Here is a 144,179-nt window from a genome sequence, read left to right as displayed (position 1 = left end):
CTGGAAAATCTGCAAATAACTTTTGACTCTCCAAAAACTTAACTACTGATAGCTTACTATTGACCAGAAGCCTTACTGATAACCTAAACAATTAATATATGCTTTGTATGTTATATGTATTATATACTGTATTCTTACAGTAAGGTAAGCTAGAGAAAAGGTTATTCAAAAATAATAAGGATGAGAAAATATGTTTACTAGTCATTAAGTGGAAGTGGATCATCATAACTATCTTTATCCTCATGGTCCTTATGTTGAGTAGACTGAGGAAGAAGAGGAAGAGGAGGGGTTGGTCTTGCTGTCTCGGAGTGGCAGAGGCAGAAGATGTGAAGCAGGCAGACGGAGAGGCAGGAGAGACAGGCACATTCAATGTAACTGTTATTGAAAAACATCTGCATATAAAAAAGTGGACCCATGCAGTTCAAATCTGTGTTGAGCAAAGCTTAACTTAGTTTATTTGAAAGGTGATCCCAGGATACTGTTAAGGGAAGGGGTAAGGAAGTGAGACAGGGAAGGAAAGGAAATCAATAAAGTGGGTGTCACTGAGCAAGTTACCACCATAAGCAGCTGAAGCTCATCCTACCAGAAAACCCTGGGGACGGGTGTACATGGTGCACTTCAGATTTTTTGCAGTTGAAGAGCTAAGAAGCCGAGGTATGAATACTTCCTGCCTATCTTTGCTCAAGAACTGCCTCTAGAGCATCAAGATACCACTCTTTCAGCTTCCTCTGCCTGCTGGCTGGGCGTACCCCAGTGCCCAGATGAAAGCCCACAGCTGAAGGTTGGCAGGTGCTGGTAGCCAGCCAGCTTCAGCACATGGCATGAGTGCTAAGGAATAAGAGGGGCACGAACACCAGCACTAAAAGTGGACCGGTCACCCATGTAGATTTTTGGCACATATATATAGATATTTTTTGCCCCCGGGTGACCTTATTTGACATTACAAAATTCTACCAGACAACTATGGAAGCACATGTAATACACATTATACGCATGCACACATACATACATACACATTATGGCAAATGGTCATGATGATGAAATGTGTATTACTCAGTAACCCATACACCAAATTTAAAAAGATGAAGGTGTCTGAAATAATAACAAACTAATAAAATGAGCAAATTGTCAACTACAAGGCAGCAGGTGGGAGTCAAGAAGATTGTAGTACAATTTTTGCATTTGTATGTTATTTTTTAGGAAAACAAAAGTAATTTTTCATGCAGTTATATATATCGTCTATATTCTGACAGCATCCCAGTTTTACTTGAAAACAAGTATATTGCCACCAGGTAACAATGAGAATGCTACCTGGAGCTAGCGAATTTAAACTAATATTATTAAGTATATACAAAGATGCATGTATTGAAATAGCTATTTTATAAATAGAAATAAATGTAATAGGAAAAGAAAGAATTTAAGAAGGGAAAAACGGCCCATATATGATTTGGGCACTCACTTTCTTAATAGAACAAATATGACTTGCCAGAAATTTAAGCACTGAGTATATCACTTGCCATATGCCTCTGTAAAATGGGAAGATACCACTAATTATAGTGCAACTGTCCCGGTAACGAAGAGCGTTCACTCAGGATTGGTAAGTAGAAAGAGATCTGAGAACTATTTGGAAATATATTGTTGAAATCATTCATTATTAATGTGAAATTAGTAATGAGACCTAGTCAGACCCTTTAAAAAAAGATGCACAATGAGGCCGGGCATGGTGACTCACACCTGTAACCCCAGCACTTTGGGAAGCCAAGGCGGGCAGATCACTTGAGGTCAGGAGTTCAAGACCAGCCAGGCCAACATGTTGAAACCCCATCTCTAATAAAAATACAAATTAGCCAGGTGTGGTGGCAGGTGCCTGTAATCCCAGTTACTCAGGAGGCTGAGGCAGGAAAAATGCTTAAACTGGGGAAGCAGAGGTTACAGTGAGCCAAGATCACACTGCTGCACTCCAGCCTAGGAGACAGAGCGAGACTCCATCTCCAAAAAAAAAAAGATGCTCAATGAAAAATGTATTTCCCTCCTATCTAGGGCTCACAATCACCCTCCTCAAAGATAACTGCTGCAAATGGTATTTAGGCCTTTGTTGTAAGCTAAATTGAGTTCCCTCCAAAATTTATATGCTAATACCCTAGCCTCCAGTTCCCCAGAATATGACTGTATTTGAAGACAGGGCCTTTAAAGGGATGATTAAGTAAAAATGGAGACATTGGGATGAGCCCTAATCTAATATGAATGGCATCCTTATAAAAGAGTGGATTAAGACATACAGAGACATCTGATACATGCTCCCACAGGAAAAACCATGTGGGGACACAGAAAGTAGCCACATCTGCAAGCCACAGAGAGGGGCCTCAGAATGAAATCAACCTGGCTGATGTCTTGACCTTGGACTTCCAGCCTCCAGAACTGTAAGACATTTCTGTTTTCTAAACTACCCAGTCAGTGGTATTTTGTTAATGGCACCCCTAGCAAATTAATACAGCTTTCCTTCAAGAACTCTTCTACACGTATTCAATATACAGAGATGGTGGATAGATGGAGAGAGAGAGAGGTTCAGAAAGAGATTTATGTTTACTTTGTTCTAACACAAAAAGTTAACCAACGATATACAGTGTTCTACAGCTTGCTATTTTTACTTTACAGTATATCGTGAAAATTGTTTCAAATCAGCATATGCAGATGTATGTCATTCTGTTTGACCACTGTACAGTTTTATTTTTTGTTTTTTGTTTTTTTTTTTTAAGACAGAGTCTTGCTCTGTTGCCCAGGCTGGAGTGCAGTGGCATCATCTCGGCTCACTGCAACCTCCGCCTTCTGGGTTCAAGCAATTCTCCTGCCTCAGCCTCCCAAGTAGCTGGGATTACATATGTGCACCACCATGCCTGTCTAATTTTTGTATTTTTTTAATAGAGATGGAGTTTCGCCATGTTGGCCAGGCTGGTCTTGAACTCCTAACCTCAAGTGATCCACCTGCCTTGGCCTCCCAAAGTGCTGGGATTACAGGCATGAGCCACTATGCCCAGCCACATTGCGCAGCTTTCTACTGTATGAATAAACCATAAATTATTTAACCAGTTAAGTCTTATTGGTTATTTAGTTTCTTCTCAGTCTTTAGGACAAGCAATATTATACCTCAGTCTTTACCCATATGCACAAGTAAACCTGGAGAATAAACTAGGTGAACAACTACATTCTATAAAGACATCCCCCTGGAAGGGCAGGAATGGATCTATGTCCCTCACCTGCACTTCTCCTGTGTACTATCAATCTTTGTGTTTGTACCTTCCGTTCAATTTGACCTTCCTAGCAAGCCAGTTTAGGGTGTAGGACAGTATACATTAACCCAGCTAGGCAGGTATGATTCTGAGCCAAGTTCCAACAAGACTAAAGAAAGGAGGCTGGGCATGGTGGCTCATGCCTGTAATCCCAGCACTTTGGGAGGCTGAGGCAGGTGGATCACTTGAGGTCAGGAGTTCGAGACCAGCCTGGCCAACATGGTGAAACCCTATCTCTACTAAAAATACAAAAATTAGCCAGATATGGTGGCTCATGCCTGTAATCCCAGCTACTCCAGAGGCTGAGGCATGAGAATCGCTTGAACCTGGGAGGCAGAGGTTGCATGAGCCAAAATGATGCCACTGCACTCCAGCTTGGGCGACAATGCAAGACTCTGTCTCGAAAAAAAGAAAGGAACAGATTGTAAAAAGAATCTGTGCAGCTGGGCGCGGTGGCTCACACCTGTAATCCCAGCACTTTGGGAGGCCGAGGCAGGAGGATCACCTGAGGTCAGGAGTTTGAGACCAGCCTGATCAACACCGTCTCTCCTAAAAATACAAAATTAGCAAGACATGGTGGCACATGCCTGTAATCCCAGCTACTTGGGAGGCTGAAGCAGGAGAATCGCTTGAACCCGGGAGATGGAGGTTGCAGTGAGCCGATATTGCGCCACTGCACTCCAGCCTGGGCAAAGAGCGAAACTCTCATAAAAAAAAGAAAAGAATCTGTGAAGGAAGGTCAAGAAGGAAAGAGGAAACACACACACATGCACACACACACATAAAACCTTCATGAACATTAGGTAATTACATGACCAACAGCCTTCTCTCACATATTTTAGAAACTATGAAATTAATTGGTCCTGGCATTGAGAGTTGCAAATAGCATTATCTGTTTTCATCCCCTGAGTACTAGCTACAAGCAGCCTAATAGAAAAAGCCTCCCTAGCAATGGCCTGTTAGTAAATCGTGTTGATTCTCCAGAACAAATGCCTTCTTATGCCCTTTAATAGAACATTTCCTTTCCTGGATGCTTTATCTATTATAAACCCACAGAAAATTATGTAATTTAAAAAAAAATCAAAGGACTTTTCTGTCTTATAGCACAGGTAAACTATCTAATCTATTTCACCAAGACTTTTTAGAAATAAATGCCAGCTGTGATTTTGAAAGTACTAAGAACAGGTGTAATAGTGTGTCCACTGGTCATCTGTCCTGCTCAAGCCTGGCTGACAAGGATGAACTTTCTATTCTCATGAATCACCTTAATGCAATCCTGCAGGAGATTTGCAGCAGTGTTAGTACATTTGTAAGGCCATGGTGCTGTAAAACTTGTATCCCAGCTTTGAAATATTTATCATTACTCTTCCTTCCTGTTTGCTCTGAAAACATTCCCTGGCAAACCTGTGGGAAAAGGTGAGTTCAGGTGTCCTTTTCTCTCCTCAATTTCAGGAAACTCTTCCCCTACACTGCAGATAACACCAACAGATAGGTGACAGTATGAAGAAACATGCTCCCTCTTTGCAGCTGCTGCAGAGTTCCTTACAGAAGGAATAGGTCTATGTGTGAAAAGAGATTGTTCTTGGAAGACCTCACTGATCAGGGATCTGGGTAGAACTGTCCACGGAGACGGGGTGGGGGTGGGGGGGGGGGGGGGGGGGGGCTAGTTGTGTCTCTGGAGGGTGGAACATGTGAAGATGTGATCAGAGACGTGGGAAATATCTGGGACCCTCATCCATGCCTACTCTCCCAAACCCTTCATTAGAAGTCAAAAATTACAAGTTTGTTGTATTCATGTGACAAATATCAATTGAGTGCCTACTGTGTGTTTCAGGCACTGACATAATGGGTGGATCCAGGAGTCTGGGTCATGCTAATGACCTTCTTGAGGATTGGGATGACACAGAGTTTCAAATCTTGGACCCAACATGGTTGTTGAAGGATTATCTGTGATTGTCTAAGTTGTGCACCTGCCACTTAGTCAGCCTAAGTCCTCTCTACCCCTCATCTCGTGAGCAGAGAAGAGGAGCCGTTAGAAAGTTCTGATAAGGGTAACACAGGCTGTAGTCAGATAACCAGGGAACATTGTCAAGAATGGATCAGCCACAAATACATCACATCAAGCGTAGAATAGTTTCACCTCAGGCCTAGAGAAAGACGTAAAAATGGCCTTTGTATTAATAAGTAAAACACAGAGGTAGACAAACCTGCAGTCAAATATTGTCTCTAGTATTGTGTGTATTTGGACAGTTACTTAACTTCCCTGAGCCTCAGTATCATCAGGTCCTCACCTACAAAATGGAAATAATTATAGTACCCATTGCACAGGTTCATGCTGAAGATAGAATTAAATGACGAATTACACACACACACACGCGCGCACATATATCCCACTACCTGTCACATAATAACTCCATAAATATTAGTTATCATTATTATCAAGTCATACGGAAGGGCCCTTCTTCCCAGCTTTTATGCATTTTTTGCAGAACACTCACTTCCTTCTTCCAGGCACTCATAAATTGCATGGGGAGGCATACCCTGAATATCACATTAAATATCATCTTCAGCAAAAAATCCTGACCCTTCTGCAATCAGGACACCTCACTTGTCTAAGGACATCAGACTCAAACGGGAGGATTCTCTGTTAGGACCGTCACACATTTGACTCGAGGAAATGTAATTATTGCACACACACACAGGTGCAGATACTTTCACTTTCCTTAATGGGAAGCTGAGTACAAAGGAAGGAGCATTGGGCTTAGCCAGAAGAGGTGGGTTGGAGTTCGGATTCTGGTGCCAACCAGCTCTGTACCTTGACCACCACAGTTTTGTTCTGAAAGACTTTTCTTACTGACCACTGCTGTAATGTCTGTAAGATGAAGGGGTCTGTACAGAACTGAGTACAAATGAAATTTAGGGTGGTATTATTGTTTGGATGACACAGAAAGACAGTGGTCTTGAAATCAGACAGACTCAAGTTTGCTTTCCTGCTTTGACACTCACTGGCTGTGTGGCTTTGGGCGAGTCACATAACTTCTCTGGTGACCTCTGTCATCGTAGACAAATAATAGCTTCTCTGCTGAGGTTACAGGGCTGCTAAGCCTCAAACCTGAAAAAAGTGAGTATCAGCCGGGCATGGTGGCTCACGCCTGTAATCCCAGCACTTCGGGAGGCTGAGGCGGGTGGATCATGAGGTCAGGAGATCGAGACCATCCTGGCTAACACGGTAAAACCCTGTCTCTACTAAAAATACAAAAAATTAGCCAGGCATGATGGCTCGTGACTAATCACAGCTACTCGGGAGGCTGAGCCAGGAGAATCACTTGAACCTGGGAGACAGAGATTGCAGTGAGCGGAGATCACGCCACTGCGCCCCCGCCTGGGCTACAGAGCAAGACTCCGTCTCAAAAAAAAATAATAATAATAATAATAATACCAAAGAGCTTTGAACTTTAAAACAAAAGCTGTGTGGCTGTTATTTGGGGCTGTGATTCATCACAATTAGAGCGTTTCTTTGGGCAGCTGTGTAGCCCATAACCTAACAAGGTAAAACAGAAAAGTAAAGCCAATGAAGCCAGAAAAAGTAGGGGAAATGCCAAGACAGCAGAAGTCATTTTTCAACCCAAGGTCTGACGGGAACCCAGGACCTACAGAATTTGGAACCAGAGAGGTGGCTAAAGAGCCTACCCGTTTGTGATGGGAAGCTCACCTGTAACCTGAGCCTGCTGACAGGAATTCAACAGAGCAGAGATTCCGAGTACTTCCCCTGACCCAGCAGCCCTGTTTTCTCAAGCTCCACAGGTGAGTTCTCTGTGGCCTCCTTCAAATGCCCAAACGTCAGCATCCAGCCTGCTTGGCAAGGAGGGGACCTTGCGGCCAGAGGCACAGCTGGAGAGTGTTGATCTGCACTCGCTCCCAAATAAACATCCATGGCTATTTCATTAGCCTCACGCACCTTTCCATCCTTGGTTGATTCGTTCTGTGTCCGGAATTGGTGGGTTCTCGGTCTCACCGACTTCAAGAATGAAGCCGCGACCCTCGCGGTGTTACAGTTCTAAAAGGCGGCGTGTCCGGAGTTTGTTCTTTCTGATGTTCAGATGTGTTCGGAGTTTTCCTTCTAGGGGGTTCGTGGTCTCGCTGGCTCAGGAGTGAAGCTGCAGACCTTCGCGGTGAATGTTACAGCTCTTAAGGTGGCACGTCGGGAGTTGTTTGTTCCTCCCAGTGGGTTTGTGGTCTCACTGGCTTCAAGAGTGAAGCTGCAGACCTTCGTGGTGGGTGTTACAACTCATTAAGGCAATGTGGACCCAAAGAATGAGCAGCAGCAGCATTTATTGCAAAAAGCAAAAGAACAAAGCTTTCACAGCTGGAAGAGGACCCCAGGAGATTGCACACTGCTGGCTCAGGTAGCCTGCTTTTATTCTCTTATCTGGCCCCACCCACATCCTGCTGATTGGTCCATTTTTACAGAGAGCCGATTGGTCTGTTTTACAGAGAGCTGATTGGTCCATTTTGACAGGGTGCTGATTGATGGGTTTACAATCCCTGAGCTAGACACAAAAGTTCTGCACGTCCCCACTAGATTAGCTAGATAAAGAGTGTCGATTGGTGTATCCACAAACCCTGAGCTAGCCACAGGGTGCTGATTGGTGTGTTCACAAACCTTGAGCTAGACACAGAGTGCTGATTGGTGCACTTACAATCCCTTAGCTAAACACAAAAGTTCTCCAAGTCCCCACTAGACTCAGGAGCCCAGCTGGCCTCACCCAGTGGATCTCGCACCCGGGCTTCAGATGGAGCTGCCTGCCAGTCCTGCACCGTGTGCCCTGCACTTCTCAGCCCTTGGGTGGTCGATGGGACTGGGCGCCATAGAGCAGGGGGCGGTGCTCATCGGGGAAGCTCAGGCGGCTGCGCAGGAGCCCACAGCGGTGCGGGGGAGCCAGGGGAGACTCAGGCATGGCGGGCTGCAGGTCCAGAGCCCTGCCCCATGGGGAGGCAGCTAAGGCCCAGTGAGAAATAGAGGGCAGCGCCGGTGGGCCAGCACTGCTGGGGGACCCGGCGCAGCCTCCGCAGCTGCTGGCCTGGGTGCTAAGCCTCACTGCCCGGCTGGCCGGCTGGCTGCTCCAAGTGCGGGGCCCACCAAGTCCACGCCCACCCGGAACTCTAGCTGGCCCGCAAGCGCCACGTGCAGCCCCGGTTCCCTCCTGTGCGTCTCCCTCCACACCTCCCCGCAAGCCAAGGGAGCGGGCTCCGGCCTCGGCCAGCCCAGAGAAGGGCTCCCACGGTGCATCGGCAGGCTGAAGGGCTCCTCAAGCGAGGCCAGAGTGGGCGCCGAGGCAGAGGAGGCCCGGAGAGCGAGCGAGGGCTGCCAGCAGGCTGTCACCTCTCAGTTCTACTTCTTGAATAATGCTGTCCTTAACGTTCTGCTCCAAATGCCAGGTCTAGCTAGTGCACAAACATTAATTACACTGTATTCCCCAGTATTTCTGTAAAGACAATCAGCAGCATCCCCTTTGAGAATGGTAGAGGAGGAAAAAAGACAGAAAATCTCTGAAATCATCTGACTCCCCAAGGTTTTGCTCCCAAATAAACATTTAATTTGTATTCGTTGTTGTGCTTTCCTCATGCTTCTGACATTAAAAAGTTTTTAGTATGATTCCACTGAAAAGAAATTTTGGGCAAAATAAAGAAATGCCAGAAAGGAAAGTGTCTCTTCAAGTGCTTCTCATCCTTTTTCTTTCTTTATTTTTTTAATGCTTACAAAACAAGGTGATGGTCAGGCTAAAGGTCCATCCCTCCAGGCAGACTGCCCCGCTATTTGTAGCTGCAGGATGCTCGAAAACATCTGACAAGCCCCACAGAAAGGACTATTTTCAGTGCCAAGGAGAAAGCAAAGGGCCTGAAGGCCAAATCTTGCTATTTCAAAATGATGGTTATTATTTGCCTATGTTAGCTACAGCTGTTTTTTTTTTTTATCCCAAGAAAACCCTGTCATCGTGGTATTTATTGTCTTCCCACTGTGGTCCTCCTTCCTAATGTCTGTTGCCCTGCCAGCTGGAGGAGGGACATCTGCCGCTTCCCTGAATGTCACTAGAAGTCTGTTAAAGGAGGAAATAAAGTGTGACCTCATCTGCAATCCCCAAATCCCAAAGGTGTTGCAGCTTCAGTGCACACCCAGCAAAGGTGAGTGCCCCGGCACAAGGCCTTGACTCCTGCAGAGTCTCCGTTTGCACTTATCCAGGTTCTTTTAGGACTTCACACACACACAGATGCACGCGCGCATGCGCGCGCGCTCACACACACACACACACACACACACACACACACACATACAGGTCCAGCCTTGCTTCCAATCGCCCTTTGGGGCAGGGAGTAAAGCCTTCACCAAAACAAAGCTAGTCACACAGACTCTACCCTGATGCAGAATTTTCATTGCAGATGTCAGGAAAAGGAGTTTATCTGTAAGATTCAAAGAGCTCTTGTTAGATAATGAAACCCTTTCAAATCTAATACTCATTTTTTATTTTCATTTTTATTTTTAAGTTCTGGGGTACATGTGCAAGACGTGCAGGTTTGTTACATAGGTAAACGTGTGCCGTGGTGGTTTGCTGCACCTATCAACCCATCACTTAGAACTTAGGCCAAGCATGCATTAGCTATTTTTCCAATGTTCTCCCTCCCCCCGCCACACCCCCTGATAGGCCCCCGTGTGTTCTTCCCCTCCCTGTGTCCGTGGGTTCTCATTCTTCAGCTCCCACTTATAAGTGAGAACATGTGGTGTTTGGCTTTCTGTTCCTGTGTTAGTTTGCTGAGAATAATGGCTTCCAGCTCCATTCATGTTCCTCCAAAAGACATAATTTCATTCCTTTTTATGGCTGCATAGTATTCCATGGTTTCATTCACATTTTCTCAATTGCAAGGCACACAGGGCATCTAGACTAGGGGGACTGTTTTTATTTTAGTGGACCCAGTCCTGACATGAGGTCTGCAGCCTCCACCTCTGCTTCTGAGCCACCAGGTTTGTGGGAGATGGAACAGCTTCTCTGACCAGATCTCCACGAGATTGCTGGGGAAGGGGGAGGTGGTAATCAGTCTTCACAGTGCTGAGCCTTTTTTTCTAAAAGAAAAAGGGAAATTGCAATTGAGAAAATGTGAACGAAGTCAGCCTTTCCCCTCAGATTCCATCATCCTGAACACCTGGAAAGATGTCTAAATAAGAGGAAAGATTTTCCCTGCTATCTAGACACAATATCTGATAATGAGCCACTGAAAACACATCTGTACTGCTTTGATCAGACCCTGAAACAACAGCTAACAACTGTTGCTCCTTCCAAAAGAGCCAAAATGTTTGTCATATGAATATCTGAGCCTTTAAACAGAATGTCAGTGGCAGTTTACAACTTTTAATTAAATCGCACTTCCTTTCAACATTGAAACATCTTTTTTTAATGTACTAATTATAAAAAATGATATATGCTTATAAAAAATTTAATCAGTACACTATGAATAAAGTAGAAAGATATATTCTTCAAGCTCTCCCATCTCCGAAGACAACCACTGTAAATATTTAGGTGTATATCCCTTGAGAATGTTTTTATGCGTATATATTAGTTTTAAGTAAAACAGCAAGAATGTGTTTGCTGCATTTCTTTATTTTAATGAAAACTTCAAAAACACCTCAATGTCCATCAGTAAGAAAATAGTAAATTAAATTCTAGGACATCCATACAGTGGAATACCTTGCAGCTACTAAAAGAAATCAAGAGATCTATATGCACTGACAATGAAAGATGTCCACAGTATATTTCTAAATGAGAAAAGCAAGTTGTAGAACAATAAATTGCGTTCCAAATCTTAAGCATTTGCCTGTGCCTTCAGCCCACTGCACATGCTTCTTATCTCATTAATCACGATACCTCGTTTTTCATTATTTATTTTGTGTGAATGCAACAGTTACCACGTATTGTCTTTTAGCTACCAATCCAGCTGTCTTTGCCCTGCTTTGTGATACTGGAATTGGACCCTGTAAACATTTCTCCTATGCCTGCTGCCTGTCCATGGCAAGGGAAGGAGCTTCTATTTCCAATTCTGTTGTGCTTTTGTTCCTAACAGAACAGCTTCCAGAGGACCAGTATGCCAGAGGCCAAAAGCACTCACTCTCTGAGTTTTTCTGCCACTCACTCCATAGGCTGCTTCACGGAAACCAGCTCTGACCCACTGGCACTCTACTGTGAAGTTCTTGGCTACCATTAGACTGGCCCTGTGGACTAGCTCCAGACAGCCCCACCCTTTAGTAAGCTGTTCCTACAAACAAGCCTTAGCCTGAGCCCTCTGGAAGATTTCTTCACTGCCACCAGGTTGCATGGTCCTGTGGTAACAAATACCTCTTCATCAAGTTCTGAAGCATAACTTCATGAATATATGTGGGGGTAGAGACTGGATCTCCTAAGTTTTTTGTGTGTGTTCTCTCCCTCAGCTCTAGAAATAGTGGCTCCTCTTGCTGAGTTTGGTATTCCTAATTCCACAGTGCCTTCTTTTACCTCTTGTAGTAGTTAACCACGTGTTAGTAGTTAATAATTTTTACATTAACTTTTCCCTGTTCAAATTACTGGTGTGGTTTCTGCCTTCTCACTATACCCTGACGGATATGCTAAATATAAGTAAACAGAAGAAGAAATTCCAAAACACCAAGCATTCACTTCATGTAGTACGAAGATGAGTCTTTGGGAAAATTAGGACTAGAAAATTGTTTGGCAGTTTGGAGACAAGAGTTAAAAGGCAAGTCTTGGCCTTTACAACTCAAGCATCCATTAAACTGCCCCTCACCTTCTGTTTAAATCAATGGGCCACAGGTAAAATGGATCCCTCTCAGACTCATGAATAGAGATAGTGTGATTTTACGTGTCAACTTGACTGGATTATGCAAAACCTAGAGAGCTGGCAAAGCATTATTTCTGAGTGTGCCTGTGAGGATGTTTCTAGAGGAGATTGGCGTGTGAGCTCGTAGACTGAGTGGGAAAGATCTGCTCTCAGTGTGGACAGGCATCCAATCATCTAGGGGCCCAGTTAGAACAAACAGGCAGAGGAATGGTGAGTTCCTTCTTTCTCTCTCCTGGAGCTGGAACATCCTTCTTCTCTTGCCCTTGGACCTCAGAACTCCAGGCTCTCTGGCCTTTTGCCTGTAGAACTTGCACCAAGGGCCACCCCATGTTCTCAGGCCTTCAGCCTCAGACTGAGGACTACATCATCAGCTTCCCTGGTTCTGAGGCTTTCAGACTTAGACTGAGCCATGCTGCAGGCATTCCAGACTCTCCAGCTTGCAGATGGCCTATCATAGGTGATATGATTTGGCTGTGTCCCCACCCAAATCTCATCTTGAATTGTAACTCCCACAATTCTCACCTGTAGTGGGAAGAACCTGGTGGGAGGTGATTGAATTATGGGGGTGGGTGGTTCCTGAGCTGTTCTCATAATGGTGAGTGAGTCTCACGAGATCTGATGATTTTAAAAACAGAAGTTTCTCTGCACAAGCTCTCTCTTTGCCTGCCGCCATACACATAAGATGGGACTTGCCCCTCCTTACCTTCCACCATGATTGTGAGGCCTTTCCAGCCACATGGAACTCGGAGTCCAATTAAGCCTCTTTCTTTTGTAAATTGTCAAGTCTCGGGTATGTCTTTATCAGCAGCGTAAAAACAGACGAATACAGTAGGGCTTCTCAGCCTCCATAATTGCATGAGCCAATTCCCCTAATAAGCCTCTTATCTATCTATTATCTATCTATCTATCTATCTATCTATCTATCTATCTATCTATCTACCTACCTATCTATATCGATCCATATCCCATTGGCTCTGTCTCTCTGGAGAGCCCCGACTAATAGAGATAGTAAAAATAGGAAAGGCTTGGTGGAGGGCCAGCCCCATGGGATTTGTATCTGTTGCGAAGTCAGGAAGGAGCTCGAGTTGATTCAGATAAGCTCATGGGCATGATGGACATTTTCTTTCCCACAACCTCCTGAAAATATGGAGAGTCCTGTCCTAGTTTTGGGGAATGACTTTGTGAGGAAAAACAATAAAAGGGGCTGGGATAGCCACACAGAATAGTCAGATTTAATGGTTAATGGCTCATGAGTGAATGCTGATGACAGGAAGAGGAGGTGGACTAGAAAATCAACTGAGGCAGTTCTCAACTTGGTGGGGCAAGAAATGAAATACAGTGAAAATCAGGTGATCCACAAGCAGTGACTTTTCTCGCCTGGGTTCCCCAGCACTAGAAACAGGCTAGGAAGGAAGACTAGGGGGTCCCTGGCCAGGGACTTTACTCCTGTCCACACAGTCCCTCCACATGGGATTCATTCCCTCATCGCAGGAGCCACCAGCCCCCCATCTTTATCACATTCTCTGTATCATCTCTTTACCCTTCTCCCTCTCCAAGCCCAAAACTTTAACCCAGGGGATGAGAACCAATCATTCTTCATGATGTACTTTTCCAAACCCTTCAGTTTTCCTCATATTTGAAAAGCTAAAAATCTGACCCTTTTGTTCTGTGGGTTCACTGTAATCGTCCCCTCGTCCCCTGCACCCCAGGTGATGGCACCTGTCATCAGACAGCCTGTTGGAGACTCATGGGACAACAGGAGACAATAGATAGAAATTATCCAACAGTTTGGGTAAATAAGTATGCTTCGTAATTAAGCAGCAAACCAATATACTGAGATGTGAATATAAGATAAATAGGAAAAACTAACAAAATAAAGATGTAGGCCAGGTGCGGTGGCTCCCACCTACTGTAATCCCAGCACTTTGGGAGGCCAAGGTGGGCGGATCACAAAGTCAGGAGATCGAGACCATCCTGACCAACATGGTGAAACCCTGTTTCTACTTAAAAAAAATACAAAAAAAATAGCCAGTTGTGATGGCACGTGCCTGTAGTCCCAGCTACTTGGGAGGCTGAGGCAGAGGAAACACTTGAACCTGGGAGGCAGAGGTTGCAGTGAGTCGAGATCGCGCCACTGCACTCCAGCCTGGCGACAGAGCAAGACTCCGTCTCAAAAAAAAAAAAAAAAGTAGAACAGAGGTTGGCAAGCTTTTTCATAAATTACCAGATAATAAATAGTTTGGGCTTTTCAGGTGGTGAAGCAAAATCCAAAATACATACATACATAACAAGAGAGAACACATTTTAATTAGATTTTTGTTAACAAAATTCAAAGTATAATAACAACTGATAAGTATAAATTTTTGTAATACAGGTCTACTAATGAGAAAAATGGGATTCTTTGTTTTGGGGATAACCTTTCACTTAACTTGGAACTCAAAGTTTGTGTTCCTTATGATCAGATCAATTGCAAACGTTCATCAATAAAGACTATTTTTAGCTTATTTGCTGTGCAAAACGAGCAGCAGGCCGGACTTGGCCCAGAGGTCGATAGGTGTAGTTAACCAATCCCTGGTTTAAAATGATAATGGTATAGAAAAAATTGTGTTTCAATGGAAAATCATTTATTGTCTAGATAACCCATGCAATTGTCTGATTCTCAACTTTCATTATTTTTGAGATATTTGATAACTCTGTACCTTACAGGCAAGAGATAGACATGCAAATTCTGTCCAGTCTGGTAGAGGTTTGACTTCTCTCACATTCTCTGTGAAGAAAAAAAAAAACAGTTTTGTTTCAACATTTCTTACTCCATGTAAATTTGTGCTGCTTGGCCTTCTTTATTTGAACCAGTAATTATCTCTGCCTGATCCTTCATGAATAAAATCTCTAGCATGTGTTCCTTTCTACATCTGTATGACAGTCAAGATTATTTTTCCAAAAGTATCTTTTAGCATTGGTAAGAAGGTATGACCATTTATTCAAAGATAGAACCATTTAAGCCAAGTGTGCTAGTGTTCTATGCAGCCATAACAAATCGCCACAAACTTAGTGGCTTAACACAGCAGAAGACCAACACGAGTCTCATGGGGCTGGAATCAAGGTGTCTGCACAGCTGAGGCCTTCTGGAAGCTCCAGGAAAGCCAACATTCCTTGGCTTGGGGCCTCATCACTCCAGTCTCTGCTTTTATCATCACAGTGTTTTCACCTCTCACTCTGACTCCTCCTGCCTGCCTTTTACAATGACTGTTGTGATTACATAGAGCTCACCAAATAACCTAGGATAATCTCCCCATTTCAAGAATCTTAACTAAATCACATCTACAGAGTACTTTCTGCCGTGTAAGGTAACATTCACAGGTTCTAGAGACATGGACATATTTGGGAGCCCATTTTTTAGGCTAGCATATCAAGGAAAAGCAGGAACTAGAATATTAAAAGCCTGAGAAAATTCAAAAAAGTTTTGTAGGGCTCTTCATCTAAGGCTTTTTTTAAGTTGTAAATAAAGGAATTATCCAACAAATTATAATATATACATCTATAACTGAAATATTAAGACAGTTATAAGAAATGGTTTGTGTTGTATATTGACAATACATTTCATAGCAGAGAAAAATTTTTAAGATACTGTAAATAACAAAAGCAATATAAACAGTGTTACTCCATTTGTGTACATTGAAAAAAGAATATTATACATTAGAATTTGTTGCTAAATGGATTCAAGGTGTACCACAAACTGCTATGATGTGTGGTTATCTCTGGAGGGGAATGTGGGATCAAGTAGGGCCATGAAGGGGAACTTTCACTTTGTATTTATGTACTTGGGAATTATTTTGAATGTTTATAATATTGTATTTTACATTGCACATAATTGTTTTTTAATCACAGTAATGAAAATGTTAAGGACAAACCAGAAGGGGCAAAAATCCCTTCCCTTCCTCTTATAACAGTCCTTTCCTGGCCCCTCTAAGAAGCTAGGTGCATTAGTGAGCAAAGAAATGATCGTATCATGCCAGGACAAAATGGAAGAGGAAGGACAGGCACAGGTGAGGGGTCTCTCGCCAGAGGTGAGCACATGTTTGTTCAGCTATTGGGCTACAAAAAAAAACTGCTGTAATCCACAGGTAGGAGGCCCCTTGTTAAGTCCCATTCCTCTGAACTTTTTTCTTCTGCAGGCAAACTCTGAACTGAGCAGGCACCCTGGATGCTGTCAGAACATTCTACGGTGCCCATGTGGATCATTTCTTTCTTTGATATCCTGCCACTGTAAGCTGGGTCCTAATTAGCAGCCAGGATGTAACATAACATAAGCTCTAGAAAGATGAAGTTTCTGCAAGCAGCCGGCTTCCCTCTTATTATGTTAATAATGAAGATATTCCCCGTGGTACCTTGGGACGGCGTATCTGATAAAAACCAACAAAACAACTGCATGTTCCAGACATTCATGCTGAATAAACAGAACAAGCAGAGATGGTAACAGCTCTGACACAAACCTTCACAGGAATACAAATTTGTAAAACTGCCATTTAAAATCCCCTTGTGTTTGTTCCATTAACTGAGCATACTTTGCTCCACCAAACATCCAAGACTAAAACCATACCTAAATGGGGCACAGATTAGATTATCCCTCAGCACCTGAGGCTAGTAGAAGCCCAGGTAGCTTGCTTTTACATTGCTTTACCTAGTTCGAGGATCATAGTACTGTTTAGTAAGGGCAGAATCGCTGGTCCCACTAAAAATCTGGAAGCGAGGCTCTGGTCTCAATTGGCTTGTGCATTTATTGAGCCCTGTGGTGTCTGTGCCAGGTGCTAATGGAATCATGGCTCTTGTGCCTCATGATGGTGTTCCAAGCTCCTTTTTTAAGTTTGAAGACTCACTTATACATGGAACTATTATGGATCCCTGTGGGATTAAAAAAGATCTATTTTTAGCATTTATTGATTTAATAAATATACATTGAAAGAATCAATTATGAGTTTAACAACACTTTAAATTTGCATCTTATAATCCAAACAACATTTACATATATTTGAAAATATATATATGCCTTAATAAAATTATTTATCTATTCCACAGACCACAGATCCAGGGTTCTCTTGCAATATTTCCTTAGCCATTGCTCCAGGAGTCCTCAGTCTGTAATTTAGGAATCACTACTATAGAGTATACAAAAAGGAATACTCCCTTTTTTTTGGTTTGTGCCTTTACAGATCTTATTTCTAAAATGACTGCAGTCGGGGAAGACTAAAGAGAGGGAGCTGATGGAAGACTAGTGGAAGCCATGGCAGAGGGGTGGAGAGAAAGCCAATGGAATGGGAGAGATGATAAAGAAAGAACAATTGTAGGAGTTGGTGACTGCCCCAGCTGTGGGTGTGAGGTAGAGCGAGGGCCTCAGTGAGATGTCCCAGGCTCTATTGTTATCTAAATGGTGGGGTCCTTCACCAAAACAAGGCCACAGGCAGACTCGATCTACATGCCTCCCTGGACATTTCTCTTTCTGAGCTCTCCAGAATGATCCCTGCTCACAACTGGGGATGATACCTTAAGTGCATTTGTAGCCACAATGAAGGTCCCATTTCGCCATTACCCAGAAATGAGTCAATTTCAACTGTATTAATATCCAGGGAATTTCAGCATATCACAGGATCTGGGAGGAAATATCTTCATCTGAAGCCTCCTGTCAAGGATAATTTAGTGTTTACATTGAATACATGGGCTGTCCAGTTCTCTGCTTTCTAGCAACACCAATGCCTTATTTGTAGGTGAAGGATGACAAAAGCAATTTCTCTGGGCACTTTGCTTTACTGTTTGCTTGGAGGCCACAGAAAAGTGGCCAGGGGGCTAATTATGATCACCTTCAGGTTGTGAACTCTACTGACCGTAGAAGAAATGATGATTATCTTTATAATTCTAAGTATAACTGGATTATGGGATCTCTTACAACTACCAGGCACTGGGCTACACAATTTATATTTTTTAGCTCAACTATCACCTCCTTGGAGAATCCTTCCATATCATTCCCTCTCTCCACTTCCTCCCCATTATTCTCTATATATCCATGAGTTTTATTTTCTGCATAGCACTTCTTATACTCTTATAATTATCTTATTGTCTGATTCCTTCATATGTCATCTCCATCCAACTCTAGTCAGTCATCTCCATAATTGGTGGCAGAACTTCTTCATCAACCTCTCTGTTCCCAGTACCTAGAGCTTGGCATCCAATCAGCAACGTTCTTTTTTCATTTAATTGATAAATGATTGAATTTAAACCTTTCACGAGTTATGAGTTAGGTACTAGTCCTAACTCAACATCATCTCAGTCAAAAACCATCAGTTTTTTAACTCAACATCATCTCAGTCAAAAACCATCAGCGTGTTAGAGTTCATTTCCCTTAACAGTGAATGAAAGGTGCAGGGGAGATGAGATAGAAGAATAAGAAAACATATGCATTTACATGTTGATTTGTGTGTGTCAGTGTGTGTATACGTGTATTTATATATTACTTTGATAGTGGCTTTGGTGAAGTTGATACAGGTACATAAACTGAGTTTGGGAATAAATCACATCTGAATTTCTCACCCATTTACTTCATTTTGCTTTGAGATTGCTACCTTGGACATAGGATGAGAACAGGAAATAAGATTCCCGTTTATACAAGAAAAATGACCAGTTGTCCTTCAATGTCAATGAGCAGAATAGCTTGTACATGATTCTCTTTATGTTATCTGTTTACTAAGAGCAGAACAGCACCTTAACAAAGCAAGGCTTTCCTTAGTCTGCTACACCTATCCCATTCCCAAAAAAGGGGGGAGGGGGAAGAAAAAAGCCTTTCCAATCAGACTTGCCGCCAGATTGCTTAACTTTGAGGATGACAGCTGATAAACCTGGCCACAAGTGCCCTGCTCCCTCCATCCAGCAGATGGAGCTCTGATTGCTCAACCCCAACTCCTAATTTCTCATCCAACTGTGTCTGCCCCATAACATAGCTATTAAGTACTATTATGAAGGCACATGACTAATTAGCTTTGAAAGAGATAAGAACAGAAATATCTACACAGCCTCTGAATGTTTCTAGCCCAGAGTTAAACTAATGATGATTCCCTCTCTGTCTTCAGAAGTTTGCATATTGCATAATTAAACACCCCCTTTTTAATTAAAAAAAAGAAGAAGAAGAAAGAAAAAGGCAAATCCAATCAAACGAGAATTGGATCAGAATCCTCAACTTTTTAACCTGCAAGCATGGGCTTACAAATGGAAAGAGAAGGAGGAGGATGACAAAATCCAAATTAAAAGGCACCGTGTAAGTGATAATGATAGCTTTGGTTGGGCAGTCAGATGGATTAATCAGGGGAATTTGAGCAAATTCAGCTGGATGATTTGCCATTACTCTGCTGAAAGCTCTGATATTTACCAACTGAATGTAGTCAGAATTGGATTCTCGGAGTAAATAGACAGGTTTTAAATGCGTGTTAATGAACCGCCCTGTGGATATAAGTCTTGGCCTGCGTCAGGTCTTACAACAAAGGTGGAACTGTCCCAGAAATGTTCTGCTGTCCCCTTCACCCTGCCACTAGCATGGCTTTCCTAACTCGGTGAAAACTGAATAGCTCTTTTCCTGCAGCTTCACTTTATGTATCAGACAGACAGACTGTAGGTAGGGCAAACAATAGGCAGTTAATCAAATGACGAATAAAACCCAGATCTCAAAACTTAACACCCAAACTAAAAGATGCTGCAACTCAAGGAACCTAGAGATCTACGTGTCATGTTCTCCAGCTGGGCTGGCAACTTTTACAATGCACAGGGGTCAACATGGAATGTAATGAATGGAAGATTACAGAAGCTTCAGAAGGCAGTGAGCTGAAGTTGAGTTTCATGATCTATGAGGAAGTTGCTGGCCATCGTGAAGCTAAGTCAGGTGTCTGGAAACTTAAATAAATGTTTATGAAAAACAGGAAAAGGACTAGGGGTCTGGAGAAGTAATGACTGTTTGCACCTTGCAGGAACTCAGGTGGCTAACCACGCAGGCTTCACTTTAAATTGGGAAGGCAGGTTCATTCCCTCAAATTAAATTGAATTTGATATTAGGAAGGCCTGCTCCTTTCCAAAGGCTGGTTTTCCCTGCAAAGCACCAAGTGTCATTAAGGAGAGGGAAACACTCTTTAGTCCCTATGATCTGGTGTCCAATGGGCCACCAGCCTTCCAGAGCTGGGAAGTGTGCATAACAGTAATGGAGGAGAGGAGAATATGGGTTTTGTAGTCTGATTCTGAAATGCCATGTGGTAGTTAAGAAAAATGCCTATTTAGTAGAATGTGAAATACCTGAGGATTATTATCAGCTATATTTGAAAGAATAGCTAAAAAGCTATTAAGACCATAATCATATTTACCTATGATGCCTTTTAAAGGGGAGGCTTTAAATGCCATGGTGAATATTTTCATGTATAAGTTTTCTGAATGTCAAGGTTTTTGCATTATGTGATTTATCAGTTTTTAAATACATACATAAGAATGCAAACCTAATATTCAAGTCTATATTGTTTATATATTGCTATAGCAGCTTAAAATAAGAATAAAAACCTCTTCTCTCACACAGTTTCTAAGGGTCAGAAATTCAGGAGCAGCTTCGCTGGCTTGGGTCTCTCATGAGGCTGTAGACAAGCTACCAGACAGGGTTTCAGTCACCGAAGCCATGACTGAGATGGTAGACTTTACTTCCAAAATGGCAAGTCAATGCTAGCTGTTAGTAAGGAATCGCATTTCTTCACCACGTAGACCTCATTCAGGGCTACTTGAATGTCCTCAGAACATGGTGACCAGCTTCCCCCAGATGCCAGTAATAGCACATGACTACACTTGCTTAAATAAATTAGAAGAGTGTACTTTTATTTAATAAAAGTCCTAAGGTAGGTGGTACTAAGGAATAGTAGCTCCACTAACTCATCAGGCACTCAGATTTCTTCTGTATTTCTGTTCTACTACCCTTATTAAAATATCTAAAGGTTGCCTCCTTGTTCAACATGGCTATTAGAGACCCAGCCATCTGTCCACAATCTGGCAGAAAGTAGAAGTGAGAAGGGAAACGCAAATATGGCCCTCACCAATGGTCTGCCTCACAGTTCTGTTTTTCAGAGGCTCCTACCCAATAATTTCTATTTCCACCTGTCAGGCTCTAACTGAGGTCCGGGGGGAGTCAGTGGGGCAGTGGCAGGTGGCTGGAAAAACACTCGAGGAATCGTTGATGGTTTCAACATGCTTTACTCTCTCTCTGGGCATGAGCAAGCTGTATGTACAGGGTTAGCAGAGTAATTCTACTTTTACAGACAATAGTAGCTCCGAGCCAAGCACGAGCTTATGTGGGTGATCACCTAATGCACCTCACATGACATGGTTAAATAATGTGCAGGGTTTTGCGCCTGCCCTCCAAACACACTGAATCATGCTGTGCCGGAAGGCCGGCCTGGCCTGCTCCTGACTAAAGCACAGGCATTTCCCTTACACCATCTCATTAGCCAGAACGGCCAAATTAAGTTGTAATGGAGTCTGGGAAATACATATCTCAGGCAAGCATATTGCCACTCCAAGTAAAATCAACTTTTGTAACTAAAGAAGAAGAAAAATAAAATTAGCATTGGATCAGCAACCAATAGTCTCTTTCATATCTGTGTCATAGAGTTCTCCAGAAAGTATATGTCTAAACCTCCACATTATATTTTCAAACACTGACTATACTTTTTAAAATTGATGATGAAAGGTCAGAGTAGAGAAGAAAGGAGAAAATAGGTGGGTGGGAAGTAGCAATGGCAGAAGATGCCTGGTGTTTGATGAAAGTATACATCATCCTGGGAATTATCCCATTGTAAGGATCAGAAGGTTGCCAGGTTTCTCCAAAGAGTTTAGCTCAAGAAATGAGCTAGAAAGAACAGCTGCATTGTAGCACTATCTGACCATAGCTGGATTATCTCTTTCTAGTGTGACTGGGGACCCATTTGAACATTAGGCTGAAATTCAAAGCTCTTTTTCCATTCTTTCTCCCTGACATTTTCAGTAAAAGGTTGAATTCTCTGCCTAGTAAACTGTGAGGCACTGTCAATATTGGGTGTTAGAAAATGATGCAGAAACAAACAGAATATTATTTATGCCAATAGAAACAGTAAATCACCCTTCTTTTGCACCCAAATGACACAACAAGTGCAAATCAAAAGTTCTCACACCTCAGAAGGAAAATATTCCACAGATCTCTTAGAGGAAGGAATTACATACCTGCCTACACAGTGCAATAAATGTCCGTTTTAAAATGAAATAATTTCTCAGCTCCTCAGCACAAGACTTATGGTGAAAAAGACTGCACCAATATTAACATTTAATATACCCAATATTGTCATGTAACGATAAATCAGCCAGTAAAAAGCAGCAGGGTTTTTTTTTCCCCTACTCCTAAAAAGAGTTACAGTGCTTTAATCTGAATGGATGTTAGGTTACAATTATGGGTTAGAATGGCAAAAAAGTATGAATTTGTATCTCTATAGCAAGCAGATGGAGTTGCACATAGCAGTTTATATAATATGCAGTGTACCGCTCTGTCAGTGTCAACGACTATTCACTTATTAATTCAATAGACTATAAAGATGACAAGTTTAGAAGCTGAAATAATGACAAAGTGAAAGCTTTGAATAGTTCAATCTTTTCAGCTTCATGGGGCTGCCAAAGCTTGTCTGATTTTACTCTCAGACTTGGGTGTGTGGAGATTAGTTTGCTTCTTTGTTAATAGGAGAAGAAAACTTTAAGGCTCAGAGGAGAAAATTGTCTTGTAAGTGGACTTCTTACCCTATCATCTACATGCAAGGTTGACCCTGTTCAGACCATTTCTATCCATAACTGAAGTGCAGGGTCAGACAAACCTGATTTAAATCCCAGTTCTACCACTTAGCAACAGTGTAAAACCTTGGGCCTGCTTCTAAATCTTGAGATTCCGTTTTTACCTGTGAACATTTAGATAAGAGGTGTCCTAAGTTGCAGGGTTGGTGGGCAGAATATCTTCTAGAAAAAAATGCTGAATCTTGTGTAGGTACTAGATAAATGCTGCTGCCTGCCCTTTCTGAATTTTAAAATCAGAATTCTATTCTATAGTCTCATACTTGCCCACCAAATGGGTCTTTGACCTATTCCCTTCCCTCATAATTCCTAGAAGATTAAATACATCAATAAGTAAAGTGATTAATGGTGCAGGGCACCTATAAGGTTTCATAACTGTTAGGGCTCATCACCATCATCATTATTATGAGAGGTTGCTGGTTCTATCTATGGTGCTACCAGAGATCATACAAATGACCCTGACCCCACAGATTCGTTATTGTGGCATGAACGGTGGGGAGGAAGGAGGAAGTCCATAACAAAGTGTCACTATTTTAACCACCAAAAATATGTTCAAAGACCCTTTTCAAGCCTTTTATTATTATAATTAGTCATAGTAAGGCCAAACTGAGACCCCAGGAAGCCCTCCCTTCCTGACCTATGTGCTGTGCTGGGTTCTGATTTATAACAGTTCAAGGAGGCAGAGGAGCCAGACATTAAAGCACAAATCCATTCTGGCCCTAATACTAGGGCAAAGGAAAATGCTGCCACCTCCCCTGGAGAAGACAGCAGTAGTGGAGCCACTGCAACCTCTTCCACAGAGCACAGCTTTGTGGAAACAGAAGTCTCCTGAAGCTGTGCCCAAGCAGCGCTGAGCCTGCATCATCTCCCTGTGTTGATTTACAGAGGAGACACACCTTGGATCAAAGGCAGAGTAGGACAGCAGCAGCGCTGCCATCCAAGCTGATTTGTTAGCCAAAGATCAATCATCATGGCAGACAGAAATACAGCAGAGATTATAACACACATGGTAAACTCGAGCACCTTCCCAGGGAGGGAGATGCAAGAAGGGGTGAAGAGAGAAGTGATGGATAGGTCTACACAGATAAAGTTTCTTTTCTGGTGATGTTACATCACCCTTAAATAGAAAATGTGATTTATTTTCCCCAAGACTGAGGACAGGTAAGGTAATGCTTTGGGGACCCCATTTGCTGCTAAGATTGCATTTGGTGAAAAAGTTTTTCAAGATCTTGGGTAGTGGGAAGAAAAGCAGCCAGTGACCAGCAAAGCAGCTACTGTTTATCGAGTACGGAGCTTTGAGCTAGATGCCTGGATTCCCACAATTCCTAACAATGATGTTGGAAGTTAGTAATATCATCTCGATGTTATAACTGTAAATAAATTGAGGGCCAGGAAGTCAGACAGTTTATAAATGTTTACTGAGCAACTGTTATGGACCAGGCATGATTCTCTATGCCAAGTAACAAGTAAACAGTGGTGAATATGTGACATAGTCCATCACCACAAGAAATTGACATTCTAGTAGGAGAAATCAAAAATAAGCATTTAAACAAATAAAGAAGGTGATTTTAAGTATTGATAAGCACTATGAAGGGGATGAAGTAGTGTGATTTATTACTGCTTCAGCCAGGATGCTGTGGGACAGAGGTGGTGACATTTAAGCAGAGTGCTCAATAATGAGAGTCCAGCCATGAAAGGAAGGTGAAGAAGGGCGTTTCACGCAGAAGGAAGAGAAAGTGCAAAGGGCCTGAGATGAAAGCAGAAGAAGATGCAGAAAGAAAGCCAGCACACTTAGGAGGCAGTGGGAAGGGAGCCAGGTGAGGTTACACAACTCATTCAAAGTGATTCAGTTAGAAAGTGGCAAAGACAGATGTGTCACCCAAAACTGTCACAGAAGCTCCTGGGTGGTCCGCCCTTGCACAAAACTCAAAACAACATCCCCAGAGGTCCAGCCCATGAGTTTGGAGTCAACCTGCCTGGGTTTAACTCCTAATCTTACTGGGTGCTAACTCTAGGACCTAGTTTGGGGAAGTTACCTAACTTCCCTATGGCCTCAGTTTCCTCATCGAAAAAGAAAATGATTGCAACATTAATCCCTTCTCCAGAGCTATTGTGAGAATTAAAGATAAATCATGTGAGTGTCTGGGTAAGCATTGAACAAGCAGGATTATTTTTCCTACTCTCATGGATTTTTCTAAGCATAGTGAAAGAAAGCATTTTCCCTTCTTGGCCTAAGGGTCTTGCTTCTTGAAAACTAGGCTCTTTGTAGAAAAAGGCAATTTCTTTTCTTATTTGAGAAAAAAAGCAAACCACGCAACAAACAAACGAACAAATTTGTTTCCCATTTTCTTGGAGGCAATACCAATAAGCCTTTGATCTTCAAGTTCTGGTCTCACAGAGGGTCATATAAAACAGGTTCATTCTAAAGAATTGGCTCACATGTTTATAAAGACTGACAAGTCCCAAGACCTGCAATCAGTAGGCTAGACAACCAGGAGAACCAATGGTGCATGATGTAGTTCCAGTTGGAGTCTGACAGCGTGAGAACAGGGAGAGCTGATGGTGTAGTTCTACTGATAATCTTCATAAGCCTTTAAACCGGACCGTGTGTCCTCTCAGGCTGTCTGGAGCCAGGCAGACTGTGACTTCCAGGTTTCTTCCTCATTTTGTGGGGCAGTCCAAAAGCAAATCTATATCCTGGGCTACCTTCTCTGAGCCTTCCTCATGTCTCAAGTTTTCAGGTAAACCCATTGAGTACCACTTTCTACTTCATGTGGGGAAGAGTATAGGAAAGCCCAAAGAAGAGGGGAAAGAAAGAATGAATATGAGTGTCTGTGTATAGATATTTCCATTAGAGTCTTTCTTTTATACATCTCTATGTTAAGTATTTTGTTTTTCCTGTATAGGCATCATAGTTGCATGGAAAAAATATCCCAATAATGCAAGATGATTATACAGTGAAATGTGCTCTCCTTCCCATCTGTACAGTTTCCCAATTTATTTCCCCAGCAACAACTACCATTTGTTACCAATGCCTCAGGTATTCTTCCAGACACATTCTGTCTGCATAAACATAAACCAATTATCAGAGTCTTTCTAAACATCAATCCATAATGCATGACACATACTGACATTTAAGAAAACTTGAAGTCGGGTGTGGTGGCTCATGCCTGTAATCCCAGAACTTTGGGAGGCCGAGGCAGGCAGATCATCTGAGGTCAGGAGTTCATGACCAGCCTGGCCAGCGTGGGGAAACCCCGTCTCTACTAAAAAATACAAAAAATTAGCCGGGCGTAGTGGTGGGTGTGTGTAATCCCAGCAACTTGGAAGGCTGAGGCAGGAGAATCCCTTGAACCTGGGAGGCAGAGGTTGCAGTGAGTCAAGATAGTGCCACTGCACTCCAGCCTTGGGGAACAGAGTGACAGAAGAAAAGAAGGAGGAGGAGGAGGAAGAGGAGGAGACTTGAGATATCAAGGAAGCTAGACTAACTTGCCATGTTCAAATGATGATTCTACTGACACTTTGCCAAAAGAACTTCCCCCACACACATCACAATGAACACACAAGGAATTCTCCTCCAGACAAAGACGAATGGATCCATCTGTTTGTTCGCTGTTTATTAAACACCTATTATGTACCAGCCATGAGCTGGACACTTTCCAGCTCACATCTAGAAAGAAGAGTCCCTTTGAGCCAGCCTCTGGACACAGCACCATAGGAGAGTGGTCTCTGTTAACATATTGGACAAATAGTGAAAACAACAACAATCTGTCTACACCAAACAGGGAATCATTTTTGGTTCGAAATAGGAAACCCGAACAAAATGACTTCTTCCCCTCCTAAATGAAATGCATTATCTTACTGCAATCCAACTTTTTTTCCTATTCAGATACATCATCAAGAGGAGCCCTGAGGGGAAAAGCAGCCCCCAAAGGCAAACAGGGTCTCTGGGTAGCAGGTGTAGTCTGGGCGGGGAGAGGAGAAGGCAGAGAGCCCTGTGGTTAGCCTGCTGGTACCATCTTGTATTTTCCCTGGGTCTTTTTCAATGTGTCAGCTCTCCACAGGTAACCAGGTTTTATTGTTATTAATTATAGGAGGAATGTTTTGGAATGGATATGACACATTTATTAAAAGAAGAAAGAGCCCTTGATCAACACTTCGACAAATGCACAGTCAGATGTGTACTTAGAAGGGGGCAAAAAAATTCTTTCCAAAGAAGAGCTGATCAGAAGGAGGCATCATTAGGTAGAAGATGAAGATTTTACAACAGCAGCCTCAGATCCAAGTCAGCACAATCACATTCCTACTGGCTTTCAAAACGATTGATTCTCCCAGGCATCACCCCAACCTTCACTAAAAAAAAAAAAAAAAAAAAAAAAATCACACAGCCTGGATAGAAGACAACTGATCTCTAAGTTCTTCTGTATTTACAACTTTCCAATCTGTTAAGTTGCTTTTACTTATACACTATATGCCAAAGTAATTTTTCAAAAGAAATCAGCTTTGGGCAGTAAATAAAGATTTATTGAGTGAACATGTTATAAATCTTTGAAGAACACACTTCCCTGGTATTTTTTTTCTTTATTTATAATCAAAACCCATCCCCTTGTTCTCCTTTCATCCCCACCAGCATCATCTCCTCTCTCACTCAGACACAGCTGCTGTTCCAATCCTTGGCTGAGCCAGAAGCAGGGAAAATAATCAACCCCACTTAGACCCTCAACCCCCCAATAAAAAGAAAGAACCAAAGCCATTGAGCAATCATGAAACTATAAACCTGACAGTGAAGCATAGCATCTCCTCCTCTTTACCCATAGGTCCTGCAGGCAGCTGTATCATCCTGGCTGGTTTTAGAGAGACAGAGAAAGAGCCTGTTTGCTTGATCTTTTTTACTTCAATCCAATGCAGTGCAGAGGATGGGTTTGAAGTTACTCTCATCCCCACCGTCCATCCATACAGCAGCCATCCAGTAAACAATGATTTCTCACTCTGTGCCAGGCACATGCACAGTGATAATGGGTAAAAGGTGACCAAGACAAAGTCCAAGCCCTAAAAGAGTTCTGGGTCCAGTGGCAAAACAAGCTTAGAAACAGGCATGCTGCCATACACTGGGCCCAAAACAATTACTGGGTAGGGATAAAATTCTGGAGGGGCTCTAGAGGAGATATCTGTGGACATGAGTAGGCTCTGGGAACCTAAAGGGGTCTAAAACAGAGTCCCCAGTCATGGAGGGTCACAGTAGTTTGTACTCATCAAATCAGGGTAATTGGTTAACTTTTTATATACAGGTTTAATTCTATGTTCTCCTTTCACCAATGCATTTATGTCTCCTCTTCCAAACTCTCTTCTACTTGTCAAATTTTGCTCTGCCCGTATTGTTTTTACAAATGTTCTATACATGTATCAGAATATCACATGTACCCCCCAAATATGTACAACTATGATATAACAATTTTAAAAACACAGAAAAAAAGGCTGAGTCATATCAAAATGGCCATTGATTGAGTAAGCATCAGGGGATATGATGTGAGAATAAAGAACCCACCCGTTGTAGAAAGAAATTCAAGTCACAAGGTCTGGAGGCCCAGGGTTTTTGAATCTCACAGTTTTGAAGTTGAGCCTGAGGGGCCTCCTGGGGAGGTGGATCCAGAGGAGACCCCATGGATCCTGCGGAAAAGACATGAAGACCACTCGCTGTCCTGGAGGAGGCTCCAGCACTGATAAAGACACAAAGCAAACTGGCACTGTGTAATAAGAAACAACTAGCAGTCACATCCCAGGGCTGACAGGGCTTGAGGTCATCATCATATAAGACATGTTTTATGACTTTCTGTGGGTCTCTCCTTCTTACCAAACAGGGGTCTCCTTAAGGGCAGAGACCACATCTTTTTTAATCTCTGACTTTCCTGGACCTAGACTCTAGATTCATGGTAATATTAAATACTAAATATATGAATAAGTCACTTTGTAGTTTTCATAAGGTTTTCATGTCTATGAGTACATTTAATCCACCCATATAAACCCCGTAAGTTAGGTTTTAGAAATTCCACTTTAAAAATGGAGAACTGGAGGTTTGGAGAGATTAAATGGCTTTTCTAAGATTACACAGCTAAGAAATAACAAGGCCCCATGTGACCTGTCTTCTTCTGTAACCTCACTGTTCACCGTCTGCCACCACCACCACATCCACCCTGTGGAATTCCAACCACAAACTATGATGTGCTCTCAATGCTCTCCTTTCTGTCATGCCTCCTCGTCTGTGCATGAGAGTATGCGGTTTCTGGGTGCTAGGGACTGTGCTTGGACATGGCATGCCGTGATGAATCAAAGGCCTCCCTTGTATAGAGCTTACACTCTAGGAAAGAAACGAAATAAACAAGAAAGGAAATTCATAAACAACTCAGAGTCATGAGAGGATGGGATGGAGAAGAGCAGTGGTACTGAGCATGGTGGTCTGGAAAAGGTTCTCTGAGGACAGACACCTGAGCTGAGACCTGGTAACAGAAGGAACTGCCCTGCCAAAAACTGAGCAGAGGGATCCAGGCAGAAGGGACACCATATGAAAAGCCTCTCAAATGGGGATGGGCTGGACACACAGGAGATAAAGGATAAGGGCCGATACGGTCAGGTATGAGCTAGTAGATGAGGAGGAAGAGGAGGCAGAGTTCAGATCACAAAGAGTCTTGCATGGAATGTGGATTTGAGTCTAAGTCACGGGAACTGTTAGAGAGTTTTGAGCGAGGGAGTAAAATTGTCTTGACTGACATTTTCAAAATATGACACTGGTTACTGTATGGAGAATAGAGGGTAGCAGCATGAATCAGCAAGACTGGAACCACACTGTGTACCTCAAGCAGAAATGGAAGTGAAATGAGAAATGAAAGGACTGTTAGAAGGTCTAGGGGTTTGAGGTCAGAGAAGGTTCATCAGTTTTCAGGAAACCAGTAAGTGCAGGAAACCCTGAAGACCATCCCCAGGGGTCCCAGTAGCCTGGGATGCCACCCAGAAGTTTGATTCACAGAAGGACAATGGGCAGCCCCTGGTAGAACCTCCCTGATGCCATCTGCCAGGGACACAGGCGCAGGTTCGACACCACCTCTCTGCAGCCTCCCACAAAGCCAACCAGAGCGCCCCAGCAGGAATTCCGAACAATCAGGTTCCCGCACTCTCAGCCCCTTCAGAGAAGCAGTCCTGTGTTGCCATTAGACTGTCCAGCACAGGGGACAGGAGTGGAAATAGCTAGGAGGCTACCACAGTGGTCAAGATGAGAAATGGTGGCTTGGAAGAGGAGAGTGGTGGTGGAAATGGTGAGGGTTAGAGAGAGGTGAGATGCATTTTGGTTTTGTTTGTTTCTTTGTTTAGAGACAGGGTATCACTCTGTCGCCCAAGCTGGGGTGTGATGATGCAATCATAGCTCACTGCAGCCTTGAACTCATGAGCTCAAACCATCCTCCTGCCTCAGCCTCCCAAGTAGGTGGGACCATGGGCACAAGCTACCACACTTGGCCCCAAGATGCATTTTGGAAATAAAACTAAGAGGACTTGCTAATGGGGTAAATTCACTCATTACTGTCACTTCCAGTAATGTCCTCTCTCCTACTCATTCTAAGAAGTAATTGTTTTTTTTAAAAAAAATTTCATTGAGATTTAATTCACATACTGTGCAATTCACCCAGTTAACTGTATAATTCAAAAGCTTTTAGTATATTCAGAGTTGTGCATTCATCAGCACAATCCATTTTAGAACACAATCTAAAAAAGAAGCCCTGCACACTTAGCTGCATTTCCTCAATCCTCCCATTTCCTCAGCACGAGGCAAACAATAATTTACTTTCTGTCTTTATGGATTTGCCTATTCTAGACATTTTATAATAATGGAATCATATAATAGGTGACCTATTGTGTCTGGCTTCTCTCACTTAGCATAATGTTTTCAAAATTCATCTACGTTGTAGCATGGATCAGTACTTCATTTCTTTTCAGGTTCAAATAATATTTCATTATATGGATACCACATTTTATTTATTCATGCATCACTTGATGGACATTGGAGTTGTTTCTACTTTGGGGCAACTATGAATCATATTCTTATAAATATTTGTGTACAAGTTTTTGTGTGGACCTATGTTTTCATGTCTCTCAGATATATACCAAGGAGTGGAATTGCTGGGTCATATGGTAACTCTATGTTTAATCATTTAGGGAACTGACAGTATTTTCCAAAGTGGCTGCATCATTTTATTCCAACCAGAGGCATAGAAGGGTGCTCAGGTGTCACCTTTGAAGCTTTTCTTTTCTTTCCTTTTCTTTTTTTTTTTTTTTTTTTGAGACAGTGTTTCACTCTGTCGCCCAGGCTGAAATGCAGTGGCACAATCTCAGCTCACTGCAACCTCCACCTCCCAGGTTCAAGAGATTCTCGTGCCTCAGCCTCCAAAGTAGCTGGGATTACAGGTGCCTGCCACCACGCCGGGCTGATTTTTATATTTTTAATAGAGACAGGGTTTTGCCATGTTGGCCAGGCTGGTCTCAAACTCCTGACCTCAAGTGATCCACCCGCCTTGGCCTCCCAAAAGTGCTGGGGTTACAGACGTGAGCCACCGTGCCCAGCCTAAATCATTTCCTGACCTCTCCTTCCTTACATATTACCCAAGCTGAGTTCAATACTTCCTCCATTCTCACCAACACCCTTTGCATAGCCTTAGTTCTTGTATTGCCATACTGTCTTCACTGATGTTTCTAGCTCTCTGCAGGCACCCTTGTCAAGGATTGTCTCTTTCACTTCTCCATTCCCAAAGCCTAGCACAGTTCTTGGTACATGGTTGGTTTCCAATGTCTCCCACAATTGGGTCAAACAGGCAGTCTGGATTAATTGCAACAGAGTCCCAGATACTTTCAAGCCAGTCAATAATATGTCTTAGGTCTTCAAGGGTGCTCAGAAAAATCAAAACAAAATCTGAAAGCTAGCTGCTACAGAGCTGAGGCAAAAGGGAAAAAAATTATCTGCTTCTGTAGCTGCCACTGACAGATGTTATAAATGGGTAATTTACAAGTGTGTAATTTACAGGATATCTACGGCAGTGCCCAGAATGCTGATTCAGAGAAAACATGGGTAAGTAATGAGATTTTTATGGAACAGCTTTGTTCAGGATTTGTAGTATCGGTTTCTGAGTAATCACTAACGGCTTCCCTGGTCACTCCTCACCCCTCAGGCTGCAAAATATGGATTCAGACAGGGTCTCAATAATACACATTTAAATAATTATTTCATATCTGACAAGGTCTGCTCTTTGGACATGACCACATGATTTGTTTTTCCCTGGCAATCCCAATAAACACAGATAGGCAAACAATCCCTTAAGCTGTTGGAGTTCAGGAAAATCTATTCTTCTTCCACAGTTTGGCACTTTATCCATTTTCACCCCTCATTGATTTTTGCATTCTTTATTTCATTTGCATGAAAACACGATCCTCCTGTTATCCAAAAGGCATTCTTGGGCTTCAGGTTTCCTAAGTTTTTTAATTATGGAGAAAATCTTGGGAATGGAGAGAAGGTCGAATGAGGATTATAGCTCTTCAGATACAAGTAAATAGGCTCAAGCTCTAGGGCCAGCTCCATCACCAACTCATTGAGGAGCTCATATTTGTAAATAACAAAGGATGGAACAAAAGTTGCAGTTTCCAGCATAAGAATTCTAGAATGGTAGAACTCCTCAAAATATTCTTTTGGTTTTTAAAACTCTATAGAAAACACAGTTTGCCTGCAAAAGCTACCTAAATACATAAACCATAACATTTTCAATTGACATAAAATATTCTAAGCATATTTCAAATAAAATTCCTAATTTTCCCCCCAAATCTACTTTATCCTGTTCCACCCACCCTTATTCAATGGAATGATCAATCGCTCAAGTAGTTGTTCAAGACAAAAATTTAGCACACATCTTGGGTTTCTGTCTGACCCTTATACTTCACTTCCAATCCATCAGGAAGTCCTATTGGCTTTACTTCCAAATACATCCCAGATTCAACTATTTTTCTCCATTCCCATTGTTTCTAACCGCATCTAAACCACTATGCTCTCTCACCTGGCCTAATTCATTAACCTCCACACAGACTCCCTATTTCCACAGCAATGGTTTAACCCATCGCAATCCATCCTCCATACTCTTCAACCTGTGACTCCATTACCTCAAACCTTGCAATAGTTTCCTTTCCCCTTAGCATAAAGTCTTGTTTTCTAAAACTTGTTTACTGCCCACAATTCTGTCCCAACTCCACCTTCTTTCATTTCCTGTGTATTAGCTCATTCTGTAATTGCTATAAAGAAATACCTGAGACTGGATAATTTATAAAGAAAAGCAGTTTAATTGGCTCACAGTGCTGCAGGCTGTACAAGAAGCATGATGCTGGCATCTGCTCAGCTTCTGTGGAGGCCTCAAGAAACTTATGATCATGGCCAGGGCAGGAGCAAGAGAGAGGGGAGAGGTGCCACATGCTTTTAAATGATCAGATCTCATGAGAGCTCACTATCATGAGAACGGTACCAAGGGAGATGGTGCTAGACCATTTGTGAGAAATCTGCCCCCATGATTCAATCACCTCCCACCAGGCCCCACCTCCAACATTGGGAATTACATTCCAATATGAGATTTGGATGAGACACACATCAAAACTACATCATTCTAACCCTGATACCTCCCAAATCTCATGTTGTTCTCACATTTCAAAATATAATCATGTCTTCCCAATAATCCCCCAAATTCTTAACTCATTCCAGAATTAACTCAAAAACCCAAAGTCCAATGTCTCATTTGAGACAAGGCAAATCCCTTCACCTATGAGCCTGTAAAATCCAAAACAAGTTAGTTACTTCCATGTTACAGTGGAGATACAAGCACTTAGTAAATAATCCCATTCTAAAAGAGAGAAAATTGCCAAATGAAAGGGGCTACAAGCCCGATGCAAGTCCAAAACCCAGCAGGGCCATTACTAAGTCTTAAAGCTCCAATATAATCTCCTTTTACTCCATGCCCCACATCCAGACCACACTGGTGCAAGGAGTAAGTTACCAAAGCCTTAGGCAGCTCCACCCCTGTGGCTTTGCAGGATGCAGTCCTTGTGCAGCCTCGGGACTTGGTGCCCTGCATCCCAGCCATGGCTAAAAGGGGTCAAAGTATAGCTTGGGCCATTACTTCAAAGGGTGCAAGCCTCAAGCCTTGGTGACTTCCATGTGGTGTTGGGCCTGTGCATGCACAGAAATCAAGAAGTGAAGTTTGAGAACCTTCACCTAGATCTCAAAGGATGTTTGTTAATGCCTGGATGTCTAGGCAGAAGTCTGCTGCAAGGTGGGCCCTCATGGAGAACCTGTGCTGGGGCAATGCAGAAGGGAAATGTGGAGTTGGAGCCCCCAAACAGAGTCCCCACTGGCGCACTGGCTAGTGGACCTGTGAGAAGAAGGTCACTGTCCTCTAGACCCCAGAATGGCAGATCCACCAACAGCTTGCATCATGCACCTGGAAAATCCACAGGCACTCAAGGACAGCTCATGAAGAAGCTGCCCAAGACCATCAGAGCCCACCCCTTGCATCAGCATGACCCAGATGTGAGACATGGAGTCAAAGGAGATAATGTCCAAGCTTTAAGATTTAATGAGTGCTCCACTGGGTTATAGACTTTCACAGGTCCTGCAGCTCCTTTGTTTCAGCCAATTTCTCCCATTTGGAGTGGAAACATTTACCCATGCCTATGTCTCCATTGTATCTAGGAAGTAACTAACTTGCTTTTGATTTTACAGGCTCATAGGCAGAAGGGTCTTGCCTTGTCTCAGATAAGACTTTGAACTGTGGACTTTTGAGTCAATGCTGAAATGAATTAAGGTTTTGGGGGACCGTTGGGAAGGCATGGTTTTGAAATGTAAAATTGTATCAGTTTTGAAATGTGAAGAGATTTGAGAAAAGACAGATTTGGGAGAAGCCAGAGGCAGTGTGATACGGTTTGGCTCTGTGTCCCCACCCAAATCTCATTTCGAATTGTAATTCCCATGTGTCCACATGTCAAGGGAGGGACCTGTAATCCCCATGTGTCAAGGGAGGGAGGTGATTGGATCATGGGGGCAGTTTCCCCCATGCTGTCCTTGTGGTAGTGAGTGAGTTCTCACAAGATCTGATGGTTTTATAAGTGTTTGACCATTCCTCCTTCATACTCACACACTCTCTCTCTTGCCTGCTGCCATGTAAGACATTCCTGCTTTCCCTTCTGGCATTGTAGGTTTCCTGAGGCCTCCCCAGCCATGTGGAACTGTAAGTCAATTAAATACCTTTTCTTTATAAATTACCCAGTTTTGGGCAGTTCTTTATAGCAGTGTAAGCATGGATTAATAAACCCACAAAACCAATATTCTCTCCTAGACCTCCAACCTGTGATGTGAAGGGCTGCTGCAAAGGTCTCTGAAATGCCTTCAAGGCCTTTTTCCCATTGTCTTGGCTATCAGCAGTTGGCTTCCTTTTAGTTATGCAAATCTTTCTAGTAAGTAGTTGTTCTGCAGCCTCCTGCTTAGATTCCTCTCCCAAAAAAAGCTTTTCCTTTCTCTGTCACATGGCCAGACAGCAAATTTTCCAAATTCTTTGCTCTGCTTCCCTTTTACATATAAGTTTAAACTTTAAGTCATCCCTTCATTCTCACATCTGAAAATGGGCTGTTAGAAGCAGCTAGGCCACACCTTGAACACTTTGCTGCTTAGAAATTTCTTCCACTAGATACCCTAAGTCATCATTTTCAAGTTCAAACTTTCACAGACCCCTAGCTCATGGACATAATGCAGCCAAGTGTTTTGCTAAGGTGTAACAAAAGTTATCTTTACTCCAGTTCCTAATAAGTTCATCATTTCCATCTGAGACCTCAGCATCCTGGACTTCATTGTCCATATTACTATCAGCAATTTTGGTCACAACCATTCAACCAGTCTCTAAAACATTCCAAATGTCCCTTCATCTTCCTGCTTTCTTCTGAGCCCCCCACACTCTCCTGACCTTTGCCATTACCCAATTCCAAAGTTGCTTCCACATTTTCAGGTATCTTTATACCAATACCCCACTCCTCAGCACCAATTTTCTATACTAGGCCATTCTTGCACTGTTATAAAAAAATCTGAGACTGGATAATTTGAAAAGAAATTTAATTGGCTTACAGTCTTACAGGCTGCACAGGAAGCATAATACTGGCATCTGCTTGGCTTCTGTGGAGGCCTCAGGAAGCTTACAATTATGCCAGAAGTTGAAGAAGGAGCAAGCAAATCACATGACCAGAGCAGGAGCAAGAGGTGGGGGAGGTGCCACACTCTTTTAAACAACCAGATCCCATGAGAACTCACTATCACAAGAACAGCACCAAGGGGATGGTGCTAAACCATTCATGAGAAAACCACCCACATGATCCAATCACATTTTACCAGGCCCCACCTTCAATACTGGGGATTGCAATTCAACTTGAGATTTGGGTGGGGACACATATCCAATATATATCACCTTCCAACTCAATTATAGTTTTCCATTCTCACTGTCCTTCTTTCTAGTCCAAGAAAAAAGTCAAACTTCTTCTCTCCTGTCTTAGTCCATTTTCTGTTGCTATAACAGAATACCACAGACTGGGTAATTTCTAAACAATAGTAGTTTAATTACCTCATGATTCTGGAGGCTGAGAAGTCCAAGAACAAGAAGTCACATCTTGTGAGGCCCTTCTTACTGTACCATAACATAGCAGAAAGCATCACATGGTGAGAATGCCTGAGAGAGGGACAGAGAGAGAGAGAGAGGGACAGAGAGAGAGAGAGATGGAAGAAGGGAACCAAACTAATCTTTGTATCAGGAACCCACGCCCAAGATAACTAATTCATCCCTTAATATCAGCATCCATTCATAAGGGCACAAATCATCTTACCTCTCAACACTGTGGCATTGGGGATTAGGTTTCTAACACATGACATTTGGGGGAAATATTTAAACTATAGCACCTCCTCTAGGCTGTACTTACGGGAATCCTTCATCCAGATCTTTAATGGCTGACTCTTTACCCTTTGGGTTTCAGCCCAGAAGTCACTTTCTTTAAAAACGTTTCACTCTCATCTATCTGATACTGCTCTATCTAAACTGATAGAGGTACTCTATTACTTAACATTGACCACCGTAGTCTTTATCTCACAATTATTATCCTCTTTGCATTTCACTTGTTACTATTCAAAGTTAAATTTTATATTTTAATTAGATTATTTTCTTTTTACTGTTTTGTTTACTTTTAATTCATACTAGAACAATGCCTGGCATATAGTAGGTACTCAATACAAATTCATAGAATTTTATTGGTTTTGGTCAGAGGTGTTTTCAACTCAGTTATTAACACTGATTCTCTCAGACTGATCTAAACTCTGATTACAGTAACCCATGCCTATGATGTTTAAAAATGAGAAAAACTGATTGATAATGATAATTATTATGAAGACAGCTAAAATTTTTTGAGCCCTTACCAAGTGCCAGCCATTGTGATAAGTATTTTATGAGCACATCTCACTTAATCCTCACAACAACCCTATTACATAAGTACTTGCATTATCCTCACTTTATAGATGAAACAACTTGAACACAAAGAGAACTGTGGCTTCTGTGGAGTCCTCAAGAAGCTTACAATCACTGCAGAAGGCGAAAGTGAAGGAGAAAGCACCTCACACGGCCAGAGCAGGAGCAAGAGGAAGGGAAGGTATCTCTGGGCATTATGAAGAAATGTGAGAGAACCAGGGCTTCAATCCATGTTGTCTAAACACAAAGTTTAAGCTCTTAATTATTATAGTATTCTTCTTCTCCTAATGGTTCTAGTTTAATCAACTTCTTGCCCTAAAATTAAGTTTCTAGGCAATAAAAGTAATGAACATATGTCATAGTCTGAAAAGGGCTCATAAATGTGCAAGGATTATGTAAAAGTGTCATAAGAGTCCAGCTGGTCCCCACGGGGATTCCTTCATCTAACAAGGCAGACAACTGACTTGTTAGCACCTCCAGTTTCAGATACAATTCAACCAAGTTCACAGATACCACTTTGCTAATTTGTTTATTTCCAGTGATTAAATAGCCATCAAGCAGACATGATAGGGATGTTTGAGAATCAAGTCACTCTCTGTAGGCAAATCCACACAGGAAACAAAGTTATGAGCAGACATTTACTCGGTAAGGATGGAATAAAAGCACAAGATGAATGCAAAGATGCTAAAGATTGATACTTGGAGCCCCATTTTGGTGGGGAGAGGGACGGAGGGAGGGCTTCACAGGTGGAGGTCCCTCCCACAGAATAATGGAACCTAGCCAGGCATTACATCCCTTCAACTTCTTTCTGGTAAGTATTTTCTTTCTTTGTTTCAAAATCTACAGTCAATTCATCTTTGTGTCTTAGACTAGAAAACATTTTATTTCTAAGGTGACTTTGTACTTTTTCACACTGATCTAAGTCAGTTTTATAGCTTCACTCTCAGAGAACAATCTTACCTTTTTCAAATTATTGTGGGGCATTTTTTGGTCCCTCCATTCCATCTACAAAAGAGGATTTGTTGCTCTAGACTGGGAGGGGGAGCAGTAGAAAGCACTCAACTGGTGATCCAGGTCCCTTCCAACTCTCAACTCCACAACTTAACTAAGCAAGGGAAAAATGTTTCCCCTAAACCCTTTTTCTCTTCAGAGGTTTAAATCGACATCAGCAATAAGGCACCTTCGGCTTATCATTCTGTCTTAATTCATCACTTAAAACACTTGATCTTACAACCTTCCCTGCTTGTACCATAATGAAGAGAAAAATTGATGGGCAGTTAAGGCAAAGACTTTGCCAACTGCTATTGCTTTTACATCAGGCTTGCCTGTGAGCATGTTTCTTTCTTTCGTGTCTCTCCCTAACTCATCACATGAATTAAAAGCCATAGGGAGCCTGGCTAAAACATCTCAAGCAAGGTTCTAAATTTCAGGAGATCTCAGAGCCATGTCTTTGGGATAGCCTTGGGCTAAGCATTCTCTGTCACTTTTTTTTTTAAATCAGAGAGAATGTTCTTGGTATTGGCAATATATGGAGAGACAAAAATCCTGGAAAAGAGGTTACCCTCTGAGAATTAAACTAGTAAAATATACAGTATGATTGTGATTAGCAATCTGTGAGCATAAAGCAAAAGACAGCCTGTAAACGTGTCACCGAAGAATTTGCAGACACCCAAACCTCCAATAATGATGATGGGAATAATCTCAGGGAGATGAGTCTGGAACTTGACAGCAATTTAGGAAGCAGAAAACTAATCAATTGCATTGTACTCTGCCTAAGGAAAGCTTAGGGAGGGGGTGAGACGGCCATTCCAGGGAGCATTCAACACAGGATCCCCAGGGCTATTACCATTCTGAGCTGAGGAGAAGAGAGAGCCCCAGGAAAAATACCCCACATCTTTCTTGATTTTACCTGAAGGTCTTGGGGAAATTAAAATAAATGTGAATATATTATAGAGCGGATAACTAGAGAAAAAATTCTGCGAGCCTTTTGGTTTATAATTCACAAGAAAAAGAATTTTTTTTTACTGCTGTCACAATTTCCTTCTACAGAAAAGAAAGTCTTGCTTAAAATGTTAGTTTGATTATTTAGGGCTGTCATTAATTTGTTCATTCTCATTCTCTCTCCTCTCTCTCTCTCTCTCTCGCTCTCTCTCTCTCTCCCTCTCTCTCTCTCTGTCCCTCTTCCTCTCTCTCTCATAATTGCTGGCCAGAACTGTCAGATCCAGATCCTCTCCAATGGCCCAAGGCATCCAAGCCAAGCCCTTGCCTAGAATGTCAGTATGATGTATCATTTATCAGTGAGAGTCCAATCAGGAGACAGAAATCACACTGGTAATTTGGACAGGGAAAACTGAATATAAAGAACTATTAACTAGCAACAGGGAATTGCCAACTAAGAGGTAAAGAGCAGGTTAAAGCAGGGGTCAGCGTGCAGGCCAAATCTGGCCTTGCCCATTCGTTTGTATGTTGCCCATGGCTGATTTTATGCTGCAGTATGCAGTTGAATGATTGTGACAGAGGCGGAATGAGCTGCAAAGCCTAAAATAGCTACTCTGTGACACTTTATAGAAAAATGCTGTTGACCCTTGCTCTAAAGAATACAGGATAACAGATAGGAATAATAGCAATAATAGCAAATAGGAAACAATGACTTCCTCTAGGGCAGAGACAGAGCACCCAAAGGAGAGCAACCTAAGGAAGAACCCTCCCCACTCACCTACCTACGTGCACACACACACACACACACACGAGACTCAGTGGTGTATCCTCAGAAGAAGTCAAATGAAGAAGGCTCAAGACGTTTATCAACAGAGAGGTCAGAAGTTGAAAACAGGAGTTTATGTGAAATTTCTATCTCTAGAAATAGCCCTTCTAGCCAGGAGATTAGATAAGTTCTTTTTTGAGAAACCTAAGACGCCCAAATTAAAGGCCTCCAGACACTGATATTAGATATGGAAATAGCTGTGAATCCCAGTAGCTTGAATATTACCTATCACTGTGTTCCATCCACACCTTCAGTGCTTCTCCTCAGCTTTGTAACCCTCGCTGCTACCTGTTAATGGACAGCCAGATATGAGAAATGGGGCTTCCCACTGAGTCTCATCACCCTCCACCACGAGAAGAACCCAAAACACAGCAAAAGCTCTCAACATTTGGGAAGACCCCACAATAAAGCAACTGAAAAAAGTAAAAAGAAGAAAAGAAAGCTATGAGCTTTTGTGAATGAGAGAATAATAAAACTGGGGAGATTTAAAAAACCATTGTGGATATATATTTTTAAAAGACAGGATGCTTCATAGCTAAGATTGGAGAAGAAACAATTAGAAGAAAACTGGAATATTATTAGTCAAACTTTATTTATTTTTTTAATTTATTTATTTTTGAGATGTAGTCTTGTTCTGTTGCCCAGGCTGGAGTGCAGTGGCATAATCTCAGCTCACTGCACACTCCGCCTCCCAGGTTCAAGCAATTATCCTGCCTCAGCCTCCTGAGTAGCTGGGATTACAGGTGCCCGCCACCATACCCAGCTAATTTTTGTATTTTTAGTAGAGATAGGGTTTCACCACGTTGGCCAGGCCGATCTCAAACTCCTGACCTCAGGTAATCTGCCCACCTCAGCCTCCCAAAGTGCTGAGATTATAGGCATGAGCCATAGTGCACGACCTATTAGTCAAAAACTTAAATTGTAAAACAAGTTGGATGACAAAAATGAAAAAGACATCTCAGAAAGTAGAAGAAATAAAACAAAAAGATAAAATTTTGAGGAAAATATATGTTAAAAACTTAGGGTGTTAAACTAGAAAGCCTCTAAATAGATTAATGGAATAGAAAAAAAATGGAAAAGAAGTAATTTTAAAATTTATAATAGAATATTTCTACAAACCAAAAGGATATTAGAATCCTCAAAGTAAAAGAATAGTCCACTGTGTCCAGTACAGAGAATGATAAAAGGCAAATGTAAGGGGTCTTCATTATAAAACTTCGGAGCAGTAGGAAGTAAAATTTAAAAATCCTCTCATTTTCTTAGGGGTGGGAGGAAACATCCCTCACAAAGGATATGAAATGAAATAAAATCAGACTTCTCAACAACCCTGAATGTTAGAAAGCAATGGAAAAATAACTTCAGTATTCAGAGGCAAAGTGATTTGCAGCCCAGCATTATATACTGAGCCATATTATCCAACAAGTATAAAGATAGATTAAAGCCGCTTTTCAAAAAGTAAGATTTCAAACAAACAATTACCACCATGAACAACTTTTTAGGACTCTAAGAACATGTGCTCCAGCAAAGTGAGGGACTAAAGAAAGAATTTCCCAGGTATATTATTCCATTCTTACACTGCTATGAAGAAATACCCAATACCGGGTAATTTATAAAGAAAATAGTTTCAACTGACCCACAGGTCGGCATGCTGGGGAGGCCTCAGGAAACTTACAGTCATGGTGGAAGGCACCTCTTCACAAGGTGGCAGGAGAGAGAAAGAGTGCCCAGGGAAGGAGGAAGCTGCTTATAAAACCATCAGATTGGCCCAGCACGGTGGCTCAAGCCTGTAATTCCAGCACTTTGGGAGGCCGAGGTGGGCAGATCACGAGGTCAGGAGATTGAGACCATCCTGGCTAACACGGTGAAACCCCTCTCTACCAAAAATACAAAAAATTAGCCAGGCGTGGTGGCGGGCACCTGTAGCCCCAGCTACTTGGGAGGCTGAGGCAGGAGAATGGCGTGAACTGGAGAGGTGGAGCTTGCAGTGAGCCAAGATTGTGCCACTGCACTCCAGCTTGGGCGACAGAGCAAGACTCCGTAAAAGAAAAAAAAAAAAAATCAGATCTTGTGAGACTCCACTCATTATTACAAGAACAGCATGGGGGAAACAGCCCTAATAATCCAGTTACCTCCACTTAGTCCTGCCCTTCACACGTGGGGATTATTACAATTCAAAGTGAGATCTGGGCGGGGACACAGAGCCAAATCACATCACCAGGTTTCCAGTGGATCCAACACAAGAACATAAAAGAAAATTTACAGATAAGAGGACAGATGAGAACAACTGTGCAGAAGGAAGCATAAGAAGGGAGAGAAGAATCCATGAAAAAATAATCCATGTATAGATTATGTATTTGACCATTTGGAAAATAGTATTGATGAATTTAGCACAGAAAAAAAATATATATAAGCACATAAGAAAAGTAAGCAAATGAAAAAAATGAGGAAAATATTAACTCTAGAAAAAAAAGCAAAATGATATACAAGAGACAAAACAATAATGATATAGTTCTTGGCTAGAAATTCTACGTCATAGCCATAGTAATGTCAATCCTAACTATTGATTGAACCAACATTTTTTATGTAATTTTAACAAGAGTTTAGAAAGAGAAGGTAAGTGGGATGAAGGTGGGAGAAGAATGAAAGAGCTAAATCCTCATCTATCATAACAGAATGTCAATACATAATGTCTAAAATTGATGCATTAACAAATAGCAATGTGGCCATTTATTTAGAAATATAGAGGAAGGTACAAGAAAGCAAGGGCTAGAAGAGCTGAAAGGCATTGCCTATGGGGAGTTGGACTGTAGAGCAGGGGATGCTTAGTGGACATTTGTTTTTTATTATAAGTTATTTAATATTTGAGTTTTAAACTAGTGCATACATTACTTTATTAAAAATTGAATTTAAAAAGCATAGAATTGGGCTAGAAGGAGATTGAAGTGAGAGGTGACAGGCAGCTACCTGGGAACCGAAGCACCTTTGGAATCTTATAAATATTGGAGCAAGTAGTGAACTTCCTGAAGCTCTGTGGAAATGGGGCTCATGTTATTTAACTGTAAATTACAGGGAGAAAAATGAGGAGAGAAGACTGAAAGCTCAAGAATATTGAGGTGGAAGCCTAAGCCAAAAGTCGTGAACTTTAATATATCCTAGAGTCTTTTATGGCTTAATCTTTGCAGACTAATAATCAGAAGTAATTCAAAAATAACTCCATTCAAAAAGCGTGAAAGGAAACTCAGTTCATAAGCCATCACAACCATTTTTCAAACACTTCCTCTTGTCTTCACTTCTCTTGCTTCTCACAATGGATCTCAAAAGTCAAACCCTCCACTCTCTGCACCACCCATCTGGCTCTTGCTCTCCAGTGCCCTCCCTTTTTTTCCACTTCTGAAGCCTGTCCCTCTCCACGTATTCCTTCAATCTTATATTCACTAAGTGCTGCAGTTATATTCACTAAGTTAGCATAATTAAGGAAGAGCAGAAACCATAATAAGATCCTAAGTCCTGTCTTTATTCCAATGCATGAGATTTTTGAGCTTAAAATCTGGGTTGAATCACCATGTTCCTCTTTCTTGATATTATTCCTCCAAGAATTACAGCAGTATGCTTTCACTTCTGGGGTAACTTTCCAGAGCTCTGAGCACAGAAAATGGAAAACCAAACATTGGCTGTACCCAGGGGTGAAAGACCCAACCTCTGGGCTCAAAAAGTTAATGGAGTATAAGCTTCTTGAGGGCCGGGATTTTTGTCTGCTTTGTTTACTGCTGTGTCCCCATTGCCTAGAACAGGGCCTGCCCTGAAGTAGGTGCTCAATAAATTGTCAAAAACTTGAACTTCTGACAGCTAGCCTCCTAGTGAGTGTCATACACCAGCCAAGCAAGCAATGAGCTACCTCACAACCCAAGTTTCTTTTTTGCCCCACAGCCCCCCCTTTTTTTCCAAGGATAGAGTGCAGTGGCACAATCATAGCTCACTGCAGCCTCGAACTCCTAGGCTCAAGTAATCATCCCATCTCAGACTCCCTTGCAGCTAGGACCAAAGGCATATGGCACCATGCCTGGCTAATATTTTATTTTTTTGTAGAAACAGTGGTGTCACTTTGTTGCCCAGACCAGTCTCGAACTCCTGGCCTCAAGTGATCCTCCCGCCTCGGCCACCAAAGGTGCTGGTATTACAGGCATGAGCCACCGCATCTGATCACCCTAAGTGTTTTGAGGGTGGTGTTTCTCTTGTGAATTGAAAAAAATCACACCAATAGAGTCTGCCTCAGGCTCAGGAGCTGGTTGACATTGACATTGACTAGCCCGTTCTCAGCATGCTAACAGAATCAGGTTTCTGAACCTATACTGCTCTGGATGTCTGACCTCAAACCAGGGTGAATTTACCTAGGAAATGTCATTCCAGAGGCCCCTTGCAGCCTGCCAGCCTCCTCTGGTGATACCCCCAGCTTAATATGCCCTTCATGCAAACCTCAATCATAACACAGTAGCCCCCCCCTTATCTGCAGTTTCACCTTCCTCAGTTTCAGTTACCTGTGGTTAACTGTAGTCCTAGAATATTAGATGGAAATTTCTAGAAACAAACAATTCATCAATTTTGAATTGCATGCCTTTCTGAGTAGCATGATGAAACCTGGCACTGTCCTGTCCAGGATGTGAGTCCTTCCTTTGTTCAGTGTGTCCACACTGTCTATGCTTCCTGCCCCTTAGTCATTCAGTAGCCATCTCTGTTATCAGATCAATTGTTGAGGTATGGCAGTGCTGGTGTTCAAGTCACCCTTATTTTACTTTATAATGGCCCCAAAACACAAAAGTAGTGATGTTGGCCATTCGAATACACCAAAGACAGACCATGAAATGAGTCCTTTAAGTAAAAAGTGAACGTTCTCAACTTAGTAAGTTAAGAAAAAAAATCAGTGTTGGAGTTGCTAAGATCTACGGAAAGAACGAATCTTCTATTGGTGAAATGTAAAGAAGGAAAAAGAAATCTGTACTAGTTTTGCAGTTTCACCTCAAATTGCAAAAGTTACAGCCACAATGCACAATAAGTGCTTAGGTCAGATGGAAAAGGCACAACGTTTGTCGGGGCAAGACATGAACAGAAATGTGTTCCTATTGACGGCAATTGCCTTCGGTACTATCCGAGGTTTCAGGCATCCACTAGGGTCTTGAAACATATCCCTTGAGGATAAGGGATGACTATATGACCTAGTGTGTGTAGAACTAGAGCCCTGGGATAGGAACCACGAGACCCAGAACCGAAAAACAAATCAGAGTGTGGGATTTAACAGGCAGGACCTGGTGGAGTTGGAGGGGATTTACCAGGAGAACACACAGCCCAAGAGCAGAATCACAGTCCTGCTGAGCAGTGGGCGTGCAGGAGGAGCCAGGGCTCCTGTGTCCTTGGGAGGAAGATCCTAGTAGGGGTGAGCGGGCTGGGGATGAGAACTCCCGTTTCCTCTCCCTGGTAAGATTCAACGAGACATGATCTTTAAGGACACATCAAAATGACAAAGGGAATTTTAAAATGCGTCTTTGTCAGGGGTGCAGATGGCCCACAGACATATTTTTAAACAAGCTATTTGATGTGAGCTCCCCGGATCCTGACCTGGGATGACTCTACTTTGTTTCCCAAGGGTAAGTGAGCAAACCATCTCTCCTTGGGAAGAAAAATAAAGGGGGAAAAATGTCCCATTATAACCTGGCCCTCTTTGTTATTTTAGTGCGTACTGTCATCCAAGTCATTTCAAAAATCTGAAAGGAAGTTTTATTTTTAAATTCATAGTGTTGACCAAAGAGACTTGCTTTTATTATGCTCATAAATCATTCATACCTCCTTTATAATAAAGAATTATTTTTTAATTTTTATGTTTTTTTCCTGCTTTCTTCCCAACATAAGAGGAAATGAGAATAATATTTTATGTTAATAGGAATAAAATGTTTAAAATGTATGCACTGTATAGAAATCTTATAAAATGTTTCAGTGGAAACTTTTTTTTAACCAACAAAGGAAATGAAACACAAAAAGCCACATTAAAAGAATGCTGATGATTTTTACTTTAACGAGGAAAGTGAGAGGAGTGAATTATGAATGGGTGGAGGGGAGTTCCTGAGAGAAAACTATATTCCATGGGACTCATGTGGCAAGGGGCTGTTTGAGGGCTGCACACACCTCCCCACCTTCTCTCCCTCTGGCCCAGATCCAAATAGTAAGCCCAGCCCCAGATCTCAGGCACATTCTCTGCTGGCCAACCACTTAGAGAGGCCAGGAAAGTCTCAGAGGGGTGGAAATCCCTGACCTCAGCCTCCAGACATGAAGGCAGGTGCTGCACTAGAGGAAAGCTTCTCCCTCTGCTAGAGAAACATCATGACTCCTTGGTTCAGGCAATTGCTCCAAATAATCCCTGGGACTTTGTTTTTATCCACTGAAGGGTTAACAAGCAATGGAGGCCCATCAGAACCCACAGCATCAGGAGAAGTACTGGTGGGAAACAGGAACATTTGAAAGGGAGAGAGTCATGTCTTTGGCACTGACAGGGTGGCATGAGGCTGCTGCAAACACACTGGCGAGGGCAAAGGATTGTACTTCGCAGTGGGACCATTTGCATTCCAGTGGGACAGCAGTTTGGGGCAACCAGACTTCCCAGCTTCCAGAGAGATTTATGCACTGTGTTTGCTGATCTCAGTACCTTCCTGTGGGAACAGGCCACACTAAGTCCTCCTGCAAAGTGAATGGAGCCCCAGAGCAGTGCAGGAAGGACCTTACCCCAAAAGCAAAGCAATCAAAATTGGCAACTGCCCCTTGGCATGAACTCTAAGAAATGGAGAAGGGCCCTTTCCTACTGTTGAATACAATTTATAGAAGGCCAATGCCTTGGAATGGGCTCCTGCACTGGGCCCAACAGACCAAACCAATATACAGCTTACTCACAGTAGCTGAGATTTAGTGGATTTCAGGAGGCTCTGTAACCAATGAACCAATTAAGCTATAACTAAGTTGTCTCTATACCTCACTTTGGTTTTCTATAAATATTGTCAGATCATGCTGTTAACTGGAGTTCTCAAAACCTGTTTTGGTTCTGACAGCTACCTTATTCATGAGTTGTTTTTGTTTAATTTTTGCTTTGGTTTGCTTTGCTTTGTTTTGTTTTTAATTGCTCAGATAAGCTCCACTGAGCATAAATTGGTGAAAGGTTTTTAAACCACCCACCACCAAAACACCATTCACTGAGTTATTGACATCTAAAATATCCAAAAGGCTTTGAAAGAGTCTTATCTCTTGCTAAAATTCTGTTTTAGATATTTATAGCTAATGCAATAAAGGAATCACAACTTTTGGAGAGCAGATTTTGATAAATGAGGAAGGGGAAAGAGGTGAGAAGGGGGAAAAAACATATTCTGAAGACCCCTTATAAACCAATTATTTTGCCTGAGTTCTGTTTACATTTATCTCATTCAATTCTCACAATAGCCCTTATAAATAGGTATTAGCTCCTGAACTGGTTGTTCTTCATTTCCCAGCTTTCTTTATCCTAAGCATTCATTTGCTGCCCTGTGGAATCCAAAGGCCCCTGTTTCTGGTAGGGATCAGCCAACGGGAGGCAATGGTATAAGATCACAAGGCAAGAGAAGAGAGAGATCGGGATTTCTTCCCTAGTCCATCCATGTTTTCAAGCTGTATTTGTGTCCGCAGCTGCTTTTCATTACAAGCCCTTTAATATTCGACTTTTTAAAAAAATTTTCTTCTAAATTTTTATTTCTTTTTCATTTTTTATATATATATTATACTTTAAGTTCTAGGGTACATGCACACAACGTGCAGATTTGTTACATATGTATACATGTGCCATGTTGGTGTGCTGTACCCATTAACTCATCATTTGCATTAGGTATATCTCCTAATGCTGTCCCTCCCCCCTTCCCCCCACCTCACAACAGACCCCAGTGTGTGATGTTCCTCTTCCTGTGTCCAAGTGTTCTCATTGTTCAATTCCCACCTATGAGCGAGAACATGCAGTGTTTGGTTTTTTTGTCCTTGCGATAGTTTGCTGAGAATGGTGGTTTCCAGCTTCATCCATGTCCCTACAAAGGACATGAACTCATCATTTTTTATGGCTGCATAGTATTCCATGGTGTATATGTGCCACATTTTCTTAATCCAGTCTATCATTGTTGGACGTTTGGGTTGGTTCCAAGTCTTTGCTATTGTGAATAGTGCCACAATAAACATACGTGTGCATGTGTCTTTATAGCAGCATGATTTATAGAACTTTGGGTATATACCCAGTAATGGGATGGCTGGGTCAAATGGTATTTCTAGTTCTAGATCCCTGAGGAATCGCCACACTGTCTGCCACAATGGTTGAACTAGTTTATAGTCCCACCAACAGTGTAAAAGTGTTCCTACTTCTCCACATCCTCTCCAGCACCTGTTGTTTCCTGACTTTTTAATGATGGCCATTCTAACTGGTGTGAGATGATATCTCACTGTGGTTTTGGTTTGCATTTCTCTGATGGCTGGTGATGATGAGCATTTTTTCATGTGTCTTTTGGCTGCATAAATGTCTTCTTTTGAGAAGTGTCTGTTCATATCCTTCACCCACTTTTTGATGGGGTTGTTTTTTTCTCGTAAATTTGTTTGAGTTCTTTGTAGATTCTGGATATTAGCCCTTTGTCAGATGAGCAGATTGCAAAAATTTTCTCCCATTCTGTAGGTTGCCTGTTCACTCTGATGGTAGTTTCTTTTGCTGTGCAGAAGCTCTGTAGTTTAATTAGATCCCATTTGTCAATTTTGGCTTTTGTTGCCATTGCTTTTGGTGTTTTAGACATGAAGTCCTTGCCCATGCCTATATCCTGAATGGATTGTCTAGGTTTTCTTCTAGGGTTTTTATGGTTTTAGGTCTAACATTTAAGTATTTAATTCATCTTGAATTAATTTTTGTATTAGGTGTAAGGAAGGGATCCAGTTTCAGCTTTCTACATATGGCTAGCCAGTTTTCCCAGCACCATGTATTAAATAGGGAATCCTTTCCCCATTTCTTGTTTTTGTCAGGTTTGTCAAAAATCAGATAGTTGGAGATGTGTGGTATTATTTCTGAGGGCTCTTTTCTGTTCCATTGGTCTATATCTCTGTTTTGGTACCAGTACCAAGATGTTTTGGTTACTGTAGCCTTGTAGTATAGTTTGAAGTCAGGTAGTGTGATGCCTCCAGCTTTGTTCTTTTGACTTAGGATTGACTTGGCAATGCGGGCTCTTTTTTGGTTCCATATGAACTTTAAAGTAGTTTTTTCCAATTCTGTGAAAAAAGTCATTGGTAGCTTGATGGGGATGGCATTGAATCTATAAATTACCTTGGGCAGTATGGCCATTTTCACAACATTGATTCTTCCTATCCATGAGCATGGAATGTTCTTCCAATTGTTTGTGTCCTCTTTTATTTTGTTGAGTAGTGGTTTGTAGTTCTCCTTGAAGAGGTCCTTCACATCCCTTGCAAGTTGGATTCCTAGGTATTTTATTCTCTTTGAAGCAATTGTGAATGGGAGTTCACTCATGATTGGCTCTCTCTGTTTTTCTGTTACTGGTGTATAGGAATGCTTGTGATTTTTGCACATTGATTTTGTAACCTGAGACTTTGCTGAAGTTGCTTATCAGCTTAAGGAGATTTTGGGCTGAGATGATGGGGTTTTCTAGATGTACAATCATGTCATCTGCAAACAGGGACAATTTGACTTCCTCTTTTCCTAATTGAATACCCTTTATTTCTTTCTTCGCCTGATTGCCCTGGCCAGAACTTCGAACACTATGCTGAATAGGAGTGGAGAGAGCGGGCATCCCTGTCTTGTGCCAGTTTTCAAAGGGAATGCTTCCAGTTTTTGCCCATTCAGTATGATATTGGCTGTGGGTTTGTTATAAATAGCTGTTATTTTGAGATACGTCCCATCAATACCTAAGTTATTGAGAGTTTTTAGCATGAAGGGCTGTTGAATTTTGTCAAAGGTCTTTTCCGCATCTATTGAGATGATCATGTGGTTTTTGTCTTTGGTTCTGTTTATATGCTGGATTACGTTTATTGATTTGCGTATTTTGAACCAGCCTTGCATCCCAGGGATGAAGCCCACTTGATCATGGTGGGTAAGCTTTTCGATGTGCTGCTGGATTCAGTTTGCCGGTATTTTATTGAGGATTTTTGCATCGTTGTTCAATAGGGATATTGGTCTAAAATTCTGTTTTTATGTTGTGTCTCTGCCAGGCTTTGGTATCAGGATGATGCTGGCCTCATAAAATGAGTTAGGGAGGATTCCCTCTTTTTCTATTGACTGGAATAGTTTCAGAAGGAATGGTACCAGCTCCTCCTTGTACCTCTGGTAGAATTCGGCTATAAATCCATCTGCTCCTGGACTTTTTTTGGTTGGTAAGCTATTAATTATTGCCTCAATTTCAGAGCCTGTTATTGGTCTATTCAGATATTCAACTTCTTCCTGGTTTAGTCTTGAGAGGGTGTATGTGTCGAGGAATTTATCCATTTCTTCTAGATTTTCTACTTTATTTGCGTAGAGGTGTTTATAGTACTCTCTGATGGTAGTTTGTATTTCTGTGGGATCAGTGGTGATATCCCCTTTACCATTTTTTATTGTGTCTATTTGATTCTTCTCTCTTTTCTTATTAGTCTTGCTAGCAGTCTATCAATTTTGTTGATCTTTTCAAAAAACCACCTCCTGGATTCATTGATTTTTTTGAAGGGTTTCTTGTGTCTCTATCTCCTTCAATTCTGCTCTGATCTTAGTTATTTCTTGCCTTCTGCTAGCTTTTGAATGTGTTTGCTCTTGCTTCTCAAGTTCCTTTAATTGTGATGTTAGGGTGTCAATTTTAGATCTTTCCTACTTTCTCTTGTAGGCATTTAGTGCTATAAATTTCCCTCTGCACACGGCTTTAAATGTGTCCCAGAGATTCTGGTATGTTGTGTCTTTGTTCTCATTGGTTTCAAAGAACATCTTTATTTCTGCCTTCATTTTCTTATGTACCCAGTAGTCATTCAGGAGCAGGTTGTTCAGTTTCCACGTAGTTGAGTGGTTTTGAGTGAGTTTCTTAATCCTGAGTTCTAGTCTGATTGCACTGTGGTCTGAGAGACAGTTTGTTATATTCTGTTCTTTTACATTTGCTGAGGAGTGCTTTGCTTGCAACTATGTGGTCAATTTTGGAATAGGTGTGGTGTGGTGCTGAGAAGAGTGTACATTCTGTTGATTTGGGGTGGAGAGTTCTGTAGATGTCTATTAGATCCACTTGGTGCAGAGCTGAATTCAATTCCTGGATATCCTTGTTAACTTTCTGTCTCATTGATGTGTCTAATGTTGATGGGTTGTTAAAGTCTCCCATTATTATTGTGTGGGAGTTTTAAGTCTCTTTGTATGTCTCTAAGGACTCGCTTTATGAATCTGGGTGCTCCTGTATTGGGTGCATATATATTTAGGATAGTTAGCTCTTCTTGTTGAATTGATCCCTTTACCATTATGTAATGGCCTTCTTTGTCTCTTTTGATCTTTGTTGGTTTAAAGTCTGTTTTATCAGAGACTAGGATTGCAACCCCTGCCTTTTTTTTGTTTTCCATTTGCTTGGTAGATCTTCCTCTATCCCTTTATTTTGAGCCTATGTGTGTCTCTGCATGTGAGATGGGTCTCCTGAATACAGCACATTGATGGGTCTTGACTCTTTATCCAATTTGCCAGTCTGTGTCTTTTAATTGGAGCATTTAGCCCATTTACTTTTAAGGTTAATGTTGTTATGTGTGAATTTGATCCTGTCATTATGATGTTAGCTGGTTATTTTGCTCATTAGTTGATGCAGTTTCTTCCTAGCATCAATGGTCTTTACAATTTGGCATGTTTTTGTAGTGGCTGGTACCGGTCATTCCTTTCCATGTTTAGTGCTCCCTTTGGGAGCTCTTGTAAGGAAGGCCTAGTGGTGATAAAATCTCTCAGCATTTGTTTGTCTGTAAAGTATTTTATTTCTCCTTCACTTATGAAGCATAATTTGGCTGGAAATGAAATTCTGGGTTGAAAATTCTTTTCTTTAACAATGTTGAATATTGGCCCCCACTCTCTTCTGGATTGTAGAGTTTCTGCTGTGAGATCCGCTGTTAGTCTGATGTGCTTCCCTTTGTGGGTAACCCGACCTTTCTCTCTGGCTGCCCTTAACATTTTTTCCTTCATTTCAACTTTGGTGAATCTGACAATTACGTGTCTTGGAGTTGCTCTTCTCGAGGAGTATCTTTGTGGCATTCTCTGTATTTCCTGAATTTCAATGTTGGCCTGCCTTGCTAGGTTGGGGAAGTTCTCCTGGATAATATCCTCCAGAGTGTTTTCCAGTTTGGTTCCATTCTCCCTATCACTTTCAGGTACACCAATCAGATGTAGATTTGGTCTTCTCACATAGTCCCATATTTCTTGGGGGCTTTGTTCATTTCTTTTATTCTTTTTTCTCTAAACTTCTCTTCTCACATCATTTCATTCATTTGATCTTCAATCACTGATACCTTTTCTTCCAGTTGATCGAATCGGCTACTGAAGCTTGTGCATTTGTCACGTAGTTCTCATGCTATGGTTTTCAGCTCCATCAGGTCCTTTAAAGACTTCTCTACATTAGTTATTCTAGTTAGCCATTCATCTAATCTTTTTTCAAGGTTTTTAACTTCTTTGCAATGGGTTTGAACTTCCTCCTTTAGCTTGGAGAAGTTTGATTGTCTGAAGCCTTCTTCTCTCAACTCGTCAAAGTTATACTTCATCCAGCTTTGTTCCATTGCTGGGGAGGAGCTGTGTTCCTTTGGAGCAGGAGAGGTGCTCTGATTTTTAGAATTTTCAGTTTTTCTGTTCTGTTTTCTCCCCATCTTTGTCGTCTTATGTACCTTTGGTCTTTGATGATGGTGATGTACAGATGGGTTTTTGGTGTGGATGTCCTTTCTCTTTGTTAGTTTTCCTTTTAACAGTCAGGACCCTCAGCTGCAGGTCTGTTGGGGTTTGCTGGAGGTCCACTCCAGATGCTGTTTGCCTGGGTATCAGCAGCAGAGGCTGCAGAACAGTGAATATTGCTGAACAGCAAATGTTGCTGTCTGATCATTCCTCTGGAGGTTTCATCTCAGAGGGGTACCCAGCCGTATGAGGTGTCAGTCTGCCCCTACTGGGGGATGCCTCCCATATAGGCTACTTAGGGGTCAGGGACCCACTTGAGGAGGCAGTCTGTCCATTCTCAGATCTCAAACTCCATGCTGGGAGAACCACTACTCTCTTCAAAGCTGTCAGACAGGGACATTTAAGTCTGCAGAGGTTTCTGCTGCCTTTTGTTCAGCTATGCCCTGCCCCCAGAGGTGGAGTCTACAAAGGCAGGCAGGCCTCCTTGAACTGTGGTGGGCTCCACCAAGTTTGAGCTTCCTGGCTGCTTTGTTTACCTACTCAAGCCTCAGCATTGGCGGGCACCCCTCCCCCAGCCTCGCTGCCACCTTGCAGTTAGATCTCGGACTGCTATGCTAGCAATGAGTGAGGCTCCATGGGCGTGGGACCCTCTGAGCCAGGCACAGGATATAATCTCCTGGCGTGCCATTTGCTAAGACCATTGGAAAAGCACAGTATTAGGGTGGGAGTGACCCAATTTTCCAGGTGCCATCTGTCACAGCTTTGCTTGGCTATGAAAGGGAATTCCCTGACCCTTTGTGCTTCCCAGGTGAGGTGTTGCCTCGCCCTGCTTTGGCTCGCGCTTGGTGCACCACACCCACTGTCCTGCACCCACTGTCCCACAAGCCCCAGTGAGATGAACCCGGTACCTCAGTTGGAAATGCAGAAATCACCTGTCTTTTGTGTCACTCACACTGGGAGCTGTAGACTGGAGCCCCCAGTCCATTCGGCCATCTTGGAACCAACCAGTTGTCCAATACTCAACTCTTAAACTATTGTATTACTTTGATAAAAATTAAATTTTAGAAATTAAGAATGGGCTACGGGGAGGAGATTGGAGAGGGAGGCGACAGGTAGCTAGCTACCTGGGAAGTGAAATGTTACACTTGGGATCTTGAAACTGCTGGAGTCTAATCAGGTTTGTGGGGACCGACACTACATCACACATTACACACAAGCCCATCAGCCCAGAACCACAGGTAGCCCAGGTTGGTGGCCCATGTCGTCCAGCTCTTCCCTAATCCAGGTGGGTCCTTTGTCTTCTTGCTTGGGGTAGTTTTTACCTCTTGTCTTCATTTGAAATTGATAAACCTGATGAAGCCCACAGGCCCAAAAGCCCCCTCCACTGTTTGCTTGAGGAGAAGTAGATAGTTCTTTGATAAATAGGTAGTCTCTGTCCAGCTCTGATATCTGGCTCTGTTCAGATTCATTCTCCATCGTGACTCTTGCTGGACACAGCCTAATGATGTGCAAATGATGACCAGTGCCTGTCTCTTTGTTACTACAATGGAAAAAAGATCATAGCTTGGTTCACTAACAAAATTAAATAAATAAAACTTATAAGAACACTAAACATTGCATTTTTACTGCTTATGTAAAAATGGCACAAAATAAACATACCACATCAATAACAAGAACATCACCTGTTTTCATATCCCTGGGGTTTTATTACCTAAAGTGTGTTATAGTGAAATGGATAGTTAATTTAAAATATAATTTTTCTTTTGTTAAGCTCCTTTTATTTTGAATTTGAGGGGCCTGTTTGAGACATGCTTTTTTTTGTTGTTGTTTTTTTTTTTTTTTTTTTTTGAGACGGAGTCTCACTCTGTCACCCAGGCTGGAGTGCAATGGCACGATCTCGGCTCACTGTAACCTCTGCCTTCCGGGTTCAAGCAATTCTCCTGCCTCAGCATCCCAAATAGCTGGGACTACAGGCATGTGGCACCATGCCTGGCTAATTTTTGTATTTTTAGTAGAGATGGGGTTTCGCCATATTGGCCAGGCTGGTCTCAAACTCCTGACATCGTGATCTGCCCACCTCAGCCTCCCAAAGTGCTGGGATTATAGGCATGAGCCACTGCACACGGCCAAGACACGCTTTTTGATGTCTATAAATGAAGACCTTTTTAAAACTACACAGGTCTTTTGACGTTAACAGAGTAGCTGTTAATCTGAAAAAAAGTGGCCCTTTTAAGGAAGCCATCAGAATTTTACTGTGCAAAAATCAATATCTGTGAATGGGAGTTCTGGCATGCAGTCAACCAGTAAGGGAATGTTTCACGACAGTAATAACCCCTTACCAGCTGGGACTGCCCCATGTTCCAACCTTTTAGTAGATGAGACAGACCTGGTTGGAAAGTGTTCATTGTTTTCAGAGAAGTATGCATTATTTGCATCCAAATCCTATCAAGGAGAAAATAAATAGCTATAAATTCACAACTTTGTGTAGAGAGTGGGACTTAAATCAGGAAGGACTTTATATCTCATCACTGTCTGCATGAAGCTTAAGAATAAAGCCTACATACGCACTTTGTAAATGAAATGTGTTATCTCTTTTTCCTAAAGACCAGCTTTATTAAAGATGCAGAGTAAAATGCTGTCAAATGAGCAAGGATATGCACAATTCTGTTGAGCCAGAAATGCCTAGGAAAGCTCTTACATAAAGCTCAGAGATAATGTGCCTGATGACCAAGAGACACCCCATAATCCCAGGAGCTTTCTGGCTCAACTAAGGTTATGTTGTTTCCCATAGAATTTTATTGCTAAGTCTGGGTTATGACATCCCAGTTCCTGATGAAGTCATAATTTTCATACAGTGTGCATATTACTACTTCCACAGCAAACAGACTATTTTAACAATCTGTGCAATTAATGCTTGAGCTAGGTCCAAGAAACTGTATTTTCAAAACTTTTTTGGATCTTTCCTGCTTTCTCTTGTGGGCATTTAGTGCTATAAATTTCCCTCTACACACTGCTTTGAACATGTCCCAGAGATTCTGGTATGTTGTGTCTTTGTTCTCGTTGGTTTCAAAGAACATCTTTATTTCTGCCTTCATTTCATTATGTACCCAATAGTCATTCAGGAGCAGGTTGTTCAGTTTCCATGTAGTTGAGCGGTTTTGAGTCAGTTTCTTAATCCTGAGTTCTAGTTTGATTGCACTGTGGTCTGAGAGACAGTTTGTTATAATTTCTGTTCTTTTACATTTGCTAAGGAGAGCTTTACTTCCAACTATGTGGTCAATTTTGGAATAGGTGTGGTGTGGTGCTGAAAAAAATGTATATTCTGTTGATTTGGGGTGGAGAGTTCTGGAGATGTCTATTAGGTCCACTTTATGTAGAGCTGATTATCTCAATAGATGCAGAAAAGGCCTTTGACAAAATTCAACAACCCTTCATGCTAAAAACTCTCAATAAATTAGATATTGATGGGACGTATCTCAAAATAATAAGAGCTATCTATGACAAACCCACAGCCAATATCATCCTGAATGGGCAAAAACTGGAAGCATTCCCTCTGAAAACTGGCACAAGACAGGGATGCCCTCTCTCACCACTCCTATTCAACATAGTGCTGGAAGTTCTGGCCAGAGCAATCAGGCAGGAGAAGGAAATAAAGGGTATTCAATTAGGAAAAGAGGAAGTCAAATTGTCCCTGTTTGCAGATGACATGATTGTATATCTAGAAAACCCCATTGTCTCAGCCCAGAATCTCCTTAAGCTGATTAGCAACTTCAGCAAAGTCTCAGGATACAAAATCAATGTACAAAAATCACAAGCATTCTTGTACACCAATAACAGACAAACAGAGAGCCAAATCATGAGTGAACTCCCATTCACAATTGCTTCAAAGAGAATAAAATACCTAGGAATCCAACTTGCAAGGGATGTGAAGGACCTCTTCAAGGAGAACTACAAACCACTACTCAATGAAATCAAAGAGGATACAAACAAATGGAAGAATATTCCATGCTCATGGGTTGGAAGAATCAATATCGTGAAAATGGCCATACTGCCCAAGGTAATTTATAGATTCAATGCCATCCCCATCAAGCTACCAATGACTTTCTTCACAGAATTGGAAAAAACTACTTTAAAGTTCATATGGAACCAAAAAAGAGCCCGCATCGCCAAGTCAATCCTAAGCCAAAAGAACAAAGCTGGAGGCATCACCCTACCTGACTTTAAACTATACTACAAGGCTACAGTAACCAAAACAGCATGGTACTGGTACCACAACAGAGACATAGATCAATGGAACAGAACAGAGCCCTCAGAAATGATGCCGCATATCTACAACTATCTGATCTTTGACAAACCTGACAAAAACAAGAAATGGGGAAAGGATTCCCTATTTAATAAATGGTGCTGGGAAAACTGGCTAGCCATATGTAGAAAGCTGAAACTGGATCCCTTCCTTACACCTTATACAAAAATTAATTCAAGATGGATTAAAGACTTATATGTTAGACCTAAAACCATTAAAATCCTACAAGAAAACCTAGGCAATACCATTCAGGACATAGGCGTGGGCAAGGACTTCATGTCTAAAACACCAAAAGCAATGGCAACAAAAGCCAAAATTGACAAGTGGGATCTAATTAAACTAAAGAGCTTCTGCACAGCAAAAGAAACTACCATCAGAGTGAACAGGCAACCTACAGAATGGGAGAAAATTTTTGCAACCTACTCATCTGACAAAGGGCTAATATCCAGAATCTACAATGAACTCAAACAAATATACAAGAAAAAAACAAACAACCCCATCAAAAAGTGGGCAAAGGACATGAACAGACACTTCTCAAAAGAAGACATTTATGCAGCCAAAAAACACATGAAGAAATGCTCATCATCACTGGCCATCAGAGAAATGCAAATCAAAACCACAGTGAGATACCATCTCACACCAGTTAGAATGGCCATCATTAAAAAATCAGGAAACAACAGGTGCTGGAGAGGATGTGGAGAAATAGGAACACTTTTACACTGTTGGTGGGACTGTAAACTAGTTCAACCATTGTGGCAGTCAGTGTGGCGATTCCTCAGGGATCTCGAACTAGAAATACCATTTGACCCAGCCATCCCATTACTGGGTATATACCCAAAGGACTATAAATCATGCTGCTATAAAGACACATGCACACGTATGTTTATTGCGGCACTATTCACAATAGCAAAGACTTGGAACCAAGCCAAATGTCCAACAACGATAGACTGGATTAAGAAAATGTGGCACATATACACCATGGAATACTATGCAGCCATAAAAAATGATGAGTTCGTGTCCTTTGTAGGGACATGGATGAAACTGGAAAACATCATTCTCAGTAAACTATCGCAAGGACAAAAAACCAAACACCGCATGTTCTCACTCATAGGTGGGAATTGAACAATGAGAACTCATGGACACAGGAAGGAGAACATCACACTCCAGGGACTGTTGTGGGGTGGGGGGAAGGGGGGAGGGACAGCATTAGGAGATATACCTAATGCTAAATGACGAGTTAATGGGTGCAGGAAATCAACATGGCACATGGATACATATGTAACAAACCTGCACATTGTGCACATGTACCCTAAAACCTAAAGTATAATAAAAAAAAAAAAAAACTTTTTAAAGGAAGTTATGCATTAACATAGCCAATTCAAATCACTTTCTATGGCCATCAATTACACTTCCTTTGTGGCAAATGTAGTATCATTGGCAGCATCATTACTAATATAAATAATAAAAAATAATACCAGCTAAGAGCTCCCGAATACTTAACTCTGTGCCAGCCGCTTTCATGTCAAGCTTACAAGTCTGATGCTCAGTTAAGCCTTATAGACTCCCTTGAAGGATACAGGGACTACTATCAACTCCACTTTTAAAATTCAACATTCAGTATATATTTATTGAGTTCTTAATGTGTTCCAGGTGCGGATCTGAGTTTACAGCTGTAAACAAGCCTGATATGAAGCCTGTTTTGTCATGTGAAATACACAATAAATAAGTAAACCAATAGGTGAACAAGATCATTTCAGGTGGTGAAAAATTCCATAAAGAAAATACAATGAGGTAATGTGAATGAGAGTGACTATTCTCATTCACATTACCTCACTGGGGGTGCAGGGGGAGACAAGAGAAGAGTTCTTTGAGAAACCACAGGAGCAGGAGCTGGTATTTGAGCAGTTACTTGTGTGTAGCTTGTGGGAAGATGGTTGGTCAGCCTGGCTTGGCCTCACAACTGTTTTCATTGGATATAAAATCTCCCACGCTGACCAAAGCTTTGGTGCTCCAACACAACTCACACCCACTGCATTGTTTGTCTCTACACCCCAAAGGGCTATGTTGCTGTGAGATTTTTGTCCAATTAACAGTATTTACATAGCACACTCATGCCCCTCCTTTCCAGTGATACATGAACAACCAGTCTTTAATCTCCCAGTACTGTTTTTATAATAACCACATTTTCTTTCCAGTATCCAGCATTTTACTTTTAAATCATGCAAGTTATAGCTACTGTGTGTTATCAGAACCAGCTGTTTGGCTCTTTTCAACTGTTCTGAACACACTGAATAAGAATAGAAGCATAGAGGTATTTCTGATGAACACAGAACACACACACACAATCAGAGGTAGCATTAAAACTAAACAAATCTGGCCCAGCACTCATCAGCTTCATAAATACCAAAATACCCACATGCTTTTTGTTCAGCATGATATATGTTTTCAAGAGAGATGCTTTAAATTTTTCATTTTGTGCCAAGGTAAGTTTTATGCCTCTGTAATGTACAACATATGGATCTTATGACATTATGCATTATTTGCATCCCAATAAAACAGCTCATTAATCAAATAGCCTATTGTAACCTCCAGCTGCAGAAACCACAAAACACACCCAAGAAGGAGAGTCATTTTTAACTCAAAACGTGTCCTTTTAAAATAATATTTGTCTGATCATGTTAAACAGTGGCCAAATGTATGAGAAATGTTAGGGCAGTGGAAAAGAAATGATGGCAAGGACACAGCCAGCTCCAAAACCTACACGCTGATTTTTCTTCCTGACTTTAGGCCACATGTTCTGCTTTCCTCTGGTTGATTTTGAATGTGGTTTTCATGTGGGGTCAAAACAAGATCTTTTCGTAACAACCAACATTTAGCTATAATCATGTACAGCTAAATGGAGCAGGTTCACTGCTGAAGAGTTCATTAGAGAAGTAAATTGGAATTTTACACCCACATCATCTATTGCAAACTCACCAAACCTAATGAAATATGCAAACAAGACTATGCACCCCATTCTACTGGTTCTTTCGCATCAGCTCTTGACATGCGTGTCAGCCAGGGTCTTAATGTCAAGCAATAAAATCCATCTCCAACTGATTTAATCAAAGGAGGATTTCTTTGGAAAGATGTCGAAGGGAAGGTGCTGCTGTTAACAATCGGGGAGAAGGCAAAGAATCAGGCTTGGGTGTGAGTAGGGAACCCGGGAGCTACAAAGGGACCCAAGGCTAGCAGCACAAAACACAGCAACAGCTCTCAGCGGTAGAATAAAAATATATATCTGGTCTTGATCTCAGGTTCCTGGCACAGAGTTCCTAAAACCCTTGGGATTTCCTGAGTAATAGGAGTGTCTTTGCTGTTCATAATGAACTCCTTTGGAACACACCTGAATCTATGCTAATGCTGACGAGGTGACTCCTGGTGGGGTTCCTAGACAGCTTCAGAATTGGGACTGGTCCTTGGAAAGACCAAACACAAGATTAGAGGCAGGCACCCTCAGTCCCACCCCGCCCCCCAGCCCTAGGGAAGGGAGGAGTGCTGGAGGTTGGATTATAAAAACGCTTGAATGGGAGGCTTGGAGGGCTTTCAAGTTGGTGAACACATAAACATGCCAGAAGGGTGGCGCATCCCGACTCCAAGGGAAAGAGGCTCTTGGGCGTAGAACGCTTTCAGACCTTACCCTATGTACCTCTTCATCTGGCCATCCATTTGTATCCTTTATAACAAACTATAATAGTGTTAAAAAGGAAACTTGACACAAATTAAACTTCACAGAGTTTCACTGAACAAAGAACGACTCATGCAGAATTGAGCAGCCTTGAACTACAAAAGGTTCAGAGAGACTTCAGCACTACTGGTGTGGTCGAAGACTTATGGACAGAAAAAGGAAAGTGACGTACAGAAAATGAAAGTGAGGTATAGAAACAACCAGATTGGTTATAGTTTGTTGTTTAATTTGAACACTGAATACTTGGCCATTTTTGACTGGCCGAAACTAGGTGCTTGGCACAAGAGCAGGTTACAGTCTGTTTACACATCCAGTTATATTACAGTTCACTATGTATGGAGAAACCTTCAGGCCAAATTTAAAATATGTAAGGGAGCAGCTTTAGGCTAAACCTAACAATAGTAAAGTATAGCATTTTCCTGAGTTCTGTGAGTCATTCTAGCAAATACACAAACACATACACACACACATGCATATTTGATATACATATATATATAATATGTGAGATATCCATAGTATGTGTATATATAAGGGGGTATTTTTCATTGTGGCCAACATCTACAATTAGTTGACTCTAAATAAATGACATTATCCTTAATAATCTGGGTGGGTTTAGTCAATCAGTTGAAAGGCCTTAAGAACAAAAGAATATTTAAGAACAAAATTTAAGAACAAAACAGAATTTTCCCTGAGGAAGAAGGAGAAACTCCACCTCCGTATAGAAACATCGCGTTCTATCTGAGAGTGTCCAGCCTGCTAGCCTGTACAACGAGTTTCAGACTTGCTACCCTACAATTATCTAACCCAAATCCTTGAAATATATATATATATATACACACACACACACAAACACTATATATATATTTATAATATATATGATATATACAATATACATATGAAATATCCATAGTGGATACATATTATCTGTATACACACACATATATATGATATCCATGGTATGTATATATACTTATGAGCTATATGATATATCCATGGTATGTGTGTGTATATATTTATTTATACATATATGATATATATATTTCAAGGATTTGGCTTACATAATTGGGGGCTAGCAAGTCTGAAACTCCCAGCACAGGCCAGCAGGCTAGAAACTCTCAGAACCTGATGTTTCCATCCAGAGGTGGAGTTTCTTTTTCTTCTTGAGGGAAACCTTAAGTTTTGTTCATAAATGTTGTTCTTTTGTTCTTAAGGCCTATCAACTGATTGGCTAAGCCCATCCAGATTATTAAGGACAGTCTCCTTTATTTAGAGTCAATTGATTGCAGATGTTAACCACAATGAAAAATACCCTCATGACAACATCTAAATTCATGTTTCAGTGAATAACTGGGTACCACAGCCCAGGCAAGCTGACACATAACATTACCCATCACAGTCCACCCTAGGTCAACTTGGCACTTATACACATCTCCTTAAACTATACTTAATCTCCAAATAAAGTAATACTTCCACATCACAGAATACAACTATCCCATGTACCAACAAGAATGTGTTAACTCTTTCCCTGGAAATGTAAAGTCTTTGGGTGGTATTCACACTCCTTCTTAGTATCTTATAATGTAAATACTGTGATATCAACTTAACTATTATTAATATAGCTGATGTTAGATGATAAGCAAATAAGGGAAGAAAACAAAAATAGTTTATATATACACACAAACATATTCATACACAAATTTATAAAAAATTAGGAAAAACTACTAATAACAATTACAGCTGTTATTTCTGTAACTGCTCAAGTGGTCATAGTGAATATTTATAACTACTTTCTTCCACTACCCATTCTATATTTTCTTTGCCCTCAGCAAGCACTTCACGTAGTCATGTCTTTTTTGTTTTGTTTTGTTTTTGCCTGGTGGAGTAAACCAAACATTCATTCCTCATGGTCTAGGCCATTAGTAGTCCTGCCTGAATTAGCTCATTGTAGTTCTTCTTGACTTTAACCACAGGTCATGGCAGTACTAAGAGATGCCATGAGGGAATCTCATATATTTCAGAAATATTCTTCCTTACCTCCATTGTGTAGTAGCAGCCCCAAATTTCCTTGGCAATCATGATCAACCATCCCAGCTAGCACAGTAACTCCCTTCTTTGCCTATTGATTTAGAGGCAGGAAGAGCCCAAAGTGGCTACATGGCAGTATTTACTTCCAGTTTATTGGAATCATTGCTGGTCTCCTAGTGGTAGCATTTCTGCCTTTGGAAATAAGACTTCTAGAACAACAGAAAATAAGGACTGGGGACAGAAAGTAAACACTTTTGCTAATGAATCATTAGGAGTAATAGTTAAAAGTACCATGTCCATTTCCACTCCTTGTTTGCTGGGCTTATGAATCCTGGCTATGAAAGAAACAGAACCATATATTAAATGCTTATTTAAAGCATATACAGTCTGCTGAATGACTTCACTCCAGCACTACAAGTTACTACTCCCTGGCTGGCATTGTAAGCGAGTCTTCAAAGGGCTATTGCATGTTTCATCAAGCTAGCTGCTTCAGGATGATGGGGAACATGGTAAGGCTTAAGAATTCCATGAGCATGGGCCCATTGCCACGCTTATCTATTATGAAGTGAGCCCCTTGATCAGAAGCAATGCTATGTGAAATATTTTTCTGGGAGATAGGCATCCTATAAGTCCACAGATGATAGTTTTGGCAGAAACATTGCATGCAGGGAAGGAAAAGTAATAACTGGAATAAATGTCTGTTCCACTAAGAACAAAGCACTGCCCCTCCATGACGAAAGTGGTCCAGCATAATCAATCTGCCACCAAGTAGCTGGCTTATCAACTTGGAATAGTGCTGTATCGGAACTTAGTGTTAGCTCTTAGCATGTTGGGTACTCAGCAGTAGCCATAGCCAAGTTGGCCTTGGTGAGTAAAAGTCGATGTTGCTGAGCTCATGCATAACCTCCATCCCTGCCACTATGGCCACTGTGTTCATGAGCCCACTGGGTAATGACAGGGGTGCCTGGGGAAAGAAATGTAGTAGTATCCACAGAACAGATCTGTTCACTTAATTATTAATATCCTGCTCTGCTGTGATTACTCTTAGTGACCATTCACATAGGACACAAATACCTTCATGATTTTGCCCATTTGGAGTTCATCCACATGCCTCTTCCCCAGACTTCTTTGTTACCAATTTTCCAATGGTGTTATTTCCAAGCCTCTTACCATCCAGTCAAGCCATTGGCCACAGCCCATGAATCAGTATAGACTCATACCTCTGGCGATTCGTCTTTTCAAGCAAAAGGAGCAACCACTGGGAGGATTTTCCTTTACCACTCTTTGGGGCGCCCCAGAAAATGACCATAGCACTGCAGCTGTCCATTTTAGCATGTATAGCCATCTGTAAATCAATACTGAGTTTTTTCTTCTTTAGCCCAACTGGTCACAGGAAACTCCCTCATGAAGCCAGAGGTATAGGTTTGGAGAAAGAAAATAATATGGCAAGAGAAGGCACCATGTGTATTTTGGTCACTTTCTCAAGTAATTTATTTTATGTTCAAGGCCTGTTCAAGTTCAATATTACATATACCACTTCCATTTCATAATGGAATGACAGTGTACACATCCAACTTGGCTAGGTGGGTCAGTCAACAGCAAGTTCATGATGCATAGCTCAGGTCACATGGAAATTGTTGGCCTTTGGTTAAGTTTTCTCTACTAAGGCCCAATAGCAAGCCAAAAGCTGTTTATCAAAATGAGTGTGGTTATCTACAGAGGATGGCAGCTTTTTTGCTTCAATTTTGCTTCAAAGTCCTAGGGATCTGTACTGTCTAATCAGCATAATATTATCAATGTAATGGACCAATGTGATGTCTTATGGAAACGAAAGACAATCAAGGTCTCTGTGGACTAAATTATGACTTAGGGACAGAGATTTGATATACTCTTGAGAGTAAAAGTGTATTGCTGACCCTACCAGCTGAAATCAAAAGGCTTCTGAGAGTCTTTACTAACAAGCATTTTTTAAAAGTATTCACCAGTTCAATAGAGGCATATCAGGTACCAAGAGATTTGTTGATTTACTCAAGCAATGAAAGCACATCTAGAACAGCAGCTGTAAATGGAGTCACTATATGGTTAAGTTTACAATATTCCACTGTCATTCTCCAAGATTCATCTGTCTTTTGCACGGCCAAATAAGCGAGGTAAATGTGGATATGAAGGGAATCACCACCCCTGCCTCTTTAGAGTCCTGGAGAGTGGCACTAATCTCTGAAATCCCTCTAAGAATGTATTGTTGTTTTGGGTTCACTATTTTCCTAGGTACAGGCAGTTCCAGCAGTTCCTACTTAAATTTTCCTACCATAATACCCTCACTCCACAGGTCAAGGAACCAATGTATGGATTCTGCCATTTACTGAGTTTGCCTATTCTACCAGAACTGAGGAAATAACTACAGGATGGGTTCAGTGGGATTCATGGTGATAAGAATCTGAGCTCAAACCCCATTGATCACCTGACCTCCATAACACCCTGCTCTGACTTGTAGACCACAGCGATGTTTTGGGTCTTCTAGAATTAGTGTAAGTCCAAAACCAGTGTACGGTAATCCTCAAAAAGTTACTTCCTGTTCCTCAGTGCACAGTCACCCTGGTAAAAGGCCATAGGTCCCTTTGAGGAAGGCTGGAATCAAGATTAACAATATAAATCTTCGGTAGTAAAGCAGGATCCTTTCTCAAGGGCACCTGCCCCCCCCACCCCCCGCCCCTTCATTCAAGGGGTTCTGGGCTTGTAAACTTGTTTAAGTCTGGGAATTAATTGAGGACCCATGACTGTCTTAGTTCACTAGAGCTGCCATAACAAAATACCACAGACTGATCACTTAAACAACATAAATTTATTTTCTCACAGTTCTAAAGGCTGGAAGTTCAAGATCAAAGTGTTGAGACATCTGGTTTCTCCTGAGGCCTCTTTCCATGGTTTGTACATAGCCATTTCCCTGTGTCTCCACACAGCCTTTCCTATGTGCTCACCCATCCCTGGTGTTTCTTCCTCTTCTTATAAGGACACCAGTCATATTGGATTAGGCCTCAATGGGTAAGAGCTCATTTAATTTTAATTACCTCGTTAAGGGGCCTGTCTCCAAATATAGTCACATTGTGGGGCAGGGGGTTGTTAGGGCTTTGTATTAATTTATTTTCACACTACTATAAAGATACTACCCGAGACTGGGTAGTTTATTTAAAAAGGAGATTTAATTGACTCATGGTGCCACATGGCTGGGGAGGCCTCAGGAAACTTACAATCATGGCAGGAGTGGAAGCAGGCACCTTCTTCACAAGATGGCAGGAGAGAGACAAAGTGAGTAAGAGAGGAACTACCGACCACTTATAAAACCATCAGAGCTCCTGAGGACTCACTATCACGAGAACATCATGGGGGTATCTTCCTCCATGATCCAGTCACCTCCCACCAGGTCTCTCCCTCAACACCTAGGGATTATAATTTAAGATGAGATTTGGGTGAGGACACAAAGCCTAATCATATCAGGCTTCAACATATAAATTTTGGGGGGTGACGCAATTTACTCCATAAAACTCTATTTTGGTAATTCAAGGTAGATTTCAGTTCCCTTGACCTAGAGCTCCTCCACTTTTACAGATCAAGTAAGAATTTGGTAGAAAGCCCTTCTATTTCTTTTCTAGAGAGAGCATGATCAACTAGCCAACACCAGAGATCACTACAAATCAGAGTATTCTGATTACTGCTTTGGTAGCTGCAGTTCCCACTGTAATTACTGACCTCCAAAGAAGAGTAACCACAGAGCTCTTCAAGTCCATGGGGCTGTCTTCACAAACTTATTTTTCATCATCGTGGTAGAAGGTGGAAGGAGTGTCCTCTAGACTCTCCCAGGGAGGATGGGCAGATCTTACATGATAAGTCTACACTAACATTCCCATCTCCCTACGCCTTGAGATACCTTCCTCTGCAGTACACCCAGCAGTTCTGACATGTCGACTGCATTTAATTTAGGCCACCTTTCAGTCAACGTTTCAGCTAACAACATACTGTAAGAGCCCTTTCTAAATTCTCAAGCTGAGAAATTGAATCTAGAATCTATGCTTATGGGCCCATGTCAATAAATATTATCCCACACTTTTGATATCCATTCCCTCACAAATTATTGTCTGTATAAATTTTCAAATTATGTAGTTGTTTGGTGTGTAGTGCCCTTCCTTCTGGGTCACACTTTGTACTTCACCCTTTGAGACTTGAGTCTAGTTATACTTTTAAAAGCAAAATGTGTGAAGGGTGTGTTCTAAGGAGAATCAGTGGTGTCTTGCCAGGCAACTACACTAGGAGAGGTCTTTACAGATTCTTCAGATAAAGCAGAGTTAACTTCCTTCGACAGGGATGGAAGGGCTGCTTCCATTCACCAGGACTTTCTTACTGGCAAACAAGTCCTAGTGAATTTAAGCATTCAGTATTCTCAGGTTTATTGGGATCTTTCTATACATCTCCATTATAGTTTTCTGAATCCCATTTCTCCCCAGTCAATGCTCTCACTTTAACAGAAGAAATTTTGTGAGGTTGATAATACAATTGTTCTTGTATTAAAGCTGTTCCAAGGATAAGATTCAGGGTTTGGCTTTCAGAAATTTCAGCCCTGGGACTGTAGGAGGTAGGAGTTTCTGCTGTAGATGACTGTTTATGTAACCCCCCAAAAGGCATATGTTTAAATGCTAACCCTCAAGGTGATGGTATTAGATATTAGGAGGTAGGGTTTTTGGGAGGTGACAGGTTGTGGTCAGAGCCCTCCTGAATGAGATTAGTGCTCTTATGAAAGAAGCCCCAGAGACCACTCACGTTTTCCACCATGTGAGGATACAGGAGAAGATGATCATCTATGAACCAGGAAGTGAGCCCTCCCTGGACACTAAATATACTGTTGCCTTGATCTTGGCTTCTCAGCCTCCATAACTGTGAGAAATAAATTTCTATTGCTTATAAAATACCAGTTTATGGCATTTTGTAATAGCAGCTTATATGAATTAAGCTGCTATTCATTATAGTATATGAATATATGAATTAAGACAGTTTCTTTTAGGGAAGATATAAACGTTTTTAGCTCATTTATTTCAAGCTTGAACTAGGAATTTCAAGCTCCTAGTTCATCCTTTTTTTCCTCTTTCCCCAGCAGTTAGCAGCAAACCAGTCAATCTCATTATGCTCCTTACTTTGACTAGAATGTTCTAAGATATCAAATATGTGATCAATCAGGATTTTGCCTTTTATCTGCATTTGATCAGGAGTATCTGATGGCAGTATTATATGCATTTCTATTGCTACACCATGCCATGGACTGCCAGTGTCTACTTTTTCACTGGAAATAGAGTCATTAGAGCCTTTAAATCTAATCAGATTGGAGAACCAATTTATACCCTTCAGTGTCTCTAGAACCACTCTTGGTATCAAATTCTCTATCACTCAAGACTTCTACTAAAGAAGCAAAACCAGTTATATGATTGTTGTTGTAAGGGGTGGCAAGTCTGAAATCCATAGAGCAGGCCAGCAGGCTAGAAATTATCAGCCAGGAGCTGATGCTTCTCTCTGAACACATAATTTCTTCTTTTTTTTGGTTCAGAGAAAACCGTTTTGCTCTTAAATCCTTCCAACTGATTGGATAAGGCCCACCCAGATTATTAAGGATATTATCCTTTATTGAATGTCACCTGATTATAGGTGTTAATCACATTTGCAAAATATATTCACAGCAACACTTATATGAGTGTTTAATTGAATAAGTGAGTACTAGAACCTAACCAAGTTGACCCATATAACCAAACATCATGCTATTGTCTGCTCAGAAACATTGGGACATTAGGACATGTGACATTTCAAGAAAATGAATTCCATATGATAGTCCATCATTTCAAGTACTGCTCTGCCATAGAACTCAGTCCAGGTAATTCTGGAAATAAATCAAAATCCAATAACTGAGATGAAGCCAAAGTTGATCTGACAAAGGCAACACTAGAGCAATGAGACCGGCATCTCAAGATAGTTAAGCCTTTGGGTATGGGTGTGGGTACCTCAGTGGGTAGGAATAAAGGGACCCTCCTACCCCGAAGTAGTTCCATTGCCTTAAGGCACAGTTTCCAGTCATTTCTCTTCAAAATGATTTCTGAGACTATTCATATTATTAGCAAGAATTATATTAAACAGTCAACAAGACTTTTTGCAAGTATCCAAGGAAATAAAACAGAGGTGTGTTTTTTTCATCAAAACAGAAAGGGGAGAGAGGGGCTCCTGGCTGAAAATTTATTGAACTTGAAGAATAAGTAAGTCATTTACATTAATTCATGTTATCCTCAAAACAATCCCAAGAGCCACTATTATTATCCCCATTTTAAATAGGGAAGTTGAGGTTAATAATTGGTACCACTGAAAGTTTCTTTATCAGTCTGACTCCAAATACCATTTCCACTACATCTAGTTCCTGCCCAAACAGAATGTATCTCCAAGAAATACAGAGAGCCCACATACTTAGGGAAAGAGAAATGAACTGGACTCTGTTTCACTTCTGCCCACATGGACTACTATTATTCTGTCCTCAGAGAACAGGTAAGTCATCTTTGGTGGCATCCAACATCTCAAAACTAAGAGTAGACCAAATTCTCTCTGGAAGCCTCATACATCCCCCCTCCCCAATGGCAGCCAGTCCCTGTCAGTCTTAGATCTAATATTCACAGGACCTGTGGCATGAATACAAATGAAGACCCATAAACTGATGTTATCAACTGAGCTAGCAAATTCTGTATAAAACATGTTGTATCTTTCTACCTTGACAAGTATGCCTTCATACTAACCTGGAAGGCCAGTTCAAATTTACCAGTCTCAGACTCTTTGGTGTTTCATGCAGGAACGTGGTGGCAGTGTGGAGGAAGTTGGCTGGGTCCTCAGCCTAGGGCCCACCCCACTTCTGTTTCTATCCTCAGGTCCCTGTTGCACCATAAGGAGGCTCACGTGTGCCCACTCCATCTGGCATCTAAGCTTTGTCCACACGTCTACTAACAGCCTCCCCTTGGCTGCCTCAGGGGCCTGAGGATTCCCACCTGCAGAGTAACTTCCCCTCAGAAGAATGGACTCCAACAAGAGACCCTGGAAGTGGGGTCAGGCTAGTTTGGCAAGGAATTCTGGTTACCAGGTTGCTAGAGGGTTCTACAGAAAAAAATGGGAATGGACTGTGCCTGAACACCTCCCCTTGCCCTCTGGGCTCTGACACAGCTGGAAAAGTTGCAGAAAAGGACGCTGTGAAGCATGAAGACCCAGGACAGGGATGCCTTTAGCTCAGGCAAAGAACGGTATGAAGACTCAAGACGGCCTCCTGACAAATTGGCTGTAGCTCTTAGTCCCTCAACGACTACTGTGCCTGGCCCCCTCACTTAGCCTGCTTCTCTCACTAACTGCCAATTCCAGACCCATTAAGACAATGGATTATCACAATGTTCAATTTACAATAACATACACAAGGCATGAATTCACAGTAACCAAGCCTCAGTACACTCTCAAACAGCTATCACTAGGGGAAATGGTCTGGCAGAGTTTTGCACTGTAATATTTATCATAGCAATATCATAGTCTCCTCACCAACACACACACACAGGTTGTATCAGCTTGTTCCAGAATCCAATAAAAGGAAGCAACAAATAGAAAACGTTTGACTAAAGTCACTAAATACAGGCTTTTCCTTCAAAATGACAAAAAAAAAAAGGAAAATGAATAAAACAACCTACTTTGATTAGGCTTTAATTTCTCTGAATCACAGGGATTTTTTTTTAATAGGCTCTTGGAAGGTTCAGAAAACAGCTGTAAGTTTCCTAACTTTCTCTGGGCTCTTAAAATCTCAGGGGTTTATTCATGGTACCTACATTCTAAGTAGGCATTGTAACCCTAAATACTATAATAATGGAATTTGCATAGTATTTTTTTTTTTTAGCTGGAGGAATGACTCCTGTGGAAGGATCATGGAAAGTTGCTGGCCCTACTCATGCATGTGGGTTCTGGGGCTGCCAACCCCTGTGTTATTTCCTATACCTATCAGTCCCACCGCAGATTTTCAGCACTTTTAATCCTTTCTCGTCACATTCTCTGAATTCTCTTTCACTTTTATCTATGACTCTTCTTTTTTTTTACTTACACGGTGCAGTCCCTTCCTGTTATAAAGTCACTCTCACCCTCTGTGTAGGCACATAATCAACTCATATATGACATTTTCAAGTCATGGGCATTCGGCTATGTCTTGGACACAGGAGATCATTCCATGCCTCCCTCACACCATAAAAACCACTTTTTTATTTTAAGTAAACCCAATGAGGATTAGAAGTATGACAACTCATTCATATGTGTGAATTAAAACATGCTTAGAAACACAAGGGGAAGAATGAATCAGTGGTTAAATGCACACTGGTCATGAGTATTTTTCCTTGCTAGTGCTCCAGGAATTAAAAACTAATCCATAAAATAATTTTTGTACATGAATTTTTATTTCTGTGGAAAGTCATGGGAAGAAATACGCCAGTTAAAATATCAAGTCCACACTCAACTTTCTCTATGACATTGGAAAAAAAAATTAATCTGCCCAGAGAGCCTGCTCTCATAGTAAAGAGAAATAATGCCTAACTTACAATGCTGTTTCTGGGGAAAAAAAAAAAAGTTAGGTCCTGATACTAGGGAGAAATTCAATAACCGTTAGTTTCTTTCTTCCTACTTGGGTACAATTAGCTAAATGTACAGTAGAAGGTATGGCATGAGGACTCCTGAAATCAGAAAGACCAAGGTTTAAATTCTGCTACTTGCTTTGCCCTCTTTGGAAGTTACTCACTGTCTCTGAGCCTCAGTTTCTCCATCTGCAAAATAGTTAACTACTCAAAGTGTTGTGATGAGGATTAAATGTGGGATGCCTTGGAATAGGGACTGACACACAATAAGAAATCAGTAAGTTTAAAAATAGCTGAATATATGGAACAAAGTAGTTCACATTTCATATCCTGACTCTGTCACTTCCCAGCTATGTTAACTTGGGCAAAGGAACCTCTCCAAGAATCATTTTCTTGTATTCTTAAATTAATAATTTCTACTTTATCCATTTTTTCATAAGGTTTATACAAAGCAATGTAGGGAAAGTGCCACATTTAGAGTCTGGCACATATTAAGTGTTAATAAACAATAACAATTATTAATACCTTTAAAGAAGAAATTGAAAGCTGCCAGGGGAAGGATGTTATTAGATCTTCTATTACAGATGTATATGGTTAAATTGGAGAGAAATAGGTAACACTCAGAATCCAAAAATAATAATATGGAGGTAAACTGGAGAGCTGTTTCAGAAAACTTCTGATGGATTCTCCTCTCTTCCTCCCTCCCCTTCCTTTCCCCCCACCCCAAGAAATAGCAATATACATAAAATACACACACACACACACATACATATATATATATACATATATATATATACACACACATACACACACATTAAGACAAGATAAGGACCAGGCTCAGTGGCTCACGCCTGCAATCCCAGTACTTTGAGAGGCCAAGGCAGGTGGATAGCTTCAGCCCTGCACTTCGATGCCAGCCTCGGCAACATGCCGAGACTCCATCTCTACAAAAAATACAGAAAATTAGCCAAGCATGGTTGTGCATACCTGTAGTCCCAGCTACTCAGGTGGCTGAGGTGGGAGGATCAATTGAGCCCAGGAGTTTGAGGCTGCAATGAGCTATAATTGCACCAGGGCACTCCAGCCTGGGTGACAGAATGAGACTCTGTCTCAAAAAAAAAAAGAAGAAGAAGACAAGACATAGTGTCCTAGAATAATTGTTGAATTTGCTAAAATAAAAACTTCAGCTGAATTAAATTCAAAGGAATTTAACTGAGCAATGAATGATTTGCAAATAGAACAGCCAGAATCACAGCAGAGTCATAGAGGCTCCAGGGGTGCCTTGTGGTGAGAACAAATTTATGGACAAAAAAAGTAAAGTGATGTACAGAAATCAGAAGTGAGACACACAAATGGATGGACTGGTTACAGGTTGGCATTTGCCTTATTTGAACACTGCTTGAACACTCGGCAATGTATGAGTGGTTGAAGTACAGCTTCTGGGATTGGCCAAGACTCAGCTATTGTTACAGGTGCATACTCCTAAGTTAGGTTTTCAATCTAGTCTACCTATTAAGTTAGGTTGCAGTTCATCCACAAGGACTCAAATATAGAAGTACAGAGTCCTTCTCAGGCCATATTTAGTTTGCTTTAACAAACTGAATTAGGAGGACCTTGTCAATTCTTCTAGTAAAGCGCCTATCACCTTGAATGAAAAACTGAGAGATTCTTAAGTCCAGAAAATATATGCTTTCTGCTTGCATGCTTATCACAGAGCCTGGCACACAGCAACTACTCAGTAATTTTTAATCCATTTTTAATTAAATTTTTCTGGCCCTATTGTCCTGTATTCCCATCAGAACATGAGCACCTAGCATGCACGGATGGTCAAGTTCATTTCCGCATCCCTTGCATCTGATCCAGAATCCGGCACATCGTGAGTCCTCCACAAGTCCTGAACAATAAATTAATTAATTTAATTGATACCAGTTAATTTAACTGAATTTGTGACACTGACAGCATGGCATTTTTTGTTACTGGACTCCTTGGAAGCATGAGAATCCAGCCGCGGTGTTTTCTTGTTTACGTACCTATCAGTCAAATGCTAAGTGCTCAGCTGTGCGTGTTATTGCTCTCCTCCCACTGTTATAACAAGCATCTCCTAATAGACCGTACCTTTCAGCAAACTGCCGCATGCTGTGATCACACCAGATAAACTAGAGCTATAACAATAAGGCTAATCTTGCAGAGATTAAGTCATAGCAGCTCACAAAAGGAAGATGTTGCGATGTCAGAGGCAGCCACCTACTACCGAAGCACTCAGAGGAGAAGTGGGAGGAAAGGAGGATGCTGGATGCGGATCCAGGCTCTAGGAGAACCTGTCTGTTTCCTTGGCCCAGAAGTCAGAGGAAGGCTTATGGGGATAAACCTGTGGTGAATAAAGTCCTGCAACGGCAAGGGGACAAGGCTTCTCTATTTGGAATTTTGTGTTTGCAAAAAGCAAAAATAAAGTAACTTTAAAAAAAATCATCTTTGCTGGGCTCAGTGGCTCACCCCTGTAACCCCAACACTTTGGGAGGACAAGGCAGGCAGATAACTTGAGGTCAAGAGTTCGAGAACAGCCTGGCCAACATGGCGAAATCCCATCTCTACTAAAAATACAAAAATTAGCGTGGTGGCGTGCGCCTGTGGCCCCAGCTACTCGGGAGGCTGAGGCAGGAGAATCGCTTGAACCTGGGAGGCAGAGGCTGCAGTGAGCCGAGATCATGCCACTGCTCCACCCCAACCTGGGCAACAGAGCAAGACTCCTCTTTAGGTCTTGCTCTCTCTCATCTTCCCTGCCTTCCTCTCCAGTAGTGGGACATCTCAGTGCTCTCAAATCATGCTGGGGATGGGGGAAACTATGAGGCTAGGACCCACTGCCTCTGACACCCAGTCTCTGGTGCAAAAGGATGACCATTGGTGCTGAGCCCTGCAAGGGGCTTGGTGGGCTGGGTGAGTGAGGCTTTCTCAGGACCACTTACTGGACATTGGTGAGACCATCTCTGTTACAGGGGCCTAAAATCTCCCAAGTCTCTACCTAAGATTGAAACATTAGACTACAGGCTTTTTCTCCATTCTCAGATTCTCCGAAGCTAATTGGGGTTTATGTAAAGCTCCCCACCTGCTCCCCCACTGCAAGGCTCAGGCCCCATTGTGAGTCTTTTCCTTCTCTTCCACTTTTCTCTTCAGCCCAGCGCTCTGGTACCATGAAGCTGGTAATCTCTGTTTTGCTGCTGAGTTCCCTCAGGCCCAAGGTCTTTGAGACTCAGAAGCCAAAAATTTGGCAACTTCGTTGTGTCTTCTATCATGCCACTCTCTTCAGAGCCATGAGTGATGCTTCGCAGGGGAGCGGCCTGCACCTGCGAGAGTACAGGAAAATGCAGGGCAAGACTGCACAGAGATCCGTGTAGAAACTCTCCCCAGCAGCTCCAACTGGCCCTGGTGAGGGCACAAGTCAGTCCCAAAAAACGTCCCACTGAGTCTCCTCTGGCTTAGGCCTCATTTTGTTTTCCCCGCAAGATGGGGCATTTCAGAAATTGTGCAGCTGGAGAACGACTGGAAAGCTGGAGGTTAATATAGGATTGGGACTATTCAGGAATTCTGACAATAAGGCTGAAGCCAGACTGGAAGCTACAGATAAAGCTACGGGCTGGGGGCAGCCTCCAGATCCCATGCTAAGCTGGGGGCAGGGGGATGGGGAAAGTGGTGAGACAGAGGCCGACTCCAATAGCGCAGACCCTGGGGCCAGCGTGTAAGCCAGAAAAATGGGAACAGGATGTTGGAGTTCTGAACCTGAGGCTGTAAAGATGACCTTCAGATTCACATGTGGCTGCTGACCCTGAATGAGCTCTTTCTTTGTGCCACCCTGGCTTGACCCAGCCTTCCTCGTGTGGACAGAAGGAGCTGCCCTTCTGAGGTCAGAAAACTATGGGTTAAATCCCTGGTCTGCTCTTAACCTTAACAAATTACTTAACCTCTTGCTGTGCATCTGTTTTCTTATTTCTTAAATGCGGTAAACTTTCTCCCAACTCCAAGTTTTTAAAGTTGTCACACGCCTCCGCTCGCACACATGCGTGCGCGCACACACACACACAATACACATGAATCAGTCACCTATTCAACCGGGGCTTCTCTTCAGCGACTCAGGAGCTCTGCAAATGCTGGGTAAAATTAAAACAACTTCCTCTAGGCTCCCCCAAGGAGACGGGTTTGGCTCCCCAGCTGAAGGTGGTTCCTTTGACTCTCTTCCTTCTTTCCAGCATCAACTCATCCTCTTAAAGAAGAATAAACTCTTTTTACTCCTGGACAGTCACAAGCCCACCTAGAAATCAAGTACTAAAGCTATAGCTTTTATTTACTGAGCTTTCCTAATTATCTGGGTGGTTGCAAACTCCACCTGTGCCATGATCAATCCTGGGCCTGCATTAGCATCATAAAATCTAACAGCCTGTATTCTAAATGCACAGCAAATGCCCAGCAAAGGTCCCTGGGGAAAATGGCATGAGCTCACTAACTCATCTTAGAAATTCAGAATATTCTTCATTTCCTTTCTCTGTCTCTTCCTCTTTCTTTTCGCAATGAGCAGCAGAGTGTCGTGTTGGGAAATGAAGCAGAAGAAGAGAATGGTACCATCTTGGCACTCACACCCTCCTTTTGTAAATGAATAGATTGTGGTGAGTATTGGTTTCAACCCCGGCTAACCATCAGAATTACTTATAGAATAACAACAAAGTGTCCTGGGCCATCTATATCTGCCTCAGGCCTATTGAATCAGAATTTCCAGGGCCAGTGCCCAGGAATCTGTTTTTTCAAGCTTTCCAGGAGATTCTTAAGATCAGTCAGGTCTAATAACCACCGGACTCTATAGATAGAACCCAGGCCACCTCAGCTTCAATAATCACCTTCCATTAAATTTACATTCTAGTTACTGCCATCGTTAAGGATCCTGTTACACACTTGTATTTATAGCAACTGACACATGTCAGAAGGATCCAAATGGTCTATCTTATAGGAAACAATATGTCACATGGGAGGTGGCTGAGGTGCCCCTCAGAAACTTAAGGGTTTATTTGGAGCTAAAACATATAGCAGGAGGGATTCTATTGGCATTTCCAGCTGGCCAGCTTCACCTTTTAGGAAACTGCCTCATGCATTGCAGGGCATAGAGCATCCCTGGCCTCTATTTGCTAAATATTTGTAATACTCCCAGATTCACTGTGGCTATCAGACAGACTTCTCATATGAGGAAACTAATGCCCAGCTCACTGTGAGGGAATGAATAATAATAAATAATTCCTACTTACAGGATTTAAGTAGGATATCATTTATTAAAAATAAAATAAATAATTTTTACTTGTAATTATTTATAATAATTATAATTATAGTTAATTTATAGTATTTTATAATTATTTTAATTAACTTATAATGTTATCAATCAATATTAAAATTATTATTCATAATTATTATAATATAATACAATATAATAATATAATTATTTATTGTGAGAATTAAATTAACAAATGCATGTAAAGCACTTATTACCACAATGCCTGGCACTAAGAAATATTCAATAAATGTTAACTATTATTACTATTGTTATTAATCCAGAAACACAATCAATTTTCAAATAGGTGAAAATTCTAAAATCGTGTGTGTATGTGTGTGTTGCAAAGAAACCTGCTAGAGTCAGTGCATTGAGAAGAATAAAACCCATTTTCTCCCTTTTAAGATGTTTTTTGTCCTACACATGTTACCACTTCATATTGTTCATATTACCTAGAAAGTTGTTTAGCTTTTGCTTTTCTCTTAGTTCCCCTTAATTTAGAAATCTGTAGGGCCTCCAGACAAATCTACATGCTCAGTCTGAATGGCCACCCATTCTGTTCACCCGTGTCTAGGCAGGAATGGGTATTTTAGAATCAAGATACTCTCAATATAACCTACTCGTCTCTAGGAATACTAACACCCATAACCAACTATCCCAAACAGCCAAACCCCTCTCAAATTGTTCTCAGAGTGGGAGTCAAACAACTTATATTTTTGCCTCCCCTGGAACAAGTGCTTTAGCCATTATCTTCATCATCCTGAACCTAAAGATACAAAAATAGGAGGCTCAGAGAGCTTTTCTGATTTGACTTCACTCACAAAGGGAAAGGAGTGCAGGAGCAGAAGATCCCCCAAAGCAGTGGGTGGGGGTAGGAAGGAGACTATTTATTAATAAGAACTAGCACTGAATTATTGAAGACTACACACATCGATTATAACTGTGACAAGCCATTCAGTATTTTGAGCTTCAGTTTTCACCTCTGCAACAAGGTGATAAGACAACCAGCTTCATAACATTCTTGTAAAGGTAACAAGAATGTAGCCAGAGCATTCCCATTGTCTGGCTCCTAAGAAGGAATCCACTTATCATCTCATTTTTTTTGTATCTTTTTATTTTATCCATTTTTTTTCTTGCTCTCCCTCCCCTAGTCCCTCACCCCCTGACAGGCCTGGGTGTGTGATGTTCCCCTCCCTGTGTCCATGTGTTCTCATTGTTCAACTCCAACTTATGAGTGAGAACATGCAGTGTTTGGTTTTCTATTCCTGTGTAATCATCTCATTTTTTAAAACTATAATCAGTTAATAAGGTAGTTTCATTACTCATTTTAAAAATAAGAAAATTGAGATTCAAACTGGGTAAATACTTTGCTCAGGCAGCCGCCTTAGGGATAATGAGTAGAAATCGAATTTTTAGTAAGGTACCTTGGTATGTATTAATATCATATTTTAAATTTTCCTTACTATAATTTAACTTATTTTATTTCCATCGCTTCCTTTATAATGAGAATAACTGCCTTTTACCTTGTACCCTACATCCACACACATATTTATAGAGTTATTTATCCCCTAAGTCCTCTTAACCCAAGACTGAACATGTTAAATTCACTTCCCTCTTCCTCAAGGGTCTTGTTTTTGAAACATTTCATCATTTTGTTGCTTTCCACTGTGCTTCCCTGAGTATCTTACCATGGGGGAATTTATTTCAAATTGCATCATTCACGGAAGACAATTCTCGGGAAAAAAATGTCAGGTCAACACTGAAGGCTCACTTGATCCTTCACATCTTCAAGTGGCCGCGCTCTTATTAATGGATTGCCGTGAGTGATCTTTTACAATTTTGCCCCAAAGGTCAAGAAGAGAAAATTCAATAAGTAGTAAAACACTATAAGTGGAAATCACTACGTATGTTTGCATTAAGCCAGGTGTTTAATAGATAAATGTCAGATGAAGAAAAACTCAAGAATATTATAGATAGATTCCACTGTAATCTTTTTACCACATTTGCACCAAGATTGGTTCTCAAGTATAAAATCAAAATGAAAAACAGCAAACATCATTTGCTCAGAGCAAAAGACACATTAATAATAAATATCAAGGAGGTTTCACAATAAAGTCAATGGCAATATCTCAGGACTGAGGGTAAAAAGACTTTAATACTGTGTTCAATATCCTGCAATGGCTTTGTATTCGCTACGTGGCCTTAGGCAAATTACTTAAATTTTCTGAGTGTCAGTTACTTCATCTGTAAAATAAGAGGCAATAGGATTGGCCTATTATTTTAAGGATTGACTGACACATGGATATAACACTATATCTGGGACACAGTGGGTACTCAATCAGTGGTTATGTCATTATCATTACCGTAAGTCTTTTCTAACATGTGAGAAAGTGCATAGTACAGTATGAGGTAGATAGTGCCTACATATTTTGCTAAACTATGAAATCTTTGCCCTTTGCCTTCACACGCTTCAATCAACCTTTAACGTACAGGTGAAAAAGCTAATGCGTAATGAAGTGAATTTAAAAAACAAGGTGTTTGAGAGGACGCCGCCAGGATGCCCACTTTATTGTCATCTCGAAGTTTAAAAACTTAGCGTTAGGAAAATGCATTTGACATTGGAATCAGGACATCTCTTGCTTCAAGTACAATTCTGTGTGTGTTGGGGCTTTATAGAGCTCTTGAGGATCTTATTATAAGATGACATCATCTTTATCTTGCTTCCACAGACAACTCCTACAATGTTGTTTTCTGAGGCTCCAGAGTATAATCTTTGCATTTTCTGCCTGCCAAGAAATTCAGCTTTTTCCTCCCTCAAGTTGCTCAATAACTAAATTGATGATTCTACTAATTTGGGCACCACCCTGTGTCTTTATTAGGACCTGCTCTCCATCGCATGTCTTAAAGGTATTGAATAAGTCATAAGGCGTTGAAATTGGAAACCACACTGTCTTGTTCCATACTACGTTCTAAACATTTGCTGTCAAGGTTAAATAGAAAGTAATGAGAAATCTAAAACTCAGGGGAAAAGGCTTTCAAAAGACCTGAATCATTAGGGTACTCTGTTTAAACCCCATCTTTTGTTTGTAATAAAAAATAGATCTTTTTTTTACCGTGTTACAGAAACAATACATGTTCACTGTAGAAAACTAAATACAAATAAGGCAAAAGAAGGTAAAAACACCAACAATTTTACACACAAGTTGGGAATCCATAGGAATCCATGATCAACCTTAGGGGTGATTTATATATATATTTTATATATAATATATAATATATATAAATTTATGGCCACTCTGCTTTGGGGTAAGTTGTTCCACAGCAATAGATAGCTGGAACAAGTAGCAAGCAAGTTTCTGTTATGTTGGTGTTTTAGTCAAGAATCTACTGAGGAACTGAACCAACAGGCTACACACACATACACATGCACGCACACACACATATAGCTATAGCAGGGGGATTTATCATAAAGAACTGACCACAGGATTATGAAGACTGAGAAGTCCCACGATTTGCCCTCTCCAAGCTGGAGACCTAGGAAAGTTGGTGGTATAATTCATCTCTGCCCAAATGCCTGAGAACCGGGGAGACAGTGGTATAAATCCAAGTCTAAGAGCTGGAGATGACATGAGATGTACCAGCTCAAGAAGTGAGGGAGCAATTGTGTGTGCGTGTGTGTGTGTGTGTGTGTGTGTGTGTGTGTGTGTCTTTAGGAGTACTGTATATGTCAAGATAAAGGGGGCATTAACGAGTACTATCCAAGTGTGGCCATTTTCCCATTAGGGAAGAAGGTCAAGAAAGAGATGAACAAGGACCTTTCCCTAGGTTGGATGGATGTAGAGGACTTGAGCTATCAGGCTCTGCTTTTTCAGGTTTCCTTTCTGCACTGCACTCTCTCTGTGCCAACTCACAATGGTTACAGTCTCTAGTATATAACAGCCTTGCAGTTAAGGGAGGAGACCACCCCTCATATTGTCTTATGCCCAATTTCTGCCTCCGAAGAAAAAAAGAAGTAAAAACTAAAAGGCAGAAATGAAACCCACAGGCAGACAGCCCGGCGCCACACCCTAGGCCTAGTAGTTAAAGATCGACCCCTGACCTAATCGGTTATGTTATCTATAGATTACAGACATTGTATGGAAAAGCACTGTGAAAATCCTTGTCCTGTTCTGTTCTGTTCTAATTACCAGTGCAGGTGCATGCAGCCCCCAGTCACGTACCCCCTGCTTGCTCAATTGATCACGACCCTCTCACACGGACCCCCTTAGAGTTGTAAGCCCTTAAAAGGGACAGGAATTGCTCACTCGGGGAACTCGGCTTTTGGAGATGTGAATCTGCCGATGCTCCCAGCTGAATAAAGCCCTTTCCTTCTACAATTCAGTGTCTGAGGGGTTCTTGTCTGCGGCTTGTCCTGCTACACAGTAAGTGGTGCCTTGGAGGAATGAAGAGAGCCATGAAAGGAGCAAAGCTTTGGTTCCACCAATTCTCCTCCAGGGAACAATGGTAGTAACAGTAGCACAACTAGCAAAGGTGTTTTTCCCAGAGCTCCAAAAGCTGACCAGCAAAGACACCCCCACGGCAGAGCAGAAAGCAGCCATCAGTGGTCAGGAAAGAGCAGAGGTACTGTGTGCAGCATGTTGGATGAAGGCAAAGATGTGAGAAAACATCCTCGCTTTTTGGAAAGAAAAACACAGAAGGGAAGTCATATTGTGAAGATGTAAAGAGAAGCTAAATCCTTTTATTGTCTGAATAAAGCCTAGCCACAGACTGTGGCCTAACTAGATGGCCAGTACCAGCGTTTCACATACATTTTTAACTTAAAATCCAACTGCTTCCTGAAAATTTAAGTGACTGTTCTACAGTACTGTGGTATATTGTTTACAAAGACGGCCACCATCAATCCTTTCCCTCCCTGTAAGCTCATGCTGCGCCATGGATCAGAAGGCAGAGTCTTTTTCCTCTCCCCTTAAACCTGAGTGGCTTTGTGACTTGCCTTGACCAATAGAATGCAGTGGAAGCGACACTGTGGCAATTTGGGTGCCCACTATCCCTAGACAAAGACTACCAGGAGCATACCTGTAGTCAGACAACATTGGGTTATTGACTAGCTGTAGTGAGGGTGAATGTGCACCAGGGGGCGCTGTGCAGTGTCTCGGTGAGAGGGTGTTAGACTTGGAGAGCTTGGGCTTGTGGTAGGCGATTTGGAGAGTTCAAGGAAGTGTGTCTTTTTTTCTGGAATGGATGCTGCCAGGCAGTGGGAGTAATTCTGTGATTGGGTATCTTAATGTTTATCTAGAAGGCAGAAAGAATGGAATGAGACACATTATAATTGGTAAAGAGGCAGTAGTCATTCATATTAGTCATAATGTTCTTGTTTCTTCTGTATTTGGACATGATTATGGAGTGATCTTTGTTCTATCTTTGTCACCGAATAACTTTGTCTGATGTCATTCTTCAGTAGAAATGTTTATGTTTACTAGAAAAAACAAACAAAAACACGATCTAGTAGTGAATACAAGGACAGCTCCAAGTAACACCACCGTTTAGCTGATAGTACCCAGCCGGCATTCCATGTCAAGATTGTTTCTCTTTTGTAAGAACATAAACTTTAAGAGGCCCAATAACTTCCAATTTCACTTGGGATAAGCCAGCCACAGTGTAAAAAGTCCAACTATTTTGAGACCACCATGCTAGGAAGAAGCTACTAGCTATATGGATAAATCACGCCAAAGAAAACCATGAATCCCAGCTGAAAACAAAAACTAAGTTGCCAATCAAATGGCTATAGTCAAGCCATCCCAGCAACCCCCTTTTGAGCTATCTCAGCTGAGACTTTAGCTATCACAGAGCAGAGAGAAACAAGCTCTCCTTGCTATGGCTTAATGAAATTCCTGGTCCACAGAATCCTGAGAAATAAAATGGCTGTTGTTTATGGCCGCTATGCTTTGGGGTAAATTATTCTACAGCAATAGATAGCTGAAACACGTAGCAAATAAGTTTATATCATTGTATTAGCCTGTTTTTACACTGCTATAAAGAATACATGAGACTGGGTAATTTATGAATTAAAGAGGTTTAATTGACTCACAGTTCCAGATGGCTGGGGAGGCCTCAGAAAACTTACAATCATGGCAGAAGGCAATGGGTAAGCAAGGCATGTCTCCCCACAGTGGCAAGAGAGAGCATGAAGGAGGAACTGCCAAATGCGTATAAAACTATTAGATCTCATGCGAACTCACTACCATGAGAACGGCATGGGGGAAACTGCCCCCATGATCCAATCACTTCCCACCATGTCCTTCCCTTGACACCTGGGGATTATAATTAGAGATGAGATTTGGGTGGGGACATAGAGCCAAATCATTTCCATCATGCTAGTGTATTACTCAAGAATCATCAGAGAAACAAAACCAATAGGATACACACAAACACACACACAAACATATAGTGAAGGGATTTTTTGTAAAGAATTGGCTCACCGATTATGAAGGCTCAGAAGTCCCACAATCTGCCCTCCCTAAGCTGAAGACTTAGGAAAGTTGGTGTAATTCGTCTGTGCCCACAGCCCTGAGAACCAGGGAGCCAATTGTATAAACCCAAGTCTAAGGGCAGGATATAAGATGAGATGCACCAGCTCAAGAAGTGAAACAGGAAAAAAAGGGAGGGAGGCAGATTTCTCCTTCCTCTGCCTTTTGCTCTATTCAGGGCCTCAACAGATTGGATGACACCAGCCCTCCTTGGGGAAGGTAATCTGCTTTACTGGGTCCACCAAGTCAGATGCTAATCTCTTCTAGAAACATTCTCAAAAGCCCAGAAATAATTTTTATCTGGGCATCTTCTGATCCAGTCAAGTTGACACATAAAATTAACCATCACAGCTGGTTAGATAGGCCTTGCTTAACTCAAAACTAAAGTGTTGAACACTGCAATCATCACTTAAAATTATGAAAAGATTCATCACAGGTTAATGCAAATAATCATCCCCTCATCTTTATACCATAAGAGCAAATGTCAGTATATTATATGTCTGAGGAAGAGTATATCCTTATATTAGTAACCTAACTTTATACCTCTGAAGATGTATATAAAGCCAAGCCAAAAAGGCTCCTAGCAACCTGTCTGAAATCACCCACACACATCCCAAACTGTCAAGCCTAGGTTATCTCCAGGATTGCTGTGGGGTTCTCTGATTCAGTCCAGACCAGCCCTAGGAGGAAGTTCTGAAGACTTCTAGAGAACATGCAAGAAATTGGAGCCAATATTTAGACCCATTCCAAGCAGTCCTGTTAGGATTGGGCCTTCCCCAGAGCTGAGCCTGACCTCCAGCTCTGACCTGGAAGTGTCAGTGTCCAGTGGGCTTGACTCAGGTCAGAGCACATGGATCACATCAGAACAGCCACCCCATCCTACTTGAGAAGCTCTTCCTAGGGCCTCAGGAGAGAATGCATTCTCAACAGTCTTTAATTTCAGCACCAGCCCACCATAGCAGCCAACAGAGAGCCATGGGGTCTCCAGTAAACCATCAGCTGGAGTGTTGGTTAAATTCTGGGGATAGCTGAGTTCTGTTGCAGCAGAAATAATGGGAAAAAACTCGAGTATATTTCTCAATACTACGTTTTATATACAACAGGAGCTTTTGCCCTTTGGAAAAACTAAGTTATACAATAGCAAAAATGTGAAATAGAACACATTTCTAACACTTTTTTTTGCCATTTCTTTGCTTCCCTTCATTCTTTCTGGGCTCTACCACCAACTCTGTCATAGCATTAGCTCTACAAGGGCTTGCTCCCATGGTGGAGAGAGAGACAGAGAGAGAGCGTGAAGGCTTTGCCTACATGCTGTAGTTTAGCCTAGTCCAGTAGAAAAATAGTGCAAGCTGCATATGGAATTTTAGATCTTCTAGTAGCCAAATTAAACTAAAAACAACAGATATAATTCATTTGAACACTGATATGGTTTGGCTCTGTGTCCCCACCCAAATCTCATCTTGTAGCTCCCATAATTCCCAGGTGTTGTGGGAGGGACCCAGTGGGAGATGATTGAACTGGGGGCAGGTCTTCCCCGTGCTGTTCTCATGAAAGTGAATGGATCTCATGAGGTCTGATGGTTTTAAAATGAGACTTTCCCTGCACAAGCCCTCTTCTCTTGTCTGCCACCATGTGAGACATGCCTTTCACCTTCCACCATGATTGTGAGGCCTCCCCAGCCATATGGAACTGTAAGTCCATTAAACCTCTTTCTTTTGTAATTTGCCTAGTCTAGGGTATGTCTTTATAAGCAGTGTGGAAACAGACTAACGCAAATACTGTTTATATAACTATGTCCAAAATTTTATCACTTCAACATCCAATCAATATAAAACATTTAATAAAATACTTCACGTTTTGGGTTGTTGTTATAGAAATCCGATGTGTGTTTTACAACCACATACAGCATATCTCAATTCAAACTAGGACACATGCCAAGTCTTCAGTTGCCATACGTAACCATGACTACCATTTTGGACAGCACCTCTCTACTTAATTGTAACTTCTCTATCTAGTCTTCTGTTTTTTGAATGATTAGCTAGTTACTCTGTCCAGTGAATTAATCCAACAGTGAAATAGATTCACCTTCAATGCAATACATTGGCATTAACAGGGATATAGAATTCCTTGATAAAAAATTTCCAGAATTATGGCAATCCATCAAATGCCTCTAGCGTTCTTCAAATCACACAGACGGCCTTCTATGCCTTCAGATGATATCACTGTGAAGGTAAAAATAAAAAGCCTGAGGAAAAAAAAATTACAGAGCACAGAACTGATCCTAATTTGGCGTAAAGTTAAGGTAATTTCCATTTCTAGGAGAATTTTTAGAGTAATAGGTAAATACATCCCCGAGGAAAAAAGAGGACAACCTTTCTGGGTCATAACAATGATGTACATTCTCACTTTTCTGAAAACTTATCTTAGCAGGAAAAAAAATCCTTAGGAAATTCTCCAGAGCAAAATGGTAATCAGCTGTTAAAAGCATAAATTAAAGAAGTCAAACTGAAAAGTATGGAAGGTGTCATGTGGTTGTGAAAAGAGCATGGATTCCAGAATCAGACAGACCTGAATTCACAGTGTGAGTCATATGAAGATATCATATGGTTGTGAAAAGAGCACAGATTCTGGAATCAGATGTGCGTGGATTTATGCTGTGAACTTGGGCAGATGCCTCCTTCATACCAGATTCCAAGGGGAATTGGAGGGAATTGTGGGGAATGCCATTTCCCTTGCAACGTTACAGGGATTTAAATATGCCTGATACTATATGGGGCCCTGAGTAGACAATATGTATTTACCTCCATATTGTTTTAGAGTGAACATCAATAATCTTTCTGATATAAATGCCGCTGAATTGGTGTGTGAAAACCTTAAGAATGAGACAAGTAAGCCATATTGCATTGTCTGCCCATTAAAGCCGAAATGCTGTCCTCCAGACACCTGCCCAGCCAGTTGCTGTACATTGCAGGCACACATCTTCCTGCAAGGCATCCTGGGAAAGTCAGCTTCAGAAAGGTCAGCTCACTCGGGAGCAAACAAGCTCTCATGAACTATGGGTATCCTCTCAGTCATAAACCCAGGTCTAGGAAAGAGTATTTACCGGTTACAATATCACTGGAGGGCTTAGGTGGGTCTCCAGATGCTAGTGAGACCCCAGCCCCAGCCAGTGTTCCAGGTTCTTGCCATAATCACAAGAAAGAATTCAGAGATGAGTCAGAGTAAAGCGAAAGGCAAGAAGCTTTTATTGCAAAGTCGAAGTACCCACTCGAGTAGGAGTGTGAGTGAACTTGGGAGAATGAGTTGCACACAGTGGAGTTTGGGTTTCTAATTTAATGAGCTCTTCTAATTAAAAGATGGAATAATGAGGGCTTCTAGGACAAAGGTGGAGATCTCCTAGAATTGGAGTGCTACCCGTTTTTCTACTAAATATGGGCATGGTCGGATCTGTCATGGCACTGGTGGGTGAGTGACTTAGGAGAGTAATGAGTGTATAATTATGTCTGGGGTAGGACATGGGTCAAATCCAATGTCATGTTGGACTTCAGCTGGTTTCAATCAGCTTAGCCCCCATCCTGTTACCTAAGGTCTTATCAGCCCAGGCTTATCTTTGTCCTTGTAGCTAATTTTAACACTTCCTTTCTTGCTGTTGATGATATTGTTGCTTGATATTTTCCTGCTTCTCCTTAAATTAGGGGGTGAAATAATCATTAGATATTCTGGAAAAGGAGGGCATTTCAGGGACCTGTGGTTACTAACCCAAACTTTCTCTCTTACTTATTTATTTCTCTCTTATCTCTCTTATTACTTAGGTTTGTCTAGAAGAGTCATGGACATGTCACTCTGACCAGGGTTTTGGCTGTTTTTCTCTCCAATTTTGAGTTTTCTGTTACCCCATAGTTTATTTGCCTAATTCTTATTTTAGCTGTTGTTTGGGTTTTTCCATCCTTCTGTCACCACCCAGGGCTATGCTCCTATCAGCAGAACACAGCTAACAAATCATTAGTTTGCTAATGACACAAGTTATAGCAATGCAGTCCACAGACTGACTACTTCTTAGTCAAGTGTCCACCCCTCATCCAATCAGCTGTGGCCTTAGTCAGATGTCCACTCCTCATCCGATCAGCTGTGGCCTTACTGAAGGTGGCATTCTGAAGTCAGCTACCTACTCAGCAAGATGTATGGGCAGAAATTCATCCCGAAAGTGATGTGGACAGACAGTCCTCCAACCTATGGTTAGTACAGTTATGGGTCATTTAATGACAGGGATACATTCTGTGCAATGTGTCATTAGGGGATTTTGTCATCATTCAAACATCATGGAGTGTACTTACACAGCCTAGATGGCATCGCCTGCAACACACCTAGGCTATATGTTATAGCCTATTGCTCCTGGGCTACAAAGCTGTATGGCATGTTACTGTAGTGAATACTGTAGGCAATTGTAACACAGTGGTATTTTTGTGCAAATAAATATATTGAAACATAGAAAAGGTACAGTAAAATACAGTATAAAAAATTTAAAAATGGTACACCTGTATAAGACAGTTACCATGAACAGAGCTTGCAGGACTAGAAGTTGCTCTGGGTGAGTCAGGGAGTGACTAGCAGTGACTGAAAGTGAAGACCAGGGACATTGCTGTACACCACTGTAGACTAAACACCATACACTTAGGCTACACTAAAATTTTAAAAACATTTTTCTGTCTTCAATAATAAATTCTTAGCTTACAGTAACTTTTTTACTTTGTAAACTTTTAAATGTTTTACAACTTTTCAACTCTTATCACAACACAACTTAAAACACAAACACAGCTGGGTGTGGTGGCTCACTCCTGAAATTCCAGCACTTTGGGAGGCCAAAGTGGGCAGATCACTGAAGGTCAAGAGTTCAAAACCAGCCTGGCCAACATGGCGAAACCCCATCTGTACTAAGAATACAAAATTAGCTGGGCTTGGTAGTGCATGCCTATAATCCCAGCTACTGGGAAGGCTGAGGCAGGAGAATCACTTGAACCTGGGAGGCAGAGGTTGTAGTGAGCCAAGATTGCACCACTGCACTCCAGCCTGGGCGGCAAGAGCAAAACGCCGTGTCAAAAAAAAAAAAAAAAAAAAAAGCCACACAAACACATTGCAGAGCTGTACAAAAATATTTTCTTACTTTGTATCCTTATTCAGTTTTTTCTCTTTTTAAGAATTTTTTGTTTTTTTGTTTTGTTTTTTTACTTTTTAAAATTTTTGTGAAAACCGAAGACACAAACACACACATTAGCCTAGGCCAACAAGGGGTCAGGATCCATATCACTGTCTTCCATCACCACATCTGGTCCCACTGGAAGGTCTTCAGGGGCAGTAACACACATGGAGATGTCATCTATGATAACAATGCCTTCCTCTGAATACCTCCTGAAGGACCTGCCTGAGGCTGTTTTACAGTTAACATTTTGTTTAATAAGTGGAAGGCATATACTCTAAAATAACTATTAAAAATTGAGTAAATACATAAACCAGTAACACAGTTTATTATCATTATCAAGTATTATGAACTGTACATAATTCTATGTGCTATGCTTTTACACAACTGGCAGTGTAGTAGGTTTGTTTACACCAGCATCACTACAAACACTCGAGTAATGTGTTGCACTAGGACTTTATGATGGCTGCATCACTAGAGGATGGGAATGTTTCAGCTCCGCTGTGATCTTATGGGCCACTCTCACATATGCGGCCCATCATTGACAGAAACGTCATCATGCAGCAGAAAGCTGTATGTTGCATTTCACAGATAAGGAAACTGAGGCTCAGAGAGGATAAGTAACTTGCCCAGCTCACTCTCCAAGTTCAGGGACTGTGTCTGGTTGCTGTTACCTAGTCGTATTACTCACTAGTATTATCGAATATATTGTATTATTGAAGAGTGCTATATTGAAGGGTGTTATTTGTTGTATTATTGAAGAGTGTTATTATTGAAGAGTGTATTATTGAAGAGTGCCTGTATTATTGAAGAGTGCTATATTGAAGGGTGTTATTTGTTGAATAATTACAGGGACAAAGGACTCCAAAACTGTGGTTTCTATACCTGTTGTTCTCAACCTTGGCTGTGCATTAACATCACCTGGGAGGGCTTTTAAACTCCCAGTTTTCAGGTGACACCCCCAGGCCAAATAAATTAACATCTCTACTCCTCACATGATTCCGAGATGCACCAAAATTAGAGCACTCTGGTCTAGAGAAGCACTTTTCAGATGTCAGCTTGAACTAAATCAGCTGGAGAACTTGTTGAAATGCAGATTCCGGCTCAATGAGTCTTGAATGGGCCCGAGATTCCGCATTTCTAAAAAACATTCCCGTTGCCTCTAAACTGCCTTTGCAATACTGCAATTATTATTTTCAGGAGGGCTCTTTCCCCCACAGCTATGATGAAGATTCATTTCATAATGTGTTCACAGGAGAGGTGGTAGTGCTTAGTAATTAAGAGCGTAGAGACTAGGTGAGATATTCTGGCTTGGAAACCTGCTACTGCCACATAATAGCTATTAATATAAAATCTGGACAATTTTCTAAACTGCCCTGTGCCTCAGTTTTCTTATATGTAAATCAGATATAAAAGAGTACCTATAAATATGTACTTATAGATATTAAATATGTAGACACATGCAAAAGACAGAACAGGGCCAGACATGTTGTAAGTGCTCAGCAAGAGTGAGTTCATTGTGGTTATTCACTGAGTATTTCCGATCTTTCTTAAGCTGGAAATGTCAAGGGCTCTGGAGCTTCACCACCTGGGTTCAAATGCCACCTTCACTCATGTTAACAGTGTGGCTTGGGCAACCGACTTTGCCTCTCTGCACCTGTTTCTTCAATGTGCAAATGGAAATAAGAAGATCACCTGCCTCGTAGGTTGTTCTAAGGATAAATTATAAGCAATGCACTTAGAATATGGCCAGACTAAAAGGTAAATGTGCAACAAATGTTTATGATGGTTGTCATTATCGTTATTATTACCACGTGCCAGGCACTGGGGATGCAGAGGTAAATCAGAAGCTTCAAGCGTAGCCCTTGTTGGAACTGAAAAGAAATTGCAGATGTAAAACCTTTGATTTAATGAGGTTTTACAGCGTCCAGTCATCCTTGAAGAGCAAGCAGAAAAAAGGAAATTCTGTCAGTTAATATTTCCTATATCTAGAGTCATTCTCTTGGTTATTTTTACTCTTTGCTTTAGGCCTCTCATTTGCTTAAAACTGATGGCTTGAAAAGGGAAATTCATCTGGATTCCCTCCCCAAGCTGACATCTTGGTTATCAATCAGACGAATTCCAAGCTGACAGTACACTGTCACTGTTATTACAATGATTTATCACTACTCTTTCCATGCGGATGGTGACAGGCAAAGGAAGGAGTTTGCCATCTTCCATCCTGACTTCGATACCCATTCCCCGGAAAAAGCAGCTTGTATCTTCCAATCTCACATCATAAGAGCTATAATCCCTGGTCCAGCTAAACCAAAATCTCCGCAAGATGCATCAGATTGTAATGCCCAACCTTCTTTTTACTAAGCCTGTTTTTAGACGCTCCCTTTTCCTTTAATCACCTAGCCTTGTTTCCACCTGAATTGACTCTCCCTTAGCTAAGAGAGCCAGACAGACTCCTTCTTGGCTCTTCCACTGGCAGCCCCTTCCTCAAGGACTTAACTTGTGCAAGCTGACTCCCAGCACATACAAGAATGCAATTAACTGATAAGATACTGTGGCGAGCTATATCCGCAATTCCCAGGAATTCGTCTGATTGATAACGCCCAAAGCCCCCAGTCTATCACCTTGTAATAGTCTTAAAGCCCCTGCACCTGGAACTGTTTACTTTCCTGTAACCATTTATCCTTTTAACTTTTTGCCTACTTTATTTCTGTAAAATTGTTTTAACTGGACCCCCCTCCCCTTTCTAAACCGAAGTATAAAAGAAAATCTAGCCCCTTCTTCGGGGCCGAGAGAATTTTGAGCGTTAGCTGTCTCTTGGCCGCCAGCTAAATAAACAGACTCTTAATTCATCTCAAAGTGTGGCGTTTTCTCTAACTCGCTCAGGTTCAACAAGACAATGATTAAACTACTGTTTATGTAAGTAATTGCCAGGTACACCACATGAAAATAATTAAATTTATCAAATAGTTACCAAATAGTAATTAGTATTAGTGTGTTTCCTGAATAGCAGCTGAATATGCTGAATAGCAGCATATTTCTTATAGATTCAGCAAACAGAACTCCCAGTTCCTGGGAATGTCTGCTTTCTACTCAGCATACTGTAATGTCTCTCCCTCAGATTCAGGAATGCTGAGAAAATAACTCTGTGAGTAGAGATTGACGCAAATGAAAATTATGAAGTATATATTGTTGATATTCTTTCTATGAGTTCAGACACACACATTCACTCTGTAAGCTGGCAAAAATAATGACTGAAAAAGGGAGTTGAAAATATTATGTGTAAGCTGGAGTTTGAGACACTGATACGGACAGGAGAGGGAAATACTGGGTAGAAGAGGGTGGTTCCCTAGCAAAGGCCCCACACTCAAGCCTGGAGACCCGTGGGCCTACGTGGAAATAGGCATTTCTGTTTTCGCACCCAAAATGTTGCCTTTTGGCCCAACACGCCCCCATCCTGTACCCATATAAACTCCAAACCCCAGGCTCCAGAGGCAGATGAGCAGGTGAGAAGACAAGGAGAAAAACAGATGAACAGAACGGAACAAAGCGGCAGAGAAAGAGAGGAGGAGGAACATCTGAACAGCAAGATGAGTTCAGCTGGGGGCAGCTGGAGAGGGGTTCAGCCACAGGACAGCCAGGCTCCAGGGGAAGATCATCTTCCCACTCTATCCTCCCTTCCGGCTCTTCATCCATCCCACTGAGAGTCACCTCCACCACTCAATAAAAACCTCCACATTCATCCTTCAGGCCCCTGTGTGACCTGAGTCTTCCAGGATGCTAGGAAAGAGCTGAGGTTACAGAAAGCTGTTACACTGACCCACTGCACTTGCAAAAAGGAAGAGGGTCCATTGAGGTGGTTAACACTTGAGCAATCTGCAGACAGCAAAGCTAAAAGAGCATTATAACGCTGGGGCAGCAGACATCTACCCTTAGACACTACCGTGGGGCCGGAGCCCAAAGCCCTCACCCCGGTTCCTGTACCTTCCCATCTTTGTGCTCTCCCTCTTCTCAGAGGTTTGAGCAGCAGCAGCAGCAACCAACCAGGTTAGACACATCCCTGGCTCATGTCCTGCGAGGGAGATCAGGGAATTCTCCAATTTCAATACTTTCTCTGTTTGTTTCTTAGGGCTGCCATTACAAATTATCACAATTTGGTAGCTTAAAACAACAGAAATTGATTTTCTTGCAATTCCGGAGGTGAGGTATTCAAAATCAAAGTGTGGCAGGACCAAGCTCCTTCTCAAGGCCCTAGGGGGGAATCTGGACCCTACCTCTTCTGCTTCCCGTGGATCCAGGCATTCCTTGGCTCCTGGTTGCATCACTCCGATCTCTGCCTCAGTCTTCTTATCTTCTCTGTGTCTCTCTTTTGTGTGCCTCTTGTAAAAACACCTGTGTTCAACAAATTTTATGGGAGGCCATTAGTTTGGATTAACCACCTGCCTGAGGCCCCAGCATCAGACCCAAGGAGAATGGAGTCACTTGTGCTAAGTGCCACATAATTAAACTGAACTTTGAAATGGGTCAGCTTTAAAAAAAAAAAAAAAAAAAAAAAAAACCAGGAGATCCCAGTCAACCTGAGTCAGTTTAATTTAAAAGTCCTCTCTGTTTTCACCTTAAAAGGAAAGTAACTTTGAAATAACCAATCTGCATTTTGTCTCCTGATTCTGCTTTCTCCAGACCTTTTCTGGCTGTAAAGCCAAACCCTCTTTTCTCAGCAGCTGAATCCAGCCCAACTCAGCCAAGAGTTACTTTTGCAAAAGTAGTTTATTTCTGTGCAGAGGCATATGCGTCATAAAGCTAATGAGCTTAAGCTTCATGGCCCTGAATAGCAGGGACTCTCTCAAAGGGGCCTGCAGGCATTTCATATCCATAATCTGTTATTATTTTTCTTAAAGAGGCTCCCAAAATTCTAGACGTTTCAGGACTGAAAATCTTGGATCCACCCCATCTTTCGTAGTATATCCAATGGCAGTAATAATTTACAGGGTACATAATAGGGGCTCAATATATATTAGTCAAACTAATATAACACCTATCATGCACCAACACTAGACATAGGCACAATCTTTGCCTTCAAGAAGTCCAAAGTATAGTGGAGAACAGAAATATTAATAAAATCACTAAATGTGATGTCATGACTCATTTAAATGCTATGAAGCTACATAGGTTTAGGATGGGACATGTGGGAGATCTGACGTAGGCAGAGAGGTTTCTGAGGAAGCAACAGTGGAGTCGTGATCTAAAGAAAATGAGAATTAATTAGAGGGGAGAGAAGTAAGAAGAGAATGTTCCAGGCTGGGAGGATAGAAGTGATATAGAGAGAAAGAACATCGTATGTCCAAGGAACTGAGAGAAGGTAAATTAGCTGCTACACTGACAGTGAGGAGGATCTTGGTATAAAATGAGCCTGGGAAGGCAAACCAACCATGCAGGACCCCATGAGCCCTATGAAGATTTTCAGCCTTTATTATAAGAACAACAGCAAGTTAGTTTGAGTGTTGGGGCAGGGTGGGGAGCATAGATAAGAGTAATGACATGATCAGATGTCTACTTACGAAATGCTCTGGCTGTACTATGGAAATCAGCAGGGGCAAGGCAGGGGTGTGTAAGAAGATGCAAGTAGCAGGCTATCGGGGAAGACCAGGAAAGAGGTGACTGTGGTGTGGTGGGTGGTGGGAGCAGAGGGAAAGAAATGAAAAGAATTGCAGAGATGGAGAGACATCAAGAGTAAAATCCTCATGCTTGTTGCAGGATTGGCCATGGGGAGTAATGGTGAAACAGTTGTCAAGGATAATGTTACAGGCTGAATATTTATGTCTCCCCAAATTCATACATTAAAATCCTAACCCCTAGGATGACGGTATTAAGAGGTGGCACATGCCTGTAATTCCAGCACTTTGGGAGGCCAAAGCGGGTGGATCGTTTGAGCCCAGGAGTTTGAGGCCAGCCTGGGCAACATGACAAAACCCTGTTTCTACCAAAAAAAATATATAAAAATTAGCCTGATGGGATAATCCATGCCTGTAGCCCCAGCTACTCAAGAGGCTAAGGTGGGAGGATCACTTGAGCCCAAAAGATGGAGGTTGCCATGAGCCGTGATTGTGCCACTGTACTCCAGCCTGGGCAATAGAGTGAGACCCTGTCTCAAAAACAAAAATGTGGGGTCTCTGGGGGGTCATTAGGTCATGAGGATTCATCCCTCTGGAATTAGATTGGTGCCCTTATAAAAGAGGCCCTAGTGAACTGCCTTGCCCCATCCACCGTGTGAGAATACAGTAAGAAGAAACCTGTCTACGAACCAGTAAGCAGGCCCTCACAAAACACCAGACCTGCCAGCACCCTGATCTTGGACTTCCCAGCCTCAAGAACAATGAAAAACAAATTTCTGTTGTTTAAAAGCTACCTAGTCTATGGTATTCTGTTATAGCAGTCCAAATGGACTAAGACAGAAAACTACTGGATCATTTGGGTTACACTAATGAATAGTGATATGTTAACTGGGATGGAGAACTCTGGAAGAAAACCCATTTGTTTGGATTGGGAGGGGAGGGTTAATGAGTTTCAGTCTCTCCTGGGACTTACTGAATTCACAATGACCTTGAAGCATCCAAATGAAGATGTCAAGAGAGAGGTTGGACAAGAGGATTCTGAAATGAAGACATCAATCTGGGACTGAATAAGTGGTAACTGAAGTGTGTGGATGAAACCATGTAGGGAAATAAGACAGTGCAAGAAAAGAGATGGGCCCCAAACCAAGCCTAGAGAAGCATCACCTGGCTGGGTAAAGAAGGATCTAACTACAAAGGAGGGAGAGAAGGAGCAGCAGCGAGAGGACAACCATGAGAATGTGGGGTCAGAACAGTCCAAAGGAGAAGTGTGTTGACAGGAAGCACGTGGTGAGTGAACGGAGCTGAGAAGGCAAGGAAGGTGGGGACCGGACGTCATCAGGTTTAGCGGCCTGAAGGTGCTGCGGCCGAGCTCCTCAGGGGAAGTGGTTAATGAGGGCAGGAGCCAGATTGGAGTGGGCTCCATAGGGAGGGAAGATAGAGTGCGGTGCTGCAAGGATGTGGGGTTGAGGAGAGATTGTTGGGTGTGTTTGTTTCTGGTTATGCTGTTGCTTTGGCTGTTTTTTTATTTCTAATGCCAAAACAAAGAAAACAGTTGTTTTCATAAGGCAGTGGGAGAACGTATTTGAGGGAGCAATTTGATTAGATGAGAGGGAAGGAGATCATCATTGGCAGCAGGTCCGAGAGAAGGGAAGAAGGGATGGAATTCAGTTTGCAGATGGTGGAATCAGCCCAAGGCAAGAGGAGAGACATTCCTCCGTTATAACAGGAACAGTGGTGGGAGAGATGGAAGCAGTCAGTTGCATGGGAAGAAGGTGCCTTCTGCTGGCTTTGTTTCCTGCTGAGAGTGAGAGGGCAGCAGGAACAGAGGGCAGAGGTTCGTAGAGAGTGAAAGAAGGGATCTGAAAGATTTCAGCAAGAAGTTAGTTCTGCAGACACCAGGTGATATGGTTTGGCTGTGTCCTCACTCAAATCTCTTCTTGAATAGTAGCTCCCATAATTCCCATGTGTTGTGGGAGGGACCTGGTGGAAGATAATTGAATCATGGGGGGTGGTTTCCCCCATACTGTTCTCGTAGCAGTGAATAAGTCTCACGAGATCTGATAGTTTTATAAGGGGTTTTCTGCTTTCACTTGGCTCTCATTCTCTTTTGTCTGCCACCATGTAAGGATGTGCCTTTTGCCTTTTGCCTTTTGCCTTCTGCCTTCTGCCATGATTGTGAAGCCTCCTCAGCCATGTGGAACGGTAAGTCTATTAAACCTCTTTTTCTTTATAAATTACCCAGTCTTGGCCAGATCCCTGGGCCTCATCCCTTCCCAAGGTGCTCTTGGCTTGTGTGAAAGGATTTGTACCAGCATCACAGGAGGCCCTTGGTGTGAACAGAGATCCAGGCAAAAGGACTTCATTTCCAGTCTCCAGGCAGTTGTCTGCCTTAGCAGATTTGGAGATTTGAATACCTCTTTGAGGCAAACCATTTCTCTTCCAAGAAAACCATGAGTTTCTTTTTTTTTTTTTTTTTAGAAAAATTGTAAAGTCATTGTAGAGGGAGAAATGGGGACTTGTTGGTCGAAGGATACATAATTACAGTTAGATACGAGGAATATATTTCAAGGGATTTATTGTACAGCAAGGTGACTATAGTTAATACACATATAATTTATTCTTGGAAAATGTAAAGAGAGAGGACGTTATGTGCTCTTGCCACAAAATAACTATGTGAGGTAATGTATTTGCTAATCAGCTATGTTCAACTATTCCATAATGTGTATATATCATGATGTACATATATGCACACAATGGTATATATACTAGGTATATATGTACTATATATTCTCCAAGATGTGTGTGTGTATATATACACACACACACACACACTGCATCATATTATATATGTGATAACATACAATGTTATCTGTAAATTTAAATAATAAAAATACTTAAAAAAAAATAAAGCCACACAAATTGGAACAGACATTTTAGAGGCCTAGCTAAGTGTTCTGCCTGGTGATGTAAACTGTTGTGTGCATTTGAGCCAGAACAATGCCTCACTGGGTCTGTGGCTTTGGCTGCGGAGAAACATCGGTTTGGTCTGGTTGGATTCAGATGTCATGGGGGCTGAGCTGTCACTTGTTCTTCAGGAGATGTCTGTACAATGGTCCCCCCTATCCACAGGGGATACATTCCAAGACCCCCAGTGGATGGTGGAAACCCTGGATACTACCAAACCCTGTATATACTATGCATGAATTTCTATTTTCTTCTTTAAAATTTCACAGATAGAAGATTCATTCCTTAGCATAGATCTTAGCAACTTTGGCATATGACTTTTTTCTTTCCTTAAGTTGAGAACTTTCACCTCTTCACTTAAAGGAAGCACTCACTGGCATATTCAAGCTGTCACCATTCCTACTCTTGCACTTTGAAGCTATTATTAAGTAAAACAAGGGTGATTTGAACACAAACACTGCTATACTGCAGCAGTCGATCTGATCACTGAGATGGCTAAGTGTCTAACAGGCAGGGAGTGTAAACAGCATGCAGACACTGGACAAAGGAAGGATTCACTTCCCCGTGGGAAGGCTCAATATCTCATCGGCCTACTCAGAATGATGCACCATTTAAAACTCTGGAATTGTTTATTTCTGGAATTTTCCATTTAATATTTTCAGACTGCAGTTGATGGCAGGTAACTAAAACCACAGAAAATGAAACCCTGGCTAAGGGGGGACTACTCTATTCTTACTTACACTTTGATTCTAAGTCAGGAAGCAGATTAATCCGCATAAAGCAATTAGCGAACTGTCCATGACAAGTAGAGACAGAAGTTCAGAAGAGAAAATGCGGCATGGTCAGAGTCACCAGGGAAATTTCTAAAAAGGATGTACTTGGATGAGGCTTTGAAGGACAGAGAGGGCTGGGGAAGTGAGGGGGAAGAACAAGCATTTCCGGCCCACGAGGTTGAATGTGATTTCTCTGCACACTGGTCTGGCTTCATCACTTACTAGCTGCGTGGCCTTTGGCAAATTGCTTAACCTCTGTACACCTTCTTTTCCCTAACTGCAGCAAGATCATATAGGTAACTGTCTGTAGGACTGTACTGAGGTAATTCTTATGATGTTCTCACCACAGTACTTGGGTCATATAAAGCATCCTGTAAGTATGACCAGTATTTTTTTATTTTGTTATTATTGTGTGCTAGAACATTAAAAGGACAACTATTTCCACATTCCAATGTGAACGTGGAGGCCACCAAGCAGGACTGGCCAAGAAGGTGTAAATGGACACTTTGCAACTCCTAGCCTTCATTCATCCCGAGGGAAGAAAGGGATCATAAGTACACCATTCCCAGGGGAAAAAGGTTTGTTTTAAGATGCCATGGGTGTGCTTTTGGTCTACCCTCCCAAGGGTAAGGGTGCCCCTCACCTCAAGCTGGGGAAAGGGGCTTCATAAGGACTACTTGGATGGGCCTGGTGTCTGATTCAGCCCTGGGAAATACTAAAACCACAGACTCTTCCCCTCTGCTAGTGGAGAGGGGATGCAGCACCTCATTGGCCTGGGTCCCAAGGGTTTATTGGCATAAAAAAAAAGGCCTGAGTGTTTCCTGTTGGCCACATCTAGGCCAAATGCAAGAAGGAGCCAGCAAGAGGACCCATGAATGTCACTGTCAATGATGACTGCAGGAAAATAAGTTGGAAATGCCTAAGAGCTGAGGAAGGAGCTGTAAGTGGCCAGTTAGAACCAAAATGCATTCACACACATCAAGGGAGAATCAGGTAGGGAATCACTAATCAAGGTATATGCTCATGTCACACTGACACATGGAAGGTCTTAGAAGGTCTTTTCATGATCACAAAAGACATAAGATTTTTTTTCCTGGATTTCATTCAAAATTTGTTTCCTGGATTCATCTAGCCCTACAGAGTAGGTATAAATGGGTGTTGGAGGGAAGGAAGAGAGCTGTTTTCTGATTACATCCCACAGTGTATGTTAGTTCAATGTGCTGATTATAATTGTTATTATTATTCTATTCTAATTACCTTCTTCATTAGACTTTGAACAGCAGGAGGGCAGAAATCCCATCTTGTTCATCTGTATATCCACAGCACCAGCCCAGTGCCTGAAATACCATGAATATTTAATAAATTAATGTTCAATGAATGCATGTGTCAACATCCCACAGGAACTGGAGGCTAAGTATGATTCTAAATGGAAGCAGCCCTTATTCAAAGTGGACAACCAGATCTGCTGTCTCCCAGTCAGGGGAAACTTTTGCCAAACACAGGCCGTCTCTAATTCCCTTTTAAATTGTAGTCAATGTTTTCACCCTGAACTCCAGAATTGTATAATTATACCTTATAACATATGGCACACAAAGCTCCACGAGACGGCAGCCCCATCAAAATTTATAAGGCAGAGTTTGCATCTCTGATTTTAAATGGGCTTAACTGCTCGAATTAGAGTAGGTTTTCTATTCCTGGGAGAGAGGAGAGTGTTCAGGTATTCCAAGAACAATCAGGGCAGCAGTGCCCTCCAGCCACCATCATATTCAATCTTGGCTCAGCTGGAACCAAAGTTGGGGCCCAAGTGCGTGTGGGCTTCTGAAAGAGGAAAGCGAACATGTCGGCTGATCACAGTGGACTTTTGATTTTTTACAGGAAAAGGAGAAGAGCGCAACATGAAAGATTGAGAGCCAAACATAAAGAAACAATAAGGTGCCTCTTGAACACAGAGATAAAGCCACCTTCTCAAAGGGGACTGGGTGAAGTCAGCACAGGATGGATAGCAGCAGCCCCACCCCAGCCTAGGATCCAGCTGCAGGGGCTCTGGAAACACTCAAAAGTAATCAGAGACAGGGAGGTTCCTCGGGCCTCAGATGCACCTAAGGAAAGCTGAAATCTAGGCAACTGCCAAAAACAGGATGATACTAAAGTAGATAGCCTCTGTGCATCTAGAAAGAGAGTCCAAGCTGATAAGCTGTGAAGGTTTAAATTGGCCTGGCCAAGGCAGAGACAGTGCCTAGCAGATGACAGAGGTGTATGCTTTCCTGGTCCAGGGAGATTCACATACCTTCCAATGACCTTCCAATGCTTTATCAAAAGCATCCATTCTATGCTCACCAAATAGTCTTTTGATAACCAATTTAGCTTCATGGATCTGGGGAAGAGTTTTAAATAATCCAGAAATTGGTAGGTATAATATTCTCTGCAAGTGAATAGACTTGGATTTTGGTTTATACATCTGATGTTAGAACAGCCTTTCTCTAAGAATAACTCTAGGCATTTGCAAATCCACCAAACTGGTGATGCATTGAGGGCCATCCTCAGTGGATGCGCAGCCAGTAACAGGTCTCTCTGAATTTATCTTGATTGATCTCTTGTTTATAAATCATTTAGAAATACTAATATACAGCGCTAACCACACACACACACACACACACACACACACACACACACACACACACCCCACACACACAGAGAACTCCTACTCATCCTTCAAGGCCCAACTTAAATGCTACACCTCTGAGAATTTTTTCTGCATAGCCAGTACCTTGCGGGAGGGTGGGGTGAATAAAGGAGACCACAGAATAATTAATGGAATCTTACAGAACAACTTTTTACAAACTCTTTTTAGCTAAAAAACTCTTGTTCAACCAAAAGCTGCTATGAAAGCCAGTCGGTAAAACATACAAAATGAAACTTCTCTGACTGAAAAAAGGAATAGTAAGCCAAGAACCTGCTCCCTGGGCTTCCCCAATCCCCCTCATCACACTGAAGCCCCTCATACCACAGTTTGAAAACCCCTTATCTAGTCTAACTCTCATCTTACAAATGAGGAAACTGATCTGGAATCTAATGTCAGAAAACAGTTTATGCAATCATGTCATGTGGTTCTCCCAAAGCATAGATGATAAATAACATGACATTTATGCTATCCATTCCCAGCCTTGGTAGGCATAAGTAATTAATCCCAGATGTGGCTTCAGAATCCTTCTCAACACACTGTTCGGTAAGCCGCTAACACTTGACTGAAGTTGACATGTAAGACAAACTTATTTACCATCCCTATTTGAAAATCAATGTTTTCCTGTCCTAAATGTTAACATATTTTTATTTATCATATCAACCCAAGTAATTAATATTTAAAAGTATATAAAAGGCTTTAATGTTATACACAACCCAATAGAAATCTTTTTTTCATCACCTCTCCATTTAGGTAATGGTCTTGAATTATGCATTTTGAGAGCTGACCTTCCAAATCTAGTGGTGTTAAGTAAATAACTACTATCTAATTACATTTCCTTTACTAGATTAAAATATAAAAATAAACATCTAGATCTCTTCCTTGGTGGTGGTGTCAATGCCACCTCAAAAATAAAAAGGTTGGAGCAGTATCTTTAACTGACTCAAGTTTGGTTGATTCAAGCCTGAGATAAAAAAAATATGGCATATTAAATTCCAGTTCTAGTTTAGCTATTCTTATTTTTTTTAAATATTCAGCTCTTCTTTATTAAGGTTTTTTTTTCTGGGGAAAGAAATGAATGTTTTCTGCCAATTAATTTAGCTGATTTATATACAATGACTATGGACAATGGCCCAGTTGAGCTTTAAGACACAGCACACAGAGAGAACCAATCTCTTTCCCTAGATTCCTGCCTAGGCTTTTAAAACAGAAATGTCTTTCCTCTTGAAAGAACTTGGGGGAAAGTGATTGTCCTTTTTACTATCCTTTCACCCAGCCTGCCCCATAGAGAAGGAGTCACTTATCTGCTTGGGCAGGTTAGGACCCATCACTTACGCCCACTTGGTAGAGTCTTCAGCAGTCTCTCTCCATCTCTCTCATTCCCTGGGGCCTGCTGGAACCTTGACTGTATATAGATTCTCCCCTTCATGCAGTGATGCTTATGCAACACCTTAGCCTTCTAAAGCTGACCACACTAAAGAAGACAGGCCTTTCCTTTCTCTGGAATTAGGAATGAGCCCTGCCAGAGATCTTCCTCCTACCTGTCTCAATTTTTAGCATCAAATTCATTTCGATTTTGGCCTTAAAGTATGCATCTTCAAAGGATTGATTTATTTGGAGGTCTATATGAATATCTGCTTAGCTTCTCCATATACTGATGTATATCATGGTGAGGAAGGGAAGAATTTTCAAATCCTCAGGTTAACTCTGAAGTCAGAATATCCATCCTACTGACATTGTTTGAGGGCTAAAATAACTATGAATTTATGATAAACTTTCTTCCCAAAATCTACATGTCAAATACTTTGACTTTGGGCCCTTATACATAAATTTTTTTCAAGATCTTGGAAATCTTTATGGAAATGTTTTCACTTCTATTTTAATAACAATAATTATAACTGTAAAAAAGAAATTATTCATATAGTAGCACAAATTCAAGTAGTACTAAATGGCCCAAAATGAAAAATAAGTCTTCTTTCCCTCTCTGCAACCAAGAGTCCCACTACTCAGAAGTAACCACACATAAATGCTTCTTTTGTGTAGCTCTTACTGACTTACTCCTTAATATTATAATGTTTGCATACTTTATTCTTCTTATTTGATAACTTGAAGCATTAGGTACTAACCGCACGCTTTGAAAAATGAGGAATTAATTCATTTATACCACCTCTCATACTCTTTGATATTTCTGCCAGCCACTTTTTTTAAATTCTATGAGTTATAGTCACATGTCTAAATTATGAATTTTTAGTCCTGAAACCATTGACTTTACACAAGGTCTTGACCCATTAACTTTAGACAATATGTTAGGATGAGGAAGTTAGGATACATTTGACTTAATATCTCCTCATAGCCTTCTAACTCCTGCCTCCCATCTGCCCCTCATTCTAACATGTCATTAACTTTATATGGTCAATGTCAAGGTTTGTAACATTTATATTAATGATAAAAGCATACTAAGGCTTCATGCTTTGCTTATAAGTTGATTCTAAACTGAAAGCCAATAGCTAGCTTTAACACATGATGATGTATATACTACTCACTGCAAGCCATGAAGTATATAATTGAACCAGCAGAGAAAACACTGTAATACTAAATCACTAAACATGTTCTGCTCAAAGGAGAAAGTAATTATCAAAACTTTGGAGGAGTAGAAACAGAGCAGCATATTTTAAATATATATATGCATAAAAATTAAACGGTATACTTTCACTGTATTACTAAGATCACTCAGTGTCTTCAACCCTCTGTTGGTTGAAGGATATCATTTTTTTCTTGGACATATTTTCCAGGGATCTTTCTACTCCATGTTTTAGTGTGGACTAACTTATTTCCATATCTGCTGCATTTATTGCATCCTGGTATTTCTTTCTATCATATTCCTGGGTTGTGTCCACTTTTTCTTATATCCATGTCTGTAATTTTCTTGGATTTCTTTTTTTAATTGAATGTTTGATTTTAATTTTTTTTATTATACTTTAAGTTCTAGGGTACATGTACACAATGGGCAGGCTTGTTACATATGTATACATGTGCCATGTTGGTGTGTTTTAAGATAATTATAGATGTATATGCAGTTATAAGAAATAATACAGAGAGATTCCCAGGTACCTTTTACCAAGTTTAACCCAATGGTAACATGTTACAAAACTAGAATGCAGTATCAAAACCAGCATATTGACATTAACACAGTTAAGATTCACAACATTTCCCATCATCACAAAGATCCTTCATGTCGCCCTTTTATGGCCACACTCTTCTCTCCCACCTTAACCCGTGGCAACCAGTAATCTGTTCTCCATTTCTATAATGTTGTCATTTTAAGCATGTTATACATATGGAGTTATACAGTATGTAACCTTTGGGAATTTGATTTTTTTACAGTCAACACACTTCTCTAAGCTTTACCCAATTAATTGTATATATCCACAGTTTGATCATTTTTGTTGGTGAATAGTGTTTCATGGTATCTATGTACCAATCTTGTGTCATTATTTATAACATTAGCTGTAGGTTCTGTGTAGATGCTCTTTATCAGGTTCAGTTCCCTTCTATCCATATTTTCTGAGAGGTTTTTTTTTTTTTTTTTTTTTTTGAGAGGGAGTCTGACTCTGTCGCCAGGCTGGAGTGCAGTGGCACTATCTCGGCTCACTGCAACCTCCAACTCCCGGGTTCAAGTGATTCTCCTGCCTCAGCCTCCCGAGTAGCTGGGAGTACAGGCGCGCACCGCCAGGCCCAGCTAATTTTTTTATTTTTAGTAGAGACAAGGTTTCACCAAGTTGGCCAGGATGGTCTTGATCTCCTGACCTCATGATCCGCCCACCTCAGCCTCCCAAAGTGCTGTGTTTACAGGCATGAGCCACCGCATCCAGCCTTTTCTGAAAGTTTTATCATGAAGACGTGTTGAATTTTATCAAGTGCTTTTCCTGTATCAATTGATATGACTGTGATTTTTTTCTTCATTAGCTTGCTAATAATGATGGATGATACTGATTGACTTTTAAATATTGAATCATCCTTGCATCCCTGGAATTTAGCCTATGTGGTCATTTTTATATGTATTGCTGAATTTATTTGCTAATAATTTGTTAAGAATTTCTGCATATATATTTATTACAAATATTGGTCTTTAATTTTCTTTTTTTGTATTGTCTTTGTCTGATTTTAGTATCATTGAAAAATAACTTCATAAAACGAATTGAGAAGTGTGAACTCTTCTTGTATTTCCTGGAAGAGATTGTGTATTAGTGATGTTAATTCTTCTTTATATGGATTTAGTTATGTTTATTCTATTTGAGTTTGCTTAGCTATTTGAAGCTGTAGATTTATGTCTTCTGCCAAATTTGGAAAAATTTCAACCATTATTTCTTTGAATACTTTTTCAGCCCTGCCCTGCTCTCTTTTTTTCTCCTTTTAGATATCCAATGACACAAAAATTAGATCTTTTGTTAGAGTCTCGCAGGTCCCTAAAGTTTTATTCATTTTTATTTTTAGTCTGTTTTCTCTGTTTTTCAGACAAGGTCATTTCTATGCCCTTTTTTTTGTTTTTTGCTTTTGAGACAGAGTCTTACTTTTTCTCCAGGCTGGAGTGCAGTGGCGTGATCTCGACTCACTGCAACCTCCGACTCCTGGGTTCAAGTGATTCTCCTGCCTCAGCCTCCTGAGTAGCTGGGATTACAGGTGCACACCACCACGCCCAGCTAATTTTTGTATTTTTAGTACAGATGGGGTTTCACCATGTTAGCCAGGATGGTCTCGATCTCCCGGCCTCGTGATCCACCTGCCTTGGACTCCCAAAGTGCTGGGAACATCCTAACAATAGAAATTACCCACTTTATAGAGGAGATATAAATATTTTCATTCATTTTTCCTTGTCCCTTCTATTCTGCCACTGAGTCTGCCAACTGAACTTTTTATTTCGCTAATTATATATTTTACTTGTAAAATATCCATTTGGCTCTTCTTTACACGTTCTATTTCTTTGCTCATACTTTTTATCTTTTCATTTCCTTTAAGTATGTTTGTTAATGCTCACTGAAGTACTTTTATAGTGGCCCCTTTCAAATTTAGGTAAGTCTGATATCCATGTCATTTTGTTGGCATCTATTGGTAGTCTTTTTTCATTCAGTTTGAGAATGTCTTGGTTCTTGGTGTAGATGATTTTCACTTAAAATTTGGATATTTTGGTTATAATATTATAAGACTCTGGTTCTTATTTAAACATTCCATTTTAGTTGGCTTCTTCCAGCATCACTCTGGCATGGGATGGGGGAGCACCAAATGTTATTACTGCCAAGTGGGGGTAAAGTCCAAATTTCCTACATGGCTTCCAGTGACACCCGATAAAGGGCGTTCCTCATTATTGCTAGGCTGAGTGGGAACCCCATCTCCCCACTAGGTTTCCATGGATACTGTCCTGTTCAGGAAGAACTGGAGTGCCTTATTGCTGTTCACCACATGGCTTCCTTAACACATGGGTAGGGTGGGGGGAAAAAATGTAGTCTCATTACCATAGAATGGTGGTGAAAGTTCTGCTCTCTACTTACCCTTCTCTGACACCATCCTGGTAGAGTATTGGGTTACCTCATTACAGCTTGACAAAGGTGAAAATCTGGGCTCCCCACGATGCTCTTTGCTGGCATGGGTGGAGGTGGGGCCTCAGGTTTTTTTTCCTGTGGTATTTGGCTCAGGTAGAGCAGTTATTGTCTAAAAGTTTCCTGTCTCAGTTGGCTGACTTTCCAGTCCATTGGCTAGACAGAGCAGGCTTTGGTCAGGGCCTTTTTTGTCTGTTCCATTTATGTTACTGGGTTGTCAGCTTCTTCAATTCCAAGACTGAGATATATGAGACAAAAAAATTCTTGAGGTCCTTAGCTGGTCTACCTTCTTTTCTCCAGCTTCCAGAGTCTCCCTCTGTTTGTTTGATATATAATGTCCAAGATTTTTTTGTTGTACTTGGTGGAGGAAATAGGAAAAAGTATGCCACTCCATCTTCTGAGAAATGAAGTCTGAAATTCGTTTTAATTTTTCTGAAGTATATATATTATTTTCAGACAGTAGCTCTTAGAGGTAAAATATCTGAGTCCTTGCATGTCCAAAAAACGTCTCTACTTTGCCCTCACTAGATACGTAGTTTGTCGTGAGAATAAAAAGACTTTGAGGTGGAATCACCTCTAGTTTCAGCTTTAACGTGTAAAGAACTTGGAAATTATCACTCCCATCTTTACAATAAGAAAAGGCTGAAAAAAACTGAAATCAGTGACTCGTCTTGGATCCACCAGAGAACTGAGATCTCAGGGCAAATTATCACTTTGAAACCTGGAGAGATGAATAAATCCAAATCTCAACAGAGATCTGTTTGCTTGGAAGACAAGTCACTGGAGTCATGAACAGGTAGCAACACTGAAAGGGTAATTTTGGCCAATCGTTCAGTGCTGAGTATACTAGCAGGAGAATGAGAGCCTCCTAAGGGCCACATTCCTAAGTTTTATTTCCTGGAGTTTGACCTGGTTTTCATGATGAAAAGCCAAGAAAGATCCTCTAGTTATTCTGGCAGGGAAAAGGAAAAAAGGAACCATTGTCAGCATTCTTCATAACAAAGGCCAGAGGATTTTACCAGAGTGTTATTCCACTTGGGGCAAGGGCATTTTTTCCCACTCCAGTCCCCTCTAGCTATCCTATCTCACCCAAGTCAAGGAGGTTAGAAAAACTAAGAAACACCTACGAAGGTCACAGCCCTGAGACACAGTTCTATTAAAAGAAAGAGATTTAATCGTAAGATTATAAATGCTTCCCCTCCCCCACATTTTGCCAACAGAACAAAAGGGCTCCTGTACAAAGAATGGATTACAGCTGAAAGAGCAGCGAAGTGCAGACCCCTCCTGATGAGGAGTACCTAGGTAAGACCAAAACCAACAGAGGAGATAAAACAAGGTCGCTAAAGAAATTCAAAGTCTGGCACCTGCAGCTACAGCCAACATTAAACACAATCCAACCCCTTGCCAAATTAGCATAAAATTTCCCATGAAAGGCCTATTTACCTCATTTCCTATATCCAACATGCAGAGTTTTCAACAAAAAATGACAAGTCCAAAAGGCAAGAAGAAACACAGTTTGAAGAGATAAAGCAAACATCAGAACCAGACGCAGACATGACATGGGTGTTGCAATTATCAAACACGTATTTTTTAAATCATTGCAATTAATATTAAGAGCTCTAATGGGAAAAAATAGACAACTCGCAAGAAGAAATAAGTAATGTAAGCAAAGAGATGGAAATGCTAAGAAAGAATTTTTTAAATACTAGAAATCAAAAACATTGTGTGCTCATTTTCTAGGGCTGCCATAATAAATTATCAAAAATTTTGTGGAATTAAAGAACAGAAATTTATTCTCTCACAATCCAGAGGCCAGAAGTCTGACATCAAGGTCTTTTCAGGTTTGTGTTTTTCTGGAGGTTCTGAGAATCTCTTTCTTACCTACCTCCTTCTGGTAGTTGCCAATAATCCTTGGCTTTAGATGTGTCTCTCCAGTTTTTGCCTCCATCTTCAATATGGTGTTCTCCTCTGTGTCTCTTTGCATTTTCTCTTCTTCTAAAACTACAAGTCACTGCATTTATCTTAAGATTTAATTACATCTGCGAAGACATCTGCCACAGATGTTCCTGGTTATCCATGGGGAATTGGTTCCAGGACCCCCATGGATACTAAAATTCATAGATGCTCGTCTCTTCTATAAAATGTCATAATATTTGCATATAAACTGTGCACATCCTCCAGTGTAATTTAAATCATCTCTAGATTACTTACTACCTAACAAAATGCCTACACATCACTTCATTCATGTGGATTCAATGGAGTACTCAGTGTGCAGTACAAGTTTTGCTTTCTGGAGCTTTGTGAAATTGTTTTTTTCCAAATATTTTTGACCCACAGTTGGTTTAATCCACCAGTGCATGCAGAAACCATAATATGGAGGGCCAACTGTATTTCCAAATAGGTACTGGGGGTTAAAACTTGGATATATATTGTGGGAGGAACACTGTTTAACTCACTACACATTGTAAAATAAGTGGATAATATCCCTTATGTACTTATCAGTAGACTTTACACAGTCAAGAAAAGAACCAGTAAGCTTAATGAAAGGTCAATAGAAAGTTCCCAAATTAAACTACAGAGAGAAAAAAAGAATAAAAAAGAACAGAACATCCAAGAACTGTAGGAAAATTCCAAAAAAGTATAATATACATGTAACTTGAATAGCAGAGGAGAGAAAAAAGGAGCAGAAGATATGTTAGAAGAAATAATAGCTGGTCACTTTCTAAAATTAATAACAGATATCAAACCACATTTCTGGGAAGCTCAGAAGACATAAATCAAGATAAACCCCCCCAAATCTACAGATAGACTTATCATATTCAAACTGCAGAAAACCAAAGACAAAGTGAAAATCTTGAAAGAAACCAGATTAAAAAAATATGCTGACTATAGACAAACAAGGACAAAAATTAATAGCAGGCTTCTCATAAGAAACCATGCAAGCAAGAAGAGAATGGAATGAAGTGTTTGGTGTTGTAAGAATTCTAGATTCAAAATAATTTTCCCATTGAATTGTTGTTCAATTTTATTCTAGCCACAAAAGGTGCAGGTAGATAGTCTTATGTCATTCAAAATTGTGTTCCTTTGTAGGTAATGTGTTAAGTCTTTATAGATGACTTCACATTTTTCTTATTATTCTTGAAGCTTTAACATTTTAACAGTATGTATGTATTAGTGGACATTTGTTCATGCACACTGTTCAGTGCTGAGAACATTCAACCTGAAAACATGTATTCTTCTTTAGTTCAGGAAAATATTGATTCATTATTATTGCTACTACTACAATTACTATTACTACTACTACTGCTGCTGCTATTATTAACATCATCTTCTGCTATTACTACTAATATTACTACTGCTACTATTATTAACATCATTTTCATCATCATTGTCATCATCATCATCATCTCTTCCTCTTCATTTTCTCCATTTGCTCCTTCTTATAAGTCCTTTCTATTCACTGAGTGTTGGAATTCCAGACTGATCTTCTATACTTTGCATTCACAATTTTAATTTTCAACAAATCATTTTATTTTCTGATTGTTCCTCTTTTAGACAGCTTGTTCATGTTTTATGGATTCAACATCTTAGAACATTTTAAAAGTTGGTTTCTGCTTCCTAGATTACTTTGTTTCTTCTGAGTCAGCTATTTTGTTTGTTCATTTCTGTCTTCTTTTGGGGGGATCTTTCTTTTTCTTAAATCTTAGGTTGTCCTTACTTATTCACTTTTAAATTGACAAATGAAAAACTAGGTTGTTGAAATAGGTGGCTCACAAAATGTTCCTCTGCCTTATACAAATCTATTTGTGTAAACAGTCTTTTAACTTTCACCATTGCATCCTGGTGTCAACTTTTTGTTGGGAAATGACAAGGTAATGCCCATGCTTTGGTCCAGGTCAAACAGGAGAGTGTGGTGTTTCTTACATTGTCCCTTTCTCCAAGACCAGTGTGGCTGCAGAGACATAGATGGTCTCAGAGTCCTGAGAAGTGAATGGCAACAGAATAAACAGAATCAAAGTCCAAGCAAAACAAGCCAGTTAAGAATTAGGAGGAACAGAGGAACAAGCCATGCAGTGGACCTGTGAGAGGTCAATATACAGCAACCCTCTTTTTGCCAACTAGATTACCAAGGAAGTCTTTAGAAGAAAAGGGAGACTAGAACCTTCTGATACATGAGTAAACACTGTACAGAAGTAGCTACTCACTTCCCTCCTATGTTGTTGTTGTTGAACTTCAACTTGCTTTATTGTATCTTTTAGTGTTAAGAGACGTAAATCATTGGTAACAGGAGACAGCATAGAAGGTGAGACTTCAAACTTTATATAATAAAAAAAGATAATCTATAAGTAGTAAATTTTTACTCAGGAAAATATAAAGTAGAAGTCATGGAACAATAGAGCATAATGAGTGAGGCATGTAGATCAGCCTAATGGCCACAATTTCCAATTTAACTTAATTTCTTAGATGCTAAGGAAAATAGGAGACCAGGCCAGTTACATAATTCTGTGGACCAGTTCTAAGTGGGGGACAAAGCACTTTGTAAAACTGAGTTTTAAAAGCAATTTCTGATGTGGTGGCTCACACCTGTAATCTCAGCACTTTAGGAGGTCGAAGCAGGTGGATCGCTTGAGGTCAGGAGGCCAGGAGGCCAGGAGGCCTCGCCAACATGGTGAAATCCCATCTCTACTAAAAAATACAAAAATTAGCCAGACATGGTGGCAGGCACCTGTAATCCCAGCTACTTGGGAGACTGAGGCAGGAGAAATGCTTGAACCTGGGAGGCGGAGGTTGCAGTGAGCCTGAGTGAAAAAGTGAGACCCTGTCTCAAAAATTAAAAAATAATAATAAAAGCAATTTCTCATATCAGACTTAAGGTGGAAGAAAATAAGCAACAGGAAAGATAATAATAACAACAATAATAGTGATGATTACCATTTTTTGAGCACTTACTATGTGGCAGGCATCATGCCGTACACCCTACATGGATAAAAATTGCATATCTCCATTGTGTAGCTGAGGAAAGAGACAGCCAGAAAGTCTTAAGTTGCCAAGACCACAGGTCTAGTATATTGCTAAAGTAATATTTGAAACTGCATCTGTCAATCTTCAAAGACTGTGCTCTCAGTTCCTAGACCCAGCTGCCTCTTCAAAAGTCATGGGGCTGTGACACTGACATAACTCAGCAATGGGGCTTCTGTGAGTGGCTGACGTCATGTAATGCAGACACAGGGGTTTCATAGGACTCACCAACCCTTTACACACTGTTTCCCACTTAATTTGAACAGGTAGCACTTTTCTATAAACTGCATCTCCCACTTATGTCAGCAATAGTTTACAAAACAATAGTTTACAAAGTGAGCACCAAGAAAATAATCACATGATTCTGGACACTTAGAGCAGAAAGTGGAGAACTCCTTAGTCTTTTTTCACTTTTGCCTTTTATATGATGTAAGGTGCAACTCCTCACCCTCCATCAACATGTGTTCACATCAGTGCTGGGTACCAGGTGGTGGAGTTAGATGCCCATGACACCTTTACACACAGCCAACCCTATGCTCAACTCCCTCCCCATTAAAGCCATTGACTTTTGGCCCTATCATGTCCCCTTAATTTTCCTACCAAGCCTAGACTTGACATTTTTAAAGTGAGCATGATTCCACAAGTCCATCATTATTTATTTATGGCTTATATAATGTTATTTCAATATTGTTTAAGGTATTTTGAAGGGTTAATGAGTAGAGAATGTTTAGATGGTGGAATCCAATCTAGATAATTAGTATTAATCCTTATGAAGATATTTTTTCTTTCAACTTTTTACATTAAAAAAAATGCACCCCCCCATGTACACGTAGATTCCCGTATGTCAGTTCCAGGTAGTGTCTGACCCAGCTGGCTGTCCTGGAAGACAGTTCACCAAAAGCAGTGAGAGACTTGCGGACACTGTGGAGTGAACCTGATGAGGTCAATCCAATGGAAGGAGCAAGAACAGAACAGAAAGGCTGCAAGTACTTTAGTGATAGTGATATGAAACCAAGGCCAGACTGGCTGATAGTCATAGTCTTTTATTCTCTGGCATTCAAGGCTAATACAAGTCTCTATGATTCTGCGCCAGTTTATTAAATGGTGTAATAGACTACTTCTCTGTGGCCTTTTTTTTTCATTCATCATCATCTTTCCCAAGATGTAAAACACATAATTTTGATATTTGTCTGATTTGATGTTGGATGTGGGAAAGTCAAAAGCCGTCTCATGATAGCAAATATAGCCCGCACATTTCGGTGTTTATGGGTAGAACACAAGTTGATTAGGGCTCATAGAAAGATGATACAATGGGACTTACAAGGCCAAATTTGGGAGAAGGAGGTCATTCCTCCATCACTTCTGGCCAGTGACAAGTTTATCAGGAACCATAAGCTATTAGGGTGATTGGGGAACAAGGGAATAAACTTGGAAAACTGCAATGAAAGGGACTGGGAGCCTTATTGTATGTATATGCCCTGCAATCAAGCCTAGAGACATCCATATACTTGCTTCTATGATATGGCAAGCAACAATAAAATGTCCTGTGATTCTCCAAATCAGACCAGTGTGTTTTCTCCAAGTTATGCCAGGCCTCCTAGTTGCCTTGGATGCTCAAACTGGGTCTTCATACTGGGGTAACCCCTAAAGTCCTATTGCAGAATCGTTCCTGACTGAAAGCTGAATGAAATGGGATGGTTTGGGCAAAAACTTTCTCTTGGCCCTGTGAATGTCTTGAAATGCAGGTGACTATACATGGTCAACTGATCTCCATAAATAGTTAATGCCATCCCCTTTCACTTCAAAACCTATCCTGGATTGGGCAATAAAACATATGGTCACCCTAGTGGTATGTCACCCTAACAGACATCAGATGTTTATTTCTGAAAACATTTAATGTAGTTTTGCTTTCTGATAGCACGTTGAATTATACTTGTGATTCTGGACACTTAGAGAAGAAAGTAGAAAAACTCTCAGTCTTTGTTACTAAAAGGACCTTTGCCATCTGTATGGTGTGAAGGGCAACTCATTCTCCATCTGCATCTGTCCATCTCGATGCCGAGTACTAGGTGATAAAGTTACATGCCCATGATACCTCTACTGCAGCTGATTTGGGTTCTTTTAGTTTCTTTTCTTTTTTCAAATGTGCAACTTTCCAGGTGTCCTGATTGCCCATCAAAACTATCCCAGAACATTCCCTAATTTGTGGAAATCAAATTGTTTATTGTTTGAACTCTTTATCTAAAAGTCTATCAGCCCCAAATGAAGCTAGATAGATAATCTAGTCATATCTCTAGCCATAGATAATTTAGTCATTTTTCTAAAAGATACAGAAACTGCTAACCCAAGGTTTAGAGGACACCAATAGGTTTGTCTGCCTCTTCCCTCTTTCATAACAATCTCCTGCCCTTTATTCCCACTGTGAAAGCAGCCCTTTTGTTAAATGAAGACCTGCCCAATGGCCACAACTGATTGGTCTAGAGGCAGATGCTTGACACAGCCTGGGCCAATCAGAGCAAACTAAAGTCCTGCCCCAAAAATTTACTGATTGAGTCTCAAAAAGAGTCCTTGATTCTCTGGGTAAGTGAAAGCTCTAAGGTATAAAGCTTTGGAATTGTTGGTGGTTGTGTTCTGACCTAGTGAAGAAAGACAGAGAGGGGAAGGAGAGAAAAGGAGAGGGAAACAGTAACAAATGAAGCCAAAGGCAGCAAGAAGCAAAGACTGGAGATGAAGAGAAAGCCCTGGTGACCTTCGAATTCCTGCTGCTTATCATTTCTGAGCCTAGCTGCCTCCCTCTCTTTCCTGTCACTTGACCATTTATGTCTGCCACAAAACACCCAGATTCCTGCCTATAAATTCCCACTTTGTCCTTAAGTGGAAAGATTTTGCTTTCTGTCACCTTTGATCAAGGAGTCCTTTTACAAGAGGTTAATGTATGTGTCCCATTTAAGAAGAATCTTATGACAGGAAGTTCACAGAAAAACTACATAGTTAAAAGCCGTTACTTTAAAGTTGAGATGCCCTTGAGCAATCTCCTGCCATCTCCCTCTTACAATTTAGGAATCTAAAGGCAATCTTTTTATATCCCCTCCTCACATTCTGTGTATCCCTAGAGTCATTCAACCACCCTCATCCTTTCAACTGTTTCCATCAGGGGAAATAGCAGATAACTTTTAAAGAAAAGGGTGTTTGACCTCATAATCAACCTGATTAAAATCTTTTTTTTTTTCCTATGTAGGCCATTTCCAGCATTTACTTTTAAACTAACAAGGCCTGATTTTGAAAGACTCTGGACGCCATGCGAAGTGTCTTAGCTATGGGCTGAATTGTGTCCCTACCCCTACCTTTAAATTCCTATATTGAAGTCAACCCCCAGTACCTCAGAATGTGACTATATGTGGAGCTAGGATCTTTAAAGAGGTATAATTAAATTAAAATGAGGTCACTGGGGTGGGCCCTAATCCAGTATGACTGGTATCCTTATAGGAAGAGAAAATTAGGGCATAGACATGTACAGAATTGAAGATGATGTGGGGATGCAAGGAGAAAGTGGTCATCTACAAGCAAAGGAGAGAAGCCTAGAAGAACCAGTCCTGCCCACATCTTGATCTTGAACTTCGAGCCACCAGAACTGTGAAAAAAAAATAAGTTCCTGTCATTTAAGCTTTTTTCTGGCAGCCCTAGCAAACTAAAACCATCTGCATTAATCAAGGTTCTCCAGAAAAACTGAAATAATAAGATGAGCTGTAGTCAGTAAGTTTAAGACCCAGAGGACAAGTCGATGTTTCACTTAGAGTCCGAAGGCAGGAACAAACCCCATGTCCCAGCTGAAAGACAGGCAAGAGCGGCTTCCTTTTACCCTTTGGGTTCTGTGCAGGCCTGCATCTGATCGAGTGAGGCCCACCCACATTAGGGAGGGTAATATGCTTTACCATATATTCAAATGCTATCTCATCCAGACATATCTTCACAGACACGCTGGAATAATGTTTGACCAAATGTCTGGACACCTTGTGGCTCAGTCAAGTTGATGCATAAAATTGACCATCATACCATCTTACAAAATGAGAGCTATTAACCACCTAATAGCCCAAATTATTGAAACCAAGTCCCATCCAGGCTCTCTACAGGTGTATTAAATGCGGCATAGGAAATACAGTCACCCCTGACCCTGGAAAGATCGATAGGTTATGCTACCAAATTACACAAAGTTCCAAGTGCAACCGTCCTTCCTGCCAGTAACTGTAAATTTCTGATTCTGACCCCATCAGGATGCATCAAAGGTACCCAACCTGTGGGGCGAGCTCTCATGCAAGGGCAGTGCTTGGAGGCACTTCACTTTTTAAGGTCCTGCTTCACTCTCTTTCCTCTAATATAGTGCAATTTGTGAGGAATGAAAGGAGATTCTACATTAAAGTCATCATTCAGCAACTGGAGGTATGCCTCACTGCAGAAAAGGGCAATCTGCAAAGCCGTTATCCATTCCACATGTCCCTGTGGTTTGTCAGCACACTGTCAGCTCTGCTTATTCTATGTATTTTTGGCAGTCAGCTCCCTTCAGGGTTGGCATGTGTTATGGTAATGGCTATACCAACTGTAGTCCATGAAACATGGCTGAGTATAATATATGGGGCTGCATAAAGGAAGCTTTGGGTGGGAACTTTGTGAATTATCAGAAAATAATTATACCCGTGCTTTACAAGTTGAAAGTGTCTGAGACTTTGACAAAATGGGAAAAGAGAAAACCAACATCCTTTCCTGCGCCCATTACCTTCTTCCCGTTAAATATTCTAGATGTATGTCTTCCATCCCCACACATTAAACTACTTACTCCATCCTCCAAGTATTTACATTTTGAAACTTCTTTATGAAATAGAAAAATAATCAATTGTTAGAGATGCCCATTTTGTTTTCAGATTCAACACAAGTATATTCAACTCTGAGATACCTGGGTAAATGCAAGATTATTAAAAATAATTGTCAGGCAAATATAGGCAGGGATCAAGGTATACAAAAAGAGAAAGGATGGTTGAACAGGCCATTAGCTCATCCAAAAGATCCTGAAAGAAACGAGATGGTTTGGGCAAAACTTTCCTTGGCCCTATGAAGGTCTTGATATGTAGATGGCGTCTGCATACTGGGTTGTCTGGACAGCCCTGGTTTACTCGCGTGGTCCCTTTGTAATTCTTAATAGAGCTGCATTTTACTTTCAAGGTTTCCTGATTTGGATAAAATAGAGTTGCATTTCCCTCTCAAGGTGTCCTGCTTTGGATAAAATATACGGTGGCCCTATGATTTGTCACCCTCTAATGGAACCCTTATGGAAATTAGGCTCTGAAGCAAAACAATGACCATCCTGATGGGAATTGGGGGCTCACTTCGGACAAGACCCCCTGGATGGCTACACTTTCCAGCTATTCATGGGCCAGATTTAACCAGTCTCAGTAAGGCAGTGGCAAGAAATTTGTGGTGACCCTGCTAGGTTTCTGACGTGGAGAGAACTATAGAGCCATGAAACAAACTGTTTCATGAAGCTCCACTTCCTCTGTCTTCCCAGTATGAGGCTCCCTCAGTGGGTACTGCCTTGACTTTTGCTGTCCTCTCTTTCTGAGAGCACTCCCTATTTATACAACCAGAGTCATTACTTCTGTGCATCTCTCTGTATCACCACCCCTTAGCAACATTGCCAGTCTCCCTCTGCAGTTACAGCCCTGCAGCCAAATGTCCACAGGACTTTCCTACTTGAATGTCCCAATAGCACCTTAATTTTCAACTTGCCTACAACTGAACTCACTCTCTCCCACAATACATTCTCCTCTCTTTTTAATGTGTTTCCATTTACCCTCCTTAAGGTTATCTGTGATTTTTCCTCCTCTTTTATCTACAGTCCCCAGATAACCCCTTATGACTTTTCTTTAGTGAGGTCTCCCACACAGGTATCCTTCCTTTCTCTCTCTTCAAGGCTAGCACACTGGCTGTATTAGTCCGTTTCGCATTACTAGAAAGGAATACCTGCAGCTGGGTCATTCATAAAGAAAAGAGGTTTATTTGGCTCACAGTTCTACAGGCTGTACAAGAAGCATGACACCAGCATCTACTCATGGCAGAAGGCAAAATGGGAGCAGGCATGTCTCATGGTATCAGAGTGAGCAAGAGAGAGAAGAGGAGGTGCCAGGCTGTTTGTAACAATCAGACCTCACAGTAACTAATAGAGTGAGAACTCACTCATTAGTGTGGGGATGGCACCAAGCCGTTCCTGAATGATCCATCCCCATGACCAAAATACCTCCCACCAGATCCCACCTCCAACATGGGATTGCATTTTTACATGAGATTTGGAGGGGACAAATACCCAAACTATTTCACTGGCCCAGAGCTCCCCTTGCTCCACTGCCTCTGCCCTCTTCCCATTCCCAAGCAAACTTGTACTGAAGCATATCTTGACCATGACATCCACCTGCTCAAAAAGCTCAACCACAAATTCCATCTGTCCATGAAACAAAGTTCAGGGTTCTTACTCAGGGAGCTGAGAGCTATAACAATCTGGCCCAGCTCCTCTCTGAAATTCCTAAATTCCTATCTTGAATACAGGAATGCTATGACTTGTGTTAAGCGAGGGGCAGCCTGCAAATCACTCTCACAGCCATGACCTCATTCACTCAAATAACAGCCCTGAGAGGATAAGGGATTCAAGCAGGGCCTCAAACCCAGGCCTCACAAAGTCTCTTGTTCTCAGCATAGCCCCCGTGAACAATGTGGGGAGAATAAAAACTTTTCTTTTACAAGTTACTTAGCTTTAACTATATATGATACTCTTTATTTACAAAGCATGACTTAAAAAGAAAAATAATTACTATTGCTTCCATGCCACATTTTTCTCTTGCTGCTTCACCTTCAAAGTAGAATTCAGAAAAACTCACAATGGACTGCAGAAAGTTTATGTGCAAAGAATTCATATTTTTAGAACAGTTTTAGATTTACAGAAAAATTATGAAAATGATATGGAGTTTCCATATACTTCACACCCAGCTTCCTTGAAAACTAACATCTTATATGGTGCATTTGTTAAAATTAAGGGACAATATTGGTAAACTATGACTAACTAAGGCCCATACTTTATTCAGATTCCCTTAGTTCTTATCTACTGTGCTTTTTCTGTTTTGGGATCCCATCCGGGACACCACACTGGACCATGTCTTCTTAGGTTCCTCTTGGCTGTGATAAATTTTCAGACTCCCCTTGTTTTTTATGACCTTAATGATTCTGTGGAGTCCTGGTCAGGTATTTTATAGAATGTCACTCCACTGGAATTTGTTCGATGTTTGGCTGATGGTTAGGGTGGTGTTACAGGTTTTTGAAGGAAGACCACAAAAGTCAAGTGCCATTTATCTCACATCACTGCTGTTAGCATGACTTATCACTGTTGATGTTGGCCTTGATCACCTGGCTGGAAAATGTTTGTCAAGTTTCTCCACTGCAAAGTCCTCCTTTTCCCCCTGTTTCCATACTGTTCTCTTTGGAAGGAAGTCACCATGCATGGCCCACACTTAGGGAATGAGAAGCTTTATATTCCATCTACCTCCTTCAGGACAGAGAATCTGTCTTCTTCTCTGTGGGCAATTTGTCTCTTCTTCCCCATTTATTTAATTATTCAATCATTTATTTGTGTCAGTATGGCCCATAAATATTTATTTTAAGCTTTGCATTATGATCCAATAGTACTTTTGTTCATATTGTTCCAGCTTTGGCCATTGGGAGTTCTTTCAGTTGGCTGTGTCCCTTTAACACATTCTCATCATAATGGTGTGGGTTTTTTCTTTTGCTTTGTTTTCTAATAACTCCCTTGCTTTCTAACACTACAAGGTGACCCATGCTCATTCTCTGTGTATCCTCTCCAGTTCTAGAATAAGCCATTTATCCAAAGAGCCTTGGTTCCTTTTATTGGAGAATAGTACCAGAAACCAAGATTTAGGCACTAGGTATGCTCCAAATAAATTCCGAATTATCCAAATCCAACCAAATTTTTAAGGAGTGTTTGAATATGTTTATTTCTTACACATAAGTGGTAATAAATAGGTCAACTAATTTCCCATCTTATTTACAGACATGGGTCATTTGGGGCCTTTTCATAAGAATGCTTTAATCTTAGCTTCTACTGATTTAATAACCTTAGTGAGGTAAATAGAATTAAAATGGTCATAATAATGATAATGGTTATAGCTATGAGAAAGACATTAAGTACTATATATACATTATCTTGTTGTACCCTAATAGCGTCTCAGAGAAAGAAGCATTATTATTATCCCATTTTATAGATGATGAAAGTGATGTCGGCCTTGATTGTCATACTGAGAACTAAATGAGAAAACACTCGTAAAGCCCCTAGTACAGAGCATGGAGAGGGAGCTCAATAAATCATTTTCTCACTCCCTTGCCTCTAGAAAAAAATAAAATAGGCAAACATCAGCAACATATTAGCTGTAAAAATTCAGCTCATGGTCTGTGAGATGAAAAATATAGGGGTTATATTAGCTCATTTGTTTTCTTTGTTGCTGTATAAATGTGATCTGATTCCCAAGAGCGAAAAATCAACCTGCGTCATGAAAGATCTCTAACAAAATGAAGAGGTATTTATCTTGAGAGTCAAGTCTGTTTACTGAGTTATCCTTTACATCACTCAAATTCTCAGACTTCAGCAAAACTCAAATGACCCTTTAAATGTCTTTTTGAAAATCTTCTTAATTTTTATTTTAGGTTCAGGTGAACATATGAAGGTTTGTTTCATAGGTAAATTGCGTCTCCTAGGGTTTTGGTGTAAGATATTTCGCCACCCAGGTAATAAGCATAGTATCTGATGGGTAGTTTTCCTGTCCTCACCTTCCTCCCTCCTTCTCCCCTCAAGTAGGCTCCAGTGTCTGTTGTTCCCTTCTTAGTGTCTATATGTACTTTTTGGAGCTATCTGAATAATCTAAAGCACTTTCCCAAAACTTTAATGTTTGGATTAAGATGGAAGAAACATTGAATAAATCCACAACACCTCCTAAGTTTTTAAAGCTAATGAAATGACATAAAGTTACCAAAATACCTATATAATATGCAGAAAAATTCTGGAAGCTTTGCTTCTCCAAGGGAGTAGTTCCACTATTCTTATAAATCTTGGGCAAACAGGTTGAACCATATGCGAATTTGCAAGCTTTCTTGCACAGATTTAGACAGATTGTTCTGAAAAATAAAAGGTTTGTTTTTCATTCTCCATTGTTTCTTCCAAGCATTCCTTCCTCCTCTTAGTATTTTGGGAAGATGAAAATTGAGAGTTGAAGGAAAAATCAAGGACATGAGTCTTATAAGCAGCAAAGACAGCCGCAGAATTTAAATCTACTCTGAGAACACTTTCTAGCCTCTCTACTGCCTTCACTCCAGCTAGAAGCTTTAGTCGCTGCAGACCAAATTCCAGACCTTTGCTAGTGACATTCTTCCACTTGAAGAGCCTTTGACTTCCTTTCTGCCACTCTGGATCACAGATTACAACTGGATGTAATCCCCATGTACCCTAAAAGTCACCCCCATGTGCAATCTACTCTTGTGTTCAGAACTCCCCAGATTTTACACTTTGAACCAATCTGCAGTACTGCCCATTACAACACAGGTGTGCCCAGTCTCCCCAGCTGAATCATAAGCTTTCTCAGACCTGTTGCTTTCATTCTCTCACCTGCTAAGCCTAGCCTAGATAGTCTTAATAAATATTTCTGAGTTCTTTTCATTGATTGATTATGTCTAGGGGCAGCTATAGCCTTGGTCTTTGGAGAAAAATATTAGAACAAGGCTGCTTCCCTCCCTAACCCTGGGCTGGCAGGGGTTTCAGAAGGCACCTGTCCTCAGAAAAGGTATTCTCCAGGCCAGCATTTTGGGAGCTCCAGAGCTCCGAGATTATTCCTTTGATCAGATTCCTTTGCAAGGGGATAATCGAGCTTAAAATATTTTTTTTTAAATAAAAGAGCATAAAAAGTGAATTTAAAAGCAAATGGGCCAAGCTCTTTCCCTAGGAAGTCTTTCAGTTTCACACATAGCAAATTCCTATGGTATGGACCTATTAGAAATGCTTTTTTAGCCCCTTTATGCATATTTATTATGTTCCTCTATGACTCTGTTATCGCTTAATTTGACACCAAGCCTCTAAAGCCACATCTTCTTTCTTCCCAAACTATAAAAAGGGGCAAAATATTTTAATCATGAAGTTCTGTATAATTTAAAGATTATCTTCTGTCTGCATGAGTTACAGCAATAATCAAAGGAGGCTGGGGATCTGTAAAACTAAGGCCCTAATTTTTTGACAGGTGTTCTGCTTGGTATGGAATTAACCTCTTTTTACATCATATACATACATAAGAGCAAATCATTAAACATATCCTTGGTACACACAGACAACAAAGAGGCAGAATCCACAAGGTGAGACCTATCCTGCCTCAGTCATAAGCTCCAGCATTCACTAATAACAGAAAAATAAATGATGGGGGTATTCTATTAGCTTCACAGTCTGAATCGGATTGATACATCCACCTGGTAGTCCTGGAGGGACCAGGAGTCTTGATCCATCTGTTAGTTACATTCTCCATTGCAGCTAAATGAGAGATTGGGAATGGCTACCAGGCCCTATATTACCTTCCAATGCCCAGCCATTTAGGTCAGTGCAGTGATTAAACGCAGGGCAACTGGAGTCAGACAGAACTTGGTTTAAATCCTTGAGCAACTACCTGCTAGCTGTATGTCTTCTAGAAAGCTATTTAAGCTCTCAAAGTTTCAGTCTCCTCAAAGTCTGTTTATATGACAGAGACATTAATTACATCTACCTCTAGGGTATTGTAAATGAAGTAATGCATGGACATAATACCTGAAAAATAGCAATTGCTCAACTAAATAAATTTCTTCTCTGGGAACCTGATTGGTATCTTGTTACCCATTCATTTGCTTTTATGCTCATATAACAAATATTTTTGAGCCACATACAAGTACCATATGAAGAGCACGTAGCAGTAAATAAAATAAGCCTTGTCCCTATCTTCATGGAACTCACAGTCACCAGGGTATACATGCAGGAAACAAGTAAATAAATAAAGTTTACAATTATATAACTCTATGTGTGTGAAGAAAAAAAATAAAGGTCAGTGAAACAGAGTAATGGAGAGACATATTTAGATAGGGTTGTGTGTTAATTAGGGCCCTGGCAGGAAGAGATGGCAATCTCAAATGTTGTAATTTAGAGAAAGACTGTTCAGTGAAAAAGTGTGTAGAGGATTGAGGGAAACCAGCAAGAAATAGTGAGGGTCCTTGGAGGGAAGCAAAACAAAAGCTAGCAATTGCTGAGAGTCTTTTCCAACCTCAAAGGATGAGAGGAGGAAGCTGAGGTGGCAGACAGCATCCTCTTGACAGAAGCTTTCAGTAGAGGTACAGAGGCCACCAACATGACTCTTCAGAGAGGGAGCCCAGGGGATAAACCCCCTGACTTCTCTCTAGCCTCTGACCTTCTGCCCCCAAGAAGAAGCTGGAGTCATGAAGAACTCTCAATGCCTCTCTGAACACGGACAGGGTGAAAAGTGGATTTCAAGTGCATTTAGAAAATATCCAACACAGGCGGTCAAGAAAAGTTTTTCTGGGAAGCAGACCTGTAAGTGAAGGACAAACACTGGGGAAGGAGCCAAATGAGAGAAGTCAGGGAAGGGCATTCGAGACAGTGGTGACTGCACGTGCAAAGGTCCTGAGGAAAGAAAGAGCTCGGTGTGGCAAGAGACAGAAAGGAGGTCAGCAGGGCAGGAGCACAGTGGATGAGGCTGTGGAAGAGCAAAATGAGTTTTGAGGTGTTCTCAGGGGCCATTGATCTACCCAGGTCCTAAATCAAACAGGGACATTTTTTCTTCCCACCAGCTGAGGGCTGGCCCCTGTTTTTTGACTCCTCCCCTCGACTAGTGTAGGCTAAACAGATGTATTTAATGTAAGTTAAAACCTAGGAAACCTCCTGAAACTTCTGTGTGTTTCCATATACCATTCCATTTGTCTGAGATACTGATTCTTCTGCAGCCTACGCCCAGTGCTAATGCCAAGATGAAGCTTGACTATCACAGTTCCTTGAAATCACTATATTGGAGAGAAGGAGGGTTATCTTAAGCATTGCCAGGTGTCTTAAGCATTGCCAGTCATTGACATATTGGAGAGGAGTATTTTAAGCACTGCCATGCTTGATATTTTCAAGATAAAGCTTGAAAATCACCTTTCCTTGAAGTCACCATATTGGAGAGAATGAGGGGTATCTTAAGCATTGCCATTTACATTATCTCCCATAAAATATAATGTAGGCTGCCTATACCTCCCTGCCTCTTTGTTGTTGAGCTTGGCCATGTGATTTGCTTTGGCCAGTGGACTATTGGCAGATGTGATACAAGCAGAGGCTTTAAATGGGTTTGTGTGATTTGGCTTGATGGCCTACAGTCCTGTGATCTCCCATGAGGACAGCATGTCCCAAGGATCCATGAGTCAACCTGAACCCAACTAGAGTCCAGCTTGGCCCTGCCATATTCAGCCTAGATCAGCCAAACTGCGGCTGACCTACTGGCCCATGTTTGTCACACAGCATCAGCTGAGATGTTTGTTTCTCAGCAAAAACTAACTAATACTAAGTTTCTGGCAGATGTGTGGGAGACAGAGGCTGGGGCGGGTGAACAAATACAGGCAGGTGGGGGTGATTTCCAGCATATCAGACAACACATACCATTGTGTCGGAAAATGACTGGCTGTCAGCTTCCTGGTGCTTCATCGCTTTGTTTTTAGCAAGTTTGTGCATGTGAGAGAGCTGCACTTCACCGAAAATGAGTATTCCAGAGCCAAGCAGATTTTACTGGCATCAGAAATATTGGATTCATGTTTTTCTTTTTAGTTGTTGTCCAAATTGTTAATTCCAAGTGTTATAAAGTGCCAAGATGCTGCTTCCTCCTCAGGGTCCCCATGTGTTGGATAACTGCAGGTATTTGTATACATGCCTTTACACCCTCAATGCTTCTCTTTGTAAATCAGATGGGCTGGCCCTTTGAGCATTCTTCACATTGCTTTTGCCTGCCCCCTCTGTAGCTCCCAACCCATCTGGCTACATCTGGCTCACACTTCACCATACTGCTTCAGACATGAGCTCACCAGAGTTCAAGAGAGATACCAGAAACCCTCCACTGGATGTTTGAAACAATACATAACTCAGGTGAAATGTCACATGCTTTCCCTCGGAAACACCTGTAAAAGAAATTGAAAATATATGTAAATTATCTAGCTTCTCCATGTTTCCACTGAGCCCAAAATCCATATAGCCAAAGAAATGGCTCTAATAGCTTCAGAAAAAAAACCATGCTAATGTACTACCCACTGGCTCCCTGAAAAGCCTACTATGCATCAGACACTGTGCCTGGGACTAGGAGGAATATTTTTTAAAACTACCAAATTTCCTGCTATTGAACAGTTAATGGATTAAAAAAATGAAAAGTCGTAAGCAAAAGCTACTACTGAGAACAATGGTTGGCAGTGAAAATTGGCTAATCAACTGGCCAAGCTTTTTACAGTATGTTATTAAATCCCTGAAACAGTACCCATATTATAGTCAGAACAACTGAGTCTTGGCAGCATCTAAAAACTCACCTAAGGTCATGCAACCTGTAAGTGGTTGATGTGAGACTTATCCTGGTTCCTGACTCTGTTTGACCCTGAAGACCATGTACATAGCCACTACCCTTACTTCCTTTCCAGGGTCATAATGCAATTACAGAGCCCCAGTGAAAGCATTTATCAAGCAAGATAGCCTTACAGTGTAGAAAGTGGCTTTCTAGGGGAGGAGAGAACCATATAACAAGGAAGATGAACAACGTGCAGGGTATTAGAGAATGCATCAGGTTTTACACATGGAAATAAAAGGAAAAGGAATGGCATTTGCAAAAGCATAGAGTTGAGAAAGGGCATGGACTAGTAAAGGAGGTTACAGAAAAGGATGTGAGGTGAATGGCAACAAAGAGGAAAGGATGATGGAAAAAAAGAGGTAAAGAGCTATATTGGTACCAACTAAAAAGGACCCTGGAACATCTTGCAGATTAAGTGAGTTGTTAGTGCCCTTATAGGAATCATTTTTTTCTTTTATTTTGTCACCTGATCTCTCCTAGTTTGCATTTTTTGAAAATGAATCTCATTTTGCTGTTTATTACCCATATATTGAGCCTGTCTATATCTCTTGGAATAAATTCTATCCATCATTCTTATTGGATTTATTCCAGCACCACCCCAGTTTGTATAATTTGCAAATTTCATTAACATTCTCTTTGCTTTCTCCTGGAAACCATTAATAATATTGCTGCATATGATCAGGCTTAACACCAATCTCTTTGGCACCCCTACTAATCAACTACTACTTGCTGGATGTCACACTATTCATCGCCATGCCTTGTTTACAGACCCCCTGAAAATTATCAATCCCTGTGACATTGTTCACATCCAAGCCAGTGTCAGTTAATTTCATAAGTAAAATTTTGTGATGTGGTATCAAATGCATTAACAAAATCAAGATGTATTGCAGGGACTTTGTTCCCCTTCACTATGAATTTTAAATAGCTTTCAGGTTGCTCCTGGATGATTTATTTGTGGCAACACCAAGCGGCTTATTCACTGATGATTCCATTACTTCTTAGATGTTCCGGGCTATTTTCCTCCATACACTTAAACTTACTAGAGGTAAGCCCAGGATCATTCCTCTTTTGAAAAGATAGGTGAATGTATTTGTTGTTAGCATGGACTTCTATGGCCCCTACAAATATATGAAGTAATTTTAAAAAACAATTCCTTTTCTCCCTGACTGGCAGCTTTTCTGAGGTAGGTAGGTGCCTCCAGCAGCCTTGCTGCTTATGGATAAAACATCATGTTTTAGGGTGCTCCTTCCGGCCTATCTACACCCTCCAGCTTGGAATTTCCTCATTAATTTATCCCCGAGTGCAGATAGTATACACTGTGAAATACTCCAGCCAGTGTACCTCACTGCCAGCTAGTGACCCTAAATGCTGCTTTAGGGACATAAATGAATCCAAATGCAGGTGATTAGGTCTAGAAATCTGCTGTTTAAAAAATCATAATGTATCCAGAACCTGAGCCCATATAGCATCATGGGGGTTTTTTTTGTTATTGTTTTTTGTTTTGAGACAGAGTCTCACACTGGTGCCTGGGCTGCAGTGCAATGGCACAATCTCAGCTCACTGCAACATCCGCCTCTGAAGTTCAAGCGATTCTCCTGCCACAGCCTCCTGAATAGCTGGGATTACAGGTGCCCACCACCACACCTGGCTAATTTTTTTGTATTTTTAGTAGAGACAAGGTTTCACCATGTTGGCCAGGCTTGAACTTCTGACCTTGTGGTCTTGAACTTCTGACCTCATGATCCACCTGCCTCAGCCTCCCAAAGTGCTGGGATTACAGGTGTGAGCCACCATGCCTGGTCAGAATGTTTTTTTGCACTTCCTGCTCATTTGTCCCTGCCTGTGACTCCTCACCTTCACTGCCATTGACAGGGCATTTGACATAGAATAAGATCTAAGTATGAACATCAACAATTTATATCCAAATGTCCCTTTTGTCTCAAAACAAAAACGGAGAAAATAAGAGTGGGAAAAGCAAATGAAGAGAGAGAAAATGAAGCAGCCATTGGTTGGACACTCTTGTGAGAAGGAAGAGCTTATCATGAATTACACCAAAACTCAAAGTGGGTTTTGGTAGGGCTTCAGTGATTTCCAAAAAAACACTCTGAAATGATCCAAGTTACATCTCCCAAGTACTTTACACAAGCACTTGGCTGCCTGGTGGACACAGATACAGGTTTTCCCATATACACCTGCAGAGATCAAACTGCAGCAGGCATTTGTTAAGAGCTGCCCTAAATGCTTTTTTGAGTAAGCTTGGTATATTATTCAGGGTTCCAATATCCTTGATATGGTTTGGCTGTGTCCCCACCAAAATGTCACCTTGAATTGTAATAATCCTCAAGTGTCAAGGGTGGGGCCAGGTGGAGATAACTGAACCATGGGGGTGGTTTCCTCACACTGTTCTCGTGGTAGTGAATAAGTCTCATGAGATCTGATGGTTTTATAAATGGGAGTTCCCCTGCACACATTCTCTTGCTGCCACCATGTAAGAAGTGCCTTTGCTTCTCCTTTGCCTTCCACCATCATTGTGAGGCATCCCCAGCCATGTGGAACTGTAAGTCCATTAAACTGCTTTCCTTTATAAATTACCCAGTCTCTGCTATGTCTTTATTAGCAGCATGAGAACAAACTGATATAATCCAATTGGCTCTATTTCTCTGGTTCTCTTTCTTTCTTTCTCTCTCCTCTCTGATTTCGCTCTCTGATTTGTTATGAGAAAATGGATCATATAATGATGGAGGCTGAGAAGTCTGACAATCTGCCATCTGGTAGCTGGAGACCCAGGAGAGTCAATGGTATAGTTTCAGTTGAGTCTGAAGGCCTGAGAATCAGAGAAGCTGATAGTGGAAGTCCCAGTCCCAGAGCAGGAGAACACCATTGTCCCAGCTCAACAAGGCAGGTAGGAAGGGGACAAATCCTCCCTCCTTCTGCTTTTTGTTCCATCCAAGCCCTTAATGGATTAGATGATGCCCACCCACACTGGGGAGAGCCGTGAACTTTACTGAGCCAACTGATTCAAATGCTGATCTCATCTGGAAACGCCCTCACAGGCACACCCGGAAATAATGTTTAATCTGCATACCCCGTGACCCAGTCAAATTGACACATAAAATGAGCTCTCACATTGGCTTTCCTCTACTCCATGGTGAACAGCTGTGGGACCTCAACCCATCCTTGGGAGACTCTGAGATGAGTCAAATATGTTTTTTAAAAATTATGGATACATCTTTATGCATGTATGTAAGTGTGTTTATGTATTCTTGACCTCTAGCTACCTACAATGCACTGTGACTGTGTTCATGGTGACTGAACTTTTGCCAGGGCTGAACCATAGAAAATCTCAAATGAGCCTCTCTCATTCTGGTATGTGAAGTATATGGTTTTCACTTGAAATCAAATCTGCAAGCCTAATTCTTGCCAGGGAACATGGTTGTCCCCATGGTGATGTCTCTGGCCTGGGGCCACTTCTTGATCTGCTGGACTCTCTAGGGCCACCTTGATACACTCTATACATACTTTGATCCCAGATACTGTAATGAGATCAAAGTGCTTCACCTTCACATTTGCCCATTCATTTATTTTTCAGCTGTGTATCAAACATCAACATGCAAGTCATGGTACTAGACACTTTGGTGCTCCCAAAGATGAACATGTTTTTGTGTCTGCCCTCCAGGAGTGACAGTTAAGGTGGGAAACCTCATACGACACAAATATACATAAAACACACACACACACACACACACACACACACACTGCCAAATATGGTGCAATGGGTATTGCAGACATGAGATTGTGAGAATTCAGAGGATGAAGAGATTACAACTGGTCTTGGAAAATCCTTCTAGGCTTCATGAGGGAGGTGGATTTTAAAGGAACAATCTGGAAGTTGAGATGGGGAATAAAGTTTTGCAGCTGGATGGGTGTTGGTCCATGTCGACTCTGGAACCACTTAGAGAACAGTGAGCAGGCGGATGAAGTGGCTTGAACTTGAACGAGTGCCATTATAGGGAATGAGTGGGGCCGGGATCTGGAAGGCCTCGAAGGTCAGGCCGAACTTAAGTTTCATTCAAGAGGCATAAATGGCTTTGAGGAGATGTGTAATTTAGTCTGTCTTTAGAACTGACCTGTTGAACAATGTTTCCAAATCCTGTGTAAAATTTTGCTCTTTATGCCCTTTATGAATTCATTCATGAATGCATAATTTTATAGCACTTTACTAAGTGAAAGGTGGCATGAGGGAACCTATACAAAGACAAATCATATACATGTAGAATTTAACCCAGTTGAACCTGTTTTGTTTACTGACATCCCCCTCTCCCTTGCCTTCTAGCAGGACACTCTCCCCTGGCCCTCCTCTGGCTCTCCTCTGGTGTCCTTGGATACCCTTCTCTGTCTCCTTCCTCCTTTTTTGTCCCTCTGCCTGCCTTTACACCTTAGTCCACTCCAGAACTTGCCCCTTGCCCCTTCTCCTTTTACACTTCATTGTCCCTTTGAAGAAACTCTTCTATTTCCACAGCGTCAACCACCTGTGAGATCAAAGGGCTTCACCTTCACATTTGCCCATTCATTTATTTTTCAGCTGTGTATCAAACATCAACATGCAAGTCATGGTACTAGACACTTTGGTGCTCCCAAAGATGAACATGTTTTTGTGTCTGCCCTCCAGGAGTGACAGTTAAGGTGGGAAACCTCATACGACACAAATATACATAAAACACACACACACACATACACACACACACACACACACACACACTGCCAAATATGGTACAATGGGTATTGCAGACATGAGATTGTGAGAATTCAGAGGATGAAGAGATTACAACTGGTCTTGGAAAATCCTTCTAGGCTTCATGAGGGAGGTGGATTTTAAAGGAACAATCTGGAAGTTGAGATGGGGAGGAAAGTTTTGCAGCTGGATGGGTGTTGGTCCAATAACTACTGTCTGCCATCAACCTCTCCTCTGACCTCCGACTGACATTTTCCAATGACTCCTAACTACATCCACCAGTACACACTTCAATAGCAGTATGTTCAAAGCCAAGGTCATTTTCATCCCCTTCCAAAATCTACCCCTGCCTGACCCCATTCTCTGCGTGATTCCCTATCTTAATTAACAATATCACTGCACACTACAGTGTTCACACTAAAGATATGGAAATTTTTCTGAATCCTACTTCTCCTTTAATCCCGTATACTGCTGATACTACTATTCAAACATCTGTGGAGTCCATACTCTCTCTCCATCCCAATCTGAGTGTGTCAACGTCAGTTTTCTAGAGAGTCAACTGAAGATTTCGAAGAGGGATGACATCCAATCTGCACTATAAAGAACGTGTAGCCATCCAGTAGAGAAGGAAAAGGGAAAATGGCATTCCAGACATTAGGAGCAGTATAAGCTGGCCCAGTGGTATGATGAAGCAGGATCCTTGAAGTTTGATGTGGAAGTAGAGATGGGCTTGTGTGTAGGAGAAACAAAGGCTGGGACTACAGAGAGGACAGTAGCCAGGTGAGGAAGTGTCTTGTTCACTAGGCTAAGTAGTTTGGATTTCTGCCTCTTTGTCACTGCCACACTAGTTCTGGGAGGCAGATAATGTCTTCTATGAGAAAAATCATACCACCCAGCTTGTACTGTGACAAGTGTGGAATTCAAATTCACTTTAGGTACATGGTTCAGAAATATCAAACTGAGAAATTAACATCAAACTGGTCATGGAACAGTGAAACTTCTGGGTCCTCTAGGAAAAAAAGGAGGTGATCGTCACAATCAAACATATAGGACTTCCACAGAAAAACAACTGCCACTGGAAATAAGTTCATAATCAAAATTTTAAAATCCCAAGACATATACCATCCTAAGCAGAATCAGCAGTTGCAATAAACAGTAGAACTGGCACTCCAAGAACAGTAAGTGCCTACAATACCTAAATAACTATAATTTGGTATGTTTAAAATCATTAAAGAGAACAAAGGAAAAAATAAATAACGAATGTTAGAACAGAACATTAGGTTTTTTAAAAAAATGGATTTCTAATAGAATCTAATAAGACTGCAAAAATACAAAACACAGGCAATGAAATGAAAGATGCAGTGGGCAAATTAAACAACAGATTAATTAACTAGAAGGCATTGCTAAGTAACCATGCAGGATGTGCACAGGCATATAAAGAGATGGGCAATATCAACAAGAGGGTCAAAAATGTAGTGAATTGGATGAAACCATCTAATTTATATCTAATAACTCTAATTTACAGGAGAACATAAAGAGAAGGGAAAGGCAATAATGAATTTCCCAGGATCGAAGAAGTTTAAGTTCCCAGATTGAAAAATTAAAGTGACTTCTAATCTTTATCAATAAAAACAATTACAGGAAATTATTCTTTTCAGGCATACATTGATCTAATTTTTAAAATTGTCCTGTACAATTTCGCAAAATGGGATCTCAACAAATTCCATAGACTCAGTATCATACAGACCAAGTTCTTCGCATTTTTTTGACAATTACATTTAACAAGACAGCAATAAAAAAGAGAGTTAGGCTGGGCATGGTGGCTCATGCCTGTAATCCCAGCACTCTGGGAGGCCGAGGTGGGCAAATCACTTGAGGACAGGAGTTCAAGACCAACCTGGCCAACATAGTGAAACCCCATCTCTACTAAAATACAAAAATTAGCCAGGCATGGTGGTGGGCACCTGTAATCCCAGCTACTCGGGAGGCTGAGGAAGGAGAATCTCTTGAACCCAGGTGGCAGAGGTTGCAGTGAGCCGAGATTGCACCACTGAACTCCATCCTGGGTGACAGAGCAAGACTCCATCTCAAAAAAAAAAAAAAAAACAAAAAAAGAGAGAGCTAAAGGAATTTGGACTTTATATCAAAAGTGTTTTCTTTGGAGGTGGGGAACCTTGGAAGTTTGGAGCAGGAGAGTGTCCAGATTTCATGTTTTCAAAAGTTCTAGCTAGATATAGGTGGAGGATGGCTCTGCAACTGGAGACCTCATTGGAAGTAGGGAGGAATCTAGGTGAGAATAAATAATCAGGACTAAGACAAGGACAGGAGGAATGGGGAAGGGGAGTTGTATTTGAAAGGTTGTAAGGAGCCAGAAAGTGGTGACTTATTAATTGGATGTGAGGTAAGTGAGGGAAAGGGATTAGAACTCAGGTTTCTGATTTGGGTGAATGGATTTGTGGGTCTTTCATAAAGGTGGCAGCCATGGGAACCAGTGGGAATCCTGTCTCACCACAGCTCAGATTCTACATGGCACTACTTCTCCTGCAGCATGTAAGCAAAAGCCCTGAGCACGAATGAGGTCACCAAGGAAAGCATATGGGTGAGAGGGGCAGAGGATGCTGGAGCACCTTGGGAAACACCAACATTTAAGGTCTCAAAATTTAATGTTTCTTTCTTCTTGAAAGAAACTGTGAAGAAATAGCCAGATTCATGAGTAAGACCAAAACATAACAGGTGGGGAGAACAAGTGTAAGGAAGGGGGAAGGGGAAAACAAGGCCTATTGTCAAGAGAAGTCACACAAACCAAGAAGAGAGTGTGTCCATTGGATTTTCAACTATGAGAGTCTGGCCAAACTTGGCAGGAAGACTTTCAGCAAAATGTCATAAGTGGACATGGAGGTTGTTTGGATTGAAGAGTAAGTGTGAGGTGGGGAAATATAAGTGGAAATTAAGCTATTCTTTTATTAGACATGGCTGTGCAAGGAAGGAGAGAGACAAGATGGTAGCCTGAGGGTTACCTAGATCAAAAGCACAAGGAGTCTTTTACATAGGTAGAACTGAGTATAGTAATTTGTTGAAAGGAAAGGAGGTAGGGAAGCAAAGAGGAAAGAAAGAAAGAAAAAGAAAAGAAAAGAAAGAAAGAAGGAAAGGAAGAAAGAAAGAGAAAGAAAGACAGAAAGATAAAGAAAGAAAGAAAGAAAGAAAGAAAGAAAGAAAGAAAGAAAGAAAGAAAGAAAAAGGGAGGTAGGGAGGGAGGGAAATAAAAGAAGAGGGAAAGAAAGAAAGAAAGAAAGAAAGAAAGAAAGAAAGAAAGAAAGAAAGAAAGAAAAAGAAAGAAAGGGCAGGGCAGGGAAGGGATGGAAAGGGAAGGACAGGGAAGGGAAGGGAGAAAGAAAGAAAGAAAAAGAGAAAGAAAGAAAGAAAGAGAGAAAGAAAAGAAAGAAAGAAACAAAGAAAGAAAGAAAGAAAGAGAAAAAAGAAAGAAAGGAGGGAGGGAGGGAGGGAGAGAAGGAGGGAGGAAGGGAGGGAAGGAGGGAAGGAAGGAAGGAAGGAAGGAAGGAAGAGGAATAAGTGATTATCATTTTATTGAGATTTAGCTCCTGGTAGACTTATGTCTATGCAGACAAATTTGTATCTTTTAAGACAATAGAAAAATTATATAACTCGTCTCTAATCTTAGTCTTACCTTTCTTTAAAAAATATATGAAAGTCATCCTATTCCAAGTTTGTCAAATATTGCAGCATGGGTGGCTGAAAACCTCACTACTTAGTTTCCTTCCAATCTTCTAACCTTTGTTTTATTCTTCATTGCGTTTCCAACAAGCATCTTTAGAGCTCTTATTAAGCGGACAGCAGAGTTCAAGCCAGGGAAAGGATAGCACTCCAACCAAAAAACTACATCTCAGCAAATTAACGAAAGAATTTATCTAACATCCACCCCTCCTAGAGAAAACTGTGTTGAAGGGATTCAAACATGAAGTGGCCTGTCTGACACTCTCAGTTACAGATTCTTTTGATGGGTAAATGTACAGGGCTTGATTCTTTGCCTAAAGCTCTTTCTATCAAGTATGATTAGCTAAATTCAACAGATAGTCACTCATTAAAGCTCAGGGAATTGTCTTCATTTTGGTTTTGCTTGTTTGTTTGTGTGTTATAAGGAGAGAAGCAGAACAAAGAGTTCACCCCATTTGATAGTGACTGAGTCTTATTTATTTATGAATACAATAGGGGCTGGGGGAAGAGATTTTAATGGGAGAAGCAGAAAAATATAGTATTAAAAACACCATTTAGAGTCATGATTTATTTCCCTGATTAGGATTTTCTGCCCTTTCCTGGAGAAAAGCGTTTATCACCTGAGATGCACCATTTGGAAAACAAAACAGGAGAACGTATTTTTAAACCATAAATTTCCACCATGTTCACCCCTCGTATAAATAAGCAGCCCTAGATTTTGCAAGAAATATTAAAGTTCATTTAAATTGCAAATCTGACCTTATTAAAATGGCTTTCTCAAAGAGCCATAAACAAATAGAGTGCGTTGGTAATTCCGCCAAACAAAAGAATACATTCTCAACCAGTTCTGTAATTAAAGTGGTAAAACAGAATTTTCACAGTTCTGAATGACTCAGAGATGGACAAAGAAAACATGCTATGACAATAACTTAAGGTGGGGAGAATGTATCCATCTGGAGGTTCCCTTCAATAAATGTCTCAGTACAATTACTCTTTGAAAGTCAATAAATATTCTTATGAACAGCTTGGAAATGTTATTATATTGTTGCTAATTTAATGTGTTTTGAATATTTTTCCTTCAGCTACCACCTTCCCTCTTATTGTTGGAAGCACAGCCATTAAGATTTACTATGTTTGGGGTAAGCATAAAAATGAAACAATTAAGAATAAGCTTAAATCTGTGAATGGCTAGAAAGAGCTAATAAATTTCAAAATTAAAAGCCAAACAAATAGGCTGGGCTGGTTACTGAGTTTATGGGAAATCCACACCTGAAGGTATATTTAAATCAGTGGATTGTCACCAAGCAAATGGTTTCCTTTTACTTAGAAAAATAATCCAAAGTGCAGAAGGCCACACAAATCAGATGGGGTTTAGATGGATCTTAACTTGGATTTTTTAGCAACTGTGGATTTATGGCTAAATAAGTGCTTCCACAAAGATCCAGGGAAGAGTGATGAGTTTTAAAAAAAGACAAAGTGAAGATAGAGATGGACCACAAACACTTCAAGCTCTCCACTGACTTGATATGAGATCATCAAAAATACAATAACTGCTTTACACTTCATTATGTTCTATTTAGATGTGATTTTTGGTTTATTCATGGATTCATTCAACAAATGTTTATAGAACATGTACTGTGTAATAGACACAGAGCTAGGTACTAAAGATGTAATAGGAATAAAACAGACACTATTCCTGCCCTCACAAAATTGAAGACTAGTTTAATACATTCTGTTTCAGAAAGCAGGATAAGTTCCAACTCATTTTTGAAACATTGCTACTACTATTCAACACAGTATTGGAAGTTCTGGCTAGGGCAATCAGGCAAGAGAAAGAAATAAAGGGTATTCAATTAGGAAAACAGGTTTTCTTCTAGGGTTTTTATGGTTTTAGGTCTTACATGTAAGTCTTTAATCCATCTTGAGTTAAATTGTTTGCAGATGACATGATTGTATATTTATAAAACTCCGTCATCTCAGCTTAAAATCTCCTTAAGCTGTTAAGCAACTTCGGCAAAGTCTCAGGATACAAAATCAATGTGCAAAAATCACAAGCATTCCTATACACCAATAACAGACAAACAGAGAGCCAAATCGTGAGTGAACTCCCATTCACAATTGCTACAAAACAGAATAAAACACCTAGGAATCCAACTTACAAGGGATGTGAAGGACCTCTTCGAGGAGAACAACAAACCACTGCTCAACAAAATAAAAGAGGACACAAAAAAATGGAAGAACATTCCATGCGCATGGACAGGAAGAATCAATATGAAAATGGCCATACTGCCCAAAGTAATTTATAGATTCAATGCCATCCTCATCAAGCTACCAATGACTTTCTTCACAGAATTAGAAAAAACTACTTTAAATTTTATATGGAACCAAAAAAAGAGCCTGCATAGCCAAGACAATCCTAAGCCAAAAGAACAAAGCTGGAGGCATCATGCTACCTGACTTCAAACTATACTACAAGGCTACAGTAACCAAAACAGCATGGTACTGGTACAAAAACAGATATACAGACCAATAGGACAGAACAGAGGCCTCAGAAACAATACTACACATATACAACCACCTGATCTTTGACAAACCTGACAAAAACAAGAAATGGGGAAAGGATTCCCTATTTAATAAATGGTGCTGGGAAAACTGGCTAGCAATATGCAGAAAGCTGAAGCTGGATCCCTTCCTTACACCTTATACAAAATTTAACAAAAGATGGATTAAAGACTTAAATGTAAGACCTAAAACCTTAAAAAACCTAGAAGAAAACCTAGGCAATACCATTCAGGACACAGGCATGGGCAAGGACTTCATGACTAAAACACCAAAAGCAATGGCAACAAAAGCCAAAATAGACAAATGGGATCTAATTAAACTAAAGAGCTTCTGCACAGCAAAAGAAACTATCAGCAGAGTGAACAACCAACCTACAGAATGGGAGAAAAATTTTGCATTCTATCCATCTGACAATGGGCTAATATCCAGAATCTACAAAGAACTTAAATTTAAAGGAAAAAAAAAACCCCATCAAAAAGTGGGTGAAGGATATGAACAGACACTTCTCAAAAGAAGACATTTATGCAGCCAACAAACATATGAAAAAAAGCTCATCATCACTGGTCATTAAAGTAATGCAAATCAAACCCACAATGAGATACCATCTCACGCCAGTTAGAATGGGGATCATTAAAAAGTCAGGAAACAACATATGCTGGAGAGGATGTGGAGAAATAAGAACACTTTTACACTGTTGGTGGGAGTGTAAATTGGTTCAATCATTGTGGGAGACAGCGTGGCGACTCCTCAAGGATCTAGAACTAGAAATACCATTTGACCCAGCCATCCCATTACTGGGTATATACCCAAAGGAGTATAAATCATTCTACTATAAAGACACATGCACAAGTATGTTTATTGCAGCACTGTTTACAATAACAAAGTCATGGAACCCACCCAAATGCCCATCAATGTTAGACTGGATAAGGAAAATGTGGCACATATACACCATGGAACACTATGCAGTCATAAAAAAGGATGAGTTCATGTCCTTTGCAGGGACATGGATGAAATTGGAAACCATCATTCTCAACAAAGGAACCCAAGAAGAGAAAACCAAACACTGCATGTTCTCACTCATAAGTGGGAGTTGAACAATGAGAACACATGGACACAGGGAGGGGAACAACACCCACTGGGGCCTGTCAGGGGGTGGGGGGCTGGGGGAGGGATAGCATTAGGAGAAACACCTAATGTAAATGACGAGTTAATGGGTGCAGCAAACCCAACATGGCACATGTATACTTGGGTAACAAACCTGCATGTTATGCACATGTACCCCAGAACTTAAAGTATAATTTTAAAATGTTTAAAATAAGCTTTTGATGCTTAAATAAGTTTGTTGTGCCTTTAAAAGGTGATGAGGTAGGTCTGTTTGTATGTGTGTGTGTGCATGTGCATATCCATCTATATTTTGAAGGCATTTTATACTTCATATGTATTCTCTGAGATATTAATGATTCCAAGTCCCTTTTGCAGGGAGCAGTTTGTACCTCAGACAAGCTGTAATTCAACCCACAGACATACATCTCTTGAAAAACCACTGCATTTGCCCACCAGCTCTTGGTAAACAGACCTGCTCCCTGAAGGATGCCATTTGCCAACTTCCTATGTTGTCCCAGAACAAAGAGTATATGAGGCCTGTGTTAGTCCATTTTGAATTGCTATAAAGGAGTACCTGAGACTGGCTAATCTATAAAGAAAAGAGGCTTATTTGGCTCACAGTTCTGCAGGCTATACAAGCATAACACCAGCATCTGCCTGGCTTCTGGAGAGGCCTCAGGAAGCTTTTACTCATGGTGGAAGGCTAAGGGGGAGCAGGCACGTCACATGGCTGACAAAAGAGGGAGCAAGAGAAATGCCAGGCTCTTTTAAACACCCAGCTTTCATGTGAACTAACAGAGCAAGAGCTTCCTCAGTACTGTAGGGGTGACACCAAGCCCTTCATGAGGGATCTACCCTCAGGACCCAAACACCTCCCACTAGGCCCCACCTCCAACACTGAGGATCACATTTCAACATGAAATTTGGAGGAGACAGTCATCCAAACCATATCAAGGTCAAAATTCTAACATCAAGTTCAAACTTTACAATATACTGTCCTAAGTCGACTTAGATCTGTTCCTTAACCTCTCTGTGTCTCAAGTGCCTTATCTGAAGTGAGAAAAATAACTCCTATCCCCTGTGGTTTTTAGAAGAATAAATGAGATAATGCAGGAGAAAGCTTGGGTAAACTGCAATCTGTAGCCGCTGTTGCTGCACCTACCACTTTCACAAACTATCACAGTTACCATGACTACTACCACTACCTCCAATACTATAACGGTCATAACAGAATCCATAAGAAACCTTATGAAATGCTCAACTAAATTAGCCCTGAGAACTTTAAACTTGAGCTCATTTGCAGGAGCAACCAACTCTCTGACAGTCAGTGCAACTGGAAATTATACAGGTCAACTGGAAATTCATGACAGATCTATAATCCAATGTACCCTATCAGGGCAGGAGGACAATGACTCTTCAAATCACCCAGCTGTAGGTACATGGCTTCTGAGAGTAGCCTCGGATTAGGCCAAGGTTGCAACCAGGTCACATAGCAGAATGAATCTTAAGTGTATCTGTCTTACACCAGCGTATGTAAAGATAAATCGATGCTCTGAAATTCCTCAGTTTTTGGAATATCTGCCTCCATTCATGTGGAGTTGAGCTTTTATTGCCTTATCCCACTCAGTTCAATAATCAAACATTAACTGAGCACCTTCTTTGAACCATGATAGGGGATTAAGTTTTATTATAGGTGCCACAGAGACCCACTGGAGAGTTAACGTGTATACATATGTACCCAGCACATCATGCACTCAGTTATCCTTAGTTCCCACAAAACTGAAGATCTGAATACAACAAGGCTACTAAAACGGAAATAGGAAATAGAAAAAGAAGCAAACCCTAAGGCCAATAAAGTTACTGAATTTGAGCATTTCTCTTTGTTACATATACAAGCAATTCAGAGCAAGGAATGCATGGTAGTTCTTGTCATTTTTTCTCTCTGTAACACCAGGAGAAAAAGAAAGTTTCACATGACTAATGACTAAAATGCCCCCAGATTCCTCATTCAGAAAGGACCATTTTCTATGTTTGAAATGTAATGAAAAAAATATCCATCAATGCTAAGCGCTTGAGTGTGGCTGTTTCCAACTAATAAATCACAAACCTTGATCAATCAGTTGATCCCAAAGCCTGACCTGGGAGATAGCTGCACTCTTCCCTTTTTCCAGTCTCTCCCCCCCATTTCTGCACAGTCCTAGGCCTCTCAGACAATTGTCACTGTAGAGAAGTATGGGTGGGGATGAGCTCCCACTTCAATATCTTCAGCTATTTCTATATCTACACACATCTATGGCCCACAGTACTATTACTACATCAAATTACTATCAAATTGTAGCCACCACCCCAGCTTAACAATGCCTTTTAATATCACCCACAACTCTCTCCTCTTAACCCAACCAAATAATGTCAAGACTCAAGGAAACTGAAAGGAACGCAGCATTAGAGAAGGTTAAGGAAACTATTTGAACATAATTCCAAGCAACCTGGGGATTAGCATTCAAGTTAGGGGAAACTGTCTCTGCTATAGCTTGCCCAAGAGCTGTGGGAAGAATAAGTTAATGACAGGAGGAGGTGTCTGAAAAGAAGTCAAGCCCTCCTTGGGCATCAGTTACCCTGGTAAACAGTCTATCCTATTTTCTTTACTCAGGTTATGCATGTTCCCTTCCGCCTACTAATTCCAACTCAGGAAATAAAATCAAGAGACTGGAACTGAGCAAAAACAAGAAGCAAACTTGATTTAAGCTTCGATTTTCCATGTAACACAGCTTGAAAATAGCAAGCTATATGACTCCTTGTGGGGATAATAAACAATGCAATGCATTTCTCTGAAGGCTTCGAAAAAGGCTCCCCCAGCACAGCACTCAGCTCTAGGTTTTCTAGAAATTGTGAAGAAAACACCCTTCCCATCCATGCCATTTTACTCGAACTATGTAACTTCCTGGAAATGCCTAAAGGAAAAGGCTGTGGTCTAGTCTGAAAGTTAGTTAGATAAGCAAGTATCTATCACCTGCAGTAGGCATTGTCAGATGCCAGGCAAGGTTGAATTTACAGAAGAATCTGAAACATTCTTCTTCCTAAAGAAGTTAGGAAAGGGTGGAGAAGCAGCATCTGCACACATAAATACAGAGATTGAAAGAGATGGGCAAAGAATCCAATGCTGGAACTTCAAACAAGGTCTATGTGCCATAAAAACAAAGATGGTCAGGAAAGAAGGAGGGAAACAGGGAAGGCATCATGCATGGGCCAGGCAAGGTCTGGGCAGGCTCAGAAGAATGGGTAGTGTTCTGCTGGTGGGATTCCAGGCACTATTTGAGGGCCCCTGAACACTGTGATACAGATTTGTGATCTATCTACTGTCACACAGAGTTAGTCTTAGATTTCCGGATCCCAGACACATGCTATTTGTCTGCCCAAGAACCTGTCCAGGTCTGTCTCTGGACAGCAAAATTCCTACTGACTCAAAAATCTCAGGGTGAGTAGAAACGGGCACACTCCAGCAAATGGGGAATGTGTAAACTGGGAAAATTATAGGAGACAGTGAGGGCAGGAGAGCTGGTAATTGGGCAGGATGTTTCTTAAACCTCAAAAATGTGTCTTTTTCAACTCCGTATACTACTTGGAAGAATTTATGTTAGGGAAAATATAAGGCTGTGCATGATGATATAGCTTTATTTTTGAATATAAAATAAAAAGTTGGAAGCAACCAAAACAACCAAGAACTGGAAACCAGTTAAAGAAAATTCTGCTACATTGATATAATAAGGTACTATTTAGTTATTAAAACTGAAACAGGCAAATGTTCATTGGCCTGAAAAGATGTTCATGACGGCCAGGCACAGTGGCTCATGCCTGTAATCCCAGCACTTTGGGAGGCCTAGGCAGGCAGATCACCTGAGGTCAGGAGTTCGAGACCAGCCTGGCCAACATGGTGAAACCCCGTCTCTACAAAAATAAAACAATTAGCCAGGTGTGGTGGCTCACGCCTGTAATTCCAGCTACTTGGGAGACTGAGGCAGGAGAATCACTTGAACCCGGGAGGCGGAGGTTGCAGTGAGCTGGTGAGCTGAGATCGTGCAGTTGAGCTCTAGGCTGGGCAACTGAGCGAGACTCTGTCTCAAAAAAAAAAAAAGGGAAAAGGAAATATGTTCATGACATGTTAAGCATATTACAAAATTTTATGTATGATATGATTCTAATTTTGTAATAAAAAAGCGTATAAAACACAAACACTCACCCCTCACACACCTCACTACTATATGTCCTTGTGTGTCTATCTCTAATTGTAGACATAATAAATCACCAGAGTAGTTATGTCTGGATGGTGGGATTAGGGATGCATTTTATTTTCTAATTTTCTGCATTTTTTAATTTGCATATTTCATATATTGCTTTGGATATTAAAAAATGTCAAAAAATCAGACTCTTCAGGGAAAATAGTAGATGAAACAAGTCTAAAAGCCACAACAATGGACTCACCATAGGATCCTGGGGGGCCACAGGTTGATGTATGACTGTCATTCAAGCACAACCCCAAGCAAAAAGTGCAGCAGAAAAAAAAATGCATTTTGATTATGATTCAGTTGGTTTGGCCATTTTATCCAAGGCTTACCAAAGATGGCCTGGAAAATAAAGTTTGCAGCCATGCGAACTCAGCAGTCTTGACTGTCCTCAAGTTAATGCTGATGAATCAGATGGAGATGAGAACAGGAGACACACAGCAGGTCCAGTCATGCATGAAGGCAGCAAGGGGAGGCTTGTATTTGTCTGACTTTAAGAGAGCTTGAATTGCTCCACTTATTCTCTGTGTGAACAAGTAGGGCCTGAGCAGATAATGGCAAGGCCCTTTGCAACCCCGTTGGAGCCTTCTCAGCGGGATGAAGAAGCACCTTCAGAAAAGTGGTACTGTTAATACACAACTTAATAACAGCTTTTAGGCAGATGACAGGAAGCACATTGAAACCACATTACCCACTGCACAGGGAAATAAATAAACAGTTTATTAACTGGTGGAGAAAATGATTATAGGGTAAACAAAAATGACTCAGGGAAGTGGAGATGAGGATGTATTAAGGAAGAAAGAAAGATGTTTCAACCCAAGAGAGTACACAGAAGGAGGTGGAGAAAGGGCAGGCAGCTGACAAGGAAGGAGATGGGATACGCTGGCTCTAAATACAATGTGAAAACCCACTCATGGTTTTCTTAATACAATGGCAGGCAAGGCAGGAAATAAAATAGAGCCCATTCATGCACACATTGTCAGGAAATGCAGAAATTAAGAGTCCTGGCATGGCCCAGCACGGGAATAGATGAATGCCTTTACAAGAAAGAATCTACGGAGGGTTAGAAAAACGCACGAGGCTGACCACTCAGAGAAGCTGAAAGGCTGTTTGCCTGCTGTGGAACTGGGGAATGTAACCCACAACCAGGTGGAGAAACAGCCCCCCTGGAGCCCAGCTACCTGTCAATGGCTTGGAGCACTAAGGGCTTGCCTTTCTTTTGCGTGTGCTTCCATGAATTTCTACTAGTCTGGAAGAAATTCACCTCAAAGACACTGCTTGCCCTCTGCCAAGGGCTCATTATTGCTTTGGGCAGATGGGTGTACAAACTCCTACTCTATGTGACATATCCCCAAGGTAAGCACTTACCTAAGTCTTTGTTGGTAAATGTAATGATACTCATGCTCAAGCTACATTTCCCTCCAGCATTTCTCTCCTTCGTTTGGGGGACACCTTGCTTTCTGTACTTTTCTGTACTTTCTCTACTTTTGCCAATGCCTAACTTATAATTCCCTGATCTCCTCAACACTCTTCTGCAACCACCAGCCTTTGATAGGGAATTAGCCTGTGAATTAGTGAGAAGACAGGTAGTTTAAATAGGGATGATACTGCCTGTTTACATCCAAGTGATATTTCCTCTCAGGACACTTCTGTGCCAGCCCCTCCCTGACTCTGAGGAGGGTTCGCCAGTGACCTTCATAAGCTCTTTGCATTACCAGATTGGCAGCTCCTTGAAGTCATGAATTGGGCCTTTGTCCACTTTCACATCTGTCCACCAAGCCTAGAGGCTGGTGCTTAGATGATGCTCAGTAAACATTTGCCAAATGAAAGAGTAATTGAGCATCGACACGGTTTCCTCTCAGGCCACGTTTTCCCTCAGGGAAAGGGAGAATGGCTGAGCTATCTTCTTACACTGGTAGCCTCCAACTCTTCCAGAGTCACTAGGTAGATTTCATCTCCACCTCCTTGCTATTAATTATCTGCTTCAGTTGGATTGAGCACTTACAAGAGGCAAGGCCTGGCCTTGGCATAGTGGGTCTGAAATGCCTTGCACTTTAGAAATTTATAATATAATCCTAAATGTATAACTCACAGTACTCATGCAGAGCTTAAACATTAGCTCTTACTAGTTTTTTTTGTTTTTGTTTTTGTTTTTTTTAGTAGAAGCTAATATTTAACAACTGTTACTGACACCCTGTGTGTCAAGCTTCCTTGACTCCCTATCGGGCCTTGCCAGCCATCATGATCGTTGTGGTCTCCTGATTTCAAATGGTTAAGCCCTGCTCCTAACCTCTAACACTCCAGTGTTCCTTCAAAAATGGAGTATCTACAAAAATTATTTTCCCCAAATGTGCAACGTTATCATTCCCTTTTCCAGATCAGAAAGCTAAGGCCCGT

At 41.1% G+C, this 144,179-nt stretch overlaps 1 long non-coding RNA gene across 1 annotated transcript; it reads right to left on the bottom strand.

Annotated features, from left to right (window-relative positions):
* Window positions 1–93,297: 93,297 nt before the first annotated feature.
* On the bottom strand, window positions 93,298–124,904 carry LOC131381535 (uncharacterized). Its single transcript, XR_009210350.1, has 3 exons — window positions 124,846–124,904; window positions 99,631–99,710; window positions 93,298–93,416 (listed from the first exon to the last, which is right to left on the bottom strand). It is a non-coding gene; the product is annotated as an uncharacterized LOC131381535 (long non-coding RNA).
* Window positions 124,905–144,179: the final 19,275 nt, after the last annotated feature.

Source organism: Hylobates moloch, unplaced genomic scaffold, assembly GCF_009828535.3.
Source record: "Hylobates moloch isolate HMO894 unplaced genomic scaffold, HMol_V3 SCAFFOLD_16, whole genome shotgun sequence".
NCBI classification, from domain to species: Eukaryota; Metazoa; Chordata; class Mammalia; order Primates; family Hylobatidae; genus Hylobates; species Hylobates moloch.
The sequence above is the reverse complement of the archived record's forward strand: the minus strand, read 5'-3'. Positions and strand labels throughout refer to the sequence as shown.